The sequence below is a fragment of the Toxotes jaculatrix genome, chromosome 16, assembly GCF_017976425.1.
Source record: "Toxotes jaculatrix isolate fToxJac2 chromosome 16, fToxJac2.pri, whole genome shotgun sequence".
Taxonomy (NCBI): domain Eukaryota; kingdom Metazoa; phylum Chordata; class Actinopteri; family Toxotidae; genus Toxotes; species Toxotes jaculatrix.
In genome coordinates this window covers 12,453,858-12,598,036 of record NC_054409.1, presented here as the reverse complement: position 1 = coordinate 12,598,036, position 144,179 = coordinate 12,453,858, and the positions used below count along the sequence as shown (strand labels likewise).

General features: G+C 39.8%; 5 protein-coding genes and 1 long non-coding RNA gene across 8 annotated transcripts; 5 read left to right on the top strand and 1 right to left on the bottom strand.

The window, feature by feature from the left end:
* Positions 1-3,059: 3,059 nt before the first annotated feature.
* LOC121195588 (matrix metalloproteinase-17-like) lies at positions 3,060-70,913 on the top strand. Its single transcript, XM_041059152.1, has 10 exons — positions 3,060-3,319; positions 39,893-40,025; positions 40,981-41,116; positions 53,674-53,960; positions 60,726-60,902; positions 61,628-61,730; positions 64,149-64,231; positions 64,925-65,077; positions 65,213-65,470; positions 70,512-70,913. The coding sequence occupies exons 1-10, from the start codon at positions 3,185-3,187 to the stop codon at positions 70,835-70,837; spliced, it is 1,791 nt and encodes a 596-aa protein (XP_040915086.1). The 5' UTR covers positions 3,060-3,184; the 3' UTR covers positions 70,838-70,913.
* Positions 70,914-79,989: 9,076 nt separating this feature from the next.
* Positions 79,990-102,675, top strand: ulk1b (unc-51 like autophagy activating kinase 1). 2 transcript variants are annotated; one of them, XM_041058723.1, is made up of 27 exons: positions 79,990-80,638; positions 81,720-81,812; positions 82,206-82,247; positions 85,133-85,165; positions 86,440-86,476; positions 88,152-88,325; positions 90,197-90,270; positions 90,424-90,525; positions 91,245-91,303; positions 92,018-92,100; positions 92,496-92,546; positions 92,969-93,060; positions 93,278-93,443; positions 93,705-93,759; positions 93,958-94,044; positions 94,574-94,705; positions 94,843-94,991; positions 95,800-96,059; positions 96,148-96,350; positions 96,755-96,876; positions 97,081-97,206; positions 97,793-97,977; positions 98,370-98,554; positions 99,233-99,351; positions 99,512-99,669; positions 100,089-100,224; positions 100,559-102,675. In XM_041058723.1, the coding sequence occupies exons 1-27, from the start codon at positions 80,549-80,551 to the stop codon at positions 100,612-100,614; spliced, it is 3,069 nt and encodes a 1,022-aa protein (XP_040914657.1). In that variant the 5' UTR covers positions 79,990-80,548; the 3' UTR covers positions 100,615-102,675. The 2 variants fall into 2 exon arrangements, with proteins under 2 accessions (XP_040914657.1, XP_040914656.1); XM_041058722.1 differs by having other exon boundaries at positions 93,696-93,759.
* Positions 102,676-105,240: 2,565 nt separating this feature from the next.
* Positions 105,241-109,122, top strand: si:ch211-222n4.2 (uncharacterized protein LOC101885505 homolog). Of its 2 annotated transcripts, none has more exons than XM_041059312.1 (7): positions 105,241-105,627; positions 106,544-106,591; positions 107,139-107,256; positions 107,992-108,187; positions 108,287-108,387; positions 108,491-108,550; positions 108,768-109,122. In XM_041059312.1, exons 1-7 carry the CDS (start codon positions 105,336-105,338, stop codon positions 108,892-108,894), a joined length of 942 nt encoding a protein of 313 aa, XP_040915246.1. In that variant the 5' UTR covers positions 105,241-105,335; the 3' UTR covers positions 108,895-109,122. The 2 variants fall into 2 exon arrangements, with proteins under 2 accessions (XP_040915246.1, XP_040915248.1); XM_041059314.1 differs by having other exon boundaries at positions 108,287-108,380; positions 108,768-108,899.
* A 4,938-nt stretch (positions 109,123-114,060) lies between these two features.
* On the top strand, positions 114,061-125,033 carry crkl (v-crk avian sarcoma virus CT10 oncogene homolog-like). The gene is made up of 3 exons (XM_041058839.1): positions 114,061-115,305; positions 116,089-116,563; positions 122,702-125,033. The coding sequence occupies exons 1-3, from the start codon at positions 114,995-114,997 to the stop codon at positions 122,834-122,836; spliced, it is 921 nt and encodes a 306-aa protein (XP_040914773.1). The 5' UTR covers positions 114,061-114,994; the 3' UTR covers positions 122,837-125,033.
* A 4,698-nt stretch (positions 125,034-129,731) lies between these two features.
* Positions 129,732-132,888, bottom strand: LOC121195585 (T-box-containing protein TBX6L-like). Its single transcript, XM_041059148.1, has 9 exons — positions 132,873-132,888; positions 132,471-132,618; positions 132,096-132,198; positions 131,193-131,357; positions 130,951-131,097; positions 130,747-130,823; positions 130,471-130,544; positions 130,140-130,353; positions 129,732-129,915 (listed from the first exon to the last, which is right to left on the bottom strand). Exons 1-9 carry the CDS (start codon positions 132,886-132,888, stop codon positions 129,732-129,734), a joined length of 1,128 nt encoding a protein of 375 aa, XP_040915082.1.
* Positions 132,889-136,557: 3,669 nt separating this feature from the next.
* On the top strand, positions 136,558-139,202 carry LOC121195707. Its single transcript, XR_005895502.1, has 2 exons — positions 136,558-136,620; positions 138,909-139,202. It is a non-coding gene; the product is annotated as an uncharacterized LOC121195707 (long non-coding RNA).
* Positions 139,203-144,179: the final 4,977 nt, after the last annotated feature.

Below are 144,179 nucleotides of genomic sequence, written 5' to 3'. Positions count from 1 at the left end.
CCGCCAAAAACAAAATGGCCGACTTCCTGCTAGGTTGAGGTCATGGTGTCAAGAGACTTTTTTGTGCGTCAGGAAGTGTTCTTTATGTGTACTGATTTTCATCTTCGTACTCCAAAAAAACCCATATGGAGAGGGGTATTTTAAATATTCAAGGGGGCGCCGTTGAGCCATTTTGCCCCGCCTAATTACAAAAACCCCATCAGAGTCTAGGACCAGCCCCCAAGAACGTGTGTATGAATTTTTATGATCATAGGAGGTGGTTAAGGTCATTACAAATCCAAACGTAATTTCACGGCGAGGGATCGTCAGTTGCCGCGCCGCCACACAGATGCCATTGCACCCAGCTTCACGGCCTTTATAATGTAGCTTCACCAAGTAGTTGGGAAGGTTGTAGAGCAGAAACCAAGCCGATGGTGTCAACTATTAAGGAGCAGTACACTTCAGAGTAAAAATAGGTTATTTCCTGTTACCAGCAGGGGGCGCCACGAGTAAGGCGGGGGTTTGACATATGGAGCCGTTCAGGGCAGAGCCCTCATCATGCTCATAAAGTTTGAAGATGTTTGGATAAAGTATGTGGACGTGAGAGCCATTCAAAATGTCATGGCAAATTCACCAAACGCCACCAAACTTTGGCGGGCCACAGAGGCCACACCCTGTAACTTAGAGAAAACTCTGTGATAACTTTTGATCATCATGGTCTTGAGGTGAGGTCCACCAGATATGAAGCTGATCGGGTGAAATCCCTAGCACGAGTTCATCCGCATACCAATGGTGGAAAGCACTCAAATTTGGCCGCCAAAAACAAAATGGCTGACTTCCTGCTGGGTTGAGGTCATGGTGTCAAGAGACTTTTTTGTGCGTCCCGAAGTGTTCTTTATGTGTACTGATTTTCATCTTCGTATTCCAAAAAAACCCATATGGAGAGGGGTATTTTAAATCTTCAAGGGGGCGCCGTTGAGCCATTTTGCCCCGCCCAATTACAAAAACCCCACCAGAGTCTAGGACCAGCCCCCAAGAACGTGTGTATGAATTTTTATGATCATAGGAGGTCGTTAAGGTCATTACAAATCCAAACGTAATTTCACGGCGAGGGATCGTCAGTTGCCGCGCCGCCACACAGATGCCATTGCACCCAGCTTCACGGCCTTCATAATGTAGCTTCACCAAGTAGTTGGGAAGGTTGTAGAGCAGAAACCAAGCCGATGGTGTCAACTATTAAGGAGCAGTACACTTCAGAGTAAAAATAGGTCATTTCCTGTTACCAGCAGGGGACGCCACGAGTAAGGCGGGAGTTTGACATATGGAGGCGTTCAGGGCAGAGCCCTGATCATGCTCATGAAGTTTGAAGATGTTTGGATAAAGTATGTGGACGTGAGAGCCATTCAAAATGTCATGGCAAATTCACCAAACGCCACCAAACTTTGGCGGGCCACAGAGGCCACGCCCTTTAACTTAGAGAAAACTCTGTGATAACTTTTGATCATCATGGTCTTGAGGTGAGGTCCACCAAATATGAAGTGGATCGGGTGAAATCCCTAGCACGAGTTCGTCCGCATACCAATGGTGTAATTCGCCAAAATCGCCAACTTCCGACCACAATGGCGGACTTCCTGTTGGGTTGAGGTCATGGTGTCAAGAGACTTTTTGGTGTGTCTCGGTATGATCAACATGTGTACCAATTTTCATGCACCTATGACAAACTAAGCCCAATGGGAGGGGGGTTTTGAAAATTTCAAGGGGGCGCTGCGGAGCCATTTTGCCCCCCCCATTTACAAGGACCACAAAATATCAAATTTTTCACCAAACCTGATGAGTGTGCAAAATTTCAGGCGTTTTAGAGCATGGGAAGGGGTTGAAAAATGCAGTTGTTTGGGAGGAATAATAATAATAATAATAATAATAATAAACATTAGAAAAACAATAGGGCCTTCGCACCACTCGGTGCTCGGGCCCTAATAAAAGCAACGGCTAACATTTGCAATGGATCAGTGGGGATTTGACGGCAGGCCTATACATCACTTAGCCACAGGTGTTTATGGTTTTATATATAACATTTAAATCTCTAACTGGTTTTAATGTGTGATAACATTTAAATGTGGTGATTTTATCCTATGTAAACAAATATATAAGTGGCTACAGTGATTTATTTTACATCATGTTACATCATGTTCTTCCATTTCTTCCAAACATCATATGAGGATGAAACAGTCAGGAGGAGTCTTTCCTGAGCAAAAGTCTAACCAGCAACAACAAATAACTGTATCCCATAGGTAGTGTGACTCATCTACACTTTGTTTAATTAAGTCGACAATTTGAACGATTGAATTTAATTTAATTATTAGAAAGAAGGACTAAAGTACTTTTTGTCCTTCTGTCTAATAATTAAATTCAATACAATGTCAAAGATAATCTCATATCCACCACAGATGATCACGATCCGAAGGGATCTTTATGTTGAGAACAAACAGTAAAGAAAACTGAATGCATGTAATATACATTAGTGGTAAAAATATTTAAATTTCTCGTTTCTGTAATCAGAAACTTTGGTATAATGTTGCTCACACAAACATGATGATTCTTGAAGCAGCAATAATTTTCCACTTAACTTATATAATAATCCTCACAGAGGTACGTGGCAGCCCACATCAGTCATTCATATGCTTGGAAGCTTTATCCGTGATATTTCTATATTTTGGAACTTAAAGTTTCAGTCACACTGCGCCTGTGCGCCCGGGAATTTTATTTTGGGAATTTTCTTCCGGATGTTGAACGGTCTATTGTGGCTGGCTTGAGGCTGATCTCTGCTGCTCGCGACACAATCTCACGCAGCTGCTTTCATTTTCCAGAACTCGAGACGCAACCGCCGTGAGGGGAGCTCGAGCGTCTTGCTCCGGGGATATTATCTCTGATGGACTTGATATAAGACAAGAAAGCGCAGGTTATCTGTCATTAGATCCACTTAGGTGTAAGTTGGAAGTGCAGTTTTGCGCGAAATAAACTGCTCTAATGGTCTTGAGTGTTTTCACCTGCGCCGGTTTTAATGTGTTTTATGTGTTTGCGCTCAACAGTGAGGTAGACTTATTCGGACACGTTTTACAGGAGTCTCGGCGTTTGATTTATCCCGTGGATGCGGCTGTCGGGGTCGGTGTCTGAGCCCTGCAGGATCAGCCTGTCATAGGGCAACATGGTTTCTCTGCTTCTTCACAAGTGGATGAGGAATATTTCTCCGGAGATGCTGCTGTTGGTGCCGATATTGTGGTTTTTACCTGTGATCGGAGCGGCTCCTTCTCTGACTACCGAGCAGCTGGACATGGGGGTGGTAAGTTTCCTACCTTTCCTACACAGCCTACTTATGGACAAGTTTGTTTGTTTGTTTGTTTTCCTTACCGGCTTAACACGAGTGACTGTGGCGTGCTGTGTGTGTTTTGTTTTGTTTTCTGTGAGGGCAGCGGGATGGCAGGTTTTTCTCTCCTGTCCTACTTGGGCTACTCTCTAACGTCCAGGAAAGAGCAAGTGCTGTCTTCTCCAAATACTTGCTCTGAATGTTAACACCGCTCTGCAGTCCAACACATGAGGCAGAGTGGCTTTGCACAATGGGCGACGAAAAAAAATGTGTATAGGATCTTAGTCTTGTGAGAAATACTCTCATCCAAAAAAGAAATGAATAATAATCAGAATAACGATAAAGTGGCCTGTAATCAGTAAATGCATGTGAAGGGACCTGGCTTGGCATTTTATCGACCTCTTCCTCTGTCTGCTGACATAGTACAAATCCTGTGCCAATAAGACGACAGGAGCAAAGTGGGACAGACTAAATCCATGAGACATTGTAGGGTTTTTTTTTTTTTTTTTTTTTTATGATCAGACAATTGATATCGTTTAAATAGAGGATCCTTTACTGTAGCCTGGGGTTGTAGCAGCACATTCAACCAAACAAATTCATTAAAACAGGCAACTTCACCATGTGAAGGGTATTAAATTTTAAGTGTTACTGCTTATGACAAAAAAAAAAATCTAAGCCCTTACTGGCCATGTGGCAGATCAGCCTCAAAACATCTCATTAGGAGTTAATTTTATACAGTGTCTTATATTTTTATGTATATGTTTTGCATGAGTGGTGAAGGTAGCTTTTTGAGAGCAACACGGACTGTATAGTGGTCAGTGGCGGTACATCATGATCACAGACCCACAGCATGTGTGTCAGGCAGTCAAAGCTGAAGTTAAAGCACCTTTAAAAACCACTAATGTATATAAGCCTGTAGGTGTGTGCATGTTCTTGCCCTTTACCCAGGTGGATGGATAATGCATTGCGTTTGTTGTCCGTAAATATGAGAGCATTTTCTTTGTAAAACTTTTAATTCTGGGCTTGTAAAAGCTGATTATCGTCTTCGGAGTTGCAACCCCATTGAAGCTATGTTTTTCTCCACATTCATCCTCAGGGCAACGTCAGTTTTTGTTACTGCTCATCCCAACTTCTGTCTCTCCGTCTCCAGTTCTTTCAGCGCTCAGACTCTACTCTCTGAAACCTGCACTTGGGGATTAAGTTTTTCTTAACAAAGACTAGAACAAGAGCACTAAAATAGACCGGTTTCTGTTTCTTTACTTAATCTTTGCTTCGGGTTTTTCTTCCACCTTGAAGTGACTCGCCATGTTCTGACACATCTTGCACACCAGACACTTTGATTGTGAGCTTGTATGTGGCCATAATTGTGGGTGGAAAAAAAGAAAGTTTGAACTTAAACAAATACAGCAGAAAATTTAGGCTACCTGAATTTGCACAGAAGTTGTATATATTGTTCTAAAACCAACACAACACACACAGTATGTCCGCTAAGCTTAGATTATCCATGTTTTCTATCAGTGTGAAGTACCCAGAGTCAGTGCTGAGGTGGATGCCAACAACCCTGTCATCAGGACATGGTCTGTTGCACCTTAGCTCTGAATCATTTTTTTTTTCTGGTTTTCCAAAAGGTCAGTTTGGCTGCATCTAGCAGGGATTTCATCAGAACCTGTTCACTCCTTGTCTTCCTTGCTGTGTAGCTTTGGATACAAACAAACAAAGCCCTGAATATAGATATAAAACTATGCTGCTACCTCTGAGCACTAACCATATGTTTTCCACCTCCATGTTGGAATCAATAAGGGAAAAAAAAAAAACATGGCAACTCAACTCATCATTTTTCAGCCAGTGCAAACACTTGTTTTCTGTTGTGTATCTGTCAGATTACTTCTCTTTTTCTTTGTTTTGCTTAGTTAAACTCATCACTTTTTATTTTAACAAAGATTCAGCACAGTAGAAAAGCAATTCAGTCTTTAAGTGAAAATCAAGTTAAAGTTCATAAAGAAGTTACGTTTTTTAAGTGAAGATAAGTTTTACTATTGTAGACAGTTTCATATTGGAACTCTAGCACAAACTTTTTGTTTTCTTTTCTGGAGATTTGGGTCAACTCTGACACTACAAACGCAGCGGTATTGCCAGATGAAAAGCTGTGGTTGGTAAGAGCAGCAATTTTCTTCCATTTACCAAGGCAGAGAAAATAATACTCAAGGTGGAAGCTTTCCTGTATTTTTAGATAGAGTTGTATGATACGCATAGTCCAAAGTGGTCCTGCAGCCTCCGTGCAGGCTGTAGTCACAGGGCCATTACTCTTGTTGTGATACCTTGCCCCACTTCATGTGTTGGTAAATGCAAAACCACACTGCCCAACACAGTGAGGGATACACACCTGAAAAAGTCCACATTTGTTCTATGGACTTGGACTAAATATGTCTCGTGGTGTAGGTCATACACAGTTTGTACAGTAAAAGTTGCCATTTCCATTTTTTTTTTTTTTTTTTGAGTAAACGGCCTCAAACATAATAATTTCACACTTAGGCAGGTAAAGTCATCAGCCCCTGTGTGAAAGATTTTAGAATCTTTGTACAAATGCAAAGGAACCTGTTTTGATGTCTGTATACCCAAATTAAACACTCACAGCCTATAGGCTTATGATGTGTTTCTAGTTTCCTTTGTGTAGGCGAAGGGCTTTTGTGACCAGTTTTCACTGTGAAGGAAAAAAAAAAGGTATAAGAATAAAAACATCCGTTCTTCAAAAAACTTCAAAAAAAACACCATTGTAGCATGTTCCATTTCTCTGTTGTCCCTTGGTATGTTCAAAATGTTCCAAACAATCAGTGTTTCGCCAAAATGTGGCTTTACAACCTGCTTCCTTCAAATTTTCCAGGAGGATGCAACATGGACCATTAGCCTTAATATTCTGGTCATCGATGATGAGGTTGTCTAGATAGAAGAATTCCCTTGCACCCCAGTGTATTTCCCACTGTGTCCACACACTTTGAAAAATGGAGCATCTGGAGAGTAACTCGCTGCACTCTTAAAGTCCAACCCAAAAGGCAAAACGTTGGAACTTCCTGTGCCTAGAAACCACAAAGACATGAAAGTGCCTTTCAAGTTTATCATTTTGTACCAGTCTCCCAGCTTGACCAGTTCTTATGAGTAAGCATGTGGAATGATCTTTGTACTGTCCCCACAGGCCCAGGACAGGTTTCACATTTCCATGTTTTCTTTTTCTTTTTTTTTTTTTTGGGGTCCCAAGAAATTGTCAGAATACAGACTCTTTCTTCTTTTCTTAAGAGGAGGCACAGAAATAAGTTCTCTTTGTAGAAGCTCCTGGAGCTCCAGGGAGTGGGTGTCCTTCCGCCTGCTCTTCACAGGCCACATGTGGCTCCCTCACTCTGGAGACTGAGGGACGGCAGATAGAAAAAGTTAAGTTCATCTTCGTAACTATTCCACTAAAATTAGTGATCACATTATATGATGGAAAACCCCGATAGAAGAGAAAGCATGAACGGGGTAGAGCTCACTGCCATATCTTTTTGGAGGATGATATACCTGATAAAGGGGGGAAATGAAATTCAGACATCCATGGCTTTCAATTGCTTGAGAGAGACAGAGAGTTTTCTTTATTCATTATAAAAACAGATTCCTGTGTTTGATCACTGATGGTGAAGACAATTTATCTAGGCAGCATCATCTACCTGCAGCTCCTAGTTCATCATGAAAGAAAGAAAGAAAGAATGTATCAGTGCAGACAGCTCTGATGATGATTAGTTGGCCAATGACTGATTTCATGTCACTGGGGAGCCATAGGACACACACAGAGAGCATCACTCTGCGCCACTGTAAGGGCTGTAATGTACAGATAGGATCAGTTGATTGTACACATAATTCTTTCTCCACTGTGGATATATGTTTTGTGCATGTGTGGGTGTTTGAGTGATCTGAACTGCTATTCATTCAGGACATGAAACACGGGAAAAAAAACATAACCAGAAAACAACCCTGAGATCTTCATCATTGCTCGTATTCAGTCCCATTATATTTCATAGCCACGATGCTCCATCACATGGCATTTAGTTGAGATTGTGGATCTTTATATAACAACCACACACAGAGTCCTTAAGTAACTGAACCACACACTCAAGCACAGATCAGAAGTATTCATTTTATAGCTTTGCTGCTCTCTGGCTTGATATACCACCGCATAGCGCAATTTCAGCACTTGAGGGAACCGAGTCATAACGACTTAAATGTAACACGCTCCTTGTTTTCTGCTCTTCATATTCTGTTCCTCGTGAGGAGTATTTTCTCCACTGAAACAGAACCGCCAAGTTTTTCCCAAAGGAGCTGCTCACGTGAACACACAGGGCGTCCCTTTTGATAAGCGAGAGTGAGCTGAACAGATTAGCCGCTGATAAATTACCTAAATGACTGTACGTTCAGCCACCTGTGGAGATTTGCTCATTAAAGAAATACGAGCATTACGCATCTGAGTAATGATCCTAAAACCTTAGGAATGTGTGAGTGTGTGTCTGGAAGGACAACCACACCCCAACTTTCGTTTTGGTGTGTAATTTTTTTTCAGTGGAAACACCATCTGGCATCAGTTCCTCTGGAGCGGCAGACGCTCCCTGTCGGCTGCTCCCGTACCTCCACCGCCCCAACTGATGGTGTTTTGTTTTTTTTGTTTTTTTCTTTAAACCTTTAAATTCCTCAAATTGTAGTGACTTTTCCGATAAATCCTGATGCAGTTCACAATCCTTTTGGTCATGGGATAATAGTTTAAGTGCGGCTCGCGTTCTTAAGAGAACCATACCAATGACTCAAAGAGCATTCAGCACCAAAATAAAACCCTAATTTCAAGCATACTCACCCACTCACTCTTCGGTTTGAATCCCAGCTCATTTTATTCAAGTACCATTAATCCTCCTTCCAGTCCCCAACAACGGTTCAGGCGCTTTTAGCATGGATTGCGAGTTGGAAAATGTTCATTTTAATAATTCAGTTTTTAGTCTGAAAAATATAATAGGGATATCATTTAATTTCCAAGCCCCTGTTTCTCATACAAGCGGTCTGGCTGCCAGCATTAGCACCGCGCTCATTAGTACAGTGTTTGCCTGAAAATTGTGTACATTTCACCAGCATTATATTCAGCCCCTTCATCCTCTCCATCTATTTCGTTCCTGCACATCACATAGGAGGCTTTCTCTCTGCCACACATGATGGCTCTTCTGATTGCACCCAGAGGGGCAGGGATAGAGGGGGCTCAAAGAGAAAACTGGAAGGCAGTGACAGTCGAGGGAAAGTGCGATGGAGGGATTGCTGCAATGAGATAACTAAGGGTCAAGAGAAGCAGACATATGCTAAATGAAGAGAATTCTTCCACACAGAAGAAATATTTCTTTGATTTATCCGTCGCTGTGAGCCTAACGACCCAGGTGATTCACACCGATGGATGGACTGGCTGATTATTAGCAATAGTTAAGCAAGCGATGAGGCATGCAGGAATTAAGTGTTAAACCACGCCAGAAAAAACACAGTGGATGCTGAGTTCCATGTAAATCTGTTATTGCATTCTCAGCCTGGATCATTAGGATACTTTTAGCACCGCTGTCCCACTTCCATCAAGCAGCGTGACCTTCTGTCTGTAGAAATGTGTCGTGGGACTCATATTCAGGGCAGCCAGATTATTTCAGGAACAATGTCATGAGCGAGAGGACTTGGATGTTGGAGAGAGCATATTTCTCCATAGAGATTGACAGAGAGCGAATGTTCGGCATGTAATATATAGCACATTGTCAGCTTTTTGGGAAGAGGGAAACCAGTCATTCAATCTGCTCCCATCCAACCCGTCACCTCAGCCTTGTTAAGCCTAAAAGTTCTCCAGAGAGAAGTTTCTGAGAAGACTGTCAGCGATACTGAGGAGTTTCTGATTTCCTCACAAAACAATTCTGAAAGGGTCCCAAGAGCCCTGACGCCTCATTGGGTGCCATGGTAGCATGGCGGTGTGGGACTCTTGTGGTAGCTGCATGACTTCTGCATGACTTTTTCAAACAATGACAAGGCATCAGTTTCCAGATAATGTTTGACAGCATGAATCCAGAACTTGATTCAGTGTAGGCGATTCCTATGTTGACTCGTGAATAGAATGGAATAGAATAGTAAAATCGTGGGGTTATTCAGCAGTAGCACAGTGCCGTTTGCTTGTGATTTAATCAAAGTAAATGGCTGTGTGCGTAATTGCACTGCACTCTGATGCGACACTTTCCAAATCTAAGGCTGCAGATTTATCTGCATGCCTGTTCTTCCTTCAGATGGCTGCAGGGCTTTAATGTCAAAAATTCACTGCACCAGAAACAGACATCGTTCTGGGACATCTACTAAGAAACATTTCCCACCAAAACTCACAACGGATTTTGCCCTGCCTTATTCAAAGGAACCTGTTTGCACTTCTGCTTCCACCTGCCCTGCTTGTGCATGTAGCTAGCTACAGACAAGTTTGCTCGTTAAGCACCTTGGTGAACGTGTGTGACGACGACGCATTAAGGTGTGACGTGGATCAGATTTTAACAACTCCTTTGCAAGGAAAGTTTTCACAGACATGTTTATTAAATGTACATATTTACAGTTCATCATGCAAGATAATGCCCATAATTCCTTTTAATTCTGTTCTGTTTCTTAGTTTTTATGTTAATCTCTTTTCGTTTCTTTTAATTAAAGTGTGGTGTTCTCTGTGTAAGATCTGCAGTAAGTTTAAAAAGTTTGGGTGAGGGTGGGAGGTGGGTGGGGTGATTGCTGCTCTGGTGCTGATTGATGAAGACTTAGCCAATGCAATTCTGTTAAATTATGTTTCACTGGGAGCCCAGAGGAGCAGATAGAGGTATTTTATATGCAAACAACTGCTTGACGGCATGTAAATACATCTATGGCTCACTGTGGGAGTGGAAATCAGGTCTGTCAAGTGAGGCCAGTTACACAATGAGTGAGATTTATAAAACAGAACCATGCATATGCATAACTTTATAAATCCGACTACAACAATGCCTTTGCAAACGTCTGTTTTTTCAGAGTTTTAATCTTGTCTACAGAGTTTTGGCACAACCAAATATCCAAGTAGGTGAGTTTACAGAAGTATCGGACCACACCGTTTTCCTCAGCAGCAGATGATCCTCCCCATCTCCGATTGGCTCTTATTGGTTTCATGATTTCCTGTAACTGCGGGTTAGAAGCAGGCTGGCTCACCCTCAAGCTCCCCATGTAGAAAACCCCAAATCAACTCCATGTGGCCATCCTATTTTAACCGAGGCATCCCGTCCCCCTCTAGTCATATACTGGATCAAGGTTTCCGTTGCCAGTGCTATTCAAAGGACTCACCAGATCTTGTAATTATGGTGGTTTCTGAAGTTTTGCTGCTTCCATGTTTGAGTTAAAATAATCCAGAGGCCCGCCAACTGAACTGAAGGAAACCCCAAAGCAACAACAGAGCTCCTCTGAAGTTTGCCATCTGAAACTGGCAGAATTGTAATAAATGCAGTATGTATGTATGTGTGTTTGTATGCGTGCAAGGATAAAGAAAATGGCTGTTGCCTCTCCGGAGCAAGAAACATACTGATTTTCATCTTTGGCACAGGAGTGATGGGCACTGCTGGATTATAGTTTATTCCATAGCATACTGATGGACAGTTGGTGCAATAAAGGGAAGAAAAGCGAAAGGAAAAACTGAGGGAGTGTTTCGATGTGTGCTCTGGAATTAACTTTCAGTACTGTATGCTCTCAAAATGAGGACATGTTTGTCTGTGTGTCTGAGTCAGATGAAGAAAGAGGGCGAGAGACAGACAGAGAGAGAAATTGCACAACTGGGAGACACTGAGTGTTTGGCCAGCGTCTGTGAGTAGTGTGTTTATAGAATTATAATAAAAGCTTGGATGCAATAAGCATTAAGGCATAAAAATCTGACTTTGCCACTGAGAGCAGAATCATTTTGTCCCACAGCGTAAAACACAGCCAGATTAATTTGGAGAGTGACTGTTACGTTCAAGATTGTATCTTGAGGTGCCTATTAGCTCAGCAATTATTCATTGGCTAATTAGGTATCTGCAGTGTTTTTTCTCTCTCCAGCCCATGGGAGACAAACAAAAAGAGTTATTTCTTCGTACATCTCTCCCTAAGTGACAATTAAACTAATTACATATCCTCCACAAAAGATCAAACAATTTAGTGATCAGACTGTAAACTCCACTTGATTAAAGTAGAAATTACATCAGAGTTCAAGATCATGAGTGAAGAGCAGAAGTTGTTTGTGGCAGGTAGCCAGCATACAGTTGACCCAGGACCCAGTTTGAAAACCTACATTAACCTGATTTCCATAAATGAGGTTTCAAAAGGAAAAACAAAACAAAGACAGAAATGCATCAACTGAAAGGAGCCAAGAACAGTCAGATCTGATCTGAATAGATCCAAGGATAATTAGACCTGATCCTTTGTGGTCCACCTGAACAGGCCCAAATGGAGAGGTTTTTTTTTTTTTTACAGCACTTTACAATTTACACTCTCACATCAGAAAAAAAATATTTTGTGTGATGGAGCAGCAAGTATCCATTTGGGTATTAGACTTACTGACACACAGACCTGAGACCTGGCACAATACAAACGCACTCTACCTGACACGTTTTAGATGGAATCGGACTGGAAACTCAGATACTAGGAAAAAGTTAACACTCCTCTCAGTTGCATTTTTTATTAAGCATTTTTAGGAGTGGGGAAAATTACTTATTCTTCGTCAAGATTCTGTTTTGATCGATCGGTGCATGCTTGCAGAAAACTCTCCAGTCAGAATTCAAAGAGCTCCCTAAGCACTGGCTGCTGACTAAACAGTCATCTACTCACCTCAGCCTGTCAGATTATTTTAATGTACCATGATGAAATCGCATTTTTGGGGGAGGAGGAAAGAGTCTAGCTGAGTTATTAAACGATTGTGATGAATGTAATATTAATAGGTCACAGCCATTCTGCTTCCTTGATACTATTTAGTTTAACCAAGTTTAATTAACTGAACCTGATAAGTGTTCTATGGCTCTTCCAAAGTCTTTATCCTTTATTATTAAAACATCACTGTTCATAGGCCTTATGGATATGGTCTGATTCGGCTTTCAATATAAACTTTTTAGATATATTAACACTTTATTTCTTTCATCATTTTTTTCTTCATTTCATATCGTTGGACCCAACTTACTCAGTCTCACATAGTTATTTTTTATCATTGAATAAACTGAGTTATTTTTCATACAGTTAAATGATTATTTATTCTGAGATGTCAAAAAATAGGCAGAAGATGGTCATTATGCGTTCCCAAATCCAACGGTGCTGAGTCACTTGGTTTTTTTTTTCTGACCAAAGTCATAAAACTCAAATTCTGTTTTAATGATCTAAGATTCTCAGAGAGGCTGAAACCTAAAAATGCTGGGCATTTTAAATTATAAATTACTTAAAATGTGATTTGTTTTTTTTAAAAAGTCAATTAATTTCCCCTCGGATAACTAGCTGATTAATCCGACAGTCGTTTCAAAAACAACGTCATGGATGGATTTCTTGGTATGGTAGAAGCCCTTGTCCATTTTAGTGGAGTTTTTACTGCATTTGCAATTCATTTGAAAATAGAATCGAGATGCATTTTTAGGACAGAAGCAAGCAGATACTCTTAATAACTGTTCTTGCTTAAAGCTGCTCTGTTGTTTGAAGTACTGCAGAGGTAAACAGAAACCCTGGAGCTCCAACAAACGCACTCTCAGTTCTTTGACTACTGCATTTCTCTACACTCCTATCAAGTAGTTTTATCGGATTGTGATAAAAAAAAACATATTCATTATATTTTTTCTTTTTTATCTAGCTCTTCCTTTCTGTGTCCCGTGAACACAGGTTCACAGAATCTTTACTTTTCTTCTGTTCTATTGTCAAGCAGATTTGGCTAGATAAGGAATGCTTGCCTAAGGTGACGACAGAACATGTTTGTATACTTGTTTATGCATATATTGTGGTTGTTGATTTGTGAGTTACAGTTAGGCAGCCTTTTAGTGTGGCATCAGGTGTTCTGTGGCTTTTGCACAAGTGAAAGGAATCAGCAGGGATGTGCCTACAAGATCATTGATTGGTAAAGTGCCAATATAATATGCATATGATTTGTGTAAGTAATACAGTTTTATAATATCACATAATTATTTTGTGCGATTCTTATTATTAGACTTTACATAATAGCTGGTACTAGCATTGATTTTCAGTCCCATAAATACATTTTTAAATGGTGCACTGTGTTGGTTTTGTCATTGAAATAGCGAAAATAGATGACAGTGTTTTGGTTTATTTTTAATCTAAGATTAAGCCAGAACATTGATTTAACCTGGATAAGTACTGCATAAAGTCAAAGCTCTCTTGGTGTAATCATATCCTCCATGTTAGTTTTCTTTTTCTGTCCCTTGTGCACATAAAAACCATAAATGTATTATTTCAACTGTGCACTTTTAGTGCTGTTTTACTCTCGAAGGACATTGTTAAAAACAGTTATTGAAGTCAATTTTGGTTTTTTTTTCGTAACCACCAGACGGTCATGAGTGTAACATGAGCTCTACTTGGATTACTCTCCTACTACAAGCTAGAGTTGTCCTCGTATACAGTTTCACACTTAGCTATGGCAGCTGGACTGTGCTCTGCGCGTAAATCATCTTATTACCATATAGCATCACAGCTTTATCCACAGGAGGCAGGTTGAAAGCACACACACACGCAGCACCATCCCCATGGCATCCAGCATGGAGAAAGATATGCATTAGGAATGAAGATGTAGAAGAGTAACAGATAGGCCATGAAATAAATTGGTTCATACACTCACACGCATGGGCAAGCTGCCTGTCTCAGTGGAACTGAGGCGTTGCAGCACCCCGTTTCATTCCCAGGCTAGAAGCACTGCTACAGTTTGAACTTTGACCCCATTTCCAAACTATAGTCGTGTCAAATTGCAAACCAAGCAAGCTCCCTCTGCAACTCATTTCGTCCAATTCAACTCTCCATGTTTCAGCCTTGAAGTTAGACTTTGGTGCAGAGTGAACTCACTGCTGCAGGTTTCAGTATCTGGCTACGGAGGAATCAGCTGATCCATGGCAGGGCTGTCGTTTCTGTGCTGCGGTTTTATGGCTGCAGGTCTGGTACAGTTCCTCTCAGCCTGTCTTCCCCTAATGAAACAGCACATATCCAGACAGCTCATGCCTTTGTGCAGCACATGCAAAAACTTGTACTTCTGTCTTTGTGAGAGCACTGACATTATGCATTCCTTAGTCCCTTACCATAACCTTAATCATCACAAATAAGTGCCTAACCCCAATCCTGAGCCAATCCCTGACCTAGACCTAATCCTAGCCTGAATTCTTAACCCACACACACACACACACATCCCACCTCTGTTTCCCCTCTGGTACTACTACTCTTTTCTCAGATAATCCTTCTGTGTCACAATAACTGCTCATCACCCAGTGGTGTGTGATGTACTTTTCACAGCCGGGAGCTGTGGGGGTTTCTAAATAAAATCCTGACTTCTTTGTGGTTGTTCTTTGTTTGATGACCTCTTTCTTTTTCATAGTTGGAGGGGGGCATACACTATAACAGGTGATGAAGTTTTTGCATGCTGGAAGGTGAAACTGCTTGTCTGTGAAAATGAGCTAACTAAAGTTCGAAGCCTTGTAGGGACGAGAAGTTTGTTTGACAGGTAAGGAGGTGTTTTGCTTCTGTTGTCAGACGCGGCAGCACGCATGAGGTATCACACAGACAGGCAGCATACTCACATACAAAATCCAAGGCCGCATTCAGAGTGACAGTATCCCTGAGTGCAGCCTGAAAGAGAGTCCAAGGGAGAAAAAAAATTGAATATTTATTATTTATTAATTTAATTAATTTTATTTTATTGGTTCAGCTTTTGCCAGTTTAATTAACTCGACAAATATACACAAGTATTGTGCTATTTCCAGATAGAATGCTTTATGGCATGTACTGTGGAGCGTTGTATAAGTCCTGCTGTTTACCAGACAAGCTTTGCTGTTATTTTGATTATCTAGAACTGTAATATTAAGATCAAAACACAGCCACCAGCATCCAACTTGGGAAGAGATCTGGATAGTGTTTGTCTGTGTCTTTGAGACCAGTTGCCACCAGTTCTCAGTGTGTGTTGTCATGTCCCGGCCTCATAGCTAAACCCTTGGGCCTATAAATTACATCCAAGCTCCATAAATACACTCATATATATACCTACAGCTTGTTTGAACTTGGAGACGAGAGAGATACCATCTCTTATAACTTCACTTGAATGCAGTACATTCAAAAGGAAAACTAAACAGAAAAGAAACGCAATTTACTTAATTCACTAGATTTATTTTACTTACTTTTCACAAAAAAATCTTTGTTGATTCTAAAATCTACTCACAAATTCTCCCTCTTGGACACAGAAGTTAGCGATTATTTCTGGCAGATGATTGCATATGTGACAGTTGAGATTTGTCATGCAATCAAATGTGTGTACTTGTGTGTGTTTATCTGCATATCTGTGTGTTTGTGTCTTTGCATATTTCTTCTTTATTGTGGCATATGGGCTAAATGCCACAGCGGGGACACTGGGCAGGCGTTATTCAATCCTTGTGTTTGTGGGCTTTGGCTGGGTGCCATGCCACATTGCCGCCCACAGAGAGGGGAACTTCAAAGGAGGTTTGGGGACTTTTTCCCTGAGTGGAGCCACTGAATCTTCTGCCTGTTAAAATAAACTCCAGTTAGAGGCGCATGTCCTAATTGGCTCCAAAAGCCATCAGTCTGTTTATCTTTAAACCTAGGCTGACTTATTTTTACTGTGTGCCCCCCCCGTGTGAATCCCCTGTGGAGCTAACATCAAATATGCTATTTGGTGGATAATTTTGTCCAATGTTCCTCAGATGTCCGCAACACTTACAGCTGTGGAGAGACTGACGCTTTTGTAGTGTTAGTGCTGTGCTCAACACTTTGAACAGAAACAATTCAGGAACCCATACAAGCTCAGACAGACAACATAATGGATTTTATTTCTTTGCTTCCTTTTTCAACCTAAAGTGTTCTAATTTTGCAAGTAATATACAAATGTATTGATTTAACTATGTTGATTACACTTTTTTTTCTCCTTTAAATAACCTCACAGGAATACATATCCACTGCTGAATGGTGTTTTTTTTTTCATCTCGGTCTTCAGAGCAAACACAAATGTAATGACGTTAGGGGGGGAGCGACACACAGCAATAGCCATTTTGGAAGCAACAGGATTCCCAGTTTTAGAAGTAAAAATCTCAAAATAACACTTCCAGGTTTGTTTAATTGGATGCAAATTGTAAAAGAAGAAAAAGTCCAGACCTCCAGTTTTCCAATAAAAACACCAAAGTGCTACACACTAAACTACTGCCTCATGGAAACATGTTATGACTCTTGGCCCGCAGTGGGAAGGACTTTATGACAGGTTTTAAAAAGTTGTTGTTTATAGTACACATTTGGTTGGCATTTACACCAAGAATCACACCTAGAACACACATTTAACGTAATTCATGGTGTTCCATGAGTTGGATTGGTAATGTTAAAACTGCATCTACATAGTACAGCTTGGTTTCTCTTTGCTGCATTTCTTCAAGACTGTCCCCCCAAGGAAAACGACAAAGGCATTTCACTAAGAGAATACGACATCTATTAATCGTTAAGCGGCTTAATTATTATTGGAGAAACCGGAATGCCCATAGTTTGATGCCCAACACTGAGACCTTTGTCGCATGGCCATACCCCTCTCTACGTTTCAACCCACATCAGGATCAGATCAGAAAATACTTTTATGTGTCGGTGTATAGGGTAGTTATAAATGGCCTATTTTGTTGTTTAAATACGTTGTTCAATTTGGATTACTTGTTGAGTTATTCAGTGGATTAAGGTTCATACAAATTTTTAAAGCTGTAGTCTCAGCCTTAGATGATTTACCCCTTGTGTCGGCATCAGAAACCAGTGCAGGGTGGATATAATGTCCTACGGCTGGGTGGCTTTTGGCTGGTATGGCTCAGGTGGTAGGTCGAGGTGTTCTTCAGCGAGATGCTGAATCTCAAATTGCTCCCCAAGAGCAGGCTAGCGCATTGCATGGCTGCTCGGCCGCCATCAGTGTGTGACTGTGTGTGATTATATGAAAGGCAGGAGCTGTGAAGTGCTTTATCTTGTTCAGCTAGAAAAAATACACTCTGTACTGTACTGTTACAGTGACACTGACAGTATATATGACTTGCCACCTGTATGGCTTAGTCCAGCCTGTTGGCAAATCAGGTTTGTCTCTCAAATCAGATCTTTCGGACGGGCTTTCTGCGCTGTTGTTTACAAGTCATCAGATCGGGTTTGCGCAATATCAGCAGCCTATCTACCTGAGTTGCTGTATTGACAACAGAGGCATCAGTAACTATGCAGCTAGTTGCTTGCAAAGATGTTTTGAAATCCAATCTGAGATCAGACTGAGATACACCTGTAGAGATCCGATTGGAATCACATTTCAAACAACCTCCAAATGTGGTTTGGATCTGATTTGCAAAAATCACATTTCATGTTTATATTTTTTTTCTACAATTAATCTGGATACAATATGGATTTGCCCAAAAAGTGATTTGGCAGTCTGAACAAGGCCTGCGACAACAACATGGAAATCAGGTTTAAAACCACTGGACATATGCAACAGTCTGTGGAGCCACTAGGTCACTCTGCCCGCCGTTCACGGCTTGAGAGTCATTACATGCACCATGTTACGCTGGTGTCTTTGTCAGTTACCTCCAGCACCGCTGCCTTTCAGATAATTTCCCTCTATTACCAGCTGTCCTTCAATCTCTCCAGCCTCCTGTCTTTCACTGCTCCATATTTAACAGGATTGAACAAATGGCAGCTTCCATTAACCACGCATGTGTAGGTCACTTAGTGTTGAAGATCCAGGAGAGGAAGGTAGCAATTTTATATCTCTCCCTTCTTCTTCTTGTTCACTATATATCTCTCTCTCTTTCTCTCCTCAACAGACAAGAGTTGTGTCTCAGCTCTGTAGAACCAGCTGTCTCTAAGCCAGGGATTAAATGATTCACTTACCAGCCACATTTTAATCCTCGCTGTCACACTCTCACTTTCTCTCTCTCTCTCTCTCACAGACATACACGCACTTTTTTTTGCTTCACGTGGGTCCACCAAATTGAATTACATTTGAATTACATCTAAGAGCTAGATATATGTAATTAAACACTGGCATTCAGCTGTGAGTGGAAACTGAGTGTTAAAGCAAGCACATCCAGCAGAACGTATCCTTACAACAAATCAGCCATGTGTTCCATTATAAGCACATTAGGTGGAAGTACTTGTCTAATGAGGTGATTGAGTGCTTCAGCAGGCTGGGGTGTGTGCCATCTGCTTGCAGCATTGTGACTTTGAATCCAACAGATGACTATTATTATTATATGTCACTCCTTGGCTTTCCTTACCGCCTAAGTCTGCTGCGTGTGCAGTAGTGTAGTGTGATGTTGATGATCAATTCATTTATCAAAGAAAATTACAGAACGTTTTCTGGTTCCAGCTTCTCAAATGTGAGGATTTACTGCTTTCCTCTTTTTTATAGTGAGACCAAGCAAAAAAGGCAAAAGGACAGAGGTGTAAAAAGAAAAAGTGCTTTAATCAAGTTGCAAATTATCATAACAAATGACAAAAGTAAATAAATCCTGCTATAAGAAACAGAAAAAGAAGATTCAAAAATTAGGGCCCAAACTCAAAGGAGGTCAACTAACCTAAACCTGAACTTTCAAATGACACACAAGGAGGTTATATACACACAGGAACTAGCAGAACTACACAAACATAAAGGAAAACTGGAACAACAACATCTAACAATCTTATAAATATCCAAACATAAACAACTTATCAGAAGAAATTATTTACAAAGAAAGAATTAACTTCCAGAAAATGACGACAAAGCCAAACAAAAAGAGATCTGAGCTCTCTAAATTCAAGTTCCCCCGATCTTCCACCTCCCCGTTGGCTTCTTCCACCTCCTGTGGGCTGTACTTAAAAAGCCATCTATACTGAGCTTCAGGCCATTTTGCCAGAGGAGCTGAGTAAGATCAAAAACAAAGGTAAGTGTGTCTTGCGAATTAAAGAACCATGAGGCAGAATGTTAACTAAGTTGCATGCACTCGAATAAGAAAACAAGCTGTCATAATTTGAATAGAATAATAATATGTGAAAACAAAAGACTGTTTAGTATCACCAGGGTGTAAAATGTGACCAGATTCAAATTCTTTCATCGAGGGTCTCGTTGTCTTGTCACCGTTGTCTTGTGGCTAAATAGTTCCTCTTGGTGAAGAGGCAGATAAACATAGAAGCTCTGACTCCCCGCAATTCTGGTGCCAACTTTGGCTTCCAGTGTTTTGGTGCTCATTCACCATTTCCTTCTATGTTTGTTTTAACTCTGTGCCATGTGCCTCTTGTTCATTCAGTAGGAGCTTTTGAATGTGCCAGCTTGCACGGGTCTTGATTTTCACTGCTGTCCCAAGGATATCATGACGAAACCCAGCTCAATTGGTGAGGAGGAATATCAGACACAGAAGGGAGATGGAAGAAGAACCGGTGCTCTTCACCTCCGGGAGAAAAAACTGGAGAAGAAAAAAGATCTCATGTGGTCTTTGGAGCATCTTTTTCAGATGCCACATAAAGCAGAAGCCAAGCCTGCTGCACCACCGGGCTGTTTACTCTCTCTTCCCCTTGTACGCTTACTGAGAGCCCTGTATACAAAGTCTGGCAAAGTTTGCAGATGTTATAACCCCTACTGGCCTTTACAGATGTGAGGTGGCTCACTTGACAATGTGGAGCTCTGCAAAACAAAACAAACAAAGAAAAACATGCAGCGCAATGCACTTAAAACACTTGAATTGACTGACTTCTGTGAAAACCTGTCACATCATATTTCCTTCTAAATCAGCGGCACAGCTGTGAATGGGAATTACTTCTTATTCCTGGAAATCAACACCTCAGCCTTCTCTAATGGAGGAAACCAGTTCACCACCTCTGCTAATGTTCTTTTGTGCGCCATCTGTGTGTGGCTTCTCATAAGCTGCACTTGCACCACCAAGAACAGCATGTTACTGTTGCTCACAAGGCAAAGAGGCTAACTGACCACCAGCAGCTCTCATCTGCGAATCTGCATGACGGCTAAGCTGAGAAATAAGCAGTGCTCGGCTGACCGTTCCCACCCAGGAAAACATCTGTTTCTGAAGGCTCCCTCGGGGAAATGATACCGCTCGCTCTCAGCCAGCAGTATCTACCACATCAACAGCTCCTTATCCGGTTTGATCTCTCAGCTCAGAAAGCCAAGATGAAATGAAGTCATATCAACTGTCCTGTCAAGATTAAATTCTATTAATTGCAACTCAAAAGCGATTTTAAGATGTTTGATCCTACATGATTTGTTTATTTGGACCATCATCTGATTACTGAACTCTCTTAAAAATGTGGCCAGGCTGTGTTTCCCTTTAACCTCTTGGGGCAAATAAGTTTATGATGTGTCAAAGATCTATGATCTCCAAAATCTTTGGTGACATCTAGTCTCATATCACCTTATTAATTAATGTACTGTATTGCCACAGTTAAATAACATTTTTTTTCTTCAGTGGCATAGTATCTGGTTTGATCATAACACACACACATACACAAAGATTATTGCATCCCTCATCTGTTTTCCTTTTTCCTAGAGGGCACAGGTTGTGCGCATTCCTCCTGCAGTGTTAGTGATTATTTGCTCTCCGGTGTCCACTTGTAAAGGAACATAAGAGCTTATATGTATCATCTCTGATGCCCACATTTTATTAGATAATGACTGCAATAAATCAGATTTGGACTGTGAGAGCACAGTGGCTACTGGAAGCATATAAGTGTGTGTGTGTGTGTGTGTGTGTGTGTCCTCTGCTTAGTTTTCTCAGTTTTCTCTGCACATTCAACCTAATGTAATGTTTGCTTCATGTGGGTAAGCACACTTAGTGAAAGTATCCTCCCGGCCTACTCGCTCTTTTTTTTTTCTCTGTGCTCGAGCAAACACATTATCAGTGTTTCTCTATGTAAATTCAGAAAGTAATAAGCTGATGGTGTCGCTGTCCGCCCACATGGGAGGTAGTGTTTGATTTATTTAGATATTTTATAAAGTTTGATTTTCATGCACATTTTTGCTGTTAAGAACAGTAGGACAGTAACAGTGGTCCTCGAGCATTTACATAAAACAGAAAGGGGGAAAAAAAGGAAAAATAATCAAACCCTGAAACAAGACCCCCTCTTATGAGCAAAACTCCACACTTCATCTGAAATTTGAACAGTGTGCTGAACACTTTTCAATTAGCTTCAGTAAACACCCCAGTAAGCCCAAATAATAGCCGCAGATGGTAGTATCATGTCGACAGCAAAAAAAAAAAAAAAAAAAAAAAAAAACCTGGACACTGAATTTGGCAGAAATAGACAAAGAATCAGACCAGTCACTCCAAAAGGATGACTCCTTGGTTAAAAATAAGTAAATAAATAAAAAATAAACTTCTTCAGAGATAGCGATCATATCATCTAAAGTTTGGATCCAAAAAAACATTAACAATCTCCAGATAAGCACAAACCGTGGCATGAAATCCTACTGCGGCAAATGCTGCATCAGCTGGAAACCGCACAAAGACATGAACTGGTGAACAAAGAAATGGTTTGATTTAAAAAATTTATGTACATGTCTCGTAGCCAAGAGAGGACAGGAGACGACCACATTAGAAATGGATGAGACATTGATGCTGCCAGTTTGAAGAGGTTGCATTGATGGGTGTGAACTCCAGTTGCACCCCTGGATTGCGATAAATTCAATCCAAACAACTAGACAACAAAATAATGAAAAAATGATGAGGAAGCTAAAAGTATTGCAAGAAGAAATCTCAGAGCGGAATTTGGCTTGCCCTCCTGTTTTGTACTTTACCTTCCCTTTTTGATATGTGTTTATTGTTTTTATGCTCGGATTGAAAGGAGATGAGCGTTGTTGATAAATAAGCAGCTGAAAGAAACGTGTTCTTTCATAATGTAAAAGAGTTGTTAAAAAGAGATGGCTTACGCCATGATTCATTCTTGCTTAAACCAGTGTAGTCATGAGGGTCCATAAATGTTGTTCTTACCTATAAACATATGAAAAATGGATGCAAGGATGCTGAATGCCTCCTTCATGAAGCGTGAATCTTACTGGATGTAGAGTAACCTAAAGTAACAAGTCAAAAAACGAGTGAAGTCTAATCTTTGTAAAAACTAAAAGTTCGGTTTCAAAGTGTGCTTATTATCACACACATTAAAAATGGACTTAATATTTATGCAAAAAGGAAGATGATGTTGAAATCAGGCCAGAGTGCAAATCCTTTCCTGAATGCCTTACATTGCAAACCATTACCTATAATTCCCCCATTGTATTTGTCCCTTTCAAAGCGAGAAGTGATTTGCCCTCAATCTATAGCCCACAGGCTGTGCCATTTCTTTTTATTCCCTTTTTTTTTTTTTTTTTTTTCTTTTTCGTTGTTCCATATCAAACTGCTTCTTATTTCATTTTATCTACTGCACACGGCTTTACCGATACCACATTCCTGCAGATTGAGTTCCTCACAGCGCTCTTTTTATTTCTTTAGCCCTTTTGACAAAGGTTCTTTGAGAATGGACTGAACTACAATCTGAGATGTGGAGGTCAGCATGGCTTTTCAAGAGGTGCATGTACAGTGACTTATGATAATTATATGAAGTGTATTAAGTTGAAGGGCCATGCACTTTTGTATCGGTGTTCGATTTTCTTTCGCTACACCAGAAATTGAGGGGCTACTCAAATTTCTTGAATCCCATGTAGGTGTTTTTTTTTCTTCTTTTTGAGTGACATTTTCCTCAAAAACAAAAGTAAGAGGCATCTTTAAACATCATCCAAAGATATTTTTATACTGATATCATTCTAAGAAAGTCTTGCATCTAAAATATTGCAGTTTGGGAATACGTTCTGATGGCCAACCATTCCTTTGTCATCAGCAACCAAAGCGTTCTTATTCTATTTTAATCTAGTACATCAGTCATCCACCTCTCTCAGGAGAGAGACTCGCTATTTTTGGGGAGAGGAATGATGGAAAGGCGCAAAAAGACAGATAATGTCTAGACAGGCATTAACACTTTTTTTGTTGCCTGAGTTTAATGTGTCTCCAAGGCAGCACTCACATCACCAATTCAGATGTCAGCAACTGACAATTTTCTATGTATTTCAATAAGACCTACATTTTGAGAGGTGAGGTGGACTGACAAAGCGTGGTGGACGAAAATAATGTTACTCTTTCAAAAAAGTTTAAAATTAACAAACTTTTGACAGAGCACTGGTAAAATATGTCCACTGATATTATTCTTACAGGCAGTTTGAAAAGCGTTGCGAGTTTTGCCTTCAACACCACAATAAAAATGGCTACATCATGTTTTTGTGAATGTGACAGATGCAAAAATGTCCTCTGTGAACGCTGCCTACAGCTACTCGACCAACAGGACTTCGTGTAATATGACATTTCCTGTTTTGATTAGGTCTTAGAGTATCTAGTTGTAACAGAAGTCAATCTGTTAAGGACTGGTTATGGCTCCTTCTTGGATCTGGTTACAAGATCCAAAACTCTGCAATTCATCTAGTCAATGTTTGCTGCATTATCAAGTGCAATAATATTATTCCTACTGAGTTGTTTTTACTTCTGCAGCTATAGCACAACCACCCAGTGAAGAGCAAAGGCTGTTTTCAACACAGTATCAATCAGGACAGGGTTAATCAGTTGTTACAGATCAGTGACAAAAGATGCTACACTTCAGCACCATCAAACCTCTGTACTTTAGGTATGGTGTTGAGAGAAATGAAAGTAGAACATATTTATTTTAACAAAGATATCTTCTTTTCCCACCAAACAACTTCCCAAAACCACCTGATGAGGGACCTGAAAGGAATCAGATTCAATTAATGCTATCAAACCTCATCACCAGTATCCACTGTCAAGCTCACATGTTTTACTGGGGAATTAGGAGGTGGATTTCAACTCATCAAGTTCGTTTTCTTCAGCTCATATCTGACAAAATACGTTATAGCAGCCATTTGTTTCCAACCCATTTCTGAACATTACAATATTCCTCAATCAAAATCTCTTCAATCTCTTAAATTACAGATGCATGATAGGAGACTTGGTTTTCATTGCATACACTCATACTAACCCTGTGCTGCTTTAATACCTTTAAACTGTTGATATTATATCTGTTACAGTGGTGGTTTGTGCAAAAAGGTAATTTTGTGAATTTGTAATTTTGGAAAAGAAAATCAGATCAGCCAGGTCTATTCATTCTATGAACTGTATAATAAGCGTTTTCATCACTTTGACCACAAACTATGAAACTATGTGCAAAGAAAGGAAATAAAGTGTCAATTTATTCCTTTACTATAGTAAAGAAGTAAATTTAATATTTGAGATTTTGTCTCCCTCTCTCAGGCTCAGGTAGAAGTTAAAGGTCTCATTTAACTGCATTTCATCACTTTTGATTTGTGGAGTTGGAAACCTTTGATACTGGCCAGAGTGAAGAAGAGGGAACATAATCGAGGTTGCTTGGGAGGCAGTGGTGTCTGTGATCTTGCAGCAACTTGCTAGATATAAAAAAAAAAAAAAGAGCTGGGGTCTTCTATTCGTATCACTCTTTCCCCCTGCTTTCTCACACCTTTTGAAAAATTGCCAGTTCGGTTGTGGAGTATGTTGTATTCTCCTGGTGCCTTTTCTCTGAAGTAGATAAAACTGAATTGCTAATATTCCCATTGTGTTCTAACCAAGGCAGAGAGCTCCTGCATCTCGCTCACTATCTTTCTTAACCTTGCGTAAATTGCCCAAGACAAAGGAACGAAGGTGGGGTTTAAATCTTCTGTTGCTCCCTTTCACCTTCACACCTTTCCTCTTCCATCTCACTGTTCACCCAGGTAGAGGTTTTAGACATAGGGAAGGCCCTATTGTGAGAACAGTCAGCTCACAAGTAGAAGAGGACAGCACAGTTAGAGAGACAGCAAATTAAGTGAAATGGAAAGTGGTTAAAATGAAGGGAAATGCTGGATATAAACAGTAGTTGAGAGTTGCAGTAATTGATTTTCTTTTGGCCCCTTTGAGGCAGAGGAACTCCACAGCAAGCTGAGCACACTGCCACAATATCATCACTCTATAAAGTTGTGGTTAAAGTGTCAGCAAACAATTGCCCATTTGCACATCCAGCAGACAAAGACCTACATTAGCATTCATTTGGAGTCATGGTTCTGGCAACATGATGAATGTAAATCAGATACTTCCTCCTTCTCTTCAATATCCCTCCACCAACTCCTTATATCCGGCACTTTATCTTCCTAGGTGCTTTGGCTCACTGTGGTCACCAGCTAGTTGCTAACATTGCTGAGTGTTTGTTTGTTTGTTTGTTTGTTTTGCTAAAATGGCATTTAATCTGGAGTTAATATAAAAATATTTATTATTGGAGTGTAACTTTTTTAGCTTTTAAAAAGAAAACTGGTGAGTAATGGCAGAAAAATTAGCATCAATGCAAGCACCCCCTAATAATGTTTGCCAGTCGGCATTTCAAAGACATGAGCGGTCTCTGCCCGCCAACCATCCTCAGCGATTCTCTTTGTGCAGGGTTGCTGTCCTCTGAAGCACATGCACCATTAGACGAAGAGAGAAATGATTTGCCTCTCACCAAGTTTCCGTTTGACTTGTCGCTCTTCCCCCCCATCTGACATTGTACTCGCTAGTGTGAATGTCACTCACCCACACACTCAAACAGAGGCACATACTGTAGGAACATCTCGGATTAAGCATGACCCGGGGGTCAACATATGCTGTTGGTGTAGTGCCCACATGGCACTACTGTTTCAGTTTCTCACTCAACACACTGTATCACACGCTCTAACCAGCTACACACAGAGGCAACCCGGGAGCCTCCTGAGGATCATGTTCATTTACATTTTAGGCATTTCCTGGTTTTCTTGGCACTTGGATTGAAGATATTCTTACATGAAAATGTACATTTAGAATGTAATAGGACAATCAGGAATCCGGGTACTATAGAGGGAATAAATGACTATAAAGGTGATTAATTAATGAATAAAAACACAGTCCCTCACACTGTACCACACACTGAATTGTCAGCCTTGTTTTTTGAAATATAATGAGCAGAGAAATGACAGTAAGGGGAAATGAAGGGGAAAGAGTTTAAGTTCAGGTTTAGGCAATTTATCATCATCTGCATTTTGATTATAGCAGCACATATAAACCCTGTGAAAAGCTTGTGGCTTTGTTGCTCTCAAGCACAACATACAAATGATCAAAGAAAATGTTTTGCGCAACGCAAGGCTGAAGGTCAGTTCAGTACACAGGCTACAGAAAATTCAGTCGCCATATGCTGCATGCACACAAATATCCGCTCTGTCTCATCCTGAATCATGACCAGCCCATGTGCAACCTGATTTCAGTGAGTAACATTATACATTAAGTAGTAGTTAAAAATACACAGCATATAGTAGATGAAAATAGTACCGCAGTCTACTGTGAGTTGACGAGTGGTGACTCACATCTGTGACCCTATTGGTTTGCTGTTGCCAAGTCTTATTGCCTGTGGATAAACTAAAAGCTAAGGCCAGAAACTATTATTATGAGATGGTGATAATGGGAAATTCCTGAAGCAGAGAAAATATATCTGTAGAAGCTCTTAATTAATGTAAAAAAAAAAAATCACTTTAAAAATCAAAGCCTCCCTCCTCTTTTGATGACTCATTCAGCACTCAGGGGTATGTACATAAATTTATACAATTAAGTGATTTGGGGTGACCAGCCAACCTGCCCCATCATATAAAATTGCACTCCTCCACTTTCTTAGTACTTAGGTCTCAGCAGGAGGAGCAATATGGGTTGGAGTGTGTGTGTGTGTGTGTGTGTGTGTGTGTCTCAGATGGCAAGCATTTATAAAAGGAGTGTGGTTGTGGTTTAATTTATTAATTTCCCTCTTGTCCTCTGCCTCCTTTGCCTTCTGATCTAACAGTCGTGGGCTGAGGTGAAACGTACACCTACATTTATAAATCTTTGTGCGCTGACAAAGACTTTGCTCTCGCTAACTCGCGCCTTCTGTTGAGTGAATCCCTGAGCAATTTGAAAATCAAATCACTCTCAATCTGTCACATTAAAGCTAAAAACAGCTCTTTTTACAACACGCCACACTCTTTTTAAGGCACAGAATAGTTCATTGAGCCTTTTCTCATATTCAGTGGGCACATTCAGACAAGGTAAGTGGTAATTTCTACTACACACTGTGAGTTACTGGAAATTGGGTGACTTTCTATTTGCAGTCAGTGATGATCTTTCAAGGTTTGTTGGTGCTGAGAAAGAGATCATGTTTACACCACAGAGAAAAGTCCTTCGCTTTCAGCCTGTGAGCATCCTCATCCTCGTCGTAGATCAGTCCAGTCATCTGCCCAGGTGTTGAATTGCAGATGTGGTTCTGGCTCTCAAGTTGGCACAAAGTTTTGTTCATCTCTCTTTGTCTTAAGAGTCAAAGAGAAGGGAGCCCTATTTGTTTGTGAGAAATGAGACAACAGGTGTGGGAGATGCATCATAGAAAACAGATAATATCAAAAGTTAGTTTAATTCCCACTTTCTGCTGCCAGGGAGTAATGTTTAGCGATAAAGCATATTTCTGAGGCTGTGCAAGCATCCCTCTATGTCACCAGCAATTTTTCTCTCCCGCTATTTCTTATATCCTGTTTCTTTCACCACCTCTCTTTGCACAGGTGAGTCTAAATCCTTCATTTCTTCAGGAAACAGTATTTGCTTTAAAACTCTGCCATTGGTTTCAGTTTTTATGAGCTCCTTAGTCAAACACACAAGCTGTCATTGCTCGCCTGTTATATCATCCGAGTGTAATGCTTTAAGTAAACGATTTCTCAGAGTAAGCCGGTGATATAAAATGGAAAGCTGCTCCAACTGCTTTGAGAGAATGATAGCATCACTGCAGTTATACACTCCCGGGGCGTTATGGCGAGAAACGGTTTAGAGAAATCGGCTTGGCTGAGAGCAGAGATTTTGTGTTGATTGATGTGGCACAGAAGGGGCAAGATTTTTTTATAGACTTTTTTTTGTGGACTAGATGTTTTTTGAAGACAACAGTCAATCTTTTATGTTTGGGACTGTGGGTATTGGTTTTGATATCTTATGTGTGTGCCATTTCAGAATAACACCGCATTATATACGGTATATTATTTAAGATTTGTCAAACTGCTTCAAAAAATTTTAAATTTAAGTAAAAGATAAACATAAAAATAATTAGAATACAGACTATCATATTTCTCTTGTCTTATTGAATATGATTGAATTTAGGAGAGCTCCAGAGGTCTCTCGGTTTGTGTCCTAATTGGCTGCGGTTACATAGACAGAGGTGAGCACACTCCTTCTGGGACATGTCTTGGAATGACTGCAATCAAAGCCTTCGTCAAGATGATCAAAACATCTGCATCATCTGAAACAAGATGTATAATTCAGAATTGTTTAGATTTAGCTCACCAGCTGCAGCGGATATTTTCTGGTGCAAGTGTACTTTAGACCAAGTATACTTTGGATAAGATGTTACACCGCCCTTTTTCACATTTATAGAGAGAGAAAATAACGAGAATGAAACAGTTGTTGATTTACTTTGCTTTCCCTGCATCACTGTGATAGTAGACAGAATAACATTCCTCATAGATGCAACAATGCTTCCAACAGGGGTGGGTCCTTTTTTCTTCAGCGCAGTTTTTTTTTTTTAACTCCCAAAATATGAATATGAATTATGAACTCATACAACCACTGAATCTTTAGTGTCAAACATAATTATCCCTACCACACACACACACACACACACACAGTGTTGTGATTTCAGTAAGCAGCAGCGTCTCCTCTCCTCTGGCGCCACACACATGCAGGCAGACTGATAACCATGGAGGAGCCAGAAGGGCTCAGACGATTAATGTGTACCCCGCAATGTCCAAACGAAACCTATGCCCATGGATGGCAGTAACATCCCAACAAATGTAGTAAATTTATGTAAACAATGGGTGATTTAGATTTTATTTAAAAATGAACTGCGGAGGTGATGTTTTATTTTGAAGGAAATGCACTTAGGTTTGCAAGACCTCAAAGATACACACATTGCATTTTGTCAAAAAAAAATATACTTTGTTTACAAACTTTTTGAAAGAAGGAAAAGTGGGGCAGAAGTAGGTTGAATCCTTCCTGTCCTGTCAAATTGGCTCTTCCTCCCTGAGCATGCATGTGATTAATCATTTGATCACTTGAGAGCTGTAAATAAATGTTACTTCTACACTGTGGTGAAAACAAATTTCCCTAAGAACTGTTTTTTATTCCTTAGTTGAATCTTTGGAGAATTTCCTAAATGTAATTCACAGAACTTTCATAAAAAATAGTCCCACATCTTGTGCGTTGGAGAGGATGAAAACTGCCAGCAAAACTTCATATGAAGTGCTTTCTTTCAGGTGCTACTCGAAGTGAACCCTTTTCTGTCTGCTTTGCATTAGCATTTTACTGCTTTGTAATCTTGTAGAAGACAGGAAAGAAAAAGGTCTGCCCTTGCCCCAGAGGCATTAAAGAACAATGTAAACACTGAAATGGCCACTGCTAGTTCATCGAACTTTGAGAGACAGTGAGGTCACAGGGTTAAATGTCTCCCGGTGACTCATTTCTTGTCAATAAGGCTGAGGTTGAAGGGACTCAGCAGCTGTTCATCAGGGAGAAACAGAGGGAGGTTTTGTGAGACAGGAGCTCACAAGCTGTAGGGATGAAACAGACTGAGCTTTATATAGAGGCTGGGGTGAACTTTGACCTTTTGGAGAATTGGGAAAAGAGTTCGTCCCCAGCTGATAGGATGTGTTGTATGATGTTCGAATGACTTTAATCTGTAAGGGGAGATGAGGGAACGGAGTTAAATAGTTGAGTTAAATACAGAATTCCCTGTTTATAGGCTGTGCCGCTTCCATGCCTCTCTGTCTTTTTGTCTCAGCGTCCACACTTTTTTCTTTCCATTCTTTCTTCTCTGTGGGGAGAAGAAAGAATTCATCACAACATGCCGGTATACATGGAACCACTGGCCAAACAACCAGAAGGGGTGTGAGTCCATGGAGAGGAACAGAAGTGAAAATTAGAAATAGAAGTAGAAAAATACAAATAAAAGGAGTGATGAAAGAGATGGAGAGGTGAAACAGAACAGGAAATGCTGCAGTCCGTACTATATACAGTGACCAGGGCTTAGCATTTCAGAGCAAACACTTTTTATTTCACAGATAATGTAGCACGAAATAGAACAAACAAAAATGGTTTAATACCCACTGACAATTTGTATGAGTGTGTTAGAGAGGCTGAGAAGCATAGAGAATGTCTGCATGCGTATGTGTGAGAGCTATTAAATTACAGTACGACAAAAGTGTGAATGTTGGATTGATTTTCAACTCCTTGTATAAAGAAGTGTGGATAAAATACAAACTGGATTTGTTCTTTGCCGCTTTGGAGCTGCATCAAAAAACTTCAGAATTGTGTTTCACACTCCGGTGACTTACTTGTTCCTTTGCCTTTTCTGGGATGTTTAAAAGGGTGAGACCTGGACTGACGGCTACATGAGTCCCAGTAGTGTTTCTAAGTAGATAACATAAGTGGCAGTGGTTCCCAGAAATTTTTGGCTTTCATGCTAAGGCAATAAAATGTCTACTCAGTGTCACAGGTTGCATAATGTCTAGAGTTAACCTTCCCTTCTCAGACTGTTTCATTTGAATCATTTATCCAGTATTTCAGAGTAAAAGTGTGTTTTTTCTTAATGCATCTTGACAATCCTCTTGTGACCTCTCGTTTTTATCGTGGAAACCCCCAAAAAAGATTCTCAATGTTCTCTGAGTTCTGAGTATAAGAAAAAGACTTGAATAGTGCATGGCTGTCATTAACGCAAGTTGGCTAAAAATGAATTACACAGTGTCATGTGAGACGTTGGGGCTCTCAACGTTTAGGTCTGGTTTAGGTATATACACTCGTTTAGGTCTGGTTCTTCTAGTTCGCAAGCGTGGATGTCGACACAATAAATATAGCATAATACGTGAGACTGTCACTGGACTTTGGTGGAAACCGCTGTTAGTTTCTCACTTGAAACTGATTGTGCTGTATTTTCTAACCGTGACACATCCTTAATTGTGTGTTTATTATTGTAACCACAACAATTAGTTATTTTAACCGAAACTATGATCTTTCCTAAACCTAACCAGGCAGTTTTTCCCATTAGCAAGTTTATTATTGTAACCATGACAACGAAGGTCTGGTTTTCCTGTTGCCTTAGGGGTGCTATTTCAGGAGACGCTCCTATGTGTTGTATCAGAGGAGAGTGACAAACAAACTTCATGGTTGTTCAGGTTGAAGGACTTTGATGTACAGTACTGTGCTCAAGTTCAAGGCATCAGTTCACTTCATACAAAAAGAAGTGAACAGGAAGAAACTAAACAAAATCAGTAGTTTGTCTCCCTGATGGTATTGTGTAATGGATAAGAATCGAAACATCTACAGTGCCTAAAGCTTTTGTACAGAGCTCTATATACATAACATGCAGATGGATAACATGCCAAAAACCTCAATCACATGTCCAGTGTCTTGTCTATAGTGTAAGCCTTTTCTGATTTCTGTAAAGTTTTATATTTTCTCTCTATTTGTCTCTGTTAGACCGGTTCCTGGCCAGTATGCTATGTGTCTGTTTACAGGCGTCGCTGTTAGTGAGTGTGCTCCTTGTTTTTGTGGATGACGCCGTACCCAAAATACACTAGCACTAATATTAAAGATGCAACCAACTATCCTCTCAAAAACGCATTTGCTCAGAGTATGATAAACAAGCAATTACATGCTGTATGGCCATGACTTTACCTGTTAGCGCTCTTGCATTTGACCAGTACGTGGCTGCGTTCTCAGGGGGGCTGTGCTGTCTACAGTGTTGCAGCAGGACTTTAATGTAAAGCCTAGCTCTCTGCTGTAGAGTGTGCAACATAAAGTGCAGCTCCCTGTAAGACAGTAGCAGGGTGTTTTACAGCCTCCCTATGAAAAGCAGTGTATCTTACTGTAGCAGTGAGCACTGAGCCCAGGGATGGGAAATATAATGACATTACATAATCACTATCATTATCAGTGAACACTTTGCAACATTTTATTTATTTGTTTATTTTTTGCTCTGTTTGCATTCACTGCTCTTACTAATCCTTTATAAGTCTGTGTATCATTGCATAACTGTTTTACTAATCTAAGTGGTTTGATGTGTTGCAGACGGTGGCACATAAATTACCAAAGATAATGATGCATGCAAATAGGGGATTGGGGAAAAAAACTACTGAACTACTGAAGATAAATTAGTGAACCGCATGAAGAGACATAAAGGAACAGATATGGTGAAACCTGGAAAGAGAAATTCTCTCCTATATTAAATAAGACGCATTAATACATTTCTTTTTGAAGAGGTTAAATTTTAAAATATTTCTGTTGAATGGGTTGAATCTGTGTGCATTTATGTATTCCACATCCTTTCATCTTCACCCCGCTGTTGTTGAATTTCCTCCATAATGCTTCATTTCTAAATTAAAACAACTGTAGGAGATCAAAGTGACTCATTAAGAGGCAGATTCAAATCCCACAAAAAGCAACAATATGTCAGATAAACACATGCTCAAAACACACTGCACAATGAAAGTGGAGTGAGTTTCCAATTTTTTGCTAATATATAATGTTTTGTTATCCTAACTCGTGCTGTGAATTTCCACATACTGTACCTCTTACTGCACAGGTGATTCTCCTATCTAGTTCAAGATGTGGAGTATGTGCCAGTGTCTGCTATCTTTACCTGTCTTTACATTGTGCCACATCACATCCATCACTATCACCTCTGCCTGTCTAACACTCCCTCACTGTCTTTGTTCTTGTCTCAGATCTACTCTCCCCTTTGTCCATCTGGCTCTTTGACCTGTGAGCGATAAGGAGGAGCAGCCGACAAAATCAGCTCCATGCTCCTGTCTCTCAACTGCTCTTGCTAACTTGCTCTTTTCTCTTCAATCTGCCCCGTTTCCACTCCGTTTCTTTTCTCTTTATCCTGTGCCTCTGTTTTGTAGGAGACTGATTCGAGTCATGTTCGCTGACTGACCCCGTGTCAAAATGTACAGGTGCAAGACTGAGTCAGTGTGGAAGAGGGGGAGAGAGAGGTGGGATGGGGTGAGGGAAGGAGCTGAGGATGAAACAGACAGAGGGCTGAGGTAGAAGCAGAAACGAATGATTATGTTTGTAATTCAAGTTTTTATCATTTTAGTGATTATGGTTATTTTTCCTTATTTAGCCCAGTGCTGCAAAAATAAGAATTAAGCAGAAACCAAAAAAATTGCCAGAAAAACAAACAACACGACAGATAAATGACCTGCTTAATGTGTGAAAGAGAAGAAGCTATAATACATTAATAACTTAATTCAATTATGAGGCTACAATCTTACACTAATCAACAAATGCTGCTTATTTTTTCCCCATAAAACCCACTGATCTTTATGTATGATGCTGTATGACATTTTGAGAAGGTTTCCTCTTTTCTCTCTCTCTCTCAAAGGTTGAAGTGAATCAAAAAGGCATTTCCTTTTAGTTACTTGTCCACTAAGTACTGGCTGATAATATATTCACACATCCTCAGCCAGCATGTGGGCTGTCGTATTTTCCTTTTGCACAGGATCATCCCTTTAACTGCTTCTGACAAGGAAAGTATCCATAACTTGATTAAAATGTCCTGTTAAGATGACTGGTCCCTCCAAGGTACCCAAGAATCTTTTCTTTCTTTTTAAAGGAGCCAATCTTTATTGGTGCAGGTACAGTAAATGGTAAAGCTGTAATGTTATTGATCAATACCCATTATTCTTAGTGAACGTCCATCATTCAACTCTGTAAAATAGATACAAATGACTTTTTGTGTTTCTCAAACTCCAGAATGAACTATAAAATCACCTTTGTAGAAATATAAATGCTTTCTTAGGTTTCAGTTATTTCTCCTTAATAAATTCCACATTGATCTCTTTATATTTAAGACATGGTAAAACTACATTTTTGGTTTACAACCTTTAAACCTTAAATTGCCTTTTCAGTACAAATACTCTCCATTTGTTGGCTTGAAACATGGCCGTTAAAACATTGGGTGTTTTGTCCTTCATAGAAAACAGCAGTTGCGGTCAGCTTGAATTCAGTTGGCAGTCGTCAGTTGAATAGGAAATGTTTTTTGGGGTTTTTTTTTTTACGGTGGAAAAAAGTAGTGAAATACCCACAGGAACTTATAAAAACCAGTCTGGCGATAGACTGTATCTAAAACAGTCTGGATTAAACACTTACAGCTGGTATTAAAACGCACACGGGGAAACGCACACTGACCTGTTGTCCTACCTCGTTCTGAAGGACCATATGTCCATTTTTAGGAAGGTCAGATGGAATAAGGCCAGTAAGGAAGCATGGGATGCTGCTCATGTGTGTGTATGTGCATTTGCATGTGCATCTGTTTCTTCCTGGGGTTTTTTTGGCCAATGTTATTCATTCAGCTCATGCATGACTCACATTTACACACTCCCCCCTCTCTCTCTTGTGGTGTGTGAAATCATAGCCAGTGGTTTGGTTTGATGTTTACAAGGCTGTACAACAGAAGGCTCCCTTGAGGATGAGTACATCTTAAGACTCAAGAAGACCTTCTCATCAGAGGTCTCCCTCTATCTACTTTAGTGTCTTTCTCCATCTTCCCTTTTTTTTTTAATCCCCCCCATCTTCTCTCACCTTTTTTCTCTGTTCAATTCTTGAGCGAGGTGTTTGTGAGCTCAAGTTCTGACTTTTATTTTGCTTTCACGCACACAAACTTATTTACACATGCGCGATACTACTCACAGACCCTGTACAGTCACTTCTCTGAACATCAGGCAGCCCTGACAGTTAGATAGATGGCACAGTTTGGTGTTTGTGACAGTGTCAAACAACGACCTTGTTCCGCGTCCACAAACACACAAAATAGTGACATATAGCTTTCTAATAAACAGCCCCAATGCCAAACAGAACGCTGCTGGTGGTGGAATCTGCAAAACTTCAGGTTGCATTCAATGACAAAGTTTTTAAAAAACCACCATAAAACCACTACTCTCTTACTGTACTTTCTCGCCTTGTTAAATAAGTCAGATTGGTTCTTGCATTGGCTCTGAACGCTGGCATTGGATGAAAATCTTGCAGCAGAAATACATTTATTGAGGTACTGGACTGCTGATAAAATGTAGTTTACATAGGAGTTGTAACTAATGTCTATATTTTGTGCTAAACAGCAAATGTCAACATGCTAAATGAAGAGTCTGCAAAGCTTCTTGACTGAAGTACATTCATTTATTAGCAACTTGGGACCCATGATGCCAATGCTGTATACACACAGACCGTTTTACAGATGCAATTTGAAAATGCACATCTGCTCATCTGAGGGGCAGCTGGAAGACAGTGAAATCAATAACTCCAAAAACAAACATCAAAAACTGCCTTGAAACCGTGTGCTCCTACACTGGCATTATCTGCTTAATTTAGCAAAAAAGAAACACAAGAAGTGGTTAAATGTAAGAATAGGCACTCTTTATACAGTTCTTGTACCGAGTGATACTCTCAAAAGCAATTATCACCCTGTTTACTTCGACATATTTTTTATGTAGCCTTTATAAATGTAACACAAGAGCCTTTAACTTTTCTGTCCCATTGTTTACTTGTTTGTCAACTCGATTGTTCCCGGCTTCTGCTCTACAACTCTTGAACAAGAAATGTAAAGAAACTACGCTTTTATGCCTTGCACAGCAGAGCGAGTGAAACACGACAGCGTGCTACAAAGAGAGATTTGATTGTTCAGACAATGAGCTCAGCAAAGTGGCAGCTGGCTTGGCAGGGTGTGTTTTCTGAATACGTTTCTCATTTTTCGATACAAGGATATGGGAATGCTGAAGTGTGTTAGACATCATTTTGAGCCGTCGTTTTCTGTGTGTCTTAATAATGGATGATCAAAGAAGACTGGAGTCTCAGCCATCTGCGTCAGGCCCCCTCGTGCTGCAGTTAATCACAGATTTAGGGAGAATAAACTCATACTGTGTGAGGGCAGTTCCAGTTCTTTCATTGAATACAGCCTTTTCTGTCTCTGTGTGAGGGCGAGGTGTTCGCCCTCTCTTCACACCACCTTTCTCTTTTCTTCTCTTTCTTTGGGAGTTGAGTGTAATCAAATATGGCCTTTACCACTCAGCGTTTGTTGCAAGGCATCTGAGCACCAGCAGTGCCTTAAGCCTCAATTATAACAGCGCCTAACACTTGATCTCTGAATAAAGAAACTCACAGTGGTTTAGACATGCTGCTGATTGTTGTTATGTGGCTTGTTACATACAATATATATGTCTCATACAGCCCATAACAAAAACTGCCTTTCAGTAGTCTTTCATGAGGATTATGCAAAACCTTATTATATTCCGCAGCAGATTTAAAATAAATAAATTGTTACCTACACTGCATTGACCTTTTGTTTGTAAGCGGCAATCATCTTGTTTTATTTTATTTCATGTCGACTCACTTTAGCTGAATAGTTTATTCGAACGTATGTAAATGTTCTAATGCATTTCTGTGGCTTTATATAAAGCACATTGAATAGCCAGTGTGTTTGAAATGGGCCGTATCGCCTTGTCTTTTGTTGCTTTAAATCCCAACAAAGACATCATTGGATTGATTCTCTCTTAGCGCTTGCAATCCCAACTGGTGTGCAGAGATTACTCACTTGTAGTCACGAGGTCAACTAATGCATATGAGCCTAAAGTGGATGTATACGCAGCTTTTCTTTCTTTCTTTTTTTTTTTCATTTATGTGAAGCACAGAGACAGTTCTCTGGGTATACACACCCTGGTATTAGATCAGTCACAGCATTAAAACCAGTTATGGCTGTTCAGCAGGGACCAGGTTCAAGTGTTGTCAAACTGGCTCTCGAGCAAGATGCTGAATCTATAGCAGCTCCGAGGGTGTTATTCTGTATCTGACCCTGTGCTGTGACTGTCCTACGAATGGAGAAAACCTGACATGGAAATTTAACGATAGGGATCGATATTGCCTCATACAGTATCATTATTATTATTTTTTTTTCCTGTACATTCTGCCAGTCAGTATGCTGACACATCATTCAGTCACTGAAAAGTGGGCCGGGTGGCTTTTGAACCTTAAAGTGCTTAGCTAGAACCTCCGGCTCAGCATAACCTGCCCCAGAATCCCAGCGTTTTTGACCCAGACCACATTCAGTGTACTACATGTCAACTCTATCAGGCTCAACCTTTGATGCTGTTCAGAATTTTGAATCAGCTGTTTCTTTTTATCTTTTTTTCCGGTTTTCCTACGACCACGACAGAATGTCTCAATCACAAACCGACCCTCATCCACCTTTTATATCTAAGCCGGGTTTCACTCACCTGGCATGCTCGCAGACACTGAAAGCACATCATCACATATACAGTTACTTAAGTTTTATTAGAAAATGAAAAGCAGCTCTTCTCCCTGACATTTATCAGGGCATTAAATTATAAAGTAGTGTGTAACACAGGGAGTTGTTATTTTGTAGACATCAGAGACATAATTCAGTGCTCACAAATTGTGCTTACGGTGGGATTTGAATAAATATTTCAAGATACTCCATGAGTATTAACGTATTATTAGCCAGTGAGTTTAAATACATTTTTATCCTGACTTTATGTTTCCATACATTGTGTTTCCTGCTGCAAGAACCCACTTTTCACCACAGGGTGTAAGGTTTCCAGTAACAGCAAGCAAAAACAAAGATAAGAAGATTTTTATTGATTTACTTTTCATCAGATTTTTTTGTAGGCAAAATAAATGCAGATAACTTTTGAGGTTTCTTTTTAGAAAAACTTAAAACGCAACTTATTATCTAAGTTGTTGTCAGACTGACATTCTGGCTCCTGCATTTCCAAACCTCTTTCATCATTCTCATCATTCCCATGTGGTTCTCTGTCAACTTTCCCTGTTTGTTAGCCAACACCAAGGATGAGGGAGCAAATATCAGTCAACAGGCAGCTTTGTAAGAACTTAAGTCAATTATTTAGTTAATAGAATTTTCCCAGTGTTGTCATTAGTGAAGGTTTGTCTTACTATTGATCTGTCACTCATCTCTGATGAGCACTGATCAAAAACCTATTAAAAAAACACAGACTTTCCAGACTGGCTATAAGATCATGGAGAGGTAGAACTGAGCTAGATGGAGGACAGAGACAGCAGAAGAGATACAGCAAGAGAGAAAAAGCACCACAAAGAGAAACAATCAGAATCAGTTGTAAGACGCAAGGGAGAGGATTTGGCTTTAATTGGAACAGATGATAATTAACTGGAGATGAGAAGATGAAGAATCCTTTATTATCCAAGAATGTTATTCCTCACACAGGAAATTTGACCTCTGCATTTAACCCATCCTTGAGCACTGGACACACAGGGAGCACTGAGCAATGAGCACACAAGCATACACTATGAACAGTGGGCATCCGCGCCGTAGTGCCCAGGGAGCAGTTAGGGGTCTAGAAGGGGAAAAGCTCTGTTCATTCACTCACTTCTTTATTCCTGCCTTTCCAAGATTTTAACTGCCAGCCTTTTGGTCCCAGATAGTCTTTCAGGAAACAAATAGTTTTTACTATAAACTCGACCATACGTATTCCTAATTTTACTATAAGCAACCAAAAGAAAGACTCTTGAATGCTTCATGCAATTTGCAAAGATGATTTTTGTACAAAACCCACTGTTTGTGTTCATGTGTGGAGCAATCAATCAAAATATAAAATTCCATTGATTGCAAGTTGACCATTATGCAAGTTGAGACCCAACACTGATCAGAAAACTGGGATTAAGCAGATGAATAGACATTTTTCATTGAAGACATTTTGGCATGTCAGAGGAGGGAAAGCATGGCTGTTTTCACAGCAGATTTTTTTTTCTTTTACCTTGTCATAACAGGAAAAGCACTGTGTTACTAATAGCATTAATTATGACTCTGTTCCATTTAAGTGCTGCTATAAAATGTCAAGATATCTGCTGTGAAAAGGGTGCTTTATTTTTGTGTTGACATATTTTGAGATTTTAGATTGCAGTCATTTTAGGAATACATGTTAGACACAAATTGTTGCGTGCAGACACAAAGCTCTTGTAAATCCTGATCGGACGTATGTGTACAGACACACACAGTCCACAGACAGTAAACACGAACAGGTGTCAGACCTTCTCAGCAGCTCTGGGATACTTGTGGAGTCTTTGAAATGCCTTGGATGCCTCTTGAACTCTGTGTCTTCTGTTTCTCCTCCAGGACTGGCTGAGCAGGTTTGGCTACCTCCCACCCCCTGACCCAGTGACTGGGCAGCTTCAGACCAAGGAGGCCCTGACCAAGGCCATCAAAGCCATGCAGAAGTTTGGAGGGCTGAAGGAGACCGGAGTCTTAGGTATGCAGCTGTGTTTGTGGGAGAGTTGGTACTCTGGCTTGATGGAAGCGTTATGTATTTGTTTACTGTGCCACTGCAGTATGTGGGAGTGAGAGAGTGAGTTGTATTTTAATGTGAAGTGTATATAATGCAGTCCAGCCAAATAAAAAAAAAACTGTGGCTTTTTCACTTCTTTTGTATTGGATTGTGTTAGATTGCAAAGATGTCTACACACCATGAGACACCTCGTAAACATAAATCATACTTGCTGTCACACACACACACACACACACTAAAAAGACAGCACAGCACACAGTGTGAATGATAACAGTGGTATGTGCAACACACAATAACAGTATATTGATTAGTAAACCTTCTGCTATTGTTTCACACACATGCTGGACACATCATTTCTTGTACACAGGTATTGCCATTCTCACTCACACATACACACCACAATTGCCCTCTACAGTGTCATTCTTTACTACCACTCCATCTGACATACACAACTATGGAGGATCGAAAGCGTGATACTGTGTGATTGATTTTAAAACAGTGCAATGGTGTGTGTGTGTGTGTGTGTGTGTGTGTGTGTGTGTGTGTGTGTGTGTGTGTGTGTGTGTGTGTGTGTAAGCAAGTATAATTAATGGCCTGGACGACAGAGAATGTGATTGTGCATGTAAGTGGGTATCATAGAAAGCATGAATGATTTATGGCCCAAAAAGCCTCTCACAGCCTACTGTACACACACACATGTGTTGTACATGTTGAACCATGGTGGTGGATGAGATGTTTTCCACTTTATGTATTCACTGTATGTTAAATATAATCTGTACTCATGTGTTAACTGTGTTTTCCAGCTATCTTTAAAAATAACAGTTAAGGTGCTATATTAATATTGGTTTTAGTAAATATGCTTTCATTTTCATCACATTTACCTTTAATCTAGTCTCCTTGCCTCTCTGCTCCGTTTCAGACCAGGCCACGCTGGGTCTAATGAAAACCCCCAGATGTTCTCTGCCAGATGTGTCCGAGGCTGAGGTGACAATGGGCCGCAGGAAACGAGGCTTGAACCCTCAGAACAAATGGAATAAGAGGCATCTATCCTGGAGGTAGGGGACAATTAAATACCAATGTACTAGACTCTGTGAGGTTCCACCTCAAAATCAAAACCATCAGAATATCCAGAATCATGTTTGACGTTGTTAAGCCCATTGAACCAAAATTATTCCCCATTTACGTCTGTAGTAATGCTGAATGCTGAAGGGTGCTTCACATAGATGAGATCATTGAGTCAATGGACTCAGAATGAGTTCTTATCCCCATCACATTGGTATGTGTTTGGTTGTGAGAGGCATCTCGCTGTTGCCTGGCAACCACACTATAAGGTATCAGTCACTTGTATGTGTTTTGTCCATGTTGGTCATAAGTAGTGGAAAGTACCTAAGTAATTTACTTTTGCTGTGATTGTAATTGTGATCTGGATTAAAGAAAATAAGAAAATGTTCTCGAAAATAATTAATTAGAAACACATTAGAATCTAATGTGTTTATCTTCACAGCAGAGTAACGTCTGTTACATATGGACTAATTATTATTCATAACTACACCATGGAAACACAAATTAGAACATTAGCTCATAGAATAAACATCAACTCATCATCTGTGTCGGAGCCACGGCAGAAACTCAAAGATCACCACGATACATTTATTTTAAAGTTTTAGTGACTAGTTACATTGCAAATTCAGTTTATTTATACAAAATCTAATCAAGAAATAAATCATGAAGTGTGATCGTAGATTAAGATATCCAGCAGTATGTAAAGTTTGTTACTTTTACTAGTAACATTTCTGTGCTGCGGTATTATTTCTTTTTACCACTGACGTACAAATAAATCTGAAATATAAAAAATGATTTTCAAAGTCATTAAAAATAATCTGCTGTTTCTTTTCACTTGATATTTGTTCCTTCCATAGGAATGTCTTTCTATAGCATAGCAGCTCTGAGTTGTTGCCAGCAAATTCTGTGTTTTCTGGGATTTATGAGATCATATTTGAATATGAGATGTTTTTTTTTTTTGGGCCCCCCAGAGTGTGTTAAGCAGCTTACCACTGCTGAAAGTATGTATAGTCCATCCTTCTTACTTCAAGGCTGGAGGGAACAAAACGTTACAATTGAAGTCACAATAAAGTACATACTGCTTTATAAGTATGATGATGTACAAATACATACTGCAATGTCTCAGTGCTTGTGTTTCAGTATAGTTCAATCTTTGTCTAATGAGACCAGGTTCTGTAACACAAACACAATTCTTTTCAGTCCAGCTCAGTACATCACATTAGTGCACTACAGGGAACTACAAGTCATAAACCATTACATTTTTTTTTTTCAATTGTTTTCTCCATCTGTGCGTCCCTTGATAGATTATATTTGGTGACTCTTCCTCAGGGCGGAAATCTTTTGGTTTGTGGATCAATTTTGGCTCAGAGGAAAAGCACTGTGTTAAAGTGGCATGCTGGTTAGTGAGGCCAGCTGTATTCAGAGAAACAGCAAGTGCTGCTCCTCTCCTCCCTCAGAATTTACAAAGAAACAAAGTCTTGTTGCTGTGTATAAAATGATTTAAATCATTAGTGAACATTCATTAAGGTTTTTGCACACATACAGTATTTGCATCTCCAATGCAGTCCTACTCACAGACCAAAATCGTCTGTACGGTTCTTGAAGAGTAAATGTTTCATCACATTGCAGTTTGTACAGCCCATGATAAAATAATATGGTCATGATAAGTGCAGCTGAACCATCTGTCAGGGATACAGCTTAGTGCTAGACAGCAGAGGAGGAGGCAGTGAAACATATGGTTGGCCTGTGCTTATTCACACACCCTATCAGGGGTGATTCAACAAGGAAATGATCTAAGCTGGTGCGCTGGCTAGCTTACACATTTTGTGTGTTAAAAAACAACCTACACACTAAAAGGAGGAGTAAGTGATTCTGGAGATATATTGTTGATGTTTGAACTAAACCACCAATTTGGCCAGTTTTATCGCTATGAGAATATGGGTGACAAATGTTTTGTTTTGGGTTTTTTTTTTTTGTCGTACTTTAGAAAGTGTGACAGTAATACTGTCGATATTTAAAAAGGTGTTGAAGCCAACCAGTAATGCTGTTTATTCTCAAGGAACAAGGCAGGAAATAACATGGCAGGCTTAGATCTCAGACGTACTTCCACATGAGAGCACACAGGCAGGACAGGTAAAGTTACACAGGCAAAGAGGCATAATTCTGCCATAGCAAGTAAAATATTTTCGTAAGTTGGCAAGGAAATCTCTGATGTTATTTATGTTCCTCGTGGACAAGGACGTGGAAGAGGGTGAGTTGCAGTGGCAGAAGCAGAGGAAGAGACAGAGGTTGGCGTACAACTGGTTCCAGCAGCCTGCCGTGTGCACGAGCACGAACGCATCCTGTTGCTGATTAGTTGGAATAGTGTGGTGTGGCTCAGCCTTACAGTGCCAGAGCTGTGTACAGATGGACATCTAGCTGACCCAGAGGAGACATTCGCTGAATTTGACCAAAAAAAAGTGTATTGGGTTTGAATCGCTGACTGTATCTTTAATGCAGCTACAGACACATATGCACACTATGCACACTCACACACATGCAAACATATTGAAAAAGACCAGTATGTATGTACACATGCACAAAGAGGAACACACATAACACAGTACAAATAAACCCACCCACCCCCAAAATGATAGCTTCTATTTCTCTCCATGTTCTCTCTCTCCCAGCTAGTGAGAGGTGGTTGTAAAGGGTCAGTGCTTCTCAGTCTGCGAGCCATCAGACACAAGTCATGACAGCCCACAACTTTTGATAAACCCCCCCCCCACTGGTTTCCTTGCCCACTCATGGGCAGTGACCTCTCCCAGATTTCAGCCAGCCGTATTGTTACTGATGAGATGAGTCAGTCTTGATCTATCTTTTTTTTTTAATGGCAGGATTGACCAATTATCTTATTACCAACTGAAATGATGTACTGTACTGTACAGGCTAGCAAGTGCCTTGCTGCACACACTGACACACTGAGCTCCATCGCTGTTTGTAGCTGTCTCAGTTGTATTTGGTGTTTAGTGCTAATTAGTAAATTTTAGCCTGATAACATGCTGAACTAAGATGAACATGTCACCACAAATGCCTGTGTGCATCTTGACAGTTGCTCAGTTGCCCGTTCATAGTTTGTCCCATAACCGAGTATAGCTCTTTCAGCTTACACTGAGTGCTTATTGCTCAGCCAGTGAGACAGTTTTGACTGTAAAAGTTGCAAAGTTTACACATAAAAATAAAAAACTATACCTAAGAACAACTAACAGCTGCAGAAATGCATTTACTGAAAGTTCACCAACAAGCAAATTACAAGAAACCTACAGGACAGTTGAGCTGTGTCACTTGTCACACGTTGCTGTGGTCACAGCAGGACTGTACTGTCACCTTTCTGGTCAACTTTTATTATTATTGTTTTATCATACACAGTAGTGTTGAGACACTTTTTTTTCACAAGTGTAAGTGGTTAAATTGCTTTAGTTCATATGAGGAGCAGGGTGTTTACAGCTGGCAGGTCAGCGCAGCATCTCAGTTTAGCGGGGTGTTGCTTTGCCACGAGCTGCAGTGTGAACCTGACAGCAGGAACGCACTGCAGCAGACAGGTAGGCTGTGAAAATCTTGGCTATGCTTGAGAATATGTGATGCTGAGAGACTGTTTGTCAAGAAAGTAAGTTTGGTTTGCAAGTGTATGCCCAGTGTTTTAGTCGGAGTGGAAAAACATGCTGGCACTTTAAACTAAAAACACGATAAGCTGCTTTTAATGGGTAAGGGGTGATATTATTTGGTTTACCAAGATGAAATGGCCTTTTGTCATTTCCAGACGCATGAACTTATGTCATTAAGCTTTAGGATGAGATCAAAAGCTAAGTGAGTTGAGGTTGTTTTGCCAGTTTCGTGCTGAAAGGGTCTCCATTTAGGAGACAGCCAAAGTAAGCAATCTGAATCAGCTTATTTAGAAAAAAAACAAACAAAAAACAAGTAAACAAATCTTCACTAGGCATCATCCATCCATCCATTATCTATACAGCTTATCCTCTTAAGGGTCACAGGGGTGGCTGGAGTCAATCCCAGCTGACGCAGGGTGAGAGGCTGTACACCCTGAACAGGTCGCCAGGTCTGTCACAGGGCTACAATATGCATCACTAAGCTGCAATATGTACTTACAGGATGAGGAAAGTCTTCAGGTTTTATTTTGGCCACACCAACTTTAAGTTAAAGAGAGTGGGACACACGGGCCATATGGGCCAAAGCAACAAGAATGATGAACCGAGGGGGCTAATAGATCTGAGGTCAGACAGAAGCAAAGCAAAATGAAGCAAGATGCCAAGGGAAAGCAGGACATCAGGACACTGGAGGATTGAAGAGAAACAGGTCGATAAGCAGAAACTCTCAGCAGATGAGAAGGCTGTGGGAGCAAGAGGGAGTGAGGGAGCTGCAGTAGTTACTGTAAAAGCAGAACAGAAAATAAAGTAGAACTCAGTCTGAGATTCCAAATCCAGCAAGAAACGCACAGCATGGCTTTAGAGGTGGTGATGTAGGTCTGTCCATTGGTTGGTCTGCACATCTAGACTCAAACATCTCAATAACTATTAGATAGCCATGAAGTTTTGCACAGATATTCATGGTGGACATAGGGTGAAACCTCCTGTCTTTTCCTCAAGGCACCACAATGATATTGACATTTGCAGTTTTGAGTGAAATCCCTCCACAACTGTTGAATGGGCTGCCATATAACTTGTTTCCAACATTCATGTTTGGTTTCAGTCAAAGTTCGGGATCTGTCTAACATTTTACTGCAACCAAGAAACTCTCGTAATACTGTGGTTAAGGCAGTGACAGGTCGCAAACATGCAAGTCACCCTGGCCCCCACATGCTAGCTTTGCACTTGGCTATGTAAATAGCACATTACTTCCTCCATTAAGGCTGAATGTTATAATTGAACCTAAATCATTACGTGCAGAATTGTCTAAGATAAACTTAATTCCCAGGGATACCGGGCTGGTTCATCCGGTCAGGATTAACTGGGAAGAGTAAGCTTTTTTACCAAAGGGGCTGGAGAGAGTTTTCTGATGCACACTGGTTTGCAGCTGCAGAAGTAACAACTCTGACTGTAAGAGGGATGAGTTCTGGGGGATGAATCACTTATCACTGGGGTCGGGATGGTTATGGCTAATTGATATCAAATTACCTGGTGACTTTGTCCCTGTGACACTGCCTTGTTGAAATAATCCCCCTTCATCGACCTGCTGGAGGCTTTCAGTCAGAGATCTGAAAGTTTTCCAGGGGGGCGGGGGGCATTAGGACGTGGTTGCGTGGGGGCTCTCATAAAGTATCAGCTGACCTGGAAAACCAGGTGGCACCAGTCCAGCATCACACGGCACAGAAACTGTTTTTTTTTTTACGGAGACAACATCTGTTTCGGGGGACCGGCATGCGCACTGCTGTGCGGACCTGCTGTTTTATGACTGGAACATTTTGCTTTTTCTCATCTCTTGCTCTCTCTCCCTCTCTCTCTCTCTATCCTACTACTGCCAACCTACTCCTGCCACTCATTAAGCCTTACGCTGCCTTCAGCTTGGCCCCACTCAGCTTTGTGAAATAAGGCAGCCTGTCTTTTCAGTCCAGTGAAGCCACCTTTCTACTCGCAGCTCTCACATTTGAATAACAGCACAAAGCGGCCAAGATTTACTGGAAACTCAGATATATACAAACCTTGTGTCTTTTGTAGAATTTTTCAGCCTGGATCTCCTGCCAAGAAACAGATGGTGAATTTATTGTGCTTTTATTATAAACACTTGTGGATTATTTGTTGATTTCATATTCAGTCATATTTTGAGAGGTTTCCATATGGTGTAGTTTATCAATAAAGCAGCACAGAAAGCACTGATATTCTATTCAGACCTGCTGCCTCAGGAGTGTAATTTAATGAGAGCATTTCTTACCCAAGTATTTTGTTTAATGTGGAAAATGCATGGTTCCTTGCTTGCTTCTTATGGACTTGCATGCTTGTATCATTATTATAGATATTTACTGTAACATACTGGTGCTTAACAGACCTCTGAGCTGGAAAATCATCATTTACACACTTAAAAACATTAACAACAATCTCACACCTTTGCCTTCTATTGTCTACCATTCTTTTATTCAGCTCCAAGGTCCCTGAGTTGCTGACGCCACTCAGCGAACATTTATATTCATCTGCAATGGATGAAGCAGAGAAGCACTGAGTTGTTCTCAGACAGTTTTACGTCAGTTAAAAGTTATTTGAGATGGAACACACCTCCACAGACATGGCCTTAAATTTGTACATTTTCTACAGGTGCTTTGAAGCAATATCCCCATATTAAAAAAGCAATATCTTGCATTTGGACTGTTGTTTTCCCTCAGATTTTCACCCACCAGGATTACTGTGATACAGCATTGTGTAATGGAGTCTGTAATGGCAAAGCTAATTTCCCTCCTCATTACATATTTATAACTTAGTTTGGCTAAAGATCTTGCAAGGATATGGTTTCATAGAGATTTTCACAAAAGGAAGTTTTACATCTGTCAGATAACTTCCTATAAGCACACAGCAGCTCTATAACTGTGAAAAAGATCCCAACTCCCCTGAGCCATTTGATTAACATGATAACTAGGGGGTTTGTTTCATTGACTTGCAATAATTTTGTTATTTTCCCATCATTATCTGGACCCTTGGGAAATTCAACTCGCTCTGTTCAAGTGCAATAGAAACACAGCCTATTGAAAGGCTTTACTGTACGTTATTATACATGCAGATGAAAGGCTGCATTTGCCGTTCTTCCTGCTCCTCCATGAACTGTTGCTTCAGCAGCATGAATTTACTTGTGGGTGTAGCATGTGTTATCATGGAAAGATAGACAGTTAATTTGCCCAAATAATGCATTACACATAAAACGTATTGCAAAACTTTGCCCTCCTCTTATTGATTTAAAGGCAAACAGATTTGAGCTGTCTCCAAAAGCTGTGTTTGTGTCCGTTTAACAGCTTTTCTTGTCTCACAACATGGTGGTTTTTAGACCGGGCAAATTAAGAGAGACCAAAACCCTGAACCAATCCAATTTGTCAGGAAGACGCTTACCCTGCTTTAAAAGAAGCCAAGTAATTTGTTACTTTCAAATTAAAAGCAAGTTATTATCAACATTTTGATTAGCCCTGTTGGCATAGTATATGCCAAAATACTTTTTAAGTGTATGCAGAGTTAATGATCAGGTTTAAATTTAATATAAACATTTTAACAAAGGTAAGAATACGTGTGGAATTATCAAGAGCACTGTGACATTGTATATTTCATCTCTTTTTGTGCTTACTCTCTCTCATACCTCCTACATTACCGATTCCCATCAGCCTGTAACAATGGCCCATTCTCTTTCCTTTCTTTCTTCCCCATGCTATTTTCTCATCTTCCATCCTCTGTTTGTCAGTTAAGCACCATGGACAAAGACTCGCTGTCTGCGCAGGACTGCCTGTTCAGTAGTGTCAGGCTGTTCTTTGATGTAAGCAGCTTTATGTAGGTATTATATTTGATTGATGTGGAAATGTCTGACAGTACACTCTGTTCTGAGATATTTATCCGTGAGTCAATGATGCAAACTCAGGAGCTCTGTTGCTGCTAAACAGGCCCTCAGTCACTGAACTGCAGATGACTCCTACTTTATGCTGCAGCCAAAAACACTTACATCTGCACTTTTTTTTTTTTTATTTCTCCAAACTCTGCTGGCTCTTGTGCTTATCATTTTTTGACTGTTCATCAGTCACAGTCATGAAATTTCTAGAAAATAAACGTTTACGCTGTGATCACACAGCCCTTGGCTTGATCAGCCACAACTTTATGGTTATTCGTTTTTTTTCTGAGAATTAGTTGAGAGGATTGATTCCACCCTTGTGACTGTACGCTAAATATGAAGCTATTGCCAGCAGGCAGTTAGCTTAGCTTAGCATAAAGACTGGAAGCAAAGGGAAACAGATAGCCTGGCTCACTGGAAACTCATCCAGTGAGAAAGTTTCGCTTCATCAGACAGTGAAAAGTTCAGCTGCATATAATGTTTGTAAAACCAAAGTGTTTTTATTGACACAGGAATTAATCACATTGTAATTATAAATGTGGGTAGTTGAGATAAATTTGATTAAAAACCAACGGGCTATCGAGTTTTGGTAGTGTGAGTCTTGTCTTTGCAGTACTTATTCTCCACAGCGATGCCAAGTAAAGCAATACATTTATGTTGATATAAGCTAAATATATCTGCTCAAATTCACATGTGGAATACATGGAAATGTCAAAACTCTTGTAATAACTTTTGTATTTGCCCTTTTAGACATTGTATCATTAAAAATAGAAAATGTTTTGCCTCAGAAACTAAATTATTTAACAAGTTAAGCATAAATAATGAGGAAAAAAAAAACAACTGATCTGACTGGTCAGCTGAAATTTTATTAGATAAAATATTCAACCATTGCCTGGCGATAACAGAAATACTGAACATGTGCAACAGTGTTTTTTTGTTTCTTATACTGTCATTGACACAATTTTTTTGCATAGTCTATTTTGAGGGGGAAAAAAACAGGAGAACAACAAGATCATTAACAAAATTAAAAAAAACAAAACAAAACATACTGGTGTCTACGTGATAAGGACAAGTTGTTTAATAAACATCAGACCTTACCGCAGTTGGTCCCTTGATTAAAACATAATCAATAGGGTTGTTAAAATGAAGGCGGAAGATTGACATACTGACAACATCCCTGTAAAGTTAATCAGATTTAAAGGAGGCACCACAGAGAAATGACACCTGCTTCATTTCTTATGCACTTATATTCTCTTCTGTAAACACCAGCGGTTCCCTGGTGCTGTTCAGTTCATATGAGATGCAGGGCAGAAATGCTCTGACCTTGGCGGACTTGCCTACAATTACATACACACACACACACACACACTCACAAGCTGACAGGAACATTTGGATGCACACACATACTCACACACTGACAAAACCATGCACTCTGCCTCTCCATCTTTCTCTCTCATCAACATTCTCACGCACACGCACAAATACACAGATACAGGCCTACGCGTTCGCCCACCCTCGTCCGTCTGAATTAGGACTAATAAGCAGGTGAATTGTCTGTAGAGGTTCAGCCATTTGCAGTGACCTTGGCTAACTGTGGTTTGCAGTGAGGGTCGTATATTCATGCAGTATGAATAAGTGGACTGCGTAGGCACATTTTTAAGAGCAAGTCAACACGAGAAAAATTCATACTTACTGTAAACCACAGGTCTCCCCTCAGAATTGGTGATCTGATTAGGTTTTCAAGTGACTAGTGGCATAGATTTGCATATTAACGATGCAATAATAACAATAAAGATAATGGAAAGTCCTGTTTATAACCTACAGCCTCCTCATTACTTCAAGCTAACATTTCTAATACTGTCCATGTGTTTTGTGACAACATGTTGACAAAGACATATTTGCTAATGAAGCCATTAATTGGCTGCACTAATCTACTCATTCGCATCAGTGGGTGTGTTAACAGTGTCAAGTGCAGTGAGGAGTAGGTGAGAACATCAGCTAATGGAGACTGAAACTATGGATGTTTGTGAGCTACCGAGATAACCTTGAAGGGATTTTACTGGAAAGAAGTGACATAAGAGATAATAGTTGAGTTTTTACAATGCAGGGCTGAACATGCTCATCCTCATAGCTGTTTTTTATACATTCATATACTGGATCATAAATGGGATTTCACATAAACGCACTCTTAAATGCTATCATTGCTACAGTATCAGAAGCAGAAGCAGCAGTAGCAGAAGTCATGACAATAAGAACCTATGGAGTGGATGAAGCAAAAAAAATAAATAAAAAAACATCAAAAGTAGGTTTTGCAGTAAAATTCAAGAAAATAATTTTATCTAGTTGTTGGGGGGGGGGGCGGGGGGGGCATGGTTTCTGAGGAAGAGATGATTTTGACACAGAAAAAGGACAAGGACAAGAAAAACAAAAACCATTCAAGCATGGTGCCTGGACCCCTGAAAGAAAATCAGTCATATGCTGCAGACACACACATCTTATCCCACACAAGATGAAATAGGGAAATAAAGAAGGGATTATCTAAAGAGGAGAAAGGGGAAACCAAAAGTCTTGATCAGAAAATCAGAAAAAAGCAGAGTGAGAGTAAAGAAATTAGATACCTATCTCTTTATCTATGTGGTGGTATTGAATTAAAACTGTAATGTGTAACAAAATGCAAAACAAATAAGATTAATGACCAAATACAATGAAAAGTGGGTGAACAGTAATCAGTGACGGATAACAGCAGAACTGATACAGATACAGGTAAAACAAGACAAAACTTGCTCACCGGTACAAGTGTGCCCTCAGAAGAGATTTAAAAGATTAAAGAGATCTCACTGGTGTGAGCTCCTCTGGCAGGTGCTCTGAATTTTGACTTTGACAGTAAAGGTCTGGTTACCCTTAGCTACAAGCTGAGTCGTTGAAACAGCTGCAGCTCTGGCTCATGTGGGGATGAAAGGTCTGAAATGTAGCTGGTGGCGGAAGATGTGGTGACTCAGAAGTCATCACTAAAACACCTTGAAATTGTTTTGTTTTTTTATTTTGTTAAAAATGAACCAACCAGTCATCAGGATCGGTGTGGTAGGTGTGCAGCCCTCTTATGAGGTCTAAACACATCTCATAACATTGTTTGATGGGTTTCGGATATATGTAGTAATGTAGTAATATATGTAGTAATGTAGTAATAAGTTCAGCTGCAGGTAACAGGGGACTCCATCTCTTGTCCACTGAATAGGGCATGTGGACGAGAGTGGTTGAGTCAGGTTGGCACATACTAAGTGTGATATATTAGATTGGAATGATCCCTTTGTAATCGACATGCAATACTTCGCTTTCTATTGAGGGTGGATGAAATACTGAAATATTCGAAGTAACTGTAGCAATACCAAACTACACTTCTACCTTCTATTATACTGATCCATGTGTGAGCATCATTTTGATGTTCTTCCTCTGTGAGGTGGAGATAATCTTAACTACATTATTTTTGCCATAAGTTACATTCAGTCAGTATTTAGTGTTGCAGTTTGAACACATACACAATGTGCAAAATAGAAAAGACATTATGGCCTAATATAATAAGTTAGTTAGTTAAAGTCAGAAAGAAATTAATCTCAGAAAGAAAAGTAACACTTGAACTCCACTGAAAATGAAATGAAATGTTTTTTGTTCTCTCCATTATATGAGCATTGCTCAACATGCTGGCTCCAATCTTCACTATCACTGCTGTCAGACTCCATATTGGCTCATAGTTGTGTTCTTGCTGTGTGTTTTCACATGCTCTTGTCTGGAGGTTACTAGCCAAGATATGTTTTGTTTTTTGTTTTTTTCTGAAGCCAAGACTTCACATAATGTCTTGAGGAACAGAGGAGCTCAGGCACTACTGAATGATCATAGAAATATTAAAGGAACATTACAGTCTTTTCGCAACTACAATATAATGCAAAATTTAGTATTTATAGTGCACAGTTTAGAGAATAATAGATCCAACTTGAAACTGACAGAAGGGCAGGACTGAGAGAAAAAGGTGCTATTACACATCCATCTGCTGCTTCAGTACCACGGACAGCGCCATGGATTTCTCATGGCCGGGGCCATAGATTATAACTTTCACAAACCTCAGTCATATAAAGGATCAATGATTCAAACCGACTCGACTTACATATTCAACCAAACAACCTATCTGCCCCTGTACTCTCTCTGGTACTATGGGATGGAGAGGGATGGCAGGTTAATAGGGGGAATAATAAAACATTAACCTTGATGTATAACACCAACCTGCCCACTAACTGATAAATTAATTAATAATAGAAAAATAAAGTAAATTTGTATCTTCCCTTTGCATCTATTTAAAAAAAAAGAAAAAAACTGTCACTGCCATTTTCAAAGTAAAAGAATTTCTTTGAAACATGCTTCAGAAACTGAAGGACTGTTCCTCCTCATTTACCACTTTCATGGCTGTAACATACTGTATCGGATTTTTCTCCTAAATACAAAAAAGAAAGGTCTTCCTGGAAGGAGCAATTTTTTTTCTAGTTAAAGGCTGCGTGACTGTGTCAGTTTTCCAGGCAATATGTTATTATCAGCTATGTCTGGACTAAAAATTAGACGAAGAGAGTCACCAGTATTGGCAGCAATAAACAGGCTATTTTTAACCTTGTCCCTCTTTATACTGTGCAGTACCACAAAGGGCCCCAAAGCTTCACAAACAATCAAAAAATGTTGCATGAAATCCTGAAAGAATCTGACAGGAATTTTTGGTATCTTATTTGTTATATTTTTTTCCAGTAAACAATGTAACGAAAACAAGGTTAGGGTAAATATATTCTTTTAAGTGTTTAGTAGGTTATTAATTCTGCTCAGGACACACATGAGGTGAATTTACTGAAAACTGCTCCAAGGCTTTCTAAAGTAAACACAACACATCTGAGCGTGAAATGTGCCACCTAATAATCCCCATTCCTTTTCTTTCCCTGCCTTCACTCAGAGTGAGGACCTTTCCTAAGGATTCGGCCTTACTGGGCAGGGACACTGTTCGAGCCCTGATGTACTACGCCTTGAAGGTCTGGAGCGACATCGCGCCACTTAACTTCCACGAGGTGGCCGGCAGTGATGCCGACATTCAAATCGACTTCACTAAGGCCGACCATAACGATGGATATCCCTTTGACGGGCCAGGGGGCACCGTGGCGCACGCTTTTTTCCCTGGAGAGAGATTCACTGCTGGGGATACACACTTTGATGATGATGAGGCGTGGACCTTCAGATCACCAGGTGAGGAACTTTGCTTGTAAATGTCAAGTGCTTTCTACATTCACTTGATGAGGGAAAATGGATATGGAGTGATATTCTGTGAAGCGCCTCACCAAAACATTTTTCAGAGACTCCCAGTGCACTATAAAACGGGGATATTTAAACAGTCAAGTATCTAGAAAATGCAAAAGAGCCTGAAAACCGTTTTGAACTTCCATGCTTGCCAAGGTTTCAATATCCACAACTAGAACACTGACTGTATTTTCGAGCCAAGCTATGCTTCCACCCTTTGTTCACGTTCCAGATTCTGTAATTAAAATTTAATGTGTTAGAACTATCAATATAATATACAATGGCTTCAGATACAGGACTCCGAGTAGTGACTAAAGCAATGGTAATTGTTATCACAAGCTTATTAGGAGGCATAAAAGGCATCCTTTCATTTCCTCCAACTGCCATAAACAAACAATCCTCTCTAATATGCCACTGATAACCATGAAGTCTTGTTACCAACGGCGACAGCATGGCTGGTATTGTTTTCACCACCTTGGGAGTTTGTGTGTGTTGTTGCTTGTGTGTGTGTGTCATTGTGGTAAAATGTGGACGTGGAGACACATACTGTTGTTGGAACTACCACAGAGTCAGTTTTCAGTATGTTGGCACGTGTTCATATATTTATATGTCAATAGCATCACAGCCATGCAACAGGTGTGTAGTTGACGTCAAAACGAAGGCCGGTTTGAAGATGGGTGTGGTCGGACCCATGAACATCAACGTGATGGGTGTCGCAGCTGGTGTGATCCCACCGCAAGATGGTCTCTGGTTTGTTTTTTGTTTTTTTTTGTTTTTTTGAGCAATTAACAAAAGAAAGTGAATAGTACTGTTGACTTCTACTGTTTGTGAAATGATGCCATAGAGTTTTCACAAGAATTGAGTCTTTTAAATTTATTAACAGATGAATGACTGAGAAGGAAAAAGCGAGAGAAAAGCACAATATTTAGCCCTGTGAGCCCGTACGTATCATATATGATACCCACATTTCTGGGACTCATTGCATCACCATCAAGCATAAACTTTGCATTTAACCCTTTTAGATGAACTCTTATGCTCGTATACTGACTCCTGGTAGACACTCCTCACTTTTCTAAATGTTTTGACATGTGTGATACAAACAAAAAATATACTTAGAATTTTTTTTTTTAAATTTTTTTTTTTTACATTTTGTCAAAGGGACAAATAAAGAGTTCATATTTGAAAAATTAGAATTTTCTGACCATTCTTTCATAGTTCAGGTCTCACAGGGTTAAAGTGATTTAAAAATTGTGTGTTTCCTTTGATTTGTGGCAATGGAAAGCTGAAATGAAAGTGTCTGTACAAGACCTTGAAGCAGCTCTATAATCTGTGATGTCAACTAACAGCTGCTCCAGTGACGATCAATAAAAGAGTGATTTGGGCACAATGACCCAGTGATTAGATTCACAGAGTTGTGGACACTCTGTTTTGCGCAGAAATATCAGTCTGTCTTTATAGTGAGGGACAGTGCTGGAAACCCATCTAGTCAAGTACTGTACTCAAGTGCAGTTCTAAAATACTGTACTTGCACTCAGTTCAAATTTCCACTTTGTACTACTTTTTACTTCCACCCCACTATATTTTAGAGAGGAATGTTGCTGTTTTGTTACAGGTTTAGTTGCTCGTTATCTGAAAAGTTGTGCACAAAATAAATCTTGTAAAATATAATGTATGGGTCAGATTAAACTATACAGTGTTTAAAATTAGCACTACCTCAAGCAACCACAAGGGTAGAATCCTGTTTATACATCAATTAATCAGTAAAAATAATCCAATAATATAATCTGATACAGGACATTCTGTGCAAGTACTTTAACTATAGCTTGCACACATTTGCTGCTGATACTTCTGGCATTATGTTTCTGAAGTCATTTTAAAATTGAGTAATCTTACAGTATCTGTACCGTAAATATAAAGCTATCACCAGCAGCTCACTAGCTTAGCTTAGCACAAAGCCTGTCACCACTGTGAGCCCCAGTCCTCCTATCTAGTAGTGGAATTTAAAGCTTGTAGTGGGGATGTGGATGTCGCTGACTGTACCAGCTGGTGAGTCTATGATGCAGCCAGGACCTGTATTCATTTCCATTCTTTGCTTCTGTGCTGTTAAAGCTGTGAACCATATGTTACAGCAGCTCAATCTGCTCCAATTAGACCTCCCAGCAGGCCACAGCAGTGGCAGGACTCGATGGCACGATCGCTGTGGTATTTCACAGCAGTATACGCATTGATGGGAGTCAGGTTAATGGGAGTTAATGGGGGCAGGGCAGTGAAGGAGGGAGGGGTCATAGGTGTTTTCTTACTTTTATACCAGTCTGTTTCCTTCTTCAAACAGCATAATTTCCATCATAGACATGATGCTGATTTGAAATAAGAGAAATAAAACATGTTTCTAGTCATAAATTAATCAGCAGCAGTGACCGTCTGATGAAGACAGCCATAGTGTTAAAAACAAAGCACTTTGAGCCAGAATGAATGACTTTTTTAACTCACCACGACGAAGGATAAAATTTACACCAAATAAAACACATCACACTTCTTCATTTGTAAATCAGGCATCTGCCTCTTTCTCTTCACTCTGTAAAGAGCCCACTGTTTCTTATAGTCAGTCAATGGCAATAAAAACAACCCTGCACTGTTTACTGCTGCCTTTGATTTTGTAACATTCTTTTAGCACAGAATTAGGGTTTATGTGATTTTAGATATAGATAGTGTACTAGAGATGGCATTAATTCTGCGCCATAAAAACAAGATATTGATTCTCTCCTTGAATGTTTCCTCCCGTGCCCTTGCGATCTTTCTCATGCTCTTGTAGTTAGAGACCGTCTTCTCAAATGCCTTTAGCAATTTGGATCTTACCTCCAGGCCAATTAAGTCCTTACTAATTATGTAATTACATATCTTTTCTTTTTTTTTTCTTAATGCTCTGGATAGGATAATAGCTGGGGATAATAGCAATTAACTCCAAAGCAATGTGGAATTCAAATGTTTCAGCCTGACATTTAGGTCATTTCACAGCAGTAAGACCTACTGTAAGCAGCATGTACAAACTTGTTGTAGTGCTGTAGTCCTGTATTGTAGTTCTGTATTTGTCCTCTAATAACAGTACAATAATCTTAATTGTCTTTTTCTGTTTTTCAAACCTGCATTAACTGCTTTTGTGGCCACTAGGGGCAGCACAAAACGCAACACCAATATATTACAATAAAGTCAATATGATCCATCCATGTTCCATGTCTCCACCTACTTCTTAGGGAAACATCTGGCTCTTGAGCTGCTAAATTCCCCACTGGTAGTACACAAAGGGTTTTTAGAACCTCTGACTGAAATCACCAAGCCTTCCTGCTGTGGCAGAAAACGATGCTGATGTGAGAAGTGAGACTGTAGCAGCCATACAACCAAAACCAAAAGGTGAAAAATGCAGAAAACCTTGGTTGATAATTCTCTGTGGGTTTTTTTTTTCCACCAAGGAACCATTATGTTGTCTTCATTTTATGTTGGCTGCAGCATTTCTCTTTGTCAGAACGTGCTGTACCTTACAGGCATGTTTCCAGAGTCGTCTTTGGTCAGGAAAAACAACAGGCTGCATTCTTTCTTCCTCCTCTGTGTTTAGCCATTGATGGTTTTGAGCCAGATGCGCCTGCATGTTGGTTGTTGCTCATTGTTACAAACTGAGAATGTATTAATTAAATTTGGACCATAGATGCGACAGTCCCACGTCTCCTGCTTTGTGTAGCAGCCATTCAACTCGCTCAATAGCTTGAAGGATAATATTTCTAGAGCTGCCAACTTGCCCAATTTAACACACTAAATCTTCACAAAAGGAGCAGATGCAGACTTTCATTCCTCTCAATTAATTTTTGACATGACATAATAGCTCTTTGTGTCCACTTTGCCTTGGGCCGGCCAAAATCACAGAGAGGGAAGTTGTCTCCAAACACAACGTTAGATTTAATGACCAAAACATTGGCCAACTGTTTTTCTTTTATGCCGATGGAGAAGTAATAAGAAAATGCTGTGCAGAGATTCCCGATATGATTGAGGTAATTTTGAAACAGCGTTGCCATTACATCATTTGTCCACCAGAGAGCACCGACAAGTTTGTTTTTTCGACTACAGAATACCCAATATATCTATTTTGGTCACAGCTGTTTGATTTCCAAATTTAAGGTGCCCTTACCATATAACATATGAAGTCGAGTTCAAGAATCTGACTTCAGTTTTAGTTTCTCTACTTGGAGCCAAATGGAAAAAAAGTCATGAGCAGCTTCCCATTTGTGAGTAAGGGTTGAGTCTGAGCTGCACGAGAGCATGGAATAAAATTAAGGCTTCATTGTACTTTCCAATAATCTAGTACGTATGGGTAATAGCATCTTCAGGCTTTGGGGGGGAAAAAAAGACGGCAGAAAATATGTAGGTCAGCTTTAGGTGCAGATATGGCCAGAATTGATTTTTAGGGAGTTCATGAAATTATTTCAGTCTCACAAGAAAAAGCTCAATCAATACATCAGTTCTTCTGCTTGAACAGTTCTTCCATATGAATTAAGACCCCGTAAAGTTTATCCTTGACCATTTGCACTATTTTAAACTCGTAAAATCAATGTCGTAGATTTAATCAATTCTAAAACATTGGCTGTCAGTTGAAGCTTCCAACTCATGTCACTGCAAAATGGGGAATGTTCAATATTTTTTACTTTGCTATGGCTGTGTTTTTGGATGCAGCTTCACTGATATTAAGCTTTGTTTCATCCTTTTTTTTTTAAATTATGGAATCAAACATGTTTCCAGATCTGTGATGTAAACAAGCACGGGGGTCAGTGGTGGCGGGGGGGGGGGGGGGGGGGGGGGTGGGGCGGGGGGGGTGTTGCTGGAATCGCTGTATCATCATCTTCTGTTAATTTCACCCACCTGCTCATGTAAAACTTAAGTGAGTGTGTTGTTTTCATTCCAGCACTTTTACCACGGTTTTTACCTGCTTTAAATAAAGTGACAAATAAATTATAAACCTCAAATGATCTCATATAAATTTTGATTCCACAGTCATTACAGCATAAGGTAATGCAAGGTCACGATACTACAGGGATTCACATCAAATGAACAGGATAGCCCTCGGCTAGTTGTGCTCCTGCTTCTTTCCATCTACCGCATGGTACACTGTCCTTATTAAACTTTTAACCAAATGCCACAGGCTATCTTTGTAGCATTCTGGATACATCATGCTATATGCAAGGTAGAGGCACCCCTTGATATATTGTATCTGCTGCGTTTTTTTGTTTTTTATATAATCTTCTGATACCCTGAAAGCACTTCTGTTAGTTATATACGTGATGACTGATCAGGCCTTGTACAATGCTGTAATATCATTTAGCTTCTGTCTGTTTACATTCTTTCTGTCTCATTGTTTCTCTCTCTCTTTTCTGCTCTCTGTCTTTCTGCCCTGGGTGTCTAACTCAATCAGTTTCATTCATCTACCCAAATCTCTCACCTCTGACTTTCTCCGCAGGCATTAGGATGTCTTTTCTGTCAACCTCAGATGGACTGTAAATACAGTGACGGCACCTACTTTGTTCTGAATCCTTGCCCCCCCCCTCCCCCTGATCCCTCCTTTGATCCAACTTTCCTCTCTGCACCGTGTGCTCCTGCAGATTAGAGTTGGCATTTGGCTACTGAATATCCCAGGTCTTGTAAGCACAAGTGCATGTCTCCAATTGTCCTTTGTCTTTTGACTGAGCACAGCACTGAGATGTTCCCAAGTCGAGGCCAACATAAGGTTAACTGAATGCAAACTCGAACCCAGCCACCAAGGAACTCTAAGCCAGCTTGGCTCGACACGCTAGCACTCACATTTTTGCAAATCTAAATCTTCAAGCCCGAGGTTTTGTCTTGCTTAGCAGAGCCAGACAAGGATTGGAGGCTTTTCCTTTTCTTTTTTAGCTGAACATCGAGGGGGAATGTGCTTTGATAGCCTGCAGGCTCTTTAGGTGTCTTTCCACTCTCAGGTTTTGATTGGCAGCCCCGGGACTCAGGCAGTATTACCATTTATCTCACTACAGCACACACCTAACAGCACTCAGAGTCACCAGAACAGTCTGACAAGCCTTTTAACTTACAACTTATAGAGTTCCCTCCTAAAAAGGGATAAACATGCAAACAGAGGTTTGCATTGGTTCTACACAAGTCACAAACGTTAAGCAGTAAGGTGATCTCTGTCAAAGCTGAAGCTGAGACGTTAGCTGTGAAACTAAAAGTAGAGGGAAGAGGAGCTGTGTCTAAGATTTTGAGTTAAGTAATTTACCGCCATTCTGGACATCAGCGATTGTAGGGAAGAAAATTATTCTGTGTGCATCATTCTGTAGCTGCTACTTTGATTGAATTGACTGCTTTCCTAAATAACTCCAGTTTAAAGTGGAGGGTGTGGATCTTCCTGTTTTATTCCAGGTCCAAGTTTCAAGCTCAGATATGGTGTATTCACGTGAACGGTTAACAAACGTAGCAACACAAGTATATTACAGAACATTTTCATTTATGAATTTTATTTATTCAGTGTTTATTTTTAAATACATAGCTACTATTAAACATCATACAGTATTTCTGAATAGGAAACTGTAATATAACAAAAACATGATAAATCCCTAACAAAAGGCACCAGATCTCTGGTGGTCCTTTTTTAAAATATGGTTTCAACTTGGGTCAACTCTCTCTTTCTTTCTCCGTCAGACTCCCACGGGATGGATCTGTTTGCAGTTGCAGTCCATGAGTTCGGTCACGCCATCGGCCTGGTCCACACCTCAGCCATGGAGTCCATCATGAGACCGTACTACCAGGGTCCCGTAGGAGACCCACTGAAATACGACTTACCCTATGAAGACAAGGTCCGCGTCTGGCAACTCTACGGTATGAGGGAACATCCATCCACTGCTCTGTGTCTGTCTGGGACAGAGAAAGAGAGACAGAGAGAGAGCAATTGATGAGCTCTGTGGAGCGAGGTTATTGATTAATGAAAACACGGATGGAGTTAATTGGACCTCTTTTTATGGCATATGACCTTATCACACCATTGCCTGGTGCAGAGAGTAGCAGCGTGCGGGGGAGAGACTAATGATCACAAAGGCAAGAATGAAGCTCAGGAAATAATGCTGAGGGACAGGACTGCAAGCGAGGGAGATGAATTGAACTGAATTAAACATAGACACTAAGACAAAACTGCTGTACTGCGGCACAATAAGATAAATGCATATTGTAATGCCAAAGAGGAGGTAGCTGAGCTCCATCCATCCATTTTCTGCCACTTAGCTGGAGCCAGGGCAAGTTGCAGCAGGCTAAGCAAGGTAGTCCAGACATCCCTTTCCCAAGGGCTGGCAACGTTTGCACTGTCTGTCTAGTTGTTTGATTAATAGATTAATTATTGGAATGAGAAACAAATGAAAAAAATACCCAGCATAAGTTTGTTATAGCCCAAGTTTGTGTCTTAAAATTACACATTTCAAGACCCAATAAAATCAAAATGACAATGATATACAACAACATCAGACACTGTGTTTCCTTCATAAATTAATTTTGCAATTATTTGTCTTGTCTTTTGTCTGTTAATTTGATCTTTAATCATATATCCTCTCTAGGTGTCAGAGACTCAGTGTCCCACACCAATCGACCAGGCAACCCCTCCCAGACAGCTGAACCTCCCGTCCTGCTGGACCTGCCTGAAAACAGATCCACTCTCTTGTAAGTAGAAGACGTGGTGTCTTTTTTTAGAGCAGCTCTTTATCAGCCTCTTTATCAATAGTGTTTCATCCTCTCCTTTTTTGGTCTTCTCAAACACACACACACTCTTGATTCATGCTTTCCCAAGCTCCCTCAGGTGTCTCTGCCCACTGCTTTAGTAAAGATGTTGGAGCAGAGGATGTAATAAATGTTCCCTATAGATGAACCCAGACAGACAAAGTTAAAAGGCCCTCTATCAGAGCCTAAATGCTGCTGTGTGTGGAGCCAATGGGACAATAGCTCCCAACCTTTTTTGTTAGACGTACCTGCACGGCTCTGCCGAACCAAAGCACCCCTTCAACCACACAACCTGTCATGTTCCAAATGTGTTTGTTAGAACTAATTTTAAAGTTTGCATTGTTCTGTTTTAAAAAATATAAAATAATTTCATACTTTTGGAAAAAAAAAAAAAAGACTGAATTGCTTTCATAATTTTCAAATAAACACGTTTTTTAATCATATCATCATTTCTATTCTATCAAATTAGTTGAGGTACTCCACAGTCTTGCCACGTAACCCCATGGCATCTGCTGCAGAGGGACCTTCTGTGATACAAGTACCCCAGTTGGGGGTCACCGCTCTGGCAGAACTATAAAATGTAATTTAAATTTGGCTTTACAGGGTCACACACACACACACACACACATACAGGACATGAAATCACCAAATTCAAGAGCTCTTCACCTCATGGCGATGTGCTGGTACTAAAAGGAGACGGATTACCACAATAACTGGGTTTTTTCCTCCGGCCACCATGACTAAAAATTTCATGAGCATCTGGGCATTAACTTATCATTCAGCCTCAGGTGGGCATCAGAGGAGAGATAATGTAATAGTCAGAATGATCAAAAATCATCAAGGGAGCATAAATATGATGAGTGGATATGTATAGGTGGATATTTTGGCCGCAGAGAGGTGATTGAGGAAAGATCACCACAGGGTTCATCCTCTGTGGACCATTAAAAATTGGACACCCAGTGTGGCACAACAGGAAAGATGATATCATCAAAATCATTAGGACTCCTCAACTGAGGAATATTAATATCGTTATAAAATTTCTTTACAACCTGTTCAGTGACAGCAAAGGTATCTCTCTCTCTCTCTCTTTCTCTCTCTCTCTCTCTTTGTCTCTCTCTCTCTCTTTCTCTCTCTCTCTCTCTCTTTGTCTCTCTCTCTCTCTCTCTCTTTCTCTCTCTCTCTCTCTCTCTCTCTGGACCAAAGACTTGGACGGTCCAAAAACAGACCCATCCTAAAAAGGAGAGTAGAGCAACGTGTCAGTCAGGCTACACAGCATGTGAACCATACAGGAATTTTGAGGGATGACCTGGATTCAGGAGTCTTTTGTCTGCTAGTCCACATGATTCCTCACAGTAGGAGCCATCAGTGTCATCTTTATAATGCTGGGATTGTGGCTCACATATGTCTGAATATTGTTAAACTTACACAGTAAACAAGAGTTAGTTTTTTGTCTCACTCACCAAGTCAACCACTTATAGATTTAACATAAGCTGAGACTGGATTCTTTGCAAGTGTACTTGTACTGTGATGGTCTCTGGAATTAATGAGATCAACAGAGGGCAGCTAGCTCAGGGAGTGATCAAACTGTGCTTCAAACTACACTGACAACAATGTGCATGGCTTGCTGACCTCCATGCATACACTTGCACAAACATGCGAAGACTATGCAGCAGTTCCAAAGTAAACAGGCATATAAAACCCCACTTACCCTCAATAGTTTTGCCTTTTCACTGCCCACATTACTCAAGCGTTGAAAAACTGGATTATGGTTGACAAGGGTCACAATTGCTGACCACTAGGCAGCGGTGTCGTGTTAATAGAGCTCTGAATGGAGATCTTTGTTGATAATACAAGGGCTGGCGGCCTCCCACTCACAGTGGCAGCCCTGTGGTGCTAATGGCTTCATCATTGGCAGGCCTACCACGTCAGGGCTCTAAATCACTTATTAGCCCTGGGGATAAATGCACTGGGGGGCCTCACTGTGTCAGCTTGATAGCGTTTCACGAAATGTTTAGCCTATTTAATTGAAGGAAACACATACACGTAGATCCATGTCTTCAGACTATCTCAGTAGGTGAGTGCAAATTATCATATAGTTGTTTTTAGTATGCAAATGTCTTTAACTGGCTTTGTTTTTTATCTGTGCGCTGTATACCTTACGATAAGTGAGGTTGTTGTTGTGTTGTGTTTTATGTGTAAAATAAGGCATGCATGTAGCCTCAAACACTCAGTGTCCAGCAAATGAATTTGAATGTCATGTCTTCCTTGGTTTCTTAAAAAAAAAAAATTCTGCCTTCCTCTTTCTCTGTTCTTGCTCTCTTCAACTCCTCTCGCATCCTTCCTCCAAATTTCCTCTCTCAGGCTGGCACGAGATGCCCCAGACAGATGCACCAGTCACTTTGATGCCGTGGCCCAAATACGAGGGGAGGCCTTCTTTTTCAAAGGTATTCAAGCCTAAAAGGAGAACGAGAGATGGACAAACAGGCAGATAGAGAGTGACAGTGAGAGAGAAGGGAGAAATAGAGGTGAATGGAGAGGAGATAAAGTGAAAGAGTAAAGGACATGGGGCTGGGCTTAAGATAGAGTGGTGACTCCAGCAATCAATAGAAAGCCAAGTCATGTGTGGCTCCTAGAGCTCGTATCACAGTCTCACACACCATCACATATTCTGTGGTCTAAACAAAATGTTCCTTTAGTGGTCAGACTGCCTTGCTGTAAACATTATTATCATCTTTATCTTTATTATCGCCTGAGCTTGAAATTGATCTTTTTTTTGCTCATTTAAGAGTCTTGCTAGTATATTTGCAAAGCAAGAGAACTTTCATTATTCACAACATTTTTAATAAAGTCAAATTGAAAATTATTTCAATAACGTTCCCCTTCTTGCTAAATGATTATGCCTCTCTCCTCCTGAGCACAAGCCCAAATGCCTTTTTGCCAAATACTCTTGTTCGCAGGTAGATAGATGTAGCAAACTAAATTAACAAGGTAACAAAATGTATTATTTTTAAATGCAAGTTTTAAATCACTTTGAGCTTTAGTTTTTCTAAAGCCTGGTCATTGGCTGGCTTTTGTAGAGCTCCTAAAAAGTCATTCTGAAAAAGTTCCGAGCTCTAACCTTTTCCTGCCTGTCACAGGGAAGTACTTCTGGCGACTAACTCGAGAGAAGCACCTGGTGTCTCTTCGTCCGGCTCAGATCCATCGCTTCTGGAGGGGCCTCCCGCAGAATCTGGACAGTGTGGATGCTGTGTATGAGAGGCCTGGGGACCACAAAATTGTATTTTTTAAAGGTAAACATCTCTATCTGATACAAGTTTCTCTTGTATTTTGTATTTGTTTCATTCTGGTATAATTGGGTGGATATATTCCAAACTATAAAGGTGTTATTTCTCCCTTTAATTATTACATCTGTGTTTACCCCTCAGGTCTAAAATACTGGGTGTTTAAAGACAATATTGTGGAAGAAGGTTACCCTCGTCCAATCAGTGACTTTGGCCTGCCCTTGGAAGGAGTGGATGCAGCTTTTGTTTGGCTACACAACGACAAAACCTACTTCTTCAAGGACAACCACTACTGGCGCTACGACGACCACCTGAGGCATATGGACCTGGGCTACCCTAAAGACAGCACGCTTTGGAAGGGCCTGCCACCACACCTGGACGATGCCATGAGGTGGTCTGATGGTGAGTCGTCTCGAAAACGAACCCCTCATTCTTCTTTGCTTTTCATTTCACCTCCCCTGACAAAGTCATTGAGCCACAGACAGATTTAAGAAACGTCTTAATCTTTATGCTCTGCACTTTAGTTTTAAGAGAAACCAAAATTGAAACAGAGCTATAAACAGAAATTTCCTCATCACTGGAAAAGTAACGTTAACACAGATCTATAAAGTCTTATGTGGTTCTAGCAGGAACTATGAAAAGCAAGGAAAAGTTGTGTCACTGTTGTATTCAACAAATAACAGCATCTATTAAATTTTATCATGCAAGTGAGAACGATACACTAACAGCACACCCACACACACATACAGGCGCTTGGTGAATATGATGTATACATTGCCTACACAATAACAAATAATCACTGACCCATAAAAAGTGAGCTGTGGTTATGGAAAATGAAATGTACAGCTGTATGTTTGCCTTTAGGGACATTTTGGATGCAAGCTGCTCAAGTTTCCAGACAACCAACTTTTTAGATTACAGACACTGAGTCAGTCTACCAGAAAGAGGTTGTAAGACTGGCATCTCATCTTGCCAACAACAGCCTTGACCTTTACACTGCAAACATAGCGGAGAGCCGTGTTGGGTGTTATGAATCCACAAGCCGGTCTCCCCTTATTAATCCGTGCAGCCGCTGTAAGCTCAGTGGTGTCAGTCAGATTCATGGGGAGCACACTTTTGAAAAACACTAAGATGGCATGACTAATCTAATCAAGGTGGTCCAGGACAAAATGTTCCTCCTGCATTTAACTCAGCACGATCAGCATCTCACAGCCAATCCTGATCCGGTTCTGCAGATCCATCTTCTGATTCAACTCTGCCTTACTCCAAGATAGAACTGAAGTTTGTTATTTGCACAATTGAGTAGCCAGTCAGCTTGCAGTACTAATTTGAGCTACATAGACTAGTAACTTTTTTCTTTTTATGTGTGAGTTTATGCATTTTATTGGTTTAGTTTTACTTTTCTTTTCTTGGTTTGACTCATACCTACTATGAGTCTTGGACTGTGGAACAATCCCATAACAGAGTAAATGTATTTGCCAGATTTAAAGCTGCATTAATTAATATTTTTATATGAACACTGCATAAAATAATTACTTGTTGTGTGAAAGACTTTGCTCGTGATGACAAACTTTCTGAGAATTATCACCTCTTTAGTTCCCTTCAGCTTTGTGGAACTTTTTTAGAATCTTTCAGCTCATTGTTTTGGTTTGGAATATGATATGTTAATATCTTATTTCACAGCTTCATAGTGGCCAAAATCAGATTATACTGCTTAAAGATTTATGTTTGTTTCATAAATCTTCTCATTTCAGCTTGATAAAGCAGAGGTTTGTGGTGTTTCATCATGGCAGCATGGGCACTGCCTTCTGTTTCAATATAATTAAAACAGGTTCTAGGTTATAATTATAATCAAAAACACATCAGGAATAAAGTGTCAGTGCCAGATGGACGACACGTCTTGTTCTCTGCTAATGGCCTCAAATTGGCTCATACAATTTATGACATATGGTCGACCACTTCACCATTGACCTTTTTCAAGTATAAATCAGTCAGATACTTTGATCTTTGATCAGCAATCAATGCAGTTCTACTTCACAGGCAACATTATACACAGTCAGCACAAGCCTTCTATAGCAAACAGAATATTGATTTGTTAGACACTGTGTGACATTAGCGATACATTTGCAGTGCTGTTACAGATCTAGATGAGTTTCCTACAGTGTGCCACATCAGACACAGAGTAGATCAGTGGGATATTAATATCGGGTCTCAGAGCTGTGACACATGTTTCACCTGTCTTTGTTGAATTTTTCTTATTAACATTCACAGGAGCAGAGTTCTGAAGTACTGAACACTGAGCACACCTTTGATTTATGTTTTTTTTTTCTTTCAAAAGATTGGTTACCTTAACTTATATTTAAGATATTGCTTTTGTAGTTTCCTCCATGTACAAATAGTGCTGACATTTACCACAGTGTCCAACTGAGTAAAGTAATTTATTTACTCAATATTAATTTAACAAAAAGCCCGAGATGAAATTTACACACAACAGTTTTAATGAACTAATGATACACCAATGAAATGCTTAGTTTGATGAATATCTATCTTATATTATTCAGTTAGTGTGTGCGTTGATGTGTGTGTCCTCCTCCCCTCCTATCTCTCTCCTTCACCTCCCTTTAGATCCGTCTCCTAACCTCCCCCCTCTCCTCTTCACTCTCCTTCGTTGTGGCTAGCTTTATAGGTGGAGGTGAGGTAATGTGATCATTACCGGAGCGTGTCACGCCTGAATCTGCCATGTCAGTAATATTTACAGACTATGTGCATCTGGGCCTGTAAAGCATTCTGGTCTTTTACTTTCTATAAAATGTCTAGTACCTTCTATAAAAACCATGCACATATGCGTGAAAATGTATGTGTGCGTGAGTGTGTGTGTGTGTGTGAGCTCACAGCTGGGCCCTGTGTAATTATGTGTGGCATTAGCATGAAATTACCCATTACGAGGAGTCGTCATTAGTGTGTACTGGAAAATGAATTGCAACAATAAGAAAAATTCATCAAAATGTACCACATAGAACTGTATTGTATACACAGATCTTAATGTTTGTTAAGGCAGTCTAAATTCTGTAGAAGTTTCACTGACTAGTTCTATTTCTGAAATGTGGGCCAGTTAATGCAGTTTGATGCGTCTTGTCTCTTTGCGGAAACTTTTTCCTTTTAAGTGTACTTTGATTGTATACATAATATGTACATTTTTTTGGTCTGCAGCTCATTGGTTTTGATGTTTCACAGTTATAACTTGGAAAGTTAATTAATAAGATCACTGAGATTTAGTCTCTTGGACTAAATAGGCTGAGACCAAGAGACTCTTTCAAAACTTGATTCAATCACTGTGCAGCATAGGAGGATGTGGAGGATAATAGAATCAGACTTAATAAGTTCTTAAATATGAAATAAATCAATAAGGCAGCTGTTATTCTGGCCTCTGAAAGTCTCCAATAATATTAAAAGCAATGAAGGCCATATGAAGGACATACTTCCATTTAGCCTCATGTTATTGAGTTAAATTGATTCGTATGAATTATCCTTTTCAAACAGGACAAAAGGTTTATGTTTACTTCTTACTTGGGTGTACAATATTATGTTAAATATCTAGAATATCTTTTTTTTTTTTTACATGTTCTTTATAAATCCAGTTTAACCCCATCAGTCTCAGCAGAATCCCAGTGTTAGTTCCACTTTTTAAATGTGGCTCACACACAAACCAAATGCTGTGTCTCGCTGTCAGTAGCTCTGGTGCTTTTGGGTAAAATTGAGCTATCAAGCTCGGCTGTAACCCCTTCTTGCATGTTGTTATTATAATCCAAGCAACATGTGCACATTAAAGTTAGGTTGTTTCCCATTCTCCTTAATTAGGGTTAGGGGAATATAAATAGTTCATTATAATAGCTGCTGAGGTAATTTAGTGGTTATGAAGCTTTGGTAAGAAACTGTGTTGACTCTTGACTCTGTAAAGTCAGTGATTCGGTTTGACTTGAGTAAGGTCTGAGTTAAAGTTACTTTGTTGTTGTACTTATTGGTCATAATGCTGTTATAAACTCATACTTTCAGTCAGATTTATCAGTTCTTTCTTCTGTCATGAGCTGTCGTATTTGACACATTCTCATAAATGCACTTTGTAATCCATATCAAAAAAAAAAAAAAAAATGTAGATCCTTATTTGAAGCTGAAGAGAAACTATGAGAGCACATTGCAAAGAGTTTTTGCCTGTGGCTGAATGAGTTAAAAAGATATATCATATAAATCTTAAGCTGAAGAGGTAATGTATTAATTAAATTTCATAATTGTAGAGATAATATCAAATACTGTGATAATTTTGTCTAAGAAAACGACACAGTGAAATTATAAAATCAGCATGATCCTGCCATTTCCTTTGACCAGATAATAGCTTCAGATCTGAAGTTGGCCCCCGGGTGCTGGAGAAAGGTTGCCTGCTGTTCCTAAGCAATTATGATAGGTCAAATGCTGAGGACATGCTTTCCCATAGGGATTAATAATGCTTACTTCAACTCACATTGTTTTGGCTGCCTTTACCAGGCAAATCCCCTCTAAGGAATGTTTCCACCAGTTGTCCAGATACAGCTTTGATGAAGCACTTGTAGATGTTGAAAAATGGCACAAAAACAACTAATTAGCAAGAGGTGCTTAGTCCTTGGTTCAGGCCACTCTCAAAGGGAGTGAGTAGCATCACCTCTCTCCCCCTGCGGCAATTCCCAGCTGAATGTGTCGTGGCTCTTTTCCCTGTTAGGTGTTTAGAGGTCTGTGTTGTGTCTGAGCTTTCGCCAGCTTCACAGGTCCTGCTCCAAGCTCTTTGATGTGTGTGTGAGTAAGAACAAGCCAAATGCAAAAGAGGGGCAGTCCCAACAAAATCCCCATTTCTATTGAAAGACATGTAAAGATGCATGCACATGCAGAATATAAACAAGAACTCAAAAACTGGAATATATGCAAACCTTTGGACCAGAGTACTGGAGCCTCATCAAAGCTGCTTCCACCAACATAGGATGAAGAGAAAACTGTGAAATAAAGAGAGAGAAAGAGAGAAGTGAAGAAGATGTGATGACAAACTCACGGTGAAAAGCGAGTGAGAAGGGTGTTAAGAAGAGATGGAGAAATCACAGGTTTAAGAGGTGGATAAAAAAAGATGATGAGAGAATTAGTATGAAAAGAACAATGCTGGAGGGAGAAAAGCACAAGTTAAAAGAAGGAGCAAAAGAGCATCCGTATTTTCTTTCTCAATACGGATGCTCATATACTTCTGTTGTCTGTATTTTAATACTTAATTTGCATCATTGTTGTGCTTTTGTCTGCCTTAAGGGCAAAGACAACTTTCCACCAGATGTGAGGTCTAGTAGTATATTGTTTTCTGATCCATGTTGTTCTGTCTCTATCTCATAGCACACACTGATGCCAACCCTCTCTCTTCCCTCTCCTTGCGAAGGCTCGTCCTATTTTTTCAAGGGGAAGGAGTATTGGCGAGTGCCAGGTAGCGACATGGAGGTGGAGGCGGGATACCCCCGTCTCATCGCTAAGGACTGGCTGCTGTGCACCGAGATGCAGTCGGACTCTCCGGACGCAGAGCCCAAAAGCACGGAGACGAGAGTCAACGTGCACCATCACCCAGACCACGCAGAGAATGGATACGAGGTGTGCTCCTGCACCTCTGACACAGCCTCGCCTTTGGGCGCCCGCCCCTCCCCATCTCCCATCTGGCTGCTCCCACCTCTCTGGACGATCTCAGTGGCCCTCCGCTCTGAACTGCTATGATGCCAAAGCATGGGACAAAGTTCTCAAGCTGAGTGCAGGAGACAGACTCACTAGCGAAGGGCCAGAGGACACTAAATACAACATTTTGTTCATATAAATATCAATTGGTATGTTTTTGCTATTATTTTGCTGTTATTTATTTCACATGCCATTTGGTGGTCATCTAAAGCGCCTTGCAGTATGGGTAGTGCATACAGTTATCATGTCATACTAGGGTATCCCTAGTATCCATCAGTCCACTGACAATGACAGTGCTAGTATCATACTTTACAAATTGAGGTACACACAATCACAAGGTCTGTTCTTTAGCTTCTCGAATGACTGAACTTTCTCTGCAAGGAGAGTTAACTGAAGGGTGGGACAGATCAAAGTTATGTTCACATAAAATACAACAGTAGTCTTACAGCACCGATGATAATTATTTTACTTCATGTACAACAGGTTTACAGCAATAATGAATTGCATCGTGGGATATAAGCAGATAGACACTGGTGAAAAGGGTCTGTGTTTACCTTAAAGGAATAGTTCCACATTTTGGGAGTTGGATGAGAAGATCAATACAACTCTTACATCTGTGCGCTAAATGCAAAGCAACAGCCAGGAGCTGCTTATCTTAGCTTAAAGACAAAAAACAAGGGGAAACAGCTAGCCTGGCTCTGATCAAAGGTACACAAACTCAATCCACCTACTTGCACCTCTATAGCTTATTAATTATCACATTTTATCCAGCTTCTTTAATACATACAAAAACAGTGTAAGATGACATATTGTGGTTTTACAGGCCGTGAGGTGCTGCTAAGATGATTTTATGACCCTCAGACACAACCAGGCTGTTTCTCCCTGTTTCCAGGCTTCATGTTAAGCCAAGCATGGCTGGCACGGTGGTGCAGTGGTTAGCACTGTCGCCTCACAGCAAGAGGGTTCGAACCTGGAACCCTCTTGCTGGTCTGGGCTCTTCTGTGTGGAGTTTGCATGTTCTCCCTGTGCCTGCGTGGGTTCTCTCCGGGTACTCCGGCTTCCTCCCACAGTCCCAAAAACATGCATGGGTTAGGTTAACTGGCTACTCTAAATTGCCCGTAGGTGTGAGTGTGTGCGTGTGTGGTTGTCTGTCTTTGTGTGTCAGCCCTGCGATTGACTGGCGACCAGTCCAGGGTGTACCCCGCCTCTCGCCCATAGTCAGCTGGGATAGGCTCCAGCTCCCCCGCGACCCTGATGGATTAAGCGGTAGAAATGAATGTTAAGCCAAGCTAACCAGCTCCTGGGTGTAGGCTTTTTTTTTTTAATCTATATTTCATGTTATTTTCAGCAAGAACATAATCCCCAAAATGTCAGACTATTGCTTTAAACAGTGCCTGGCAAGCAGAATGTCCTGCCAAGTTGCTTATTGCCTCCCAGCATTCTCCACCAATGAAATTGGTTGGTTACAGTTAAGGTTAGGGTTATAGCGGTGGTTAGGGTTTGGGTCCACCAATCCTACAGGAAGAGATGGAACTTTGACTATGTCTGACAGGTAGAGCTACCTGACAGACTTAAACCAGGGAGAAGAGTAACATTTGGAAACATAGATACCGAAGCAAGACAGCTGACTGACACCCTGGTGTGTATCAAGGCAGACAGGTGAAAAGTACCCTGGGATGTAGAGTAGATAGATAGTTACGCTTACAGACGCTTGGCCCCATGGGATGTTGACAGGAAGACACATGAATGGCGTGCTGGGCTGTTGACAGGTAGATAAATGGCATTCAGGGCTGCAAACAGGTAGATAGGTGAATACTGTCCAGTACAGCTACATGGAGCAAAGGGCATGCTGGGATGCAGGAAATGAGACAAATGAAGGATTTCCTGTGAGACAGAAAAGTTAAGATCCCAGACTTTCTTAATGCCGCTTAACGTCATTATCCTCGCTTAACTCCCTTACCTCCCACGTGTTTTGATGAACTGCTGCTCATGTATCTCCATGAATCCATCATTTTCACCCCCGGTACCGAAGCATTCCCCGCCATTATCAGAGGCAGTATTGGTTTTGTTGCATTTTTTGTAATAAATATGGATAGATTGTGATTCCATATTGCTTTGATCAGATTCTAGTTCACTGAGCCTTTTCTTCGTCAATCCAAGCTCCTACTGGTGATGTCCTTTGCAGACCTCACAAGATAGTAACCGGATTTATTCTTGCTGATATATTTACCTACAGTTTAATTATAGACACAGATATATTTGAGTGGAGATGTTCCATGGTTACTGCAAAACCAAGTGGACTGTGTATATTTCAAGCTGTGTTTTCTAATGTAAAATATTTTTGTAGAAAAATAAAAGAATCCAAATGACTTTATCGGCTAAGCGCGGTCACATGAATCTGTAGCGAGACAGATTATTTTGAGTACTCAGTCTCGCGGCTGTGTGGAACCGAGTGTGTGATTATTTAGTGTCAGTGAAAAGGAGCCCTGGGCTTGAAGACAGATGAAGGTAACATGACAGCTTGCAGACGCCAACTGGGAGATGCTCTCCATCTTTCTGATGTTCTTAAGCATGTTTTCTGTTGTAATGGTCAAAGCTGTTCATCAGGAATGTGAAATACGTCATCGTCACATCAGTCACACGGCACACTCGCCCTCTGAGTTGCTTTGTGAACAGATTGGCTGGAAGGGGATTATACAGAATATAACCATTTTTTCAAGAAGTACATTAGAGAAGTAATGTCACCTGATCCAGAAATTTTTCAGCAGCTTGCATACTGGCATGGTTGGAAATCAAAGTGAACTGTTGGTGACAACTAAGACAAGTGCTTGGGAACAGTGAAAAAGAATCCAATGTCAGTCACAGTCTTCACTCTCACTTGAAAACTACAGCAGTTAAATTAGCTAAAATGTTAAAAATGGCCTCCACCCAATTACACTCAACCAAACTTCACTCTGTTTTGAGGTGAAATAAGTTTGAAAAGCATCAACCTTTACTTCTGCTGTAATGACCCTCCTGCTTGATTGTTTAGTATTCTACTCTTCAAGAGCATTCTATTCTGAGATTACATGCACAAACACAACTGACTGTGTTTTTGTTTTTGTTTGTAATAGGTTGTACTTCTGTTGTGCTTTTCAAGATATATATTTTTTTAATTCTTGTAATTTACTATCATGTTAGTTTAAAACGAATTCATTGTTATTCCCCCCAGCATCTCCCTTTTGTCACGCCGTGCAGGTCGGGGTGTGACACCACTAAGAGCAGCAATTTTTCTTCTCTCCTCTTGACACACTTGAGTGGTGTTAATTAACTGGTGTGGCTCTGCGGTCCACCAGGAGAGCACCTTCTCCCAGGGGCAAATGCAGCGAGACAGGTCACTTTTCAGCAGTTTGTCCAACTGATCCTATTTGAGCTGTTGTTTTAAACAAACCAAATTGATAGAATTAAACATTTAACAGTGTTTATATACTGTGGTTAATAATAATGGGACTGTAATGAGCATTATGTAAATTATATATTTTTTAATAGAACTGTGCAATTTAAGGTTATTGCTTCCCCTGGAAGCAATAACCTTAAATAATAACCTGCAGGGGAGCATACAGAAAAATTGTTAGTTAGACAGGTGTAAAAAAAAAAAAAAAGAATGAAAGGAAATAACTGTACTGTAATTACTGTGGTAGATTTGGTTTCATTTGTCAATGAATGAAACAATGAACACTCAACTACAGTTTTCATTCTACTTGTGAGGTCTCTTGGTTTGACAGACACCAAACTCACAAATTTCCGCCACATTAAGATGAAATGCAGTGCTTGTGCAGAAGAATTGACCTGTGGAGTCCAATGTTAAACAGTGTGTGGATGTAATTTTGTGTGTCCATGCACCAAAGGCCACTCTTCCCACAGTCACCACACTGTGGAAAAGTGATGCTGTCAAGAGCCCAGCTCCTAGTTGATGCATGGCAGTGAGGTTGAGGGGAGGGTCAGCAGAAGGAGCTGCTTGACACTTGCACGGTGAGAGAATCATTTGGCAGACTTGTCAGACTGAGCTCTGGCAGCTCTCTGCCGTCACATTCCACAAAAGGTCATATTGAATTCATCCCTTGCCCCCTACGAGCCGTGGGATACTGCAGGACAGACTGCAGGAACTCTGGACTGCGCTTCGTTTCTGCGCAGTCCAGAGTTTGAGCTAAAACACTGCCTCCACTCTTGACGTCTTGTGCGACAAAGTGACAGCACAGGACATGAGAGACTTCACCTTGACGGAACATGTCTGGACTAGTGCAGCAAAAATAGACACAGGGTACAAGCAGCACATGAAGCCAAAATGTTATATGAGTCCTCAAAACAAACATAATAATTTTAAAAAATGCCTCAAATCTGTAGAGAACACTGTCTGACTTTACCATATATCATGAATTTTTAAAGTTTTGTTTCTGACTTAGACCTAATGTCAGTGATTCCATCATTATTCTGCCACAGTTTAAAACTCACTGGTCTCATTTGTTATCCAACCGGTAATAAGTCAAACGTGACTCATTAGTGCACTCAAAGCAAACAAGGTGTGCTGCTTTGCATGTAAATAATGTCGAGGCGTGTGAGCATGCACATACTAGTTGTTCTAAATCTAAATCAAAATTTTCTAGCTCTTCATTAAGCACTTTGTGGGCTGTTATTAAAAAAAGTGATACATTAAATTATGATGAGAATGATTTGCCCTTAAAATGAATTTCACATTTTGTTATTTGTCACATTTATGGTGAGATCAAAGCTCCAGAATCTGACCACATCCCTAACTCCATCCCTAACTCCACCCTGACAGAGTCACCTGTTAGCTCAGTCATTGAGAACACAGGTGGTTACGGGTTGTGGACAATGATCAGTGGTTTTGAAAGCATTTATCATGGTGTCTTTTCATAAAGCTACTGCAATATTTCACTGATCTGTAATGTGAGACAACCAAAGTTAACACTGATACATTTAATGGCTTGTGTTTCCAGTGGGAGTTAGAGCCACTTGATGCTTTAGAAAAGCTTTACATCCAGTCTATGAATACCAAAGTCTCCCCTGAGTCCAAGGCTCCCTCAGTTGTAATAGAGTGTATTGAATTTCCCTCAGCTTCTCGGTTTAATTATCTGGCATGACCTATTGGCGGGGATCACACGCTTGAGCATAGGAATGCAGTGCGCAGACAAAACTATTATGCTGATCAAGTCTTAAAAGTTCATTTCAGTGTGGAGATGGGTTTGAAAAAGCAGTGACCTTCATGGCAAGATTTGTAGCTATCCACCCACATGAAAAAAATTGGCCACCTTTCAGCTGTGCAACTTTTTTAACCAAGCGGATAGTATATGCGTTGATGTTAGGTTGAGGAGATGAGCAGGGCACAGTGCCACAATACTTGGTTTTAGCTACGTGAAGAGCGACCTTCGAGGACACAGCTGCCTTCAAGCCCTCAGTCGAGGAGGTTTAAATTCTCTCCTCCACTAAATGTGATTTATGATGCACAAGGTATGCAGCTCAATTGTATTACATTGTTAAGAAAACGTAATTTGTGTTTTAAACTAAAAAAAATACATGGTAAATGTTAAAGTAGAAAGTTTGATGGATGTCTTAAAATCAAAGGAAAAAAACAAGATAAGCCTACACTGGCATACAAACATATATACACACATATTTCTTGTTTCTCATGTTTCACATGTCACTTCAGTTCTCTCTGTGGTGAGGAACTATATTACCTTTCCTTCTAAATGTAACTAAAAACCAAACATTAATGCTAAATTGTTAACATCTTGTGGGGACTAGGTTTTGTCCCCAGATGAGAGGTAAGTACCAACATAGCACACACACACACACACACACACACAATGGACCCTTCATTCATTTCAGTCCAGATATGAGTAATATACTGTAAAGAATAATATATTGAAAACACATCATAACACAATACATTATAACATTATTCTGAAATTATTTTCTATCTGTAACTAAAGTCATGTTTTCCCACAGACAAAGTTGCCCTTGACTTAACATTAGTGTGGTTGACCACTGTTAAAATGCATTACACACAAAGCGTGACCCCTTATAAAACAGGTCATTATGCCCTTGCATGGATGTGATGAATTGAGGTACCCCCGCGTGTGTGTGTGTGAGTTGTAAGTGTGGATACATGTGTTTTAGGTTCTGTGAATGTCTGACTGTAGATACAGAAGCTGTAGATGTGTAACATAGTGTGTGTCACAATATTCCATTTAAACTGTCATTTAATTGACAAGTGCATACATTTTGAATGCAATTTGCGAGTATGTTAGGACACTGCTGGCTGTGGAGTCTCTTCTCCAACCAGAGTGAACACCTGAAGGCCTTTGCACCAACTGTCACCAGCAGAGACCTAATGTGGGCTAGAAAGAACCAATCAATCATTCTGTAGGAATCACAGAGCAGTTAAAATATTCAAAACCAGAGCAATCCCCTGCAGAGTGGACACCTGTGACAGTGGCTTGTGGGCCGCTTACAGCAAAATACACCAACTGTCCTGTACAGTCAAACTTTCTGACACACTGAAACACTTGATCTACTGAAAAACAGTAGTGTAGAATTGACCAATTTTTTGCACTATGAATATAGCCTGATTCTTGGCCCAGGAAAACTACCCTGACTAATTGATGAAAGCATGAAGCAGCACTGTTGGACAATTCTGCACCAGTATTATACAATAACAGGCTGTCGTCAAACTTCCTACCTGTTAAGGTGCAGCAAAAGGAGGCCTTTGCCAATGAGACTGAGTGCAGGCAGAGAGTGGGATATTTCAAGGAAATCTTACTGCTCCCTCCACTGTGAGCCAAAAATATCAGCAATTTTAATTCCTTAAAAAATGATCTTTACAAAATTGACATTTGACAATGTGGTAACAACTTTTCCTCAACTCAACCATCTCAAAAGATGTTTTAATAACTTCAGACAAAGTATAATTTATTCCATGATATTGTCATTGATCGTATGACATTTCCCGAGCAAGTTTTACGGAAAACCAATATCCAAAGGGTGAGATAATATGAATGGCAATACGACAAAATTATATAAGATTATTAGTTTTACTTGATGTTTTCATGCAAGTGTTTGAAAACAGTAAAACATAGACCTGGTCTCTTTGCAGTCCTCTACTGCCCCCCTCTGCTTGTTTAATATACAGAAAGTGAGCTAAATGCTAATCCATTAACTCCTACACAGATGATCTTCCTGATTTTATTGTGTGTTTGGAGAAACCTGTCAAGCTCACAATAAAGATCCGCTTTTGAAATATTACACAGTTGCAGAACAAGGATGTGTCAGTAAAAGCTTTGCTCCTTATGCTGTAAATGCACTGAATGACTGAAAATTTTGTGTTATGAATTCACCTCACAGTCTTTTTGCTAAGGTTGTTATGTTAAATTATGTACACATTTATCATCTGCACCTGACTGTGGAAAGACTTTCCTCTCAAGGGCATTCATTAATCTGATATGATGATTGAGGACGCTGCGGTCGTCAGAAATGCATCAGCTCATCCAACCAAATCAAAATAAAAACATGTTACGTTAGATTTGGCTTCTGGCTTTTTTCACAGTTAACTCTTTAGACACACACATGGTTTGAAGGTCATGAACAGGGACATGCATGTTGCATGGATGAAACACTTGAACTGCTGTTGAGAAACAGCCAGGAGGATCCTGGGAAACCGGTTCAAAACCAAATTTACATTACTGCTATCATCATAAAACAGGAAAAGTTAACACTACTGGGAACGGTAGTAGTGGAAAGAAATTTTAAGTAGGTCAATGTGTCCATAGTCAATACAAAGAGGGAAGTAAAAGACTGAAATAAAGTAAAGACAGACGTTTTACCCTTAGGGAAGCAGTAACACTAGAAATGGTACACAAAATAAACAGTTTTAAACTATTGTGGCCTATAGAAAGAAACAAAAACAAAAAAAATCTGATGCTTAAGTCTGTCTTTTGTGAGTATTTCCTTGATTGCACTGGTGTCTATTTAAAAAGATTATAATGAACCTATTATATTGCTTCTTAAATAGTCTCCATGTGGGCCTGGACCCTGCATGTCTCTTCCTCAGCAGCCCTTTCACTGTGCCTCCATTTTTCTGTCAACGCTCAATGTGGTCTCAGATGTCCTCCAGCCTTAGAAGAACCCTTGGAAAGTTGCCTGCTCAGAAGACTTAAAAGTTGATTAAACGGTCATTACACAGCTTACATAACGCTGGACACAGATACAAAGTAAGGTTACTGGAACAATCTGGATATATTTCATGCATAATGTAGAGTAAGAGTGGGCCAGTATGTTCTCATGAAAGCCTTATACATCTTGCTGTCATCTTCTCCTTGTAGTTTTTTTTTTTTTTGTCCATTTCTTTGATGCCATTCCATTTGCAACTGCTCCATATGTCTCTACTATCATCTTTGCCCAGATTCTCCACTTTTGTCTTCCATCTTCCCCCATCATCTCCACCTCTCTTGGCTTGTCTCATACTTTTGCTCATCATTTTTCTCCTTTTACACTTTCAACAGCCTTCCTTCTCCTCATTCCTTCCACCCTCCCCTCATTTGGCCCAATTGTGCATGCTTTGCACTCCCCATATTTCTATTTCTATTTTTCTTTGGACCCAAGTCTCTCTCTGTGTCCTGAGCTGTGAGTTTCAAGACAGTGCAATTTTTTAAAACTCTTTTGCCCTTTTCCCTCTCCTTTTCTGTATTCTACTCTGGGAGAAAAACTGTGATAAAAAACTGTCGTATTATAAATAAAAATCCAAATTGATACTGTAACACACAACACATAAGGCACCTGGTATTGGAAACTTCCTCTCCACAGTCCATGATAATGACAGTGATGATGATAGTGATGATTATGATTGTCCATCTCTCCACCTAGTGGTGAGTTTAATAAAAAAAAATAATTTTAGGTCACCAGTTAAAATTATTTATCCTGCTACACTACACGTTCAAGCACGCATGCAATTCTATTTGCTTGGTGTCTTGTTCCACAGGCACAGTTTTTCTTTTCACTTTCAGGTCTAAACTAGTTAACCTAAAACTAATTTTTAAACACTTTCATTTTTGTGATGGGCCGCTGAGGACCCTGGTCCGCTGACGTCAAACCTACAGCTGTTATTGTCCTACGCATGCGCCGTGCTGCAGAGGCTAGACGCCGTCTGCCTTGTTGGGACCATCGATGTTGTGACTTTTGGCGAGTCAGCCTCTAATTTCAAGCGATTGCGGGGAATATTCAGCGTCGTTTTCTGCTTGTTGACATTGTTAACGTCTTTTAACCTGACAGCCAGCGCTCGCTTTCGCCGTGCGGACGCTTCAGACGGCAGAAGTGAAGGAACTCTTGTATACAAACAAAACGCAGCGAGCTGCTTTTTTTTAAGGTGGCACACCGAAGAACAGCTGCAACTAGGCTCGTCCCCGTTACCCGTCCGTTAACTTCAGCTAACTTCGCGTTGGCCGCGCTGTCAGAGATGGAAACGACCATACAGCTTCGTTAGGAGTCCAACTCCGAAACTTATGCGTGCGAACATGAGAGAAGAAGACAGCTTGTTGTCAGGAAGGCAGCCCATGGCAAGTGAAAGAGGGGGTGAACATCCCTGCTGCTGCCTCTACTTCGCAGAGGAGAAAGGAGCACTTGCTAACACGACGGGTGACCTGAGGCCTCCTGGTCATTTGTCCAGGTCTTAGTAGTATAAAAATCAGACTTTGGCACAATATGGAGACGGTGGGGAAATTCGAGTTCAGTCGGAAGGACCTGATAGGACATGGCGCATTTGCTGTCGTCTTCAAAGGCAGGCACCGAGAGGTCAGTATAGTGCCTATCCACTATTGATATTACTTGTTTTTTTTTTTTAGTAGAATATATACTAATGCAAACAAAGACGAAATTAAAGGCCGCGTGAATGCTTTGGTTGTGTTGTCAGGCTTGAATCGCCTTTTATTAGTCATCTGGTGTATTTGTTTTCATTGTACGGCCTTAAGAGGCCCGGGAGCTCATACAGGATGTTCCTGAAAATAACAGGCAGTTACTGGATAAAATGCTGAAATGCCTTTAAAATACTTTTGATATCTTTTTTTAGAGCACCATTTTCGCTTTGTCAGGGTCTATGCTTTTCAGCTGACCTATAATGTAGATGATGCTCGTCCATAATCGTGGCAAGTTTAAATATAGGCCAGCCAGCATGTATTGTTTCCATTAGCAAGCTCCATACTGAGGCCATGGATGAACATGTTGAAACATGTCCTATATTTGTAATGAAAGAGAGAAATTCAAACTGCGTTACAGAAATTTGATTACACGCCAATATCATGTAATACATCTTTCTTGGCAAATAAAACATAAAGAGGAAATGTAGGCCTGTAGCATCTTTGCTGCTTCCTTAGTAAATCGACATACAGATAAATATCATTCACAGTACAGGATAATGGCATCTAACAGCACATTTTGTAATATGTACATAATACAATACATTTACTATAATTTATGGTGAGAAAATACACTAATAGAGACATTGCATTGGGTTGTAGGAAATGCAGTTAGAGTAAAGAGCCTCAGGCTGCTCTGCAAAACCGCCTTATAGAAACTAGACCTCCTGGCTGATTACAGTCTCAGCAGGTGATAAGTAATCAGTACCAAATTCCATTAGGAAACCTTTGTAACCAGCAACATGAAGCAGAGAAGCATATAGATGAACAGTTAACCTTAGTCAATAAATATGTGCTTTTGTGTGATGCTTTAAATGTTCTTGTATAATAAATGTGCTAGAATCCATAATTTTGACAAATAAACTGTGCAGGGAAAGGTTGGAAAAAAATTCTGTACATACTGGTGCATTACATTTGTTTCATCTGACAGAAGTGATTTTCAATGTAATGTGTCCTTTTAGAAACATGATTGGGAGGTGGCAGTAAAATGCATAAACAAGAAGAACCTGGCTAAATCCCAGACACTGTTGGGGAAGGAGATCAAAATACTCAAGGTAAGTTAGAACTTTTGAGTAATTACTCTCTTCCAGTGATCTCCTTTTTTTCCAGTCACTGAGCTGCTGTATACACATAAAACTTTATTATAGGGAACACATAACACTAATATGATAGATGATTTGGCTGGTTGTGTGGTAAAACCATATTTTGTTGTACTGAATATTTCAGTATGTAGTGGCAGAGAGGCGCCAGATGTTATAATGAAATATGAGCAGTATCTCTTTGAACATGTAGATGTCACTGTGAAAGTAAATGTTCATAAGTTTCCCAGGTACACCAGGGCGACCTAAATGACTGTAACAGTCAAGCTGGACACGTCTTTTAAGTCAAAGATGTAAAGAATGAGGGATATACAAAGGAAACAATGATTTTCCTTCTCATTTCTGCAGGAACTGAAACATGAAAACATTGTTGCATTACTGGACTTTCAGGTATGTAATACTACACTCACAAATGACATCCAGACATTGTCAGGGACAGGCTCATTGCAGAGGCTTCTGTTTACATTCCTGATTATCACACCTTTTATTGTCCTGCTTTTCTCATCAGTCTGTACTCACAAAGTACAGCAGATAGGTTGTTGTATGCGTGTGTTCCATATGACCCACTTCTGTCTTCACTTCTTGTCTGTTTTCCCTGCTTGTTAAATGAGGTTTTGCTACATTTGTTCGTTCTGAAAAACTGCTTCTGCTTTTTTTGCTGTTCAAGCACGTTTTTGTCTGCTTTTCCATGTACAACAAACCCCTGTAAAGTTTCAGTAAAACACTTCTGCCTTTGTGTCCTGTTGAACTCAATCATCATTTGCCTGTGTTTACATTCTGCCTGCGGTCACATGGCCTGTTCCTGCTGGTGTCCTTGATTAAGGCTTTCTGGGAAGTGTAGTGTTTTTGCGTTTAACTTGCCTCCGGTATTTCTGCTCAAGTGTTTATCCCTCTTTTCATGGCACAAGTCAGGTGCTTAGGGGACAGACTATGTGCTATACTGCTGTGCAGGCTATGAGAATTAAATGCTAGTATTAACCTCTTAGCTCAATGCCACACTATAGAGGTAATAAATATAGTAATAATAATAACTATATTTATATAGAACTTTTTAAAACATAGTTACAATGAAAGCTTTACAATGAAAGCAATAACAACAGGGCACAAACATGAATACAGAAGAATCTACAATAGAATAAGCAAGCAATGTCCTTGCCTGTAGCCTAGTAACCAGTCTGAAGCTCACTGTGGCAACCCGTACCAGATAGTCTAGACAGCACAACCTCCTGTCCCCATACAAATACACATCTTATCTCACCAGGTGTTTTTCTTGTCTTTTTGAAAAGTAAGTCATGTTTCTTGAGAAGAGAAACATGACTTACACACTACTGCCTGGTCAAAAACATCTAATGCACAGATTATGCTGATTATCACATCTGACAAGACTGCAGTCTTGCAAAGTGAGAGTAGTTCAGTACTAGACAGGGGATGGTCTCTGCTTTCTGAGAAACTTGTTCAGAACAAATGTCTTTGTTTAAGCTGTACAGTATTTTTATAGTGTGTTGCAGAAAGTGGTGCAGGAATACAGATATAAAGTCTGGCAGCATTACTGTTACCGTATCTCTCTGTGATCTTTGCTTTGATGCATTGCTGAGCCTTTTTTTTTATCCCATATGAAATCTCATATTTGAAAACTACATATTAAGTCTGGTTAAGAGCAGATATTGTAGGTTTCATTACCAGACCTAGAGATTTGCTTCATTGATTTGAGTTGACCTTTCATCATCTACTCTTATCTTTATTGTCAGAAAGCTTAGTCATCGTGCAAAGAAACCAGCAGAAAAGTCATGACCAATGACATATATATTCTTCTGCTCAAACACAGCTGTATAATCACTTTGTTGCATTGGTGGCAAATAGGGATTTAATTGCTTTGCCCAAAAGCTGTTCATCAATATCTTTAAGAAAAGTATTTGCAACCAGGTATCATGTCTTTGCCCACGCAGAACTTAAAATTACTCTGCTGCCTTAACTTCATACCTACTAACAGTGGCACCTCTGTCTGGGCATCGAAGATAGTCTGAGCTGGACTCTAAGATTACAGGTTTGTTGTCTCACAGTGGTAGAGTGTACATGTTCTGAGCAGGGGATCCTACCATCCCACTATCTAATTAGGTCAAGAGGAAACTGAAACCAAACCAAACACAGGACACCAGAGAAAAGCTTTAACTTGGCTTTTTCACATTTTATCTCTTTGTCTTTTTCAAGTGACTTAATTGTATTGCTCTAGAATGTCTCAGAGTTACAGGCAAAGTGTTTTATTTCAAGTCATAAATATGTTAACTATGACATTTCATGATGAACTTTCGACACAAGACCAAACTTTTTACCCAACTCTGGTGTGGTGCTGCACTGCAGTCGTATAAATGCAACACAGAGACAGCCTGCGGAAACCAGATGGTTGGCTCTCTGGCTGAAACCGACTGACTGGCTGGCTGGCTGGGTGGACAAGCAACTTAAGAAGGCCTGACTCAGCTGAACTATACAAACAGTCCGGTCTCTGACTGGCGGATCCAACAAGATACTGAGATGAGGTCAGAGTGAGGGACCACAGTCATCTGTTGCCATGTGATAAGAGGGGTTTTTCAAGAAGGCTGCACTTTGTTTTGTTTTTTTCCGAAACTTGTGCCTCAGACAAGTTGTCTGAGAGAGACGAAAGTAAAAGAAAGTAAATGGCAGATGTTACAAGAGTTGCTGATCCCTGAAATGTGCAATATCAAAATGATCCAAATTGTTTAGTACTGTAAATAAATAGTTTTGTTGTTGTTTGTTGGTGTTGTCATGGGAGCTTATGAGTTAACATTTTAGACTGTTGAGTGCTTCTCCTCTCACTGGTTTACCCATTGTTTTGATAATGGCGTTGACAGCTGAGCCAACTGCTCTGATTCCCTAATTGTTTTTGGCTCAGTATTAATGTTGAAGTGTGGATTGTTTTCACATTTCTCACTAATGGCAGACATGCCATTCTTTTTAATTTGCAAACTTAGGCAAGATCCACAGCAAAGAACAGTCCATGTTTCTTTAAAAAAGCAAACAAAATAATCAGATTATTACTGACCTGAGCTTCTATAGCTACCCTGCACTTGTGTTTTATTTTTTTCTCTTTAGCCACAATCTCTGATCCTCAGTGCTAAAATTTTCTGCAACCCTTTAGGCTGTTGTATTTTTCTCCAATCCAAATCACTAGCTTTGTTTGCTTGGACATGATCCGTGAGCGCAAGTACCACCTGTTCCTTCCTTTGTCTGTCACTGACATGTGTTTGTTTCCTCTTTAGGAAACTGCCAGCTCAGTGTACCTGGTAATGGAGGTAAGCTTGCTGTGATGTTTGGCTTTGTTTGCTCAGCGCTGTATTGTCTCAGCTTTTGCAGGCAGGTCTGACAGGGCCCAGGCTATAATTAGCTGTGTCCTCAGGCATCAAGGGGGGTAAAGGACCATCATTCAGCAACCAAATGCTGCTAGTTTTTTTTGCTTTTGCTGTGGCCTGATATCATTTTCTTGATGAAGAGTCAGAGGGAAAATATTTGTGAATCTTCTTTCTACTTTGGTCTAAAATGCCTTTTTTTTATTTACGCTTTTTTTACAATAAAATTCAAAATGCAGCATTGTGTTAACATATTTCTCAGCTAAGCAGAAAAGCTTGCTCAGACACAGCTCCAACATAAAAGTTAGCATGCAGAAACTGACGACATTGTTGTTGGCAAGCAGTCATGGAGGTGTCAACATACAGCAATAGCCAAAGGCATCAGATCTAAAAATGCAGTGTTCTTGTTCACAATGAATACAAAGAACTGCAGGAAAATGTGAAAATGGTTGGGATGTTTCTGTAAGCAGAAAACAATACTTATTTTTTATTCACCTCCTCTTTAGCTTCTAGTGGGAGATAGTCTTCATAGGGTCCACATAAAGTAATCCAGGCAAAATAAATAACTATTAAACATCACAAAATGTCAGTGAAACTGTGACATTTACTTAGTAGATAGTCTGTTTGAAGGATATTTGCCTTTGTACGTACATGTAATATTCACAGTTCAAAAGAGTTTCATTACTCAAAATATCATATAATTTTCCAAATTGGATACAAATGATAGTTTCTGGGTAAAAACAATATTACAAAAGCAAGAAATCTTCACAGACGTTACAAAAGCAGAACACAGATGTAAATAAAGCCTGAAAGGAACAGCAGATGCATTTATCTGACTCATCCTATTTAATATTTTCTTCATTGTTTTGTGGTTATCTGTGTGTCTTAGAAAAGGAAATGACTTGTGAGGCAGCCTTTCAGAGCCACACCTGTCATAATACACCCCGTCCTTTCCTGGGTTCATTCATATTAATGCTGGGAATGAGAGCAAGGTTATAAATCTGTAAACATATCACTCTTCAGCAAATCACTCCTCTGATCTCTCTTGCTTTCTAGTCCCTTGAGAGACTGCGTGATGTCAAACAGTTATTCACCATGGTTACATATCTGCCTTCATTGTTAGCTGTGTTTCCTAATGTTATTCCTTTTCATCTCCCTTGTTCTCTGTTTCTTTCCCTCTCCCTTTCCCCTCTCTTCCTCCTCTCTCTGTCTAATCCTAGTACTGCAATGGGGGTGACCTTGCTGACTACTTACACTGTAAGTGCAACAGTTTATCTACTAAAAGCTCCGGGTACTTCTCAGTACAAAAATCAATTGCATTGGTGGCAAAATGCCATCTTTGTTGCTTGATGACAAGGAAGTGAGAGTTCTTGCTCAATAAAAACATTCCTCTCGCTCTCTGTTGTCTTGAAAACAAGATCATAAATGTTTTCATGGAGGTTTTTGCCCACAGAAGAGTGAATCTCAGTGAGGTGACAGTCCTTGCTATGTTCACATGCTATTGGCTTTCAAAGTTAGAAATGCAACACGGTTTCTTACGTCTTTATACACAGATTCTTGCCCTTTAAAAGGCAAGTTAAGAGCAATTTACAATGAACTCACAGTGTCCAACAATGTAATACCTCTAACTGGAGATTGAAAATGCTAGAAACAACCAGTAAAGACATATAAGTCTCAAAACTGCCTCAGAGAACATTTAGTAAATCTTCTCTGAGTCCTAGAAAAATTGTCTTTGGTAGGGGAAAAACTAGGAAGGATTATTTCTTCCTGTTCTCTTCCACTGGCACAAAGATTTAGAGAGTATACACAGTAAAGCATACGCCCCGAGGCAGCAACTCAGGTCACAACTCTGTTTTTTTTTTTTTTTTTTTTTTGGTTTGTTTTTTTTAAGGCATCCTGTATGACTGTAGGTAGCAGGCTTTTATCTTGAGCTCTGACGACAGAAACAGATTTGGTGCCTCAGTAACTGCTCCAGGGACCTTGGAGTATCCAAGGCTTAAAATGGACTTTGACATATAGTGTAATAAAACCACAGAGAAGCTTCACTGAAATATTCTTCTGTCTTTATTCATCGTACATGCGGTATGTGAGACATACATCACATGCATAGAGGACACCACCTCTTGAAAATGTGCTGTTGAGTCAACACTGTGCTATCTACAATTCTGCCCAGGTTTGTCACATCTCATAAATTGCAGGGCTCTGTATAGCCAGTGCGCTCAATTCATCTGACCTGAGCCTTTGTGTGTCAGTATGGACAGGATGGGAAATAAGACATCGCTGACAAATTATGGCTGTAGCTGCTAACTTTGTCTGCCAGGTACATAGACTCTAAAAAGTCCTGTTCCAATAATAGTCATTGCTGCCCTGGTTAAAACAAAAAAGAAAAAAGTTTTATGAGTGGGTTTGGATTCACTACCCACTGTGGTCAATGAACTAAACTTTTTTTCCTGGCTCAAGTCGAACCTGAGCCTGGCTTTAAAAATCTGTTGGAAGGGAGGTTGAGTCAGAGAGAAATTCAAGACAAGGGAGGGACTCTAACATAGAACCACACTGCACCACTGTGAGACGAGGGAGATGATTGGAGGAAAAAAAGAGACTGGGAGCAGAAGGTGACAGTGGGGTGATGTTAGAGCACACAGATATTTTAACAGACATTTTAGAGGTAAACTGAGGAGGTCTGCTTCATGTAACATGGGCTGACTTCAAGATGTGTTAGGAAAAGTAACACATCTTGATATCCATGGACTTGAGAAAAATGAAAAGTCTTTCAGTCCATATCTGTTTATTATACCCCCACCTTGTGTCTTACATCTGCACTTAACTTCAGATGCATTGTACCATATGAGTATCACACTGTATACCTAGTGCACCAAGGTTGTTTTAATTTGTGCTATTTGTGTTAGTTTATTTACCTCTTGTTTCTCTGCAGCCAAAGGCACCCTCAGTGAGGATACTATCCGGGTTTTCCTGCAGCAGATTGCAGGGGCCATGAAGGTCCTACACGCCAAAGGCATAATCCACAGGGATCTCAAACCCCAGAACATTCTGCTGTCCTACCCACCGGGACGCAAGTCGCACTCCAACAACACCTGCATCAAGATAGGTAGGTTTGATGGCGTGAGAAGGTGCAGCATGCACACACAGGTGACAGCATGTTATTGTCTGTGCACATGTTATATGTCGATGTGCATTGAATGTGTAACATCGGTTTTCCGTTGCTGCATTGTAGCAAAGTGGCTTTGTCTCAGAGTAGGAGTTATTCCATATGGATGAACAACATCAGTAAAGGAAAAACTACTTATATGGGAAATAAAGGATCAGTTGTCATGTCAAGTTAGCCAGCATGGACCTATACAATAAAGAGTCAGGTGAAACTGGACATTATCATCATAACTCCTTGAGATTTTTAACACTGAATACATTTTAAAATGTAGTGCTGCTTGCTCTAAACCTGTAGCATCTGTTGATTAATATGGGCAACATGCATATAAAGATCTTCTTAAATAAAAGCAGCAACAAGATTTTTAACATTTCAGATGTGAGATCACAGCATGTGGGTGTACATTGGGATTTAATAGGACAGCACCAGAACCCTCTACAGGAGCAGACACTAATTGAATCTCATGAAGCTCCATATGGAAATCCCTACAGCATTATAAAGCTCTTTACAGACAGTTTTATTGCAACAGGACCTAATAATGATTTCCCCAAGGTAATTGATTCCTCTAAGATGGTAAGTCTAAACTTGTTAGAGGAAATTTATTAAATTATAAAAAGATTTTTTTACATTTTCCCTCAGCTGTGTTTGTAGCCTTCCTCTGAAAAAGCACACAGTTGGAAAAAATACCAAGAAAAGAGAAAAACTATTCACAGATACATAACCAGCGTGTCTAATCAAATTTAAGTTTGACTGATTTGACCCAAAAAGATGACGTCGGGGTAACAACAAGTAATCACCATAATGAACAGTGTCAGTACCAAATACTGTGTGTGTGTGTGTGTGTGTGCGCGTGTGCGTGCCTTGGCTGTTTGGAAAATCTGCTAATCTATGAGCCTATTAATTCGTCTTCCTCTGGAGAGAATCGGTTTCCCAGTGGGAGTGAAGTCAGAGGCTTTTGTCAGTCCCAGTCACAGCAGAATGTCATAATCCTCATGACTCTGGGAAATCCTGCATACACACACACACACACACAGACTGTTCACACACGCACATACACACATTGTACCTATGCAGATGCAGGTACAGACACACAAACTCATGCATATCATTTGTGATGCAGGGATTATGAAAAAGGATTTGTTGACCTGTTTAATAGGCAGCGTGCAGAAACATTAGGTAACTTTTAGAGTTTGTCTTTAAATTTAATGTAATGATTAATTTAATTGAGTATATTCAGCCAGATATTACAAATGAGCAATAATTTGCTGACTGTGCTTATAATTCCCATAAAAAAACGAGCTACATAGCATTTGTTTTGATTATTTCCTATTACTGTGGAAGCTCTACTGTAGAGAAAATTCCAGAAGTACTTGTGGGTTGGCCAGTGTTTTACTAAACCATAGCAGCCAAGTGGGTGAGCTCTAGTGTGATAATGCTGCATTGTCCTCATACCAGTAATCACAGTGAAGATCTCCCTCTCACCCGTTACTGCCAGAGTATTATCATGTATAGTTTTTATTCGTTTTGAAAATAAATAGACTATTCAGCTGGGAACCTGTAGCAGACAAAAACAACTTTTTCAGAACACTGTGGACTTTTTTTGCAGCCATGTGCAGTTTTCCTTTGGAAAGCTATTTTCTATTTTTCTCTTATTTTATTAGTTTGTGACTGTCCTCGGGGTCTGCACATTGTATGAACATACAACTGCATTCGCTTCTAGCACCAAATGTTAACTCATCCTCTCTTGCCTTTGCTCATTCTTTGTGCCCCACTTCCTTCCATCCCTCCCTCACTCTCCCTCTCTCTCTCTTCAGCGGACTTCGGCTTTGCCAGGTACCTTCAGAACAACATGATGGCAGCAACACTCTGTGGGTCCCCTATGTACATGGTAAGCACATTTTGTATGTCTTTTTTACTTTAGGGAAGATTATTGCCAGCATACTCAAATTCTAATCTCTAAAACAATACAGCACAATACAGCAAACTCATACAGCAGTAATAATGAGAACTCCTTCTCATGATCCTCTTTTTTCCTCTCTAGGCTCCTGAGGTCATTATGTCCCAAAACTATGATGCCAAGGCTGACTTGTGGAGTATAGGAACCATAGTGTTTCAGTGCCTGACTGGAAAGGCTCCTTTTCAGGTAAACATACTACTTTCATTGGTTGTATTCTTATTTTTTTTCTCAGCATCATTGCAGATTATACAGGTTTTTCACAATATGACTTGCTTCACACATACAGTATATACCTACACTGTAGGGATGGACCAGTATCATAAGATTTCTATGCCAAAACACCACACCAGTGCTACTTTAGTATCAAAATTGTTGTTAAAAGATGTGGTAGTTGTTGCGATCATTGGCTTTTTTGCAGTCAGTTCTAAGCTATGTGAACATAATGTGTGCAATAATTTAAAATAGTAACAAAATGAAATTTCCTGAAGGTTCCCTATAAAATGCTTTATTCCTTGTCGAGAAACCGCAGTTGATTCTGTTTGTGGAAAGTAATCAGACAGGCTGTGTCCTCTCTCCAGATCGTGTGAGAGATGAACAGGAACACCAACCAGTTTGCACTGGCTGGTTTGACTAATGCTGAAACACATGAGAGATGAAACACAGCACTCCTTCAAACTTTTTTCATGTAAACCAGCTCAGCAGCATTTCATTTCCTGAGTTGCCTCATTCTTTGCTTCATTGACAAACACTTTAAAACACGTTTTCTGCCATCTGTGTGATGGCTACATATTGAGCCATAAAATGTATGCAACTATGTTATGAAATGATTCTATTACTATTTGTGTACACATTGTAGAAATGTACATGTTTTCAACTACCTCTCTCTTACCTTTTGTCATGTGTAGGCTAGCAGTCCCCAGGACCTCCGGCTGTTCTATGAAAAAAACAAGAATCTCAGCCCCAAGTAAGGAGTTACAGTGAGATGACAGCATGTTAATTTTTTGTGTGATCAACAAATGCCTATGGTAAAAGACTGAAAAACAGTGTAGTTCATAATTTCTTAAAAGATCTAGCTGATAGGAAAGTAATACCTGTTCTGTGATACGTCTTCAGAGACAAAAAATGAAACTCTTGGCTGAAACTCTTCAGAGTTTTGGCCACATTATCTTTGAGAAGGTGTTTGTGTTATTACAGTACTATGAATATCTGATGTTTAGATCAGTCACCAAAAGTGTAGTGTGTAAATCTCCCATCAAGAGAGATACTACCAATCATGGTCATGCCAGCTGGGCTGTTTTAGCTGCTGAACAGCAGTTGTTATATATTACATATTTATATTTGTTATATATTATATATTTAGTTGTTTTATAATCTTTATTTAAACAGGGAAGGCCACTGAGCTCTCTTTTACAAGGACACGCTGATTACAGTACATATAAAACAATAAAAGCACACAAAGCTACAATATACATCAACAAGTTATACAACAAACAGGCCAAAGGACATCAACATCAGGGACAACATCAATTTCAAGTAGTAGTTTACAACATTGTTAAAGATGACAATCCCCAAACAAATCACCAGCAACCCACCCTTTTCCAGTGCAGTGTCTTTAAAGGTTTTACATGTCAGTTTCTCCACAACAGCAAACACTGATTGTGATATTATGTGTTTACAGCATCCCCAGAGAGACTTCAAGCCATTTGAGGCAACTGCTGCTGGGTCTGCTGCAGCGCAACCACAAGGACCGCATGGACTTTGGTTAGTTAGCATTACATTAAGATGTTCTTACAGGAAAATGAATTGAACAGTCGACTATGTGGGGTTGATGCAGACTCACACTGATAACTTAAATAGAACATTCTGCTATAAATGGTCTGATATGGTACTTTGCAGATAATTATCTCGTTACATTACCCTGGCAAGAGATGTGACAAATATTCCTGTGAATGGGGAATTTCCAGTTAATAAAGAAGCGTTAGATTAAGAAATGACACCTACAGAGATGAAGACTGTGCATGTGTGTGACTGGGTACTATATGCACAAAAGGTTATTGTATTTGTATCTTGTGCTGTGGCATGAATTCTCTGTGTAGGACATGACACCCCTTTCCACTGCCTTCTACTCATTACATTTCTTCTTGTGTTGTTGGTAGATGAGTTTTTTTGTCATCCTTTCCTGGAGGCTAGCTCATCAATGAAAAAGAGTAAGTAAGAAGAAATAATTAAAACACTTCCTAACTGAATTTGTGTGGATAATTGTCTTAAGCTCAGGACTGTTTACACTGGTATACTCTTTGATGTATTTATCTGCAATGTCTTGCACACTCATCCAGAGTGGACGCCATGAGTCTTTAATAATAACAATGTTACGATGTTTCATCCAAACAATGCACTTTCCATTCCAATATAAGACTGGATGTAGTTGTGAAAACTACATCCAGTTCTGCAGTTATTAAAAGCAAGTTAGCAAAACACAGTTAATGGAATGGCAGCTGCCCTGTAGACTTTTCTTGTAAACAAAGTTTCTTTCTATATTCACTTTTTCCTTAGCAAAAGATATTGTTTTGAATCCTTGAGTTTTCTAAAAACAAAAAATAAAATTGGTGCATGTGTCTTTTTGTTACAGCTACTCCTACTGTGACCATGACCTGCTTCCCAAGCTCTGCATCAGCCAGCTCTTGTAGCAGCTCCTCCACTTCTCATCTCGCCTCACCACCGGTTTGTGTTTATTATTTCTGTATTATTTCCCTGTTTCTTTGTCTGTACCTGAGTAATGTGGCTGTGGTTTTATGTGTCAAATCACAGCCAGTCAGAGAAGCCAACCAAGTCAATACCTGTTTGGCCTGTCCTCTGTGTTTTCTCTTTTATTGTTTCTTTCCTGATTTTTTTTCCTTTCTTTGTTTATCTGCTACTTTCTGTCTCCGTGTCCCTGCAGCAGTCTCTTGCTGAGGTTCAGCATTTGCGTGCCAAAGCTCTGGCCTCTCCTACACAGGAGGCCACCGGTTTTCTCCTCAAGGACTCGTCTGGAGGGGGTGGCAGCAGCAAGAACTCCTCCTCCTGTGACACAGATGACTTTGTCATGGTGCCTGCTCACTTCACCAGTAAGAAAACCTTTTTTTCTACTTAAATGTGAAATGCAGCTGCAGCTTGACTGTTGAAATATCTGAAGTCATCTAATTATTTTTTCAAAGACTGGCTATGTGGCATTTACAGCATTTCACACATCCATTCTCTATTATTCTTCCCAAACTTTGTTTATAGTGTGTATATTATTTATGTAATATATAATGTACAATACTTGGGAAATTCTTTTTACACCCTTCTTTGATTTTGCTGTTGTTTTTATTTTTCTGGTTTTACAGCAGGTGAGCTGACATGTGAGAGTAAAGTGCTGCAGGACAGCCTGATGAACAGTGGGTAAGAAGCAAGGATTGGCCATCGCCTGTATTAATTTAATGTATTTGTGTTACAGAGTGCTATGGATAAATTACAATAATTGGCTTTCAATAGTTAAATTTACATTAAAAGTGAGAACATATGCTCTATTCCTTTACAAAATGGCACCTTTAATAAAACCCTTATGATGTCTCTGTTTCCTTTGTCTACTTTAATCAGCTCTCTTCTGGCTTCTACTGGTCTTTATAGCCAAGCCAAAACACCACCGCCCTCACCTTCCTGTAGTGGCTCTCCAAGTCCTGTCAGGTAACAGCACAGAGCTGAATGTTTTGGTTGTTGTCATTCATTTGGTGCTGTGTAGCTCAGAGGTCTGTGCATATGGAAATGGTTAATGAGTAGAATGAAGTAGATTAAATGCCCTGATATCTAGTAAATTGACAAATGTCATGTTGTCGATTGTTGGAGTCGACTAAAGTAGCAAATTACTTATATTAGTGGGCTGTGTATGTGTAAATTGTGTTACTGTTTCATTTGTGTGCTGTTCATTGAGTGGAACTGAATGTTGAGAATAGCCCTATTGCTCAAGTAAGATCAAGGTAGCTCAGTGTTTCATCTGCATAAGCATATATTATGTATTACAAATACTGAAAGTTTTACAGTTTTTGCAGATTTTTTTTTTTTAATTTTTCATGTTGAGAGTGTCCACACACTCACACACACTCACACACACACACACACACACACACACACACACACACACACACACACACTCTCTCTCCTCTCTTGTCTAACTCCTTCCCTTGGCACACTCTGCTCTTCTCACTGTTGCTGGCAGGCCAAGTGAGTTCTCGGGAAGTAACTATGGAAACCATGGTCATTCATTGCCCATCCCGGTCCCCACTCAGGTCCAGAACTACCAGCGCATGGAGCAGAACCTCCATTCAACCAAACAGGATGGCTCACCACGGTCTGTATGCACAAACACACATGTACAACACAGAGACAAACACACATGCACAAGTCCCACTGTTGCAAATGCAAGTTAGTATGATATAAATTATTTCTTAAATTAACTGCAGCGTCTCATGACCTGGACATTATTAGGCTGTCGACACCGGTGCGCCGTTGCAGCAGTGGAAGCTCGTTGGGCTTTGCTCGGACCGGGCCGTCGCCACCCTGCGGGCAGGGAGCAGTTACCACCACGCGCAGGCTCTCCCTGGGAGGTGGCAGAACTTTCCAGCTCTCGCCTCAAGGTAGCTCAGAGCTTAGTCTTCACTCTGTAAACCACTTTCACAGATGCAGATCACAGCTTTGCCCACGCCTTATCCACACATTCAGATAAAAATCTGACTTTGTAGCATGATTGGAGACCAATATGGAGCTAACTGGTTCTTGACTTTATTGTAGTGGACCTGTGTGAGAGGTATAGTGTTGAAGCAATTATTCAATTTATTGATCAGTTCAATGGGTTTCAGCTTTTCTGGCTTGTGACCACCCATCACAGGTTATAAACATGAGTTATGTGCATTTTAGCCAGAAAGGGGTTTTTCTCTCAGATATTTAATTTGAAGGATTTTTAGAAGCTTGAAGAGATTTCACAAAAAATAATATAAATGTCAGAAATGTTTTACTTAAAATTACTTACTTACTTTCTTTCTTATCTCAGATTGATCTTAGGACACTTTGGGGCTTCCTGACTAGCAAAAACAAGCAATTAAAAGACAATTAAAAACATTTGAGTCAACTTGGTCAGAAGTTTTGAAAGTTATTGGTTGGAGAAAATGAACCATCCACCCACATACACAACACTCTCACACACATACACTCTCCTTCTCACCAACAGTTGCTCTCGTCTCCTCTGTGCCTCATGCTGGCACAGTTCCTTAGCTGTCTGGACATGCATGACAGCAGGGCAGTGGGGGAGTTAGGCAGGACTTGTCCATGTCTGCTGTCTCTTGGTAGATTTGTTGTTGGCCTGTCTGACATTTTCATTTTTCGACACCACCTGCTATCTAAAAGCAGAAATATTCTGGCCTTTTTCTGTCCCACTTTCCTTTGCAGCTCCTCAGCACCCTGAACCCCGGCTGACTTCTCAGCAACACCCACAGACGACAGGACTAGGTACACGTCTCCACAGTGCCCCCTGTCTGTTGGAGTGCGTCAGTGGTGGCAGCAGGCAGAAGATCAAGAAGCAGCACTCGGACCCGGTGGTTGCCCCCTCGTCAGGCCTGATGACTGTCCGCCCCCTACACTCTTCCCCCAGACTGAGTGAACTGATGCAGCGCAGCCCCCTTCCCACCATCCTGGGCTCCCCCTCCAGGGTTAGTCAGAGAAGAACGTGTGTGTGTTTAATTCAAAGCAAACAAAGCCTACCAGTCAGTTTAAACCACCTCTCGTCTCTCTCCTCAGACCATCCCTCCATTTGAATTCCCTAAGCCTCCCAGCTCTCCGAACCTTGTGACCTTCCTTACACAGCAGGGTTTGGTCATAGGCTCTCCTTGCAGCAGGACTGCCCCAACAGAGCCCAGAGAGCCAGGACAACAAGCACCTGCACAGGTCACCCAGCCTGGGCACTGCATTCACAGAATGAGTGATACCAAGAGCTTTGGAAGGTTAGATTGTTGCTGTTGTTTTCTGTTTGTCATATTTATTCTGCTGATGCTATATATCCAGCAGGGATTGTTTACCTGCAGGTTCGGGGTACACAGGAGGGCTTGTGCAATGACAGGCTGTTATGGTTTAAAACAAACTATTCTTGAGTTGGAAATGTATCATCTTCTGTCTTAAACCATACATTGGTTTAAATTTGTGTTTTTGTTTTTTAATCCCTCCTGCTTATTATATAGAATATTCTCTTTTGTTATATGTGAAGCCTTTTTACCATAAATAAATCATATTACATTATAGAAGCTGGAGATCTGTTGCATTTGCATTGTCCCTTTCAGTCACTCTTTTAAAGTATCCATCCATGCTCTATGCTCTGTGTTTCTTTTTCCCATCTCTCTCTTTGGTGCAGGTCTCAGAGTGCTGGTCTTTTGTCTGACATGCTGCTAATGGCTGCGTTTGGACCAGGTGGACCTGTGGGTGAACGAGGCAGCACAGAGAACCTGACGTCTGAAAAAGCCATAGAAATAACAGGTGGGTGTGTCTGTTGATTGAGATTTTCAAAAGGTTTGTATGCAGTTAGGATTTTTCTGTTTGAGTGGCTTGGTATAAGAGTCCCACTTCAGAATGAGACAGATTTGAGAATTTTTTCAGCTGTTACGATCAGACAATGCTCAATAATACAGTAGCTTCACCTTCTCCATCACCTTTTAATCATTGCACTGCTTTTTCCTCTAGTGCCCCCCAGTGGTGGTGCATGCCTTCCTCCTGGATCCAGCAGCCCAGCCCAGGTGGTTTTCACTGTGGGCTCTCCTCCCAGTGGCAGCACCCCTCCTCATACCTCCAGGCAGAGGAAGTACTCAGGTAGGACATGCACATCTTAACATTGCTAAATACAAGTTGCTTGCTTCTACTATCCCTTTGTGAAACCAGTGGGAATCAAATTCCACTTACGCAGCAGCAGCAGTATTATGCTCTACATGTCCCACAACATAGAGCACTGGGAAGCTGCTATTTTCATTTTCCATGATGTGGAAACTTAATTAAATGTGATGGAGAAAAGCATAAAGGGTTGATTTTCAACTGGCCAAGATTTAAATTAAGCCAAGCTGTGGAGCGAGTTAGTTACATTTAGGCAGAAAAAAACCAAATGACAGCTTTTCCTAACACACAATTTTCCAATCTAATTGTCATGTAGAGTGTTTATGAAACTAAAAAGTCATGTAGCTGCTTGATCATTAATTGCAACTCATTTCCACTTCGAAGTATAAATGCCAGAAACAACAGACAGCGTAGTTGTCCACTCATTGTTTGGACAATCTATTCATCTATAGTTGCAATAGTTGACTTTGCCATTTATTGTACAGCAATGAAAATTTGTGCCGCTTGATTTAAAAAAAAAAATCATGTCTCACACTTTTGCCTTCTCTTTTTGTCCTAACTCCTGCAGGCTCGTTCACTTCAGTCAGCCCTGCAGGCTCCTTCACCAGCCGGCACCCCCAGACAGGCACCTATCTTGATGGCTTTGAGGCACCTTCTAGTCCTCGTTACAGTTTCACTGATCCCATCACAGCCAACATGGGAGGTCCTGTAACCTTTGAAGCTCCTGAGCTGCCTGAGGAGACACTGATGGAGGTGAGAAGCAGGTTTCCCTCTCAGCTCTGGAAAGTAGTGACAAAGGGGTCATTACTTTGACTGTATATTATATACCGGTATATATGTATGCAACATCTTGACTACGTATCTTGACTCTGTTCTAGACTTGGAAAAATATGAGAGAGCATAGTGTAGTTTGAAGCATCTTTAGCTCAAGTCATTGTTACAGAATAGCCTAAGGTGGGATCCAAGAATGGAATAATGAAATGCATTGAATGACCTGTCTCCTGTTAAAGCTTATGTTCCTCCCACTAATGCAGAATGAATTCAAAATCACATTCTGATGTCCTTTGTTTCAAATTCTACCATGAAACCATTTTTCTCTTCTTCTTTCTTGGTCTGTCTTTCTCCCTGCTTCTGTCGGAGTGCAGCAGGAGCATACAGACACTGTGCAAAGCTTGCGTTTCACATTGGATTTTGCCTGTTGTCTGATGGAGGTGGCTGGAGCCCGTGGTGCTGTAGTGGTGGGGGAGCAGGTGGACATTTCTCATCCCTCCCTCCTTCAGCAGCAGAGCCTGGTAGCAGATCAGATAAGTTCACTGAGCCGAGAGTGGAGGTAAGGCCATATGAAGTATGGCTGTGAGTTTTTGTTGATGGCAGTGATACTGTTTATCCACTTTGGATAGAAAATTATTTCAAGGCGGATCTCCTGGCTTTGCAGCATGTAAAACAGCTTTAGGGGCAAAACTGTTTTATAATTCAGCAAATTAGCAAGAGGATTTGTTAAGTGAGATTCAGCAAGCAGTAAGCAGATTTGTAAAGCATACTCAGGAGTATTGACTGAAAAATGTAATAATTTATTTTGCTTCAAGGTGTGTTTGAATGCAGCTTTGCACCAGAACAAACAGAAACACGCTGACTGAAGTGCAATCAATTGAGGCTTCTCTGTACTTAGAAGTGGGTTATAGAGTTTCACTGTAAAGATGACGATGAGATTATTTTGATCCTTAGATCAGTGGTCGCAAATCTGGCCTTCAGGACAGTTGGTTAGAGGTTGTGCCTGCACCCTGCACACCAAAATCCAGTGTTTTCATTCACGTTTTTTGTGATTGTTTTGATGCATTTTTGTGTGCTCCCTACACATCTGCTGTACAAGTCTATCATGCAGATATTTCACTAACATTCATGCTTGAGCTCAAGAATTATATTGTCTGTATTTCTAGTTACATTTGTCAGTTCATAATCGGAAATTATGTTTGTGTGTGTGTTTGTGTGTGTCTAACTGTGAACTCAGTCATGCAGAACAGCTGGTTCTCTACCTTAAGACTGCGGAACTCTTGTCCACTGCCTTACACACAGCCATGGAGCGAGTTAAACAGGGCAAACTCTACCCATCCGCTACTGTCAAACAAGGTAAGACCCATTTCATCCTGTAAGAGAGAGGGTCTTGTTAAAGTGTTTAATTTATATATTATACAAGATTACAAACATATTTTGAATAGAACAGAGTGTTAATGTGAGTGTGTTGGCAGCATATTAAATGAAATCTTTCAAATTTTCTGTCCTTATGCAGTAGTGAGGAAGCTGAATGAACTGTACAAATCCAGTGTGGCGTCCTGTCGCTCACTCAGCACTCGTCTGGAGCGCTTTTTTTCCAGGAAGCACCGTTTAATGGACCAAATCACCTCCATCACAGCAGAGCGGCTGCTGTTCAGCCACACTGTGCAGATGGTAAGCCCGAGGAAAAATTAGACAGTAGGAATCATTCAGATACTATATGCTGTATCTGTGGGCATCCAGTTAATAATTAGCCCTAGCATTTGTTACCAACTGAAGTTTCTTCTTCATTTCTCTTTTTAAACTTAGGCTCCAAGAACTTGCACTGAAATTGTTGTTCTAAGGTCACAGGAATATTATAAAGGCTCAAAAGTAATTGAATGCTAATTATCCTATTATATAAATTGATGCAATTTGCATATGTTTGTATTTGCATAACCACACAAAGCAAGGAAATTTTAATTTTAAGTTGTTAAATTACAGCTTTACTCAGAGAACTGAGGCTCATCATGTCCCAGGAGCATCATACTGATATTTTAATCAAGACTAAAATCAAACATTACCTTTACTTGAGCACCCTGGTGTCATCTAAGGTTCAGGCTGCTGCGCTGGACGAGATGTTCCACCAGGGGGAAGCATCGGTCCTCCGCTACCATAAAGCTCTGCTGCTGATGGAGGGCTTGTCTCTGCTGCTCACTGAACAGGATGACATCCTCAGTGTTAGCAAATGTAAGTATGTCTGTCCACTCAACTCACACAGAGTGGGAATGTCTCCACTTCTCACCAGTAACTACCGTTCAATGTTTCTACTGCTAAAAATCATTTTGTTATGATGAGATTTTTAAAACTAATTTTTGTTTTAACTTTCCTTCATTAAAAATGTTCCATCTATACAGTGATGTTAAAATGAATATTTCAGCCTGGGCAAGTAGCCAGTTTGTTGCAGGGCTAATGAACGCAGACAAAACACAGCTAACCTGCATGTCTTCTTGGATGCGATTTGCTATGCTCAATCACCCTCTGCCTTTTTTTTCCTGCTTTGTTTCCCTTTTTCTGTCTACAGGTAAGGAGTGCATTGAACGCCGCCTCACAGCTTTGCAGTCAGGACTCTGTGTTTGAGAATCCTACACTGCTTCCTGGCGTGTGGATATGATGTCAGTCAACTGCACCCTGCACACCCACGAACCAAATCTGTACCCACATTACATGGTTTTCAGTTAGACATGCCTCCGTTTTCACTAGAAAACCACAAGATTTCACTTTTCACTTCACAACCTCCACTGTTTGTGCTCTTTGAAAAGCTTGCCATTCATGCCAAGTTTTGAACAGCTGGAGTGACTTCAACCAACACTAACCTTGGACCGGTGTTGGACATGAAGCACTTGCACTGTAAAAGAATGTCCACGCTTTTGTCCATGTGAGAGGACTTTGCTCTTGGCACTGAACATGTTTTTTTTTTTGTTTTGGTAAGAAGATTTGCCTCACTAGTTGTAAGTTGTAACACATGCAGGAGCAATTATTGCCAAGTAGTCACATACCCACATACAGTACTTGTCTAAATAGAAATGCATAGCATCGTAAGATGGACAAATCTACATGCTACAAATTTGCAAAAGGCAAATCTAGAGACAAAATGTTATCTTTTACCAAGAACCGTAGCTGGAGGGAAAGTACAGTCTTTGCTGTACACCTACGTAAGGACTTTTGCTGATGAAGACTGGGAATGGCCAAGTATCGTTCTCATCATATGTACGTTTGTCTTATATCCTTTGTTTGCTTTGCTGGGCTTATCTTTTCTGGTTTTTATCTGATTGTTACTTGCTTGCTGAAGGGAAGTATATATAGCGTTGTTACACTTGGTCGCCAGAAGCACATACAAGCACTATTACAAAACTGCTGCCAAAATAACTTAAAAAAAAATTTAGTTTTATTTTCACGTTATGTTTTATCTTAGAGTCACTGTGGATAACTGCTGGCTTGGGGTAAAAAAAATCCTTGTGTTTGACACTTTACTGATTCTATACTTGCTCAATGTCAAAGACCAAGTCCCCTCAATGAAACATTAGCTCCGTTTATACAACATGTTAAAGGTGGGAGTGTTGCACCTTTATTCCGCCTCACCGTTCTGTATAAAACGTAGGAACACGGGATGAGGGTGGGTTGTTTTGCTCCAGCATTAAGCCGACAGCAGATGTAGTCACAGAGCTGGATTGATGTCTATGTAGAAGACGGGTATGGTGGGACAAATGCAGATGCGGTTGTGTTACATTTCATGCCTCTGATTCCAGAATGCCAGCATGCAGTCTAAAATCACACAGTGGGGGAGAGTGGGAGGGGTGGTGTTAGCTTTGTGTGGTTCAGTGTAAACCAGAAAAGTCAGAACGTTAAGGGGTCTTTTTATCGGCAATACAGCCTATCTCTGGTTTAAAGGGGCTATTAACGTAGGAAGGATTTTGTTATTGAATAGTCTCAAGTATTAAAGCAGCAGGTAGAAAATGGGTCCAGAAGACACTCACTACCCCACTGCTACATGCAAAATATAGCTTTTAATTCAAGAGGGACTGAAACTGGTCTGTTAGCATCCCTGATCACAATCACGTTAAAGATGCTGCAATAACCTGGGGATGTATTCTTCAGGTGTATAAATAAAAGCTTAGGTGCTGCTGTTTCTGGTAATCTTTTCACAGGATTCCATATTCTGTCTTTTTATGTTTTATCTGTCAGTAATGGTGGAGTTTAGCAAGTATAATCAAATTTGAATGTAGGGCTGCCAGGAGATAGACACCATAAATATTAGATCAGTTTAGGCCTGGATCAGTCTAAATGTTAGATAACTAACATTCAGACTGATCCCAGGGCAAAGGTCTGAATGTTTTTGCACTGTTGAAGTACTGTATAGAATGATCTTGAGTGGAACATGCTAAACATGTCCAGTTTTTTGTAGATACCTAGACAGATTTTGCTTATTTAGAGATTTCTACTTGCATACCTTTAGTGCTGTTTTGGTTTAGTATTATCGTGACCGTCTAAAGGTAATGTATGTTAGATGGGAATATTGACAAAGAGATGGTATAAGCTATGAAACCTTAGACAGATTTCTTTAGGAAAAAACGGAAAAGAAAAATAGCTTTACACTGCAAAAAAAAAAAAAGATTTGCTTTGATTGTGTTGTGTTTTATTTCAGAGTAGTCAGTGGGTGATGATTGTGTTTGATTTTGAAAAGTGATATGTTGATTTGGAGTGCCAGTTGAAAATGTGTACTTTACCTTAAATATTTGTGCATTGTTGATATTGACCGTAGCCATACATCCCAATAGGATTCCCTAACTCCCCTAAATTGTGGGCCATTGGGACAGGTCAACTTCTACTTAGGTTGCTTTAAAAGAGAGGTTTATATGCATGCATGCACGCATGCGTGGAGTGGTGTAGTTTGAGGTATTAATGGAAAGTGACATTTGTTCAGCACAGAACTAATGACACTGCTGTGTAACAAGATGTAAATGATTGACCTAGACTCAAGATGACTGCGTGGATGTCGTTGACTCTGGGTGGGATCCCACTTTTACATATGAAAGGAAAATCATGGGTTCCTTTGGTGTAACCTACTGCCAGGCCCAAGACTACTTTCTTTTCCCTGAGGTGTATTTTTTTAAGTTAATTATGATGGTGAATAAGTTTTTATTTTAGAATATGGCGTTGATGTGTGGTCAGGGCTAAAGATAGTTAACGCTGAGATCATGAAGCCAGTATAGTAGCTATAGAACAGAACAGGGCAACTCCTAATGAACATTTCTTTAAACATACATGATGTGTATTTGATTTGTGGCCTTTTGTCGTTTGTCAGAGAACTTTGAGCTTTGACATTACCGAGAACATTCTGTGTGTTTATAATGTTTCTTTGAGTGTACATTCCTAATATCGGCTCATCCGCAGACTCTGTCTCTACACATGCCGTTCTGTTCGCTCAGTATACAGTGGCAATGTCTCAAAAGATGATACAGGTAGCAGAAAGTGATGACCTCTTACCTTTTATAAAATGGATGCATGTGTCACTTTTTATTGTTCCTTACAATCATTGCTATCGGCCATCCTAATGATGAGTGTCTTGGGTAAGAGTCAAAGGCACCGTAAAGATAATTTGTTCAGCAGTTGAAATATTTTAATAAGTACAGTGGTAGGTTGTTGTAGGAAGATCGGTGGCAGTGCCCTATGACAAGCAACTTTCCACTCTGCTGAAGTGTTCTTGAAAAAGATACTGACTCCCTACCAGTTCTGGGGTTGCTGTTCAGTGTATCACATAAAGATAAAATGAAATGTAACCATCACAAAGATTTAGCCTTTGCTAGGTGCACTCCCACAGTAGATCTGTCATTGATTTGGATTACTCTTTTTGTATGTTTGTTAAGAACATACCTGAATGTTTTCATTTTATGTTTTCACTTTACAAATTCTGTATTACCTGTAAATATTGTAAATTAAGTTATTGTTGTTATTGTATATATGACGCTGCAGGCATGGAGAGGACAGAACCATAGCACCTATACATTTCCAAAGAATAGGCCTTCTGCTGATCTTCCATATTGTCTCTTACTGTCTCAAAAGCATTTTAATGTTGTCATATCTATGACAGACACACTATCTCAGCGTCCCTGTGTGTGATATAACCTTTACTGTTTGAGAGTTGCAACACGAATAAAGTGAAAGGACAGGTAATTTGTCTTAAAATGATGCAAGTTTCCTCTGCTGTTGAGTCACCACAGTTATGGAGAATCTTATGTTTTATGTGACTTGAAGCTTTATATGCTCTCATTGAAATCCATATCTCCTCGAGAGCAGTTATAGATTTAATATACAGCAACTGAACTAAGTCAGTCATAACTCTCCCCATGCTCATTGTAGCCTTGGAATAATTCAGATTACAATTTAACTACTACAAGAACCTTTTTCCTCAGTTGTCTCTATAGCTACAGGATATTGTTAGAGTGAGGTTGGCAAGGCAGGTACAGCCTCTGTCCTTGTGCTGACCTATTAAACCTACTTCTACTTAAACTGGATATCCGGGATGTTATATTAAGTCTACTTAAAGGAATGTTTTGGCATGGCTTAGACAATCCATTACAAGCCATCTATACTTCACAATACTGTAATTTCATGAAACATAGTGTTTTAATATGTTCTTATATTCCATAAAGCAACTGGTTTCTGTTAATTTCAGTGCCCTCTTTAAATTTTAAATGTCAGTGGACAAATGTAAATGATATATATGACAACAGGTATACAATTTTTATGTTATTTTATTTTTTAAGTGTAAACCATACACGTTCTTTAAAATTATGGAAACAAATCATTTGCATCCACTCTAATTACACCAAGATTATATTGCCTTAAGTGTTGCATGTCAGGCAGCACTTCCGAGGTAGGACAACGTCTGTGACTGGCTCCACCAATCACACAGCTATGTTTAAACGCGTACCCACTTGTTGGAGGTTTGCTCTGCCAATCATAACTAAAGGGGCGGGAGTTATATGTAGCTTGCCTGAGACCTTTAACTCGGGGCAAAAATAGGCAAGTGGTTGTCACGGCAACGTTGTGTATGAGTGGAGCGCATGTCAAATGAGTGCGAAAGAAATTCAGGGTATTTGAGTTGTTTACAAGTTACAAACTTTAGCTAACTAGTTAAGCTTGCTGTTGTTGGATTACAATGTAAGTGTACCTGTGTTCACTGGAATACGATGGTGATAGAAAACAGAGTTAGCTAATGGTGCTAGTTTGGTTGCTAACTTAGCAGTCGTCACCGCCGTTCAAAGAAGGCTAGAATGTTAGCCGAGTGAACCAAAGCGATGTCAAGTAATAACCTCCCACCGGTGCGCCATTTGCCGCACTGGACCCGAGTTGGGCATCTCGGGAAACCTGGTTCTCCACGACGTTTACCGGCGAATCAGCTGCAGCCGCTGCCTGCTGTCCATTCAGCGGGTAGAGGAGCCGGGAGAGCAGCAGAGCTGTCCCTTCACAGCGACACGGACCCCCGCGTCGCATCAATGCAGAGGAATATCCAGTTCCTGCAACAACAACACAAGGAAACTCTGGAGAGGCTCCATTCAGAGATAGAGTATCTCAGACGGGAGAATAAAGGTGAAGAAAACTGTTGGGAAAGAAAACGATTATTATTATTATCATTAGACAACCTAAAAATCTGCCCTAATTATCATAAATGATGAAACATATTTGTTGACCCTTAAATTAGAGGTGAGTAAATGGTTTGTATTGCTTTGCTGGGTTAGAAAAATTATGTTATGCCGTGCAGATATCAAAAGAGCAAGTCAGTAACATTTAATTGTAATGCACTTTTCAAAACAGTACTTACAAAGTACAGGAGGGAGGAACTGAGAAAAGAAAAATGTAGGACAATATATGAAGTTAGAAGATCACAATAAAAAAGGAAGAAGCAAGTGAGTTTGTGTGCTCGGATTTTGCCCCTAAGTGTGTTTCGTAAATGGATAGACAGATACAGTACTTTTATATTCCCAGTGGAAAATGGCAGCATTAAGGCATTCATCAAGGAACTGGCAACTTCATGGACAGATGACACGTGGCCTAAAAGGGCAACCAGCTGATCCTAAGAATCCATTTCATTATTTTCCATATTTATAAGGGATGAACTCACCTTTTGTGGTGCCCACGCCCTTTAGGTAATGAATTCAAGTGAATGACAAAGACCTGACTGTCTGTCCTAATAAGGTGATGACAAGAGAGACATTCAATCTAGGTACGGTGGTCGCATAGCAACTCCAGAGTTTTGATGGTTTCTCAGTGGGAGGTGGACACAGATCCGGTGTCACATTATTGAACAGGCCACATGCAGTTCCGTATAACTTCGTCTCACCACCCACCAGGAGACTCCTCAGTCATCTGTCTTTGCACCATCGCAGCAGACAGGCCCCCATGGATACATGAGCTGTGTGCTGGGACTGTGTTAGAAGATTGGGCCTCTTATGTCCCTCCCTACAGTGTATCATACACTAAAATTCTCCTGTTATGGATGTTACAGAGTTGCAGTATAAGCTGATAATGGACTCTCCCAAGTCAAGTAGAAAAGGTGAGATATAATCAAGATTTACTGTTGTTTTTGTTTCACCCTGCTATACACAGCTGATGTCCTTGCATGACTAGGATAGATTGTAGTAGACACGGATGGTATGGATAAAATCTTCCTTGATAGAAAATTACATTTTATATTATGATATTGATATAACACATTTTGGTTCAGCTCAGTGGAGAAGTAATTTATAGATAAAATAACCAATTGGGAATGCATGATGTTGGCTAATCCTGTGAATCCTCTAATCCTCTAAATGCAATAGTACCACAAAACAGTCCTGTTTATCAGTTTGTAAGATTGCTAGCAATTGCCTAATACAACCAAAGGGATAGCTACCTCGGTATAAACAGTATGGCAAAATCTCAGTAGTCAGATTTCTGTTATCTTACAGAGTGTATATCATAATGTCCCCTACTTAGAAGGCACTCCAAGAATAAAAAGTTTTGGTTCTTGTTGTTAGTATCTGAAATTCAGTATGTCAAGTAATAATTAGACCACAGAATTTGACAATATCCATCTTCATCTTGGGTCATCTTTGTTCTAGGACCGGCATACAGTCGTCGAGGTGTTAGACCACCTACTCAGGGAAGTGAAGCTCGTACGGGACTCTACCTGGAGGAGCCGCTGCAGGACACACGACCCTCACAGGACCAGGCACTGAGGTGAATTTCCATCCAGCCTTATTCACCCGCCTACCTCTACCTATCTCAATACTAGTGTAGTGTGATTATATTTTAAGAAAATTTTCTTCAGAAGATCGTCACACATGAACAATCTGTGAGATGCATTAGTGATTTAGATGTGATAACAGAAGAGGTAGAAGCATTCATTGTTATTGTCACTCAGCTAAGACAGACAGATGAGTCTTGTAGCTCCTGTGATTATCTGCTATGGATTTCTTCCTACACTCACAAAAGCTTTGCATGCACAAGAGCTTATACTGTTCGTTGTTATTTAAATGTTTAATGAGTTCACAGTTATATTCGTTTAAATATTAGCTAACTACATCTTCTTATCCAGGGCTTATAGTATTTGCTTATGCAAAAGTCTACTAGTATTTGACTGTAGTGAAGATAGCCTGCAGCCAGGTTGCTAAACAGGAAATCATGTGAAGAGATGCCAGCATAACTACATTAGGTTTGGTACTGCCCAAATATTGAGCAAATGTGCAAATTGTAGCATAAAGGAAAGGTGAAATTATGTAGTTACAATGAAATTTTATAGTTACAGTCCTTTTTAGATTACATCTGGTTTTGTCATAGAAACAAGGCCAGTGGATGGGTTTGAGTCTTGATCCCTGGTTTTACGTGTAGCTATGAGGCTTTTACATACAAAACAACCTCTAACAGTTTGCATGTTACTTTTAACTGATATTATCTCACTGTACTGGGGAGAAGCATTGGAGAGTGTAGCGAAATTCCAGGATCTGCCATGCAGGACCACAGCCCAGAGGTGAAGGGGGGTCTCATCACTTCATTACTGCCTCTACGAATTCACAGCGGTCCTTCCCATCCACCGCGCGCTCCCACACTACAGGAGTGTGAGGTTATCATTCGACAGCTCTACAATGCTAACAGTTTGCAGTCTCAGGAAGTAAGTACCCATCATAAAACAAAGCTTTCCAGTGTTGTGCAATTTAAAAAAATTTAGCATCTCTCTGGAAATATTTCATGACAACTCTGTTTCACTTAGATTATACGTGTGAAGGCATTGCTGAGAGATATTGTTTTGAGCAAGAAAATCACCCCAGAAAACTACATTCTGACAAAGGCCTACCTAGTTGATGGTACTCGGTAAAGTCACAGAGATCATTATCATTTTCATCGTTACCAACATAGAGTGTCCCTTGAAGTTAGCACAGTTGTGATAAGGCATTATCATTTTTGTACTTTTCAGCAAATCTTCTGAAGAGAAGAAATTTCCAAAACTTGGTCTTCTAACATTTCCAGAAAAAATGTATGTATATCTGTTTCCCACTATGGTTCTTTATGATTTTATATAAAATAAGTTTTCTAATCTTTTGCCTGTATGAAACAGATTTCTCAAACCTCCATAATTCTGCTTTTTTACTTTACTTCTAACCAATACAGCAGTTTTTCAAGATGCCGTTCATTCTAGAAAATCATCTCAACTCAATCAGTCAAATTCACATACAGGATGTTTCCTTTCCTAGGTCTGGACCCTCTCAGTCTGGTGTGGTCCTCCCAGCCCTCAAACAGAGCCTCAGCTCAACCATTGCAGAAAGACAGAGGAGGACCCGTGCCGTACAGAGAGACCGTTTCAAAAGGACGGTGCAGTGACAAGGTTAAAACTACCACAGTGTCAGCTGCATCCACCTCAGGACTGGGGTTCTCACAGTTCTTCTGAAAAACCTTAGCCACAAAAACCGAATGTACTTTTTGGAATAAATTCTCAGTAGTCAAAATACATCTGAAGTATTTATGTTTAGTGATTTAGACATAAATACCCATTATATCACTCTTTTTTAAAAAAGAGTGATATAATGGGTATTTATAAAAAGAGTGATATATCACTGGTTTTTTTTTTGTTTTTTTTTTTAAAGACTGATATATCTCTGGGTACCAAAATGTACTCATGAAGGACAGGTATGAAAAGAAAAACAAAACAAAATGAAGGTCTGTAGACTTAAAAGTGTTTACTTCTGCACACAAAAGGAGAAGGAAGCAAAGTCTCAAATCAGGCTTTGAACTGGAAATGATAAATGTTTTTTTTAATGAATTTTTACCAAATATTGCATTTTAGGACATTTGAACTATTAAAGGGCAACACATCTTGACTTAACAATGGCTGCCCATTTTAACCACTGGACAGTGACTGAATCAAATGTTAGTTTTGCACAGTTGCTGTAATTCTGCCAAAAATGAAGGCAGAATTGTTGTATTCCATTTAAGTGTATAGAACTGAACACAGCTAAGTATTAAACATTTTATCACTGCAAACAACCAAAATTTCTTAAAATGTGTGCAATTAATTAGACTCAAGAAACTACCTGGCTTATTTCTCAGGCACTTTTTGTATTGGTCAACACTGTATGTATAAGTAACAAACCTTGACTGGCCAAGTGTTAGCAGTACAACTGAGCAAGATTGACACAAAACTCTAATAAATCGTCTAAACACAAAACAGCACTGTCATCTTGTGCTTTTTCTACCCAGACTGGTGCCTCTTCCTGTTCTGCACATTTTCACAATCTGTTTCTTTTAGCAAGCAAAGGGTGTGCAGAATTTACTGTTTAGTGTATGTTATCCTGTGCATACTTATACATACATAATGTATCATAATATAACAGAAGATAAGCCAGAGGGGTTACCCTGCTTACAGTAATTATGTCAGTGCTGGTTTCCATGTTCATACATGAATGAAAGTTGTGAGTTTTACTGCGATAATGTACCATCATGTCACTGAGGATGAGGGAAGTGAAAACATCTGTCAATGAAACTGGTTGTTTCACTGGTTGTTGCAGACTTGCCAGACGGTGCAGTATGCAGCTGTGGTTATCAGTGTAGGTTTTCCTGCATTAAGAAATTTGTGGTTTTTGTTGTTTTGACACAAACCTATTTAATTAAACAAAATCTTGATCCTACTTAGAGTTTAGAAATCATTTCTTTCTAACTCATAAGCCACAGGCTTACCTGACCACTACAAAACTCCCACAATGCCTTGCAGTATTGTCAGTCCCACTAACAACTAGGTCTATATTAACCACATGCACAGCTAATAGATTAATATCTATTAGCTGTGCATGTGAAAATAAGTGATAATTATTTGTTGCAAAAATAAAATCTCCTAGAATGTTGTGGAAATAAAATACTAACTTGGTCCAAGACCTTTGAATACACACGTACTGCAGAGAATCTGCAGTTTAAACTTGTGTAGCGTTTTAGCTAAAACAAGGGGGAAGTGGTTATTTTAGAACTGTAATCACATGACACAACAAATTCAACTATGAGAATGGAGTGAAATTGGTCTCTGCTTCTGTCTCTTTGTCTCACTTTTTTAACCTCTGTTCTGATAAGTGCTATAAATGGCATTATTATAATTTGTCATGTTTACCGAGAGAAAGCCCACTATTCAAATCTCACATAACTTTATTTATGTAAAGTATTTATCGTGGCTTATCTGCAAAATGCAATGAAATGATCATAAAATCAAATTAATCATGTTCCAGATAGTGATTTATTTGCTTCATAAACATGGTAAAAGACTTAAGATTTAGTCACATGGCTATGTTCCCTTACCAGTTAAACTTCTGTAGCTTTAGCAATCATGTAAACATTTATCCGTGAGATGGTGCACAGTCATGGGAAAATCAGCGAATTAAAAAGCACCTAGCCTAATTTCATAACAAGAATCAGAACTTAGTGTGCAGTTGTGCAACAGTGTAGGGCAGGTTAAGAACTGCATGCAGCCAGGCGGGGCAGATCGTACATGGCATTAACCGAGGGCTTAGCCTACTCCACCTTTAGAACCTTTAAGAAGAAATATCTTTTCATGCTGTAATCAAATGATTATACAGTAATCCGGTGTATTCATTTTGGCATTCATAGCACATGGGGACTGATGCAAATGGCTCTTGATGACTGAGATGTAACTTTACCATCAGTCTCAGCAACAGTACATTAAGGGAGTAGCTCACCCAGCAGACTTAAAATGACCTCTCAGTTCAACGCTCAGCCTCCGTGTATTCTACAAATCCACATCATCAAGTCCCCACAAGATGTACCCCCACTTTCTTACTCTAATGGAGAATTGCCCACCATATTTCAGGCTGCCATGACCTCAGCATAAACCTACAGAAGGAAGGTGAAATCCACCTTTTCTTGTTTTCATGGGCACTCGTTTTCCCTTGGACATATATCAGAGGTTTATAAAAAAAAAAAGCTAACAATTAAATCCATTATGAACAGTTAAATATATAGATTGAAACACTCTTTTACATAGCTGTATAATATTGCAAACAAGATTTTTTCCCCCCATCTATCCATCACTGCATTTCTTGAGTGGCCCTGTCTTTTCTGTTTGTTCATTTATTATCACAATGCAGTTCCATGATGTAGCCCAGCCCATAAGGCACATTTTTGATACAGCAATGACAGACATGGAGTAATGGTTAGAAAAGCAATTCTGTGCCTGGAGGGGAGTTTTATCCTACAAGTGTCTTTAATTCAGAGGAGGAGTCAGCAAGATAACCTCATTTAGTTAGTTAAAGTATCCTTGTGTGCATTTCTGCTCAGGCAGATGTGCTGAAGGCCACAGTTGTACTTCTTCAGCTTCTGTAACGTTCATTGTGGCTGCAACAGTCTAAAGAGTTAGGGATAAACTATCAGTGTTTAAATTAAGACAGGCCTCTTGCATGTACCCACTAGATGGAGGTATTCTTGAAGAAACATCCATTCAATCAAAGCCTTCACATGTTCATCAGCTGGTCACATACAGGTATGCCATAACTTCATTTAGCCTCATTTCCAAAAACTCACAGAAATTACCTTTAGTTTCATTTGTTTCCTACTCAGCATGAAATGGTTATAGTTCAGCATGGATATAGTGACAAAAACAAAATTATGTGCAAATATCTATATGTCCATTTTGTGACCTCCCAAAAAAAATCTTAAATGAATGGTGGTCACCACTTTGTGGCAACTAAATCAGAATATATGATTAAAACAGAATGATTAAACCATTTGTATGGTTGAATAGTCTTTCGTGAATGCACAGAGCGAAACAATATGTGTCCATAAATATCAGTATTTCTTACTTATACTTCTGCGGAGGAAGAAACCCTGTTAATTTTTTTTCTTCCCAATTTGTTGCATCACTGCATCTTTGTGGAAATGTGGGAATTGGCAGGCATTAGCCAGTAAGACCCAGTGGGTGCAAATCTATTAAAATTCAGACAGTGTTGCAGTGATGAGAGCTGCTCTGTGCCAGCTGCAGCCTCACGAGGCAGGGTCACTGAAAACTTCCACAACCAGAGGAGCAGAACTACCTCTTTATATATTTTACTGTCATCAATGAACAGCAGTTGTCCCGCCACATTGGACGGCTGGTCATGGCAGTCAGTGTTTTCAAATATGTTTTTTCTGTTTGTATTACTCTTTCTTAAGGCTTCTTTGGAGGCACTGTCCCCTGCATTTAAATTCACTCTCTCCTTTCAGCATATTGTATTGTGGGTTAGGTAGGTTGGTGAGCTCCAAATCGATGTGTCACACTTCTGTGCCAGATTATACTTATTATGAGATTGAATGGAAGGGAAGTTGAAGAGCAACAGGAAATGAAAATAGGGAAATATGTTAAAGCATTTTACTGGTGGTATTGAATAGCTGTTGACTGAGCAAATATACTGTACTTTGAATTACAAACATAAAAACTTTGCATAAAGCCACAGTAAGTTACAGACATACAGTGTAATAGATGAAAATCTTGCCAGAATTGCAGCAGATTCACAGCAGAGTATATCCCTGTTTGATCTGTGTCTGGAGGGAAGCCATCGGATATGAGTTATCAGAAATGACTGGGTGTAAAACAGTCAGCAATTATCATAATTAAGTCTGCAATCACTCGTTATGCAGCAAATATCGTGAATTTAAACTCTGACCTAAGCCCAGTGAACTTGGATGTGTGGCTATAGCATCTCAAATGACATTGGCAAATGGCACCTGCTTAACTAAAATTCAAATCTGAATATTGTACCGATTATTCCTCTACATTATGACAGCTATAGTTACTACTTTTTAGATTAAGATTTAATGCAGAACACATGCATTGTTCTAGATTTACAGAATAGTTAAAATTACCTCCACCCCCTAAACTTACACAGGATGCCTCAATATTAACAATCCAGTAATATAATCTATTATACAACACTCTCAGGGCCCATTCTTCTGCAATACAAGTACTGTTACTTTTGATACTTGATATTTCATCATCGTTATTTTGCTGATAATACTTCGGTAATTTACTTAAGAAATATTTTAAATGCAGGTTTTTTATTTGTAATGGAGTAATTTAACATTGTGGTATTGCTGCTTTTACTTTGTAATACCAACCACTGGATCCGAATCAGTTAAAACATGGGGCTGTACATGATCACTGGATGTTTATCCATCCTTTTTTCTGGTTTAAGTGCTATCATAATAATGCAATAATGCAGAATAGGGCTGCACATAAGTAGTAGCTGTTAAACACATATAAACACACATAGTAGCTGTTAAATATCGGGCTGTAATGTATTTTCACTGCTTTATGGTTTGTCATACGAAATGTTCTCTAGCTGTGTCATGGAAACATGATTGACACCTCGCTTTCTACACGAGGGTGAGGGGCCGTCCGTGTCTCGTCACCCGCCCACCCCCTTCCTCCAACCCGCCCCCCCACCTCCAGGCGTCAGTGACGTGCAGATAGAAAGCGGGACCTGCCCTCCCGTCGCCATTTTTCGGTCTCGTACTCGCACTTCTGGTGTCTCGGGTGAGGGGGGGACGAGCAGAAATAAGGGAAAGTATAAAATATAGAATCGTTAAGCCGGGATCCCTCGTGAGCAGTCGGGAATGCACGCGAGAGCTACAGTATAACGTTCTAGCGCCTGAGATGCACGCGCAGGAGACGAGCCGCTGCTGTGAAATAATTTTTTGTGTGAAGACGTGTTGCGGGCCGCCATTTTTTTGCTGTGCTGCTTCAAAAGTCCGCTCTGACTCGAGAAAGGGATTCAAAAACGCATTTCCATGACGTGTGCCTTAACGAAAGATCAAGAAGAAATCAAGTCATCATTTCGTTTCCGACCTGCGGCTACTGGCAGCCTTTTGCAAGACATGAGGATTTATCAGATGAAAAACTGAGGCCACCTTTTCCGTTCTCATAACTGACACTGAGTGGAGGAGATAAATTATTAGAAGAGAAGCCTGGTGTTTTCTCGGAAGGCGGAACGAAAAGGGGAAGCTTCATTGATCATTTGTTGCTTCGGCCTCCGTCGATGTTTGTCGTAAGTTTTTATTTTTTCTTTTCTGTTTTGGCCGCTCAAACAATCACTCAGCCACTGACTGCTGAACACAGGAACGACATTATGCTCCAAAGTTGGATCAAGCCAGTCGCAGCCTGTCTCTGAATACGTCAGGTTGTTTGTTTGTTTGTTTTTTTGTTTGGTTGTTAGTTTTTTTGTTTTTAAATAAGAGGTCTCCGGAGTCTGCGGCGTTTCTGTTGAAATCACTCGAAACCCTCACAGGGCGACGAATGCCCTGCCCTGTGTCTTCCAAATCCTCCAATTTGCTGTGATTGGCCAATTCCATCACGCATACACGTTTTAACTTATTGCCTAGTCTTTTTTTGTAATTTTTTTCTTTTCTTTTTCCTATCTGTAGATTGATATTAACTTATTTTTGAACAGAAATGTCAAATGCTCGGTTTGATTCGTCTGATCGGTCCGCCTGGTATTTTGGACCCGTGTCACGACAAGAGGCACAGAATAGGTTACAAGGACAGAGACATGGCATGTTTCTTGTGCGAGACTCGTCGACCTGCCCCGGCGACTACGTGCTGTCCGTATCTGAAAACTCCAAAGTGTCTCACTATATCATCAACTCATTGCCCAGCAAGAGGTTTAAGATAGGCGATCAGGAATTTGACCACCTCCCTGCTCTCCTGGACTTCTACAAAATCCACTACCTGGATACGACCACTCTCATAGAGCCAGCACCCAGGTAGGGAAGTCACCCTGCACCCCTCCACTAACTATCGTGGTTATAGATGACAGAAGATTTGCATGATGATAAAACACTAAACCTCATGAGCTTCATTGGTATGAGTTGCACTTAACGACTGTGTGAGCTAGGTCAACTAGGCCACCTGTGTCTATCAGAACTAACCGACTTTCAGTAGGACTGCAGTACCCTGCAGTTTTTTTTTTCTTGAAGCATTCACTTTGACACATTTGAAACTCTTGGACACACCAGCAGGACCACACTTCCAGTTTACTGTTTTCCTTAAGGCCTTGTGGTGTCCCAAGACACCAGTTTGGAAGAATAAACAATCACAAGCCAAGATGCTGGTAAAGTCTGTGGCTTGCAGGTTTATGTATTCTTGTTAGCAGTGTTTGCTCACACACAACCATAACTTTAACCACATATTACATGTTCATCTTCAGCTTTAATTGTGCATGTTATGAAGTGTGTTTATACTGTCGTATATGTGTTCTTGTTTCAAGATGTTGGGTATTAAGATGGATACTTAGATTGCCCTTGTGTAGTCGCCCACTTGTGTACACTACCTTAGTAAACATTCAAATACAAGTGTTCTTGGAGAGGCGCATTTAAGTCATATTTGCATAATGTAGAATGGGCCTTTTAACCTAACATCATTTTTATGGACATGCTGTTCAACAAAGAGAAGTGTGTCACTTGTCCCACTTTCATCTAAAGGTGCCTACTTTTTTTGGTAACAGTGTTATATCTCTTTGTTTTGCCTCATTATGGTGACCTCCCAAGGTACCCAAGCTCAGTGAGTGGTGCCATCCAGTCCATGAGTGCCCCAGAGGAGAACCTGGAGTATGTGCGGACTCTGTATGACTTCACTGGCAGCGATGCAGAGGACCTTCCCTTCAAGAAGGGGGAGATCCTTATCATCTTGGAGAAGCCAGAGGAGCAGTGGTGGAGTGCCAAGAGTAAAGAGGGGCGCATCGGGATGATCCCTGTGCCCTATGTGGAGAAAGTGGTACGACCTTCACCCCACTCTGGCCAGCCCTCCCTTGGATCTCGCAACTCCAACAGCTATGGGATCCCCGAGCCTTCCCACGCCCTTGTCCACGCCTATGCTCAGCCCCAGACACCTTCACCATTACCTCCTGGCACACCTGGAGCAGTTATCAACCCTCTACCGTCCATGCAGAACGGCCCCGTCATGGCAAAGGCCATTCAGAGACGAGTGCCGTGCGCTTATGATAAAACAGCTCTTGCCCTAGAGGTATTGTAAAATGGACTTTCACTTCATACCCCTGTTTTATGTTAAAATGTGCCTTTTGTCTGTTCTCTTTATCTCTCCTCCCTTCCTTTCATGCCTTTCTCGGGGGCCACATTGACTTCACCTGCTGTTCAAAATTATGCATTAATAAAATGCAGCTATTCTTAGAGATAAGGTATTTTAGTCGACATTGAACCATTCTGTCTTTATGAAGTGGGTCAAATATTTGCAGTCAGGAGACAAGTTATTGGAGGGCTCTGACCTGAACTTGTGTTTAGTTAAAGACCTCCTTAACATTTTCTGAGTACAGCTTATGTTGGACCTCCAGCTTATTTTTTATGTCATAACCTGTATGTTCTATTTTGCCTATACTTTTCATTTGAAATGCAACAACAGTCAGTAGCCCTCTATGCCAAGTAAGTGCATGAAACACAACTTGTAGCAGTCTACTCAGCTTAAAGCCACACATCTTTTGACTCAACATTTTTACCAAAATACTGAAATTGAAGATGTGTCCAATTGCATTGTTTAACACAAGACACTTGTGGTCCAGCTAATTCAGTATTTTTTTTTCATTTTTAAGATAAAACATTGCAGATTGTATTTAGTAGTGTAGAAGCATTTCATTTTACTAAGAAAGTCTGCTACAGATGACTAGACAAATGCTCAGAGGTTGACAAAAAATCTTTTTGCTCCTTAAATCATAACAACCTGTCAGTGGTCCTTCACAGGAGAAGCTGCAAGATTCCCAGGTCAAGCATGTAAATCATGTTGACAGTCTTGAGCAAAATGGTGCTTAAGACTAAGCAAAAAATAATTATTTTATAATTCTTAATTTTCACTGAAAACTGAAGGACAGAAATTGCCCATTTCACACCGAAAACAGAATATTTTTGGCACTTCACAATTTCTAGTATTGTTAAACTGTGTTCTGCTTTGAAATTGCTGGACTCAGAAGCTAGTAATGAAAGGAGGGGGAAACACCACTGTGGCCTACAGAGTTACCACAGCAGTCTTGCTGGTACTATGTGTGAAAGTGTTTTAAGATAACTTGTGGTGCTTCTCCAGTCCTCTAACATTTAAGACTATGTTCTCACTGCAGCGGCGGCCCTGGCTGCTTGACACCTTTTGTTGTCAGTGGGTGGGGTTGTGAAGCGGTCTTTCAGACATTCTGGTTCCCCATTAATTGTTCTGTTCACAAAATATATCGAATGTATTGAAGTGTATGGTGGGATCTATAGCTTTGCAGGACCCCTTTCTGCAGGTGGTTCATGTTTATGTTTTTTTAAGTTAACCTCTGGTCAACCTCAACTCATCATTCTGAGTACTGGCAGTGCACTAATGCTGTGGCGGTGGGATACTACCTGTTGCTAGCACACAATGACAATGAATGACTGCCAGCTGCATTTATTGTTTGGTGTGAGATAATTGGACACTGATTCTTCTGATTGGGCAGGAAGTTATGGTTGGGTGAGGGAGTAGGTATTGGACATGTGTAGCTTGTATGTTTGACAGAATGGTGTTTTCTTTCTTAGAATGTTAAATGCAAAATACCAATTGGCAGATGTACATTGAGGGTTGGTGGGGTCTCTGTGGAGAGTCTAACCACACTATTGTGACTTACTTTTCACCAAGCCCCAGTTCAGCCAGGTGTTTCTACCTCAGTGTTCTTGCTAACCAGGTAGCTGCTAATGGGCTTCAGCACTGTTCTATTTCACTTCTGTGTTGCATTTCTCAGCAGTGCACTCTGGCTAATACAAATCCACTTTGACTGTGGCAACATGTTGAAGCATGTGTTGTAATGATCTGCCCGCACTTTACATATATAGTGGGGCTCCAGGAAGCTCTGCTCTGATAGCAGACTGAGCTGTAGTGATACCCTCAGGGGAGGGATGAAAATGAAAGGTATCTTATCCTACCTCTGCTGCCATTCACTCACATCAGAGTGCGAGAGTGGATGTAGGAGGAAATCTAGGTTGCTACAGCTGGGTACAGTGATACTCATGGCCCTGTGACTCTTGTACAGAAATGCGGGTGTAAATTTGGACCATGAGCAAACCTGATGAATGGTATTCTTGCTAAAGGTTAGACAGCTCCCTCTAACGTAATAAGTCCTGGCTTCGCTGCTCTCTCCCTTGTGTCCCTTTTCTATAAGTAGGCCAACTGATAACGACATTAAACCAGGAGATGCCTAATACCTCCTTCAGACTGACACTGTAAGTAGAGTTAAATGGGTAAACAAGACATGTCAGCTGGCCAGTGTCTGCACCCACTGCTGCCTGTCGTCACGCATCTTTTGTCAGCAGCTGCACTGAGTAGGGATGGAAGCTCCCATTTAATATAAATGATAACTAATTCTTAATTTAACCAACTCCACAACAAGAGACAGAGAGAGGGCAATAGAGAACGAAGGAATCAGTCAAGCAAAGCGAACATGTGAGAACAGAAACTTAACTTTATTTGGCACTTTCGCTATGCAGTCTTGTGTGATCGCACAACACAGCAGTGAAACGCATGGAGCTACAGTTGCCGATCAGAGACAGCGCTGTCCTGCTGATTTTATGATTCAGACATGAGTTAAGTGTTGAGTAGACCCACATCTTGCATGTTTCTCCCTCTAAAAAAGACAGTTATAAGCTTGTTCCCATTCCAGTGCAGATTTGATTCCTGAAAGAACATCCAAAATACTATTTCCTGTGTATTAATACATGAGTTATTACCACAGGAAGTACTTTTTTGATTAATCGTGATGGTGTCATGTGTGTGTCACAAGCTGGTTTGAATGATGAATGATGATGTATTTCAGATACTTTTTAGTGACTCAGTAATGCCTATTAAGTCCAATCAATGTTGTATCTTTCCTTAGCCTGCTGCCAGAAATGCACGTTGTCCTCTGTCAAAATGCTATAACCTGTTCTTAACATGTGAACAAGATGCAGAATGGAAATGATGATGTCCTCCCCAATAGTGGGAAACAGTGACCAGAGCTGCTGTGAGATTATAAGTGAGTCGCTTTGCATCTTTTTCAGCAGAATTTTCAGGTCTACGTTGCCACACCTCAAATGCACCGTGCTTGTGAAAACCGCTTCTGAACTTCCATATTTTTTTAAACCTGCAGACAAAGAGAGGCTGTTCAAATACGTGCTGCTGCAGTTGCTTCAGCCTGGTGCTGCTCTATTCGCAGGCACTAAACAAGACAGTAGGAAGAATGTGAGGGGAAAGTGTGACGCAAACATCACAGTCCTTCCTCACACAGTGTTGATCAGACTTAGATTGAATTCAATTTGTAGTGAATTTCAAATCTCTTTTTTCTTGCAATGAATATATCCATTTTATTTTTGGAGTAAGCTATATATGCAAATTCAGTGTGAGAACATCGGTAGGTCTGAAAATAGTTCTCTAGATGTGGGTTTCTCTTTCGTTTTTGACTCAACTCATTTAAATTACACCAGTTAATTGTCAGACTGTGTCCAGCTTTGTTAGGTTTGTTGCCCTGGTTCAACTTTGTTTATTTGATGATGTCAACAAATAAGTGTGGATTTTTAGAAATGACCAGGAATTGTGGAAGTGGTGTGCTTGAAGGTAACACCGTTCTTTGTTTTTATTTTATTTTTTTTCTCCGTCATGTTAACGTTAGGTAAAGAAGTTTCGTCTCTGCTTGTTGGCACCATCTTTCTCACTCTCAAGAGCAAGGCAGGCTTTAATACTTAGTGTGGAGCTCAAAGATGAGTAGAGCAGAGGCTGATGCTGCAGAGGTCTAGTCTGAATAGTCCTTTTCATTTTTTTTATTTTTACAGTTAAGAACAACAGCTACAGTTAAGACATAAAGATGTCATTGCATGTGGGTTGTGTTTATGGCCCCCCTGAAGAGAAGCAAATGGATAACCCAGGCATCTGTATGGTTTTACTGAATGCATGTGCATCAAGTGTAGTGCAGGTACAATTGCTACTCTTCTGGAATGCCTGTGTTCCGCAATCCTCACACAGGAGGGCTGAGAAACACCCTTACATGCTCTCCAGTGTACTGTTACTCAGATGTTTGTCTGCAACAATTCTACATGTTAATGCACTATGTTTTTAAAAAGGAAACTGACTAATCTTTCAGTATTTTGTGTATTGGAAAAAAAGATGTAAGAAACTAAACAGATAGGGCCTAAGCAGATTTTGAGCATAAGCACAAAATCCATAATTTTTAGTAACTGCACAACTGTAATACTGAGTAATCAGCGTTACTGTTGTAATTACTAGAACAGAAAAGCCACCAGAAATCTTAGAATCCAATCATTGGGGTAAAAAAAAAAAAACGTGCTGAAGCCTAGGATTTACTGTGGTTTGATTTACTGGTCTAAAACTTGTTTTGCACCAAAAACACATACCTTACCACGTCTCATCTTGTCTCTTCTATCTGTGTCTATTGTTGTCTCATAATAGGTCATGGCTTACAGCAAAAACCCTTTAGTTTGGTGCTGTGTCTATTTTGGGGCATCTGGGTTTTGAGGAGCAGAAGCTCAGAGCCATTATTTATTTACTTCACAGACAGGCAGTAACCAACACATGAAATTAGATTATGGGCTCTGTATTTTAGAGTTAGATTTTTAAGCTACACTTGTTCATTTTTAATTGCAAAGAATGAGTGTTCTTTTTCTTTACATTATTTTTTATGCTGAGCTTTTGTGTGGTTGTAATACATTTGATATGTTAGGATTTGTTGTAATTTCAGTTATGTATGACTTAAAGTTACTAGGTTGACAAGGACTTATTCGGCACACCTAAGACTTTTAAACAAAGTCTGCATCCATGACGACAGACCTTTCTTGAATGAAGATTTATGTATGTTATCCATTTAAATATAATGAGTAATTCAGCTATTCAAAATTAAAACTTGATGGAAATTTAAAGGTGAAAACCTGATATTTTTTCACCTTTAAGTTTTTTGTTTCATGTGAGTGAGTGATTTACTACATCATGATTCTTTCGAAGAGGGTCATTCAATGGAAATGTTTTGGGGTTTTTTTGTAAATAATTCTTTGACAGACGGATTCCACAGAAGCTTTTATGACTAAGAGCATTCTTGTCATTCCACAGTGGCGTAAAGGATTACTGTTACAGATGATGTCTAGGACTGGATGTCCTTGAAGCCTCATTCTTAAGTTAAAGCCACAAATAGTGCCCCCACATTCACGTTTCAATCATGGTTTTCATGATAGACTTTCCCTTCTAATCCTGATAAAGAACATATGGTTTAAACAGATTGGGGTCACATTGAGTGTCACAAACCCATCTGAGCGACTGCTCTGTGCTCTTCTGTCATCGGTTTAAGCCACAGTGTAATGGGCATGTGGAAGAATTGTACTTAAAAACAAAAAAAAAGTAATGTACTAATGCATCAGTTGTACTGAATGTTGTGGAAGCTCAGGTAATTGTTAGTGTTGTTTGGAGCAGGTTTTTAGATAAACATTATTGTTACATGCAAAATATATTTTGTTTTTTCCTTAGGCCATGAAAAATGGGGTCTGGTGCAACAGTTAATCACCAGCTAAAAATTCAAACTAACTCTTTGACTTTTGACATTTTATCTGCAGGTATATTGTGTGAAAATTACACTTGCAGACTGTGTTCCACTGTTAAGTCATTCTATAACTTCTTTGCTCCATTTATTATGTGATAGAAAATGATGTAATTGTGTAATTACATGTTCACCGTCAAAGAAATGGCGTTACCTGAATTGTGGCTATAATAATGTTTGTGTAGTTATTGCTTTCTAATCTATTTAGTGAGTTGCAGTGTTACAGAGCTTAAACTGTGATACATGGGCTGGTTGAGTGACATTCACATCATGGCCGCCTTTACAAAGTGTGTCTGCACTCATACGCTGTAAGGCGCGTCAGTTAAATGCTGCACTGCCACCGTGGTTTATGAAAAACAGTATTTTGAAACCACATGACTGAGGTTAGAAGTGTTTTTATAAATAGTTTTTTTTTTTTTACGTGTCTAATGTGCATGCAAAATAACTCCAGTACATCATACTGAAGGCCATGTATGGTGTATATATTATTCAAAAATACAGTTAGATTTACTGCAGACAAGTCCTGCTCCTCCTGTAACTCAGCCTCCTGTCCTTTTTATTTTTTTTTTCTTAAGGTTGGTGATATTGTCAAGGTTACACGGATGAACATCAGCGGTCAGTGGGAGGGAGAGGTGAACGGACGGCGGGGTCTCTTCCCATTCACCCATGTCAAAATCATAGACCCCCAGAATCCGGATGAGAGTGACTGACCTTCGACGGGAGCCTCTCGCCAGTATCGACGTGTACCCAAATCTGCTGGCTGTCTCCACCTTTCCCGCCAGTGTCACCACGGTTACGTGCTTGCCTGCTTGGGGCTGTACCATGATAGCGACCCTTCTGTTGTTGCCAACCGTTGCAAGGCTTTCTGACTGTTTACAGCTTTGGACATTGGATCCAAACTAAAACCTGACCCCACTTCTCCCAGTTCCCTTTCTCGTGTCTTGGTTCCAGGCTGGGCAGTGTTTTTGCATTAGTGTCTTTTTTATTTCCAGATCACTGGGCATCAGTGTGAGTGTGTGTTTGTATGAGTGTGTTTTGTGTGTGTGTGTGTATGTATGTATGCATAAGTGCATGTGTGTGTGTGTGTTCACAATAGATATTTACCACATTGCATCACAACATGTCTGTTTTTTATTTGATCTCTCTGAATATTTGTTATGTTTGAAGTCTTGGGGACTTTAGAAAGTGTTGGTGTGCGTTTGTTTTGTTGGCGTGAGGATATTAGTACGAAGTAGGGAAAAAGCAAAGTCCCTATGGGAGAGCACTGAGGCTATGAGGAGTTAACCAGCCAGTCAAATGTTATTTCTCCAAGCAATCAAGTCACTGTTGTACCTTAACCATCTCACAAACACACACGTTACACACACTTATTGTCCATAAGGTATTCAGGTTGACACTTCTTTGGTGTGTACGTGATGTGTGACTGGAGTCAGGAGGAAGCAGAAGAGATGGGTTTGTGGATGACCTTGGTTGTGACTCGATAATAATCCCATAATCCCATCCAACCTGGCACAAGTCTGGCTGATGAGACTTATTTAACTTTTGTTTTTAAGACGTGACACGGCCATATGTGATTTCATCTTCTTCTTATTTGCGCCACATGATCAACAGTAGATTTATGTTCATTTGTTGTTGTTTTTTTTTTTTTTTTTTTTTTTTGTGACATGGAGAAGATAAATGGTTGAGGGGTAATTTTGCATGTCCACTTGGTACCTCTCTTTATTGTCATTTTTTTTTGCTAAGGAGTGCCAAGCTTTGAACAGGTTTCCAAAAGTCAAATAGCAACGGCAGTAGCCCTGGCCAGCACTTCCCACGAGCATCTGACTACAAGGCTAGCTAAAAACGCAGTGTGGGCACTTGGACTTAAAGGCTTTCCACTGAGGTGAGAAGCTCCGCTTTCAGTGGCGTAGGTCAGGGAAGGAGGAAATGTCTCTGCAAGCCAATGAGATCCCATTAATGCCTTTTTAAGAGAGCAAGATAAATGCATCTTTTAGTGCATGCAATCCCCTCTCTAAGCTTATGTTTTTAATGTGATGTTACTCCTGTCAGTTTAGGATTTCGATCTGCTTTATTCCTTAAATATTCGGTCTGTGCACAATTTTTGACCCTTTTTATGCAAACGGATTCTATCGGAGTAGTGGAAAGCATCTTTGTTTCATATTGTGCTGCAACCAGTTCTGTTTGATCAGTAGGAGCCAAGGATTAAACAGTTGTGCAAACAGTGCCGACACCCCAGATTTCTGCTGTAAAAATGAGCTATTTCGCTCACTTCCCCTCGTAGTGCTCTCTGTTCGAATCATCGCTCAGCCGTTCACTCAGAGTAATATTGTGCAGCTTTTAGTTGAATCCCAATTTGTTTTTGGTTTTTTGTCAGTTTGTAGTCAGCTGTTAAATCAAGCATTTTTTTGTTAAAATGAGTGATGTTTATTAAACAAAAGTACCTAGGATGACATTTACAAAAGGGAAAAATGCCTGCTGGTTGCCTCTGAGCATGACCTCTTGGCTGGGGAAGTCTACCCGGCCAAATGCTGCTTAATGTCATTTATTTCCTTATTAAATAAAGATTTCTCTTATTTTAATCCCTCCTGGTCTGTACAAACAAACCAGTGCGGGTTTTCCTCATCAAACATAATGAAATCTACTAATTAAGCAATACACCCTGATTAGTTCCTTTCTTGACGTGAACTCGCTTTTCTCATGCTTCTGAGTTGTTTTGTAATGGCATTAACAGTATTACTGTGCTCTCTTCTCATATTCTAGAAAAGCCTGTCTTTTACTTAAGAATTGAAAATTGTGCCTTTTATTTTCTTATACCATTTACATGTGTTAATATTTCCCATGGTTAACACCTGTGCTGGTATTGACCCTTTATGTACAGAACAAGTAAATAAAATTTACGTCTACTTCTTTAAGGCGCTCTGGTGTGCTCTATGTGCTCAGTGCCTTTTTTTTTTTTTTTTTTTTTTAACAGATGGGTGGGTGTGGACGTGTTTGCAGCAGCTTGGCGTCACAGGTTGTGTATCTGGAGCACAGGACAGTTGCTCTTGCTCTAATTTTTGACAGTTCCAGTTTTGATTCTGGCTGCGCCCAGGAGAAAGGAAGCAATTAATGAATTTTAATGAAGTGCTAAGAAAAGAAAGTCAGCTGACCTGGAGATGGGGAATGGAAAACTTTTCAAGGACAGTGTTTCAGAGGGACTGTGACTGTTCAGCACTTTTCAAACCAAGTACAAATAACAAATATGAACCAACAGGTTCTAAAAATGTTAATATGGGTTTTACACAGCAATTGTAAGTTATCTTTTACACCAAGATTTCAGACGTTTCTGTTAATGGAAAGATCGCCTACACACGCATGTAGGTGCTTATGGAAAATTGGGCTTTAGCTAAATTCTAGAGAGTTCTTGCCATTAACAGGAAGCCTTACTGAAGCAGATATGAAAATGCTAGATTGTTCAACTTTTCCCATGTGTACCACCCGTGGGTATACATCCACCTACTTACAATAGATGTTTCATGGCTGTAGAATGCTAACAGATAGTAATGGTGTATGGTGTATTGTTACACAGGCTTCTATAACATTGTGGGGGAGTATGAGTGTCTTTAAATTATGGATGAAGTATGTGAAGTCACAGGCGTGGAGTTTATCAAGTTTAACTCAAAACCAATGCTCAAGATCCTGAAGTAAAAAAAGAAAAACAAATTACAGCTGGAAGTTTTGATGAACTATATCAAGATCTACTTCTGCATTTTGAGCATAAAACAAAGAAGTAAAAACACATCAACCTCAACTCATCTCAACTAACTAAAATAGTATTCCACTTCATTTCTCTGACTTCCTTAATCTGTGGAGAATGCTTTTGCTCTTCTAATTCCTGCCATCAATGTCAGCAACGATTGTCAGTGTGTGTCCAAGTATTACATTTCTTGTTGTATTTCAGATTTGTAGAATTTCTATAGCAATTTGTGTTTGAGAAGAAAACATAATCAAGTAATTTGGCTGGTTGTTCCTTTGGATGTTTCATCTAAATCTACCGAGCACGACATCTAAGACCTCACTGACACATTTTTGAAGAAGACTACGAACGTGGACGAGTCAGTTGTTATAAGGTCTCTTAGGTTTAGGTGTAAAGTTTTTGCATTATGCCTTTTGCATAGCAGATTTTTTTTTTAATCATGATGGGAATTCTGCATTTAGCTTTTCACAAAATTCTCTGCCCCTTCTGCCTTTGCACCCTCGTGGTTGTGTATGTGCCAGGTTAAATTTTCATTAAAGCCAATCGATGTATTCCTCTAGGTGCTGGCTGCACTGAGAATGACCATAATGAATCAAACTTAGCCGAGTCTGACCTCTCCTCAGGGCACAGTGTATATGTGAGGCGGTGTGTGTAAATGGATGGGTGGCATGGTCGATGAAGGCCTTCCTACAGTCCATTACCACCACAGCCCTCAAGCTAGCTGCGGTGGCTGCTGTAGAGAATTTGGCCCACAGGGATGAATGTGCAATGAATCTTTGCTGTTTCAAAATGCGAAGATAAATGATGTACATAAATTGACAAATAAAACATTTTTATAAATATATAAATAAGAAAAGTGACCTTAAATAATAATGACTTACTTGTGAAATCAAACTCCATTTTTGATTTTATATATATATATATATTTGTTTTGTTTTGTTTTTTCGCAACATCTATAAACCAGTCAAACAGTGCAAACATGTTTTACCCAGCATTTGTTAGAAACATGGACAGATTTTGAGAAAATAGGCCCCTGGGCACAGACAAATAATAGCCCCCACCACTCTTGTGTATGACCCCCAGACTGAAAGGTTGCAGTTGTGCTGTTTGTAGTGGTTTTCTCTCTCTTTGTGGTGGTTTTTGTGTCTTTGTGGTGGTTCTTGCATCTCTTCCTGGTAGTGCGAAGTGTCAGCATGACACTTCACACTACCAGAAAGAGATGCAAGAGATCAAGAGATGCTATGTCTTTTTAGAAACCTGGATTCAAGACGTGACCTTTCAGGCTCCTGGGCCTGTGCCGGGTGAGCCTGTTCAGTAATCTATCCATGGTTAGTAAGTATCCATGATGGACAAGAAACCCATTAATTAAAAAATGAATTAGTCAGCATTGTAACTAGCAACAGTCAGGCTTAGAATACTGTGTCATCCATACACCTTAATCCAGTTACTGATCCAGCAGAAGATTCATTGTCCCAGTTACTCCTGAAATTAAATCACCCAAAACAAGTGGTGTACTTTTAATAACAACAAAAAATGCGTACAGTTTGATAGTGGAATATATTTCTCTCTGAGTAACATATTTTTACATCAAGGCATTGTCATATTATCTAGGTATAGAATAGGTCTTTTAACATGGGTTCACTCTGGTTAAAGCCTTGACTAGATGCTGACATGCCCGTTGGTGCTGGAATTATAACTCGAGCACACTAATTGATCCCATCTGTGTTCTATAATTCATTTTATAGCGAGTTGAGAGGAATCCAGGATGAGCTATGTGGGTGACCCAGATGACCCAGTCCACCTCAGGAAGACCGGGAGGTTAAAACGGCCATCCTGTAATCAGGATGTCACAGTTTCAAACTTCCTTATAGCCGGCATGTCTGATGTTAATGAAGTGTTCTTTGGAAACACAGCGACTGAAATCTTTCCTGCTTCTCGTTTGTTTAGTACCATTCGTGACTTTGCCTCTGTGGAGAAATGAACACATCTATGCATTTTTTATGTTGATGTTTAAAAAAAAGTGTATTACACAAAAACATCAGTTGATGTGCTCTAGAAAATTCCTGTGCAGTGTCTGCTCCCTGAAGCTTTATAAATGTCCCAGATATGGCTTCCCCCTCTCTCTCATAAAACATTTACAGCACAGACGCTCCTGCCTTCTGCTGGGGAAGCTATGCCAGACTATGATGGTAATTCCACACTAGCTGACTGTCATCACTTTATCAGGTCAGACTCCCTGCTCTAGGACAGTCTCTCCCTGCTCCATCATTCTCGCTCCTTCTCATCCCTAACTGTGTGGTTGTTGTGTAATGCTTCAGCTGATGAAGACATATTTAATATTCTTGTGATATTTAATAGCTGAACTCTCAGTTAGTTGTAGTACAGCCCAGAACAGCACGGCCATTCTCCCACATAGAGTACTGTTTCCAGGACATATTATTATTACTTTGTCACATGGCTTTGTTTAGATTTATTTGCAAGTGTGTTAAAGACTTCTGAGAGAGTTCTACGTTTATGTGTTGTTGGTGGAAACTGGAACCACAGCTGCACCTTGGCAGGTCAATATGAATTGATTAGCCAAGGTATTAGCCACACAAGTGGCACGGCTGTATGGATGGCAATGCCGACAGACAGGTTGGGCCACCACTTTGGTCTGGACTGAAATTTCTCATCAAATATTCAATTCAATTGATTGGCGTCAAATTTATGGCCCCCAACGGATGAAACCTATTGACTTTGTTGATCCCCTGAGTTTCCATCTAGCTCCACCAGCAGGTTCACATTTGTGGCTTTGAGTCATAGATTTTAACAACTATTGAATGGATCGCCATAAAATTTGGTACAGATATTTCTGTCCTTCTCGGGATGACTTCTAATAGTGTTCTAATGTAATCATCAGATCATATTTATTGTTTGTCCCGTACTTTGGTTTATGACCAAACATCTGGAAAACTAATGAGACTCCCATCAGCCTGAAATGCACTTTGTGTTAGTTAGCAAATGCTAAACTAAGATGATGAACATAGTAAACATAATGTACCTGCTCACTGAGAGCATGTTAGCAATGCTGAAGTTAGTATTTAGCCCAAAGCACTACTGCTGTGCCTAAGTAAAGCCTCACAGAGCCACTAGCATGGCTGTAAACTCATTACTCATTTATGGATTTGTGGCTCATATTCAAATGTGTTCAGTACAGCCGATCTCACTGTGGATCAGATTACCTCTGTGTCCTTAATTCTACAAAAAAAAAACAAAAAAACTGAAAACATACCTGAATGTGAGACAGGTTGACCTGTTGTTGTCCATCTCCATTTTTTGTGCTATTTGTTTCCTTATCATCTAAACACTAATATACAACGTGGTCACTTTTTATGCAGTTACTGATTCTGACAACATCACTCTGATATGACTCTAAAACAAGATATCTTTCGATACCTTAAAATGGTATCCTAACAGTTTTATTAAAGGTCTGTCACAGTACAGAATGGTATCTTTGTTTTTTCCAGATTAAATTTCACACTTATTTCCCCTGACTGGATACAGGACAATATATAAACATCTAAAAACTCATACTGTATCTATTTAGAACCGACAGCTGTTAAAAGTTTAAGCTGATGTAGCATGTTTATGACCACAAAAAAAAGGAAGAGATAAATCCTCACTTTAGAGGAATAGGATTTTTGCCCAGTTTACACACCTCCTACATTATAAGGTCCTAGTCACTTTTTACACATTTGTACATTTTTAACACAAATTACAGTTTTAGTTGCTGGTCTTCTCATAATAATCGCATTTCTTCATTTTTTTTTTCCAAGGGTTTAGTGGCTTTATCCTCTATCAGCGATGTCACCATTGCAAAGGGTCAGAGTTCACCAACAAGAGTACGAGAAGAGCGGGTACTGGCTCCAGTCTGCTGTATTGCTGTGGTGGTGGTAGGCGTGTTGTTGGGTGCCATGTTCCGCTGTGGCAAGTGGATGAGGCGGAGGGTGGACGAGTGTGTGCGCTGCGTCTACATCACTGGAAGGGAATGGAAATCTGGCGTACTCCACAGATCTGGAGAAAAGAAAGTGATGTGTGGGTTCATTTTCATGCATCATCATGCATATTGTCTATTCATCTTAAAGTCGTTAGACTCCAGGCTTATAAACATGTCGAGTACATTCTGATATTTCCAATGTTTTAGCTTAATTTATTTCATTTGCATCTGCATTTATATTTTATTTTCCTGCACTAAGTCACATTGGATTTTATCTTATCCTAGGTATCTTAAATCAGACCTGTAGGGCTGGTATGCCACGGATGCAGGCACCATCTGTTCTTCACAGCTGTAGTCATACTCATGCAGCTCCAGGGGCTCAGCGTGTAGACTCTCAGATGGGTCCTGCTCCAGAGCCCAGGATGAAAGCTGACCCCCCTTCATTGGCTGCTGTGTGGAGGCCTGATTCTTCTCTGCCTGCACTGACTGAGAGGTGGAGGGCATCCTCTGCAGGTCTGAGAGGGAAATACAATTTTTAATACATTGGTATATTGATTTAAAGGAATACTTTATCACACCACCAAGATTTTATCCGTTGGCATTGTACGATTTCATACAAGTTAAAAATGTACCTGCAGGGCTGCTGCAAAGAGCGGTCCTGTCCAGAGTGGCTCTCTTTGCAGGAGGGCTTCTATTGGAACGACCCCTATGAAAAAATAAAGCATTTAAAGCTTTTATTTCTTTCTCTTTTCTACCCATTCAGATTTTATTTTACAAGTTTGTTTACATTGTCATTTTGTATAGAAAATAGATTGAGTCTAACAAATCAAAGCACACAGACAATCATTACTTTCTCTTTTGACTACCAGGTAACAAAATTAATACTACTATTGAAAATGGATTCCTACCTTTTACTGTGGGAATGGGTGCCTCCTTCCCTGAATCCCTTAGCAAAAGGGTTGTGGTCAATCTTCAATTTAGTTATCTTTAAAATGGAAGAAAAGAACGTTATCACAAGTCTTGTAATGCAGTGCAGTGTTTTATTTCACTCAGACACCAATATCAAGTTACAGGCTTGGTCTGACTCTTGGGGGGTTTTTTTAAGTTTGTACCTTTGGATTTTGGTAAGCGGTGACTGCAGTGAAGGTCGTCTCTGGAAATGAGAACGTTTGAAAGGGGCCCCAGCGGACAGTGTAAGGGCTGTCTGCTTGTATCACGTGGAACCTGGGGTAGTAGCGATGCATGGAGTGCAGGATGATCTAATAAGGAAAAAAGGAGTAAGCAAAAAGCTTAATTAAAAGTGAAAAACAAACATAGCATAGTATAATTATTTCAAGATAGTAAGGTGTCTTACATGGCCGTGCTGATCCAAGGTGTTGTTGGTGAGCTTCACCTTGAGAAAAGACAAGGACTGCTTCATCCAGTGACTTCCTGTGGCAGGGGAGTCTGGATGCATGTATGTCCGACATGGGGGCTGGGGCTCAGCCTTCCCGGCGACCTCCCACTGCTCCTTTTTCCACTACAGAGAAATGGGGGGGGGGGGGGGGTGCAAGGTTACGAAGTGTGAGACCTCATGTCTGATTAATCAGAACTCTTCGTGAAGCATGAAATCCATTTTTTTCTTTCCTCGTGGGGCAATGCAAGAGAGCTGTGGTGCATGAAAACTTGATTTAGTAGTTGCAGATACTCTTGTGCACATACTGTTACAATGCACAGGGAGGGTTGTTTTTCTGGTCACTTATACTGATGGGATTTTTAAAATTAAAATCATTTTTTAAAAACTACTTCAACACTTTATCCTCCACAAAAAGAAAATCTAGCAAGTTCTCTCAAAGCTCTTCTACAGTACTTTACTTTTATTATTTATGTGCTTCACTGTTTTCAAGTGTGTGCTAAAAGCAATATCTGTGACCAAATGGGCCAGATCAGTTGATGTAAGAGCCGTTGAATGTATGGATGGCCGACTGCTCCTCATTCACTGATTGCGAATAAGGAGGGATGCTAATTGATAGGGCCTCCAGCCGAGAGTGCACAAACAGGAAGCAGTGAAAGGCTTTGATATGCAGTGGTTGCAGCCCAGAGTGGGCAGGCCCATGTCTGGCTGCAGACTGCTGTGTTTTACATACTGCAGCCTGTTGGTTTTAATCTCCAACAAAACAAAAATCCTCATACTAAATGTTGTGTTTGAATCCAAATGTGTGCAGCAATGCACGCAGCACTCAGTGTGTGTATGTTTGTGTGTTGCATATGCATTTACCTTGTATTTGAAGCTGTCTACAGGAACCAAATCCATCATGATGACATAATTGGCAAAAGGTTGGAGCCCAGATAAACTGACGCTGCAGTGTGGAAACATTCTCCTGAAATAAATAAATACACAGTCATAAGTCAGTGAATGTTTTAAATGTTTTTTTTCTTTGCAAATTGAATCAAATGCTGTGATCTTTGAAACAAAATTGCATGCAATATGTCGAGTCAAAGTCTCTGTTCATCAGTCTCAACATCTGTAATTTCTTGTAGGTTGTGGGGTCCACGTGATAAGTGATACAAAGTGCAACTGGTATTTACAGAAAGCAGGAAATACCCATAATTCTTTATTCAGTGGCCAACTAACTGTGCCAGCGCTGTTTACCTTCCATGCTTTGTTATAATCATCTCTGTTCCAGTGCTGTGAAAGGACTTCCAGAGATCTGCGTTCTCCAGGGTCATCCTGATGCAGCCCTGCTGGTATGACTCAGCTGCTGGAGGCGACCGGGGCATGCTTAGATTCGATTTGGAGTCTGTGGAGACAATACAAATAAACGTGAGTGTTTTATTGCAGTATGGAGTTTATGAGTATATATACTCATAAACTCATACTGACAAACTCATACTCACAAAGCATCCACAACTTGAGAAATCATATCTGTAAGATTTGTTTTACTTGTATACTAGAGTTAAAAGGTCAGAATCTCCATAGTTATTCCTCACCAACTCAGTAAAATGATTTGACTGCCCATTTTAAATGCAATTTTGTAGTAGAAAAAAAACTTACCAGAGAAGTGTTGCATGTTACTGTGTCCTTCTGTTGTCACCACCAACAGCACCCAGTGGATCCTTGAAGTTTTGAGACAAAGTGCTGCTTTCAGATGTTCTAAATCTGAAGTCAAATATCAGGGGTCTCTATCCTTGAAATGTATGGGCCTTGAACTTGATTGGTCAGTACACAAAGGGTGGAGTCTAAACGGCCAAGGGGGTGTGGCCAGGGCAGACTGAGGGGGGCAGGTGAGATTATTACCTGATGTTTAGGTCTTTGTTGTGGACTCACAAGCCCAGTCACCATACTGTGGGTTCATGGGTAGATGTTGGTGTCTTTTTGTCTGTTTACATATAGAGGGATTTTTAAATAGGTTGCTGGTATGTTGGGGTGATGCACATAGAACTGCAAGTTATTCATTCTTGGTGTTTTCTGATCACAGAGAGACTGTTAAAGTTATTTGAAGAGAACATACATGTCTAATACCTTCTTGTGTCCTTCCTTGATTTGTTCTACTTGCTCTTTTTTTGCATGGTTGATGTTATGAGTTACCTCTGATCAGACTTTTTGGAGCTCAAAAACAATCACAACAATTGCTGCTATGAATATGTGAACTCTACCCAAAGACATGAAACCAGTAGTGTGTGCCAGTCATACTAGGCCTGAAATGCATAAAAGATTCACTCCCCATTCTGCTCTTGCTGTCCAAGTTGAAGGACAGTGAGCAGAATTTCAAAGCACACTTGGGGGGGGAAGAGCAGACAAACAGGTCCCTTCCCGGCAGCTTTGGTTGTGTATTGAGAACAAGTTGGGAGATTACAGAGGTGATTGGAGTAGGGTTCTAGCCTTGACAATGGTGAACAATGCTACTAATCCTATGAGGCCATTTGGCCCTGCTCCCCACCCCCCAACCCGGTTCATGCTACCTTAAGTGCCCTGGGAGAAGAGTGAGCTCTCTGATGGAGCCAGCAGTTAGCAGCCCGTTCACATTAAAGACTGATGGGAGGAAGGGAAGACCAGCAGCGTGGACTATAGAGGACAGAGCTCAGAGTTTACAGCCCAGTCAATTTCATCCTACATGAGCCTCATCATGGAAAAAATCCTAATCTGAACAAATATTTTTAACTTTAGTCAACTTTAGTTTTAAATTCTAGTTTTCTAAAGTTACCACTCATGTGGGGCTGAATTTTGGGTAAATGTATAAAACTGATGCACAAAACAGAACAGAACATTTTCATTCAGTGGATTGTTGCAGTGAGAAAAACATGTGGGGTGGTAGGGGTTTGAATTCTCCCATCAGTGTATAGATCATATATCTTTAATGACAAGTTGGAACAAGCTGATACACAATATATATATACTCCTGTAAGACAGAGGGGAATTTTACAACCTCACACCTCACTTATGGGGAAAAAAGATCCAAAAACTAGAAGAAGGATTAATACTTTACCATACTTGAAACAAATGAAAAGTATCTGAAAGAGGGTGTGATTGTTCACTAACTTCAAAAAGTGAAGAGCATGTCTCTTAGAAAACAAAAGCTGATTTATCTGATTTAAATCAGTCAACATTATTGAAACAAATAATATGGAGGTAGGACAAAGGTTAGTTAAACTTAAACCAAAGCAGATGCTCATGCCCTGTTATTACTTTCAGCCACATTGGGGCCTGTAAGATCCTTCCCCTCTCTTTCAGCCTTTCTTGGTTAAAAGTTTGAAGTGTGGTCAGTGATGTCAGTGATGCCTGGAAGACTCTCTTTGAAGCTGCAAAAAAAAAGTGTTCATTTCTTGCTTAAGGTTACCACAGAGTGACACTGGTCACTGGTCACGTGAACAAAAATGTTTTTGTGAGAGTCCTCACACATTTGCAAAGTTTTGAGCTGCAAAGTCACGAGGCTTTGCAGATTTTTACAAGGAGCGTGCGTCAAAATGCATCTGAGGTCAAACTTTAAAGATTTGATCTTAATGCTTCATCAACCTTTAAGAGCCCGGGAGCTTAGATGTGGGAAGAGATCCAGACTAGCTATTACAGTTTTTTTTAAATGCCATTTAGTAAAACACTTCAAGTTGCATTTTATGTATGAAAGGTGCTATATAAATTATTATTATTATTATCACTGGTGTGCTTAGCTGGTTTGTGATGCACTCTTTGTGAAGAGCAACTAAAACACACTTGATGTTCAGATTAGTGGGGGGTGGGGCTTTTTGTCTTAACATTTAAAAGAAACAGGATATTGAACCTGTGTTTCAAAAGATCTGTAGCAAGGGCCCAGTGTTGCAGTGTGTGATTGTGTATACTGGGAAAGCTGTGTCTGAGGATGTACGTATTATTTACCTGAGCAAAATGATTCACCTCTCTGGGATTTTACACTACTCATAGAGAAAGTTGAGAAAAAAGTGTGGCTCGCTGTCTCTAAAAGGCCTTTCCGCTCCATCTGCAGACGTGTTCAAACATTTCTCCTCTGCTTGAATCAACTTCGGGCTTGAAGATGGAATTTGGTGTGTTCCTGCCTGCGGCATGTGTCACCTCTGCAGCTCTGCCACAGAGTCAAGTTCATGTAGAAAAGATCTTCCTCAGATCTGCTTCAGCAATTGCTATCTCAGCAGGATGGGTGGCGCTGTAACGGGAATGTAAATGTACGACTCTCAACATCTTTAGGTTTTAAGGGTTATATCACTTTTATTCTGTAGTAAAACTGTTTTAGAGAACAGCGCAGCAGATCACGAGTGATACTGCCATGGTGAAATACACAGCGCTGTATGGTGTCAGATGTTTGTCAGCAGCATTTGTCCCCCATTACATTTGTTTTTGTGTCTCGTTTATTTCTAAATGCAGTCGATTCTGCTGAGATAAAAATATCTGATGGTACAGGAAATGCTGTGGTTTCAACAGTTTCACTAAGTAAGTCGAAGCTGCAGCTGGAAGATGCAGCGCACAGCCCAGGTGCTGGTAGCCGAGAGATCTGGCTCAGTGATCTGTTCACGCTTGGATGAAGTGGGACGGTGGGCGTGGGATGAGTGATCCTAACCCTAACCCTAACCCCTCCTTTACAAACTACCACGAACATGAGAGGTTCCCCCCGAGCAAGGCATTTCATTTCCAGGGAAAGGCAGGGGTGTGTTTGTGTGGGAAGGGTGAATTCACAACGCTCTCCCTCCTTCATGAACAAGCTCTTCCAGGATCCTGCAGAAAGATACTAAACTGATAACTGATCTAATTAAGATCAAGAGAGATTCATGAAGCCACATGGAAACATTAAGGCGAAAGTGTTTCAGTTCTTTAATGTAATGAAGATTCCTGAGATAGATCCATACTGTAAGCTAAGATATATTAGCTTTTACTCTAGCTTTATAATAACTTAACCCACACCTATGGTATAATAATGTTCACCATTGTCCTACAACTGTAGGAATGTAGAAATTAGATTATCGGCCTCGCCGATTATCGGCGCCAATATTCGGCATTTTGACGCATATTTATTTTTAATTTATTTTTAAATCCAACGGCCGATGAGAGATCAGAAGTGAATCAAAACTGGGTTATTTTGGCTCCGATGCAGCTGCGCCTCTCTGTTTGCAGTCACTACTCTGTCTCCAGCATTGTTCCACCCACAGGCACCATCTGATTGGTTACAAGCAGAACTGATTGGCACGGGTAACAGCCAATCAGCAGTGAAAGCTGTGCAGGCACAGCGCTCACACACGGAAGAGAAGAGAAAAGTTTTGCCAAGCGGATAAGCGCCGGAGAACAGATGTGTGTTTCGAAGGTAAGTAAAGGTAGCAGTAACAGTAATAAACGTCCCAGTTCTGTACAACTCACAATTACTAGTAACGTTACTGTGAGCCCAATGATGTTATATAAACAGAGAGGCAGCTTTGCTCACTCGCAGTCCCTCCAGACGTGTCTGTTAATCACTGGAAACAACGTTACTGATAATATCGATATGGAAATAGTCCGTGATAGTAGAAGTATGTGTGTGTGAGTGAGAGAGAGAGAGTGTGTGTGTGTGTAAAAACCTAATGAACTCAATTCAGTCCAGTTCTATTGCAGGGAATCACGTTGAGGTGAAGGCTGATTAGCTTTTAGCGTAACGTTAGCCCACTGGTCCGCTTTATCCTCTTTTGGCTCTAGACGCTCAGCAGACTGTAGCAATGGGGAGAACGTCTGTTATGGTAGAGAATAGTGTGTTTGTGTGGAATCTACAACTCCACAACTCACGACTACTAACGTTATTGTGAGGCCCAATACGTTAGTGGCAGCCGTCTGTTCCTATAAAAAACACTGATTATTAGAGTGAAGCTGCTGTAGGCTATTTAGTGTTTTTAACGGTTTAATCGCTTGAAACAAGGTTGGTGATGATATTGATAGGGAAATAGACTGTGAGAATAATAAGAAGTGTGTGTGTGTGTGTGTGTGTGAGAGAGAGAGAGAGAGAAGCTGCAGAAATGGACAGCAAAGCACCGTCTGTCTGAGAGAAAACTGTAAGGCAACAATGGCTGTTTAACTACCAGGCTATTTTATTTTACTTGGCTTGACTTGCCTTTTTCTGTGCTTATTGAGAGATCCCAAGCAGCAGAAAATGACATATTGTTAGACGTATTGTTAGTGTGTCCTGAAGCTGTCTCTGATAGTTTCTTGTAGAGAGGAGCAGGATGTTGCTGCTCAAGACTTAAGACATAATGTAACTGCATCATAAAGCCTACATGAACTGTAGGGGTGTGCCATCTAAGTCACCTCACGATTCGATTACGATTCACAGTGCTACGATTCGATTATTCCCCGATTATCGATGCATCTCGATTAATCTTTTTTTTTCCCCACAGTTTCTTTTCTCACTCTGTAATTACTTGTAAAATAATGTATATTTTTACATATCCATTCATTGAAGTAAAACACATTTATCTTTTCTTTTCTAACTCCTCTGATAAAAGAAGAAAAAAACATTAGCTTGCACATGTAATGTCTGTTTCATTTATTGATGTAGATTAAAAACAATAATAATAATACTAAAAATATATATTGTGTGGCTGTACTGACATGATTCTGATTTGATTATTTTATTATGAACATGTACATGAAAAAAATATGTTAAAAAAGAAAAGAAAAAAATAGGGGAAGGAAATTGACAATATTTCCACTTCTATTACAATCTGATATCTATATTTTCATGTCCAGAAAGTAATCCTTTTAAATCTTACTGTATGTGCATGTCAGCCAGATTGTTTCTCATATGGATTTTGGACACTATGTGGTCACTGCGCGTATTCTTACGTTTCCAGTCAACGGAGTGTTGACAGAATAAGCAACACTCGACGCTAACCCCTCAGTACAGAGCCGAGCAGTTCGCGTCGAGTTTCGCAGTTTTTTCGCCGACAAACACAGAGCCGTACGCAGCCGCTTCGCCATGTTTACATTGTTTTGAAGGGGGAGGGCCTTAGTCTGTGGAAGGGGCTTGTTGTGCCACCCAGATTTGCTTCCCTCCGTGTAGTTTCCCCAGACACACGTTCCTATTCCAAACGAAAACAGCAAATTCCGCAATATTCCGCGTTAAAAATAGATTCCGATTTAGTCGGCCAATTCCGCGATTCAGTGATCGCGGAAATCATAGGGCCCTGTAATATGTCCGGGGGGAACGCGCTACTTTTTTTCGTTCCGACCGCTGCACTTTCCTTCCGTTATTAAAAGAATCGATTTTTGAACATTTCTGAATCGATTCTGAATCGTCAAGTGTCGCGTCACGATTAATCTATGAATCGATGAATTGGGCACACCCCTAATGAACTGTATGGTGTTCAGGGATGAATAGTCTCTCCTATTGCAATTGTACTAATTTTTCAGCTATAGTAACAATCATTAGTAATGTAGCAGCCTAGTTTTGAATGACAGGGTCCCTGCTATCACATGTTGTTAAAATATTACATTTATATAACATAATAAAATCAACCACTAAAATCAACTTCCCAAATGCTGTAATAAATTAAGCATGATGAGTTGAGCATATGTAAACATGTGGCCCCACTTTTAACTCTCTCTTTTTTCAAACCCTCATTGCAGATGGATAGACTTAAGTCTTCAGTGAAGTCTCTGCAATTTATGAGAGCAAGAGAAGCCGTCTCACTGGAGAGCATGCTGAAAAACACCACAATCTGCAAATTTTATTTAACTTTTTTTTTATTTACTTTATAAAACTTCAGGAAGCTATAATGCGATGCTGCTGTCCCTGGGAACTCCCTGTACTTTTTGTTAGAATTTTGAAACAAAGATGTCTATTGTCTAAGATTTTTTTTAAAAACCCTTTAACGTGTTGCAAATCTGAAAAGCTGTTTAATAAACATATGCTGAAAGGCATTTAAACAGTTTAGTGTTTGAGTTTGTATTCAAAATTTTGACTCCAATGTTTTCACTTTTACTGCACATGAATATCGGCTCTAAATATCGGTTATCGGCCTCCTTGACTACTAATAATCGGTACTGATCCTGAAAAAACCATATCGAGATAGCCGACTAAGGCGTTTTTTTCTGGCAACGTATAGTATAGTATGGCGTTTTTTTCGGCCAAAAAAAGTCAAAATTTTTTTCGACCTCAAAATGTCATAAAAAACGTCATAGTATAGTAAGGCATCAAAATCGGCCAAAAAAAGTCAAAAAAAAATTTGACCTCAAAATGTCATAAAAAACGTCATAGTATAGTATGGCATCAAAATCAGCCAAAAAAAGTCAAAAAAATTTTTTGACCTCAAAATGTCATAAAAAACGTCATAGTATAGTAAAGCATCAAAATCAGCCAAAAAAAGTCAAAAAAAAATTGGACCTCAAAATGTCATAAAAAACGTCATAGTATAGTATGGTGTTTTTTTCGGCCAAAAAAAGTCAAAATTTTTTTCGACCTCAAAATGTCATAAAAAACGTCATAGTATAGTATGGCGTTTTTTTCGGCCAAAAAAAGTCAAAAATTTTTTCGACCTCAAAATGTCATAAAAAACGTCATAGTATAGTATGGCGTTTTTTTTCGGCCAAAAAAAGTCAAAATTTTTTTCGACCTCAAAATGTCATAAAAAACGTCATAGGATAGTATGGCGTTTTTTTCGGCCAAAAAAAGTCACAATTTTTTTCGACCTCAAAATGTCATAAAAAACGTCATAGTATAGTATGGCGTTTTTTTCGGCCAAAAAAAGTCAAAAAAAAATTCGACCTCAAAATGTCATAAAAAACGTCATAGTATAGTATGGCGTTTTTTTGGGCCAAAAAAAGTCAAAAAAAATTTGACCTCAAAATGTCATAAAAAACGTCATAGTATGGCGTTTTTTTCGGCCAAAAAAAGTCAAAATTTTTTTCGACCTCAAAATGTCATAAAAAACGTCATAGTATAGTACGGTGTTTTTTTCGGCCAAAAAAAGTCAAAATTTTTTTCGACCTCAAAATGTCATAAAAAACGTCATAGTATAGTATGGCGTTTTTTTCGGCCAAAAAAAGTCAAAAATTTTTTCGACCTCAAAATGTCATAAAAAACGTCATAGTATAGTATGGCGTTTTTTTTCGGCCAAAAAAAGTCAAAATTTTTTTCGACCTCAAAATGTCATAAAAAACGTCATAGGATAGTATGGCGTTTTTTTCGGCCAAAAAAAGTCACAATTTTTTTCGACCTCAAAATGTAATAAAAAACGTCATAGTATAGTATGGCGTTTTTTTCGGCCAAAAAAAGTCAAAAAAAAATTCGACCTCAAAATGTCATAAAAAACGTCATAGTATAGTATGGCGTTTTTTTGGACCAAAAAAGTCAAAAAAAATTTGACCTCAAAATGTCATAAAAAACGTCATAGTATAGTATGGCGTTTTTTTCGGCCAAAAAAAGTCAAAATTTTTTTCGACCTCAAAATGTCATAAAAAACGTCATAGTATAGTAAGGCATCAAAATCGGCCAAAAAAAGTCAAAAAAAAATTTGACCTCAAAATGTCATAAAAAACGTCATAGTATAGTATGGCATCAAAATCAGCCAAAAAAAGTCAAAAAAATTTTTTGACCTCAAAATGTCATAAAAAACGTCATAGTATAGTAAAGCATCAAAATCAGCCAAAAAAAGTCAAAAAAAAATTGGACCTCAAAATGTCATAAAAAACGTCATAGTATAGTATGGTGTTTTTTTCGGCCAAAAAAAGTCAAAATTTTTTTCGACCTCAAAATGTCATAAAAAACGTCATAGTATAGTATGGCGTTTTTTTCGGCCAAAAAAAGTCAAAAATTTTTTCGACCTCAAAATGTCATAAAAAACGTCATAGTATAGTATGGCGTTTTTTTTCGGCCAAAAAAAGTCAAAATTTTTTTCGACCTCAAAATGTCATAAAAAACGTCATAGGATAGTATGGCGTTTTTTTCGGCCAAAAAAAGTCACAATTTTTTTCGACCTCAAAATGTCATAAAAAACGTCATAGTATAGTATGGCGTTTTTTTCGGCCAAAAAAAGTCAAAAAAAAATTCGACCTCAAAATGTCATAAAAAACGTCATAGTATAGTATGGCGTTTTTTTGGGCCAAAAAAAGTCAAAAAAAATTTGACCTCAAAATGTCATAAAAAACGTCATAGTATGGCGTTTTTTTCGGCCAAAAAAAGTCAAAATTTTTTTCGACCTCAAAATGTCATAAAAAACGTCATAGTATAGTACGGTGTTTTTTTCGGCCAAAAAAAGTCAAAATTTTTTTCGACCTCAAAATGTCATAAAAAACGTCATAGTATAGTATGGCGTTTTTTTCGGCCAAAAAAAGTCAAAAATTTTTTCGACCTCAAAATGTCATAAAAAACGTCATAGTATAGTATGGCGTTTTTTTTCGGCCAAAAAAAGTCAAAATTTTTTTCGACCTCAAAATGTCATAAAAAACGTCATAGGATAGTATGGCGTTTTTTTCGGCCAAAAAAAGTCACAATTTTTTTCGACCTCAAAATGTCATAAAAAACGTCATAGTATAGTATGGCGTTTTTTTCGGCCAAAAAAAGTCAAAAAAAAATTCGACCTCAAAATGTCATAAAAAACGTCATAGTATAGTATGGCGTTTTTTTGGACCAAAAAAGTCAAAAAAAATTTGACCTCAAAATGTCATAAAAAACGTCATAGTATAGTATGGCGTTTTTTTCGGCCAAAAAAAGTCAAAATTTTTTTCGACCTCAAAATGTCATAAAAAACGTCATAGCATAGTATGGCGTTTTTTTCGGCCAAAAAAAGTCACAATTTTTTTCGACCTCAAAATGTCATAAAAAACGTCATAGTATAGTATGGCGTTTTTTTCGGCCAAAAAAAGTCAAAAATTTTTTCGACCTCAAAATGTCATAAAAAACGTCATAGTATAGTATGGCGTTTTTTTCGGCCAAAAAAAGTCCAAATTTTTTTCGACCTCAAAATGTCATAAAAAACGTCATAGTATAGTATGGCGTTTTTTTCGGCCAAAAAAAGTCAAAATTTTTTTCGACCTCAAAATGTCATAAAAAACGTCATAGTATAGTATGGTGTTTTTTTGGGCCAAAAAAAGTCAAAAAAAAATTTGACCTCAAAATGTCATAAAAAACGTCATAGTATAGTATGGCGGTTTTTTCGGCCAAAAAAAGTCACAATTTTTTTCGACCTCAAAATGTCATAAAAAACGTCATAGTATAGTATGGCGTTTTTTTCGGCCAAAAAAAGTCAAAATTTTTTTCGACCTCAAAATGTCATAAAAAACGTCATAGTATAGTATGGCGTTTTTTTCGACCAAAAAAAGTCAAAAAATTTTTTCGACCTCAAAATGTCATAAAAAACGTCGTAGTATAGTATGGCGTTTTTTTGGGCCAAAAAAAGTCAAAAAAAAATTGGACCTCAAAATGTCATAAAAAACGTCATAGTATAGTATGGCGTTTTTTCCGGCCAAAAAAAGTCAAAAAAAAATTTGACCTCAAAATGTCATAAAAAACGTCATAGTATAGTATGGCGTTTTTTTTGGCCAAAAAAAGTCAAAATTTTTTTCGACCTCAAAATGTCATAAAAAAAACGTCATAGTATAGTATGGCGTTTTTTTCGGCCAAAAAAAGTCAAAAAAAAATTTGACCTCAAAATGTCATAAAAAACGTCATAGTATAGTATGGCGTTTTTTTCGGCCAAAAAAAGTCAAAAAAAAATTGGACCTCAAAATGTCATAAAAAACGTCATAGTATAGTATGGCGTTTTTTTCGGCCAAAAAAAGTCAAAAAAAAATTGGACCTCAAAATGTCATAAAAAACGTCATAGTATCGTATGGCGTTTTTTTGGTCCAAAAAAAGTCAAAAAAAAATTTGACCTCAAAATGTCATAAAAAACGTCATAGGCGTATGGCGTTTTTTTCGGCCAAAAAAAGTCAAAAAAAAATTTGACCTCAAAATGTCATAAAAAACGTCATAGTATAGTATGGCGTTTTTTTCGGCCAAAAAAAGTTAAGAAATTTTTCGACCTCAAAATGTCATAAAAAAGTCATAGTATAGTATGGCGTTTTTTTCGGCCAAAAAAAGTCAAAATTTTTTTCGACCTCAAAATGTCATAAAAAACGTCATAGTATAGTATGGTGTTTTTTTGGGCCAAAAAAAGTCAAAAAAAAATTTGACCTCAAAATGTCATAAAAAACGTCATAGTATAGTATGGCGGTTTTTTCGGCCAAAAAAAGTCACAATTTTTTTCGACCTCAAAATGTCATAAAAAACGTCATAGTATAGTATGGCGTTTTTTTCGGCCAAAAAAAGTCAAAATTTTTTTCGACCTCAAAATGTCATAAAAAACGTCATAGTATAGTATGGCGTTTTTTTCGACCAAAAAAAGTCAAAAAATTTTTTCGACCTCAAAATGTCATAAAAAACGTCGTAGTATAGTATGGCGTTTTTTTGGGCCAAAAAAAGTCAAAAAAAAATTTGACCTCAAAATGTCATAAAAAACGTCATAGTATAGTATGGCGTTTTTTCCGGCCAAAAAAAGTCAAAAAAAAATTTGACCTCAAAATGTCATAAAAAACGTCATAGTATAGTATGGCGTTTTTTTTGGCCAAAAAAAGTCAAAATTTTTTTCGACCTCAAAATGTCATAAAAAAAACGTCATAGTATAGTATGGCGTTTTTTTCGGCCAAAAAAAGTCAAAAAAAAATTTGACCTCAAAATGTCATAAAAAACGTCATAGTATAGTATGGCGTTTTTTTCGGCCAAAAAAAGTCAAAAAAAAATTGGACCTCAAAATGTCATAAAAAACGTCATAGTATAGTATGGCGTTTTTTTCGGCCAAAAAAAGTCAAAAAAAAATTGGACCTCAAAATGTCATAAAAAACGTCATAGTATCGTATGGC

Bases quoted from the DNA above. Each gene is read 5' to 3' on its own strand.
- crkl (XM_041058839.1), top strand. From the start codon at position 114,995: ATGTCAAATGCTCGGTTTGATTCGTCTGATCGGTCCGCCTGGTATTTT. The intron at 115,306-116,088 runs GTAGGGAAGTCA...TGACCTCCCAAG, and splicing joins CTCATAGAGCCAGCACCCAG to GTACCCAAGCTCAGTGAGTG. The intron at 116,564-122,701 runs GTATTGTAAAAT...TTTTTTCTTAAG, and splicing joins AAACAGCTCTTGCCCTAGAG to GTTGGTGATATTGTCAAGGT.
- LOC121195585 (XM_041059148.1), bottom strand. The intron at 130,824-130,950 runs GTACAAACTTAA...TCCATTTTAAAG, and splicing joins CCGCTTACCAAAATCCAAAG to ATAACTAAATTGAAGATTGA. The intron at 130,545-130,746 runs GTAGGAATCCAT...ATTTTTTCATAG, and splicing joins ACCCATTCCCACAGTAAAAG to GGGTCGTTCCAATAGAAGCC.
- ulk1b (XM_041058722.1), top strand. From the start codon at position 80,549: ATGGAGACGGTGGGGAAATTCGAGTTCAGTCGGAAGGACCTGATAGGA. The intron at 90,526-91,244 runs GTAAACATACTA...TGTCATGTGTAG, and splicing joins CTGGAAAGGCTCCTTTTCAG to GCTAGCAGTCCCCAGGACCT. The intron at 93,760-93,957 runs GTAAGAAGCAAG...TACTTTAATCAG, and splicing joins GACAGCCTGATGAACAGTGG to CTCTCTTCTGGCTTCTACTG.
- LOC121195588 (XM_041059152.1), top strand. From the start codon at position 3,185: ATGGTTTCTCTGCTTCTTCACAAGTGGATGAGGAATATTTCTCCGGAG. The intron at 53,961-60,725 runs GTGAGGAACTTT...TTTCTCCGTCAG, and splicing joins GTGGACCTTCAGATCACCAG to ACTCCCACGGGATGGATCTG. The intron at 64,232-64,924 runs GTATTCAAGCCT...TGCCTGTCACAG, and splicing joins GGAGGCCTTCTTTTTCAAAG to GGAAGTACTTCTGGCGACTA.
- si:ch211-222n4.2 (XM_041059312.1), top strand. From the start codon at position 105,336: ATGTCAAGTAATAACCTCCCACCGGTGCGCCATTTGCCGCACTGGACC. The intron at 106,592-107,138 runs GTGAGATATAAT...TCTTTGTTCTAG, and splicing joins TCCCAAGTCAAGTAGAAAAG to GACCGGCATACAGTCGTCGA. The intron at 108,388-108,490 runs GTAAAGTCACAG...TGTACTTTTCAG, and splicing joins TACCTAGTTGATGGTACTCG to CAAATCTTCTGAAGAGAAGA.